Below are 144,179 nucleotides of genomic sequence, written 5' to 3' on the forward strand. Positions count from 1 at the left end.
GGGGTCACACGAAATCCTCCGTCACTGGTACCAAACCAAAACGCCTCAAGAATGACCCTCCGTCTCCAATTCGTTCTTCCTCGAACCCTGTGTTGGATTCCATCCTAGAAGAGGTTCGTGGTTTACAACCTTTTATGTCTGCAACTAACGAGAAGCTCAAGCAGATAGAAGATAGATGGGTTGTCATGGAGGGCAAGGTTTTGGACCTAGAGCAACGCATCAGTGACATCCAGGATGTGTCCACCAAAATTCCCATTCTTGAAAAGGAAATTCAGCAATTGAAATTACACACAGAGGACCTTGAAAATCGTAACAGGAGGAATAACCTACGTATTTATGGAGTTCCGGAGTCCCTTGAGGGGGCGGACATGGTGTCCTTCATCCGCAAATTCCTTTATGATCTTTTGGAACTCCGACCAGAATCCAATCCTCTAAACATCCAGCGTGCTCATCGTCTGGGCCTTCTCACATCCAACCCGACCAAACCCAGGGGCATTATCCTGCTATTTCTTGAATTCACTGAATTAATGACTGTTCTTAAAGCTGCAAGACTGAAACGTCGCCTCATTTGGTCAGGTCATACCATCTTTATTGCCCAAGACTTATCAAACGCTACGAATGCACGTCGCAAGGAGTTCCTGAATCTTCGCCCTCATATGAGGGACTTAAACATTCAATATGGAATTCTGCATCCATGCCTCTGCAAAATAACTCACAACGGTCGTTCCCGTACATTTGATGATCCTCTGAAGCTTCGAGCGTATCTTCAAAGTGTCTCTACTTCCACTATGGACACCAATGACTGAAATTGTTTCTGCTTTCTTCATTGCATTAATTAACTCATGTCTTGACGACTGTTGTGGCCTTGTCCTGGTCTCTCCTTCATAACTCTTTCCTATGACTTTTCTTTTATTCTTATCTCCTATTTCTGTTTTTCCCGCGTTTCCCTTGCTCTGTGGGGTTGGCGCCCTTGCCAGCGTTTCCATGCTCCTAATGTCTTGGTATTCTCTTTTCTCTCAGATCTGGCTTCTTTGCCATGATCTGTTTATTTCTTCTCTTCTTCTCTATCTTTCTTCTTTTGTCCTTCATTTCACAGGCCTTGCGTGTTCTCCTCCTATTCCTCTTTGTTTCCTTCTCTTTCTTGTTTACCCCTCCACCCTGCTTCTTGTTGCTCATCGTATTTTTCCTTGTTCCCCTTTTCTTCTCTTTATGCTCGATATGTTCACCCGTCCTTTGTATATTTCTGTTTACCTGACTTTCATTGCCTTCGTATGTATTTTATACTCGATTTTCATTTGTAATATATTTGTTTGCATTGTCTTGCCTTGTAGTTGTTTCCCTGAAGTGTACTGGATCCGGATGTCACCCCCTTCTCCTGCCTTCCGTCATGTGTAATTTTGTCACTTGGAATGTTCGTGGTCTCGGCAACCCTGTTAAACATCAAAAGGTACTATCTCATTTATCCAAGTTAGATTCTCAGATTGTTTTTCTCCAGGAGACTCATTGTACAGATGTTGAATCGTTAAAACTCAAGAGGGCCTGGGTGGGTCAAGTTGTATTTTCTCCTGCTGTTGATAAAAAGGTGGTGTTGCTATATTGTTTCGCAAAGGTTTGAATGTTCAAATTCTCTCTTCTCAAGCTGATGATGTGGGTCGCTGGGTTATGTCTAAAGTCATCATACAAAACAAAACTATGGTACTCCTGAATATATATGGCCCCGTCCGCCCTGACCCCAAATTTTGGTCTAACATCAAAATCCTCCTTTCCTCCATTGATTGCCCCGACATTGTCATAGCTGGTGACCTTAACCAATGGTTAGATCCCTTTTCAGACAGGCTATCTTCCAGCAAATTCCAGCCTGATAAGACGCACAAGTCCTTTCAGTCAGCCATTGCCTCCCGTCCCCTTTTTGATGTTTGGAAAACATGCAATCCGGACTCGCTGGAATATACCTTCTACTCGAATGTTCACCACACCCGATCCAGAATCGACTATATTCTAGTCAGCAAGTCCCTTCTCCCTGCGATCCAGCAGTCCCAAATTGGTTCTATTTTTCTTTCAGACCATGCCCCTGTTTCTGCCACTTTTGACCTCACCCAAACCTCCTCCTGTTTTAGCCGCTGGAAATTTAACACTTTCCTCCTGTCAGATTCAGTTTTTATGTCTGACGTTAAGGATTTCATTTCTGAATACTTTTCCCTCAACTTACCTCAGGACACATCGATTTCGAAGAATTGGGATGCCTTCAAAGCTGCCCTACGTGTCGTCACAATTTCCTATGTTTCTAAGAAAAAGAAACTCAATCGCTCTAAATACAATGCCCAACTCACCAATATCAAGACACTGGAACACTCTTACTTTTCTTCCACAAATCCTGACGCTCTCCTCCAACTTATCAAAGCCAAATCTGACCTCAATCAAATTGCCACAGTTGAAGCCTGTAACACCCTTTTGAAGATTAAATCTAAATTTCACGGGGGTCAGAATAAAGCTGGCAAAATGTTAGCGAATTACCTCAAAATTAAGTCTGAACGAAAATCAATTGGACCCATTCTCAATGATGCATCTAACTCACTAGTTACCTCGGACGAGGATATTGCAGACGTCTTTCATAACTACTATAAACTCCTCTATACTGATGACACTCATCCTACTGACGACGACCTCTCCCATTTTTTCGACGATCTCCCCCCGCCCCCATCTCTCCCTACTGAGTTCCAACAATTAGAAACTGACATTACACCTCAGGAAATCCTCAAGGCAATTACCTCTCTAAAAAAATCGAAAGCCCCTGGCCCAGATGGTCTTCCTATCGAATTTTACGCCGCCTTGCACTCTATTTTTATTCCCCACCTTTCACAACTTTTTAACTCCTTTATTACGAACGCTAAGGCTTCTGGCTCCTTTTTGGACGCCCTGATAGTCATAATCCCCATGCCTGACAAAGACCACTCTTTATGTAAAAACTTTCGCCCCATTTCCCTAATTAATTACGATTGCAAGATCTTTGCCAAAATTTTAGCTGCCCGTCTTGAATCCCTTATCCCACTTTTAATCTGCACAGATCAGGTCGGTTTTGTGAAAGGTAGACTTGCTGCAGACAAAGCCCGTGTTTTTGCCAATGTTATTTCACACAGTAAACATTTTAAGGCCCCCTTAGCCGCCCTCTCCCTGGATGCTGAGAAAGCTTTCGATCGCATTAATTGGAATTTTATGTTTAAATCATTACAATGGTTTGGTTTTGGCCCCTCTTTTATCTCTTTAGTTAAACTCCTGTACTCAGCTCCACGTGCCAGCGTCTTTGTCAATAATCAATTCTCGAAATGTTTCCCCTTATCAAGAGGAACGAGACAAGGTTGCCCTCTTTCCCCTTTATTGTTTATTCTCTGCCTTGAACCATTCCTGATTAGAATCCGCTCAAACCCCCTAATTAATGGGTTCCAATTGTCGTCGATTGAGATGAAAATTTCGGCCTACGCGGATGACATCCTGGTTTACATGGCCAATCCTGTCTCTTCCCTCCCTCCGTTTTTGGACGAGGTTCGCTTATACTCATCTGTCTCTGGCTATAGGCTTAATCTTTCCAAAACGGAGGTTTTACCCTTAAATTCAACTTGTTACCAATATATGTTTGCTTCCACTGATTTTGCCTGGTGCCCTTCCAAGATCAAATACTTGGGTATTTGGTTTTCCCCTTCGTTGGGTGAAACCCTTAAATTGACCTTTGCCTCCCTTACTCAAAAAATCCAATCCCTCCTTCAATCCTGGTCCCCACTTTTCCTCTCCTGGTGGGGTCGATTAGATACCATTAAAATGATGATTTGCCCGCATATTTTATACACTGTTTCCATGCTTCCTATGAAGATCCCTAATTTATATTTTAATCGGCTGAACTCTATCTGCTCCAAATTTTTTTGGAATAATAAAAGACCCCGTATTGCTTTACATAAGCTTATACGTCCCAAATCTGAAGGTGGAGTTCGCTTTCCTGATTTTAAATCATACCACCACGCCTTTCTGATAAAGCAAGCTTTCTCATTGGCCTTTAATTTCCTTGATACCCCTCTGCCCAAGTTGATTCACATTGAACGGTCCTTATTAAAGAATTTTACTTTCCAACAATCTCTTTTTATGTCAAATTGTTCATTTCTGACTAACCACCCTGTACTGAAATATTCACATACTCTGCTACACACTGTATTATCGAAAGGTTTATCTCCCTTGCAATGTTTTCTCTCATCAAGTGTGTGGTACAACAAATATCTTAAGTATAAGGGTAAATCTTTCTATTTCAAGTATTGGAAAGAAAAGGACATTGTATTTGTATATCAATTTTTCTCTGATTCATCCATTATTTCATTTCCTGTAATGCAAACCATGTTTGACCTACCTGTTCACTTTCGTAAAGAATATGACATTATCACTTCTGCCATTTTATCTCACTTATCTACCCTTCCTACTTTTGATTCCCTTCCTTCCCTTACTCCTTCCACTCCTCTATACCCTTTGTTTCCCCAACAAATCCCCAAAGCTGCTCTAATTTATAAACTTTTGTTAGATACTATTGTGCCTAGACCTAAAACTCTTACTGAAACTGCTTGGGAAACTGATCTTTCTATCTCATTTTCTGTTGATGTTTGGGATCACCTATGGTGCAAATTGTTTAAGACATCGCTTTCAGCTCGAATTACTCAGTCACTTTTTTTATCTATCATAGAGCTCTTATCACCCCTGTTAGCATTGCAAAATTCTCTCCCACGTCCTCCCCCCTCTGTTGGTCCTGCGCCTCTCTCCCAGGCACACTCAAGCATCTCCTGTTTGATTGCGCCTCTGTTCTTGCTTTTTGGAACTCAGTTTGGGATTTTTGCATGCGTATTTTTCATCTCCCTGTTCCCTTTTCACTGCTACATGTTTTTTTAGGTTCTCAATCTGATATTTTAGACTTACATTCATATAATGCTAAACTATTTGATCTTTTCATTGCACTTGCCTTTAAAGTCATTTTGTCCTGTTGGAAGGATAATACTAAACTGTCTGTTCATACATGGTGGAATTTCATATGTGATGAGCATAGAATTGCAATTGCTTCTTCTTCTTCTGTCACCTTAAAAATTAAATCTGATCTTACCTGGCTTCCTTTTTCTAACTACTTATCATCCCCCTCCTCTTCCTAACTTTTCCTTCTTTTCTCCCTCTCTCTTTCTTTTCCTTTTCCCCTCCTACTTCCTTCTGATCCTTTCTTCCCTTTCTCACATTATCTGAACCACTTCTCTTCTTCATCTCCCTCTCCTTGTCTTTTCATATTGGTTCTGATTTTTTGTATACTGTTGTATTATGCTGTACTCTTCTTAAACAAAATAAAACTTTATTAAACTGAAAAAAAAAGCTCTGACCTGATAGAAAAAGAAAGACCATCAGATGCTTCCCTCTCAATGACCTTCTGTGGTAAGATGTGCATAAACCGGAGAGCTGTCTCAAAAGAAATCGCACGTCCTTTGGCTTTCTCTGACTCTGCATTAGTCTCCCTGAAATCCTTCCATTGCCTGTGCACAGCAGAATCTGAAGGGGTCTAGGCAGGGTCTGAATGGATAGAGAGAAGTGCAGTTATCATCGGCCATAGGCAACCTGCTTCCTTGTGAGAAGTGCTGGCACTCCCCCCCAATTGATAACAATACATCCCTGCAAAGAAGCAATGACACTCGTCCTATCAAATACATGCAAGTAATTGGAGTTAGTCAGCACCTTCCCTTCGAGAGTTCTGTGTTGGGGGGCTCAGTGGACTGATGCATCCACTGTTACAGACCTGTTTTGGACCCATGGTCACAGTTTCAAATCCTGGCAGCTTCACTCAGTCTTCAGAGGTCAATAAAAGGAATACCAATCAGTTCCTAATAATAAACATCTGTTAACGATCAACGGTGACAAGAGAACCTTTTGGAGCGAAAGTGCTTTCTAAAAGTACACCAGAGGCTGCATTTAGATAGGGTACACTGCCCCACTCTGTTCCAAGGTGCATCTTTTAGTGTGTGAGCCGGGCACAGGCCAGGAAAGTGCGCCCTTTCAGATCAGGTAAACTGTTCAACTTCAAAAGCGGCTGCTACCGGACAGGGTGGTGAGGCAGGGGTTTAATTACCAAATAAAACCCACACACTTACCTTAGAATGGCCGTCCGGCCGCCACCTTCCCTGCGTCCTCTTCCTTCTTCCTTTCAGCAGTCCGATCGGCAGCAGGAAGCACCTGGGCAGACAGGCTCCCCTGAGACAATCACAATGCTGCAATGCAGAGTTGTGATTGGTCTGAGCGCTGTGGAGCGGCGCTCAGACTGGAACTGGGAGCCTGTGCATGATTCTCACCAAGCTGTGTAATGCAGCCTGGTGGGGGACATGCAAAGTGCGCATTAACTGTTTGGTCGGTCCAAGAGGGCTGGCCAAGTTGAACAGTGGCGGCTCCTCCGCTAAAGTGGAGGAGCGTTGCCCCACTGTGCAAAAATAAACAAGCATTGGAAATGCAATAGGTCTTGCAGCATTAGAGTTAGTGCTTTTAGAATTGTTTATGGGTTTTTTTGTAAATCTTTAGCATTTTTGTTTCCTGTAGCCAATGCTAAAGAATTAAAAAAAAAAAACCATAAACATTTCTAAAAGCTCTAACTCAAATGCTCCGAGACCTATTCCACTGTGTGAGGGTGAGGGGTTGAGGGTGAGTGAGGGTGAGTGAGGGTGAGTGAGGGTGGGTGAGGGTGGGTGAGGGTGAGGGGTTGAGGGTGAGTGAGAGTGAGGGTGAGGGTGAGTGAGGGTGAGTAAGGGTGAGGGTGAGGGTGAGTGAGGGTGAGTGTGAGTGAGGGTGAGTGAGGGTGAGTGAGGGTGAGGGTGAGTGAGGGTGAGGGGTTGATGTTGAGGGTGAGGGGTTGAGGGTGAGTGAGGGGTTGAGGGTGAGTGAGGGTGAGGGTGAGTGAGGGTGAGGGGTTGAGGGTGAGTGAGAGTGAGGGTGAGTGAGGGGTTGAGGGTGAGTGAGGGTGAGGGTGAGGGGTTGAGGGTGAGTGAGGGTGAGGGGTTGAGGGTGAGTGAGGGTGAGGGTGAGTGAGGGTGATGGGTTGAGGGTGAGTGAGGGTGAGGGTGAGTGAGGGTGAGGGTGAGTGAGGGTGAGTGAGGGTGAGGGGTTGAGGGTGAGTGAGGGTGAGGGTGAGTGAGGGTGAGGGTGAGTGAGGGGTTGAGGGTGAGTGAGGGGTTGAGGGTGAGTGAGGGGTTGAGGGTGAGTGAGGGGTTGAGGGTGAGTGAGGGTGAGGGTGAGTGAGGGTGAGGGGTTGAGGGTGAGTGAGGGACCGCAAAGCTATGGGGGGCAGAAATACCACAGGAGGGGGCTATAGCATAAATACCACTGGGAGTTGATAGAGCGGGAAAACGGCCAGAGATTTGCAGGGCAGAGAGAGCACCACAGCGAGACAGCAAGGTGCGAACTGTGTGAGATATTGTGACCGGCGCACGGTAGGGCATTCCCAGGGTAGAAACGCACTGGGACAGTGGCAGGACAGAGAACCCGCGCGAAGCTGGAATGGCAAGAAGATCTCTGGGGTTGGTATGGGTTGAGTACCACTAAGGCTGGTAGGAGGGGTGTACCACGTGAGACTGGGGAGTGTGAAATAGGAGCAGCTTTGTGAAAAACGCCGGAGGGTGGTCCGTGGAGAATTTGGAGATTATTGAAAGCATGGCGGCGCCCCCAGATGTTCTTGTTCTGCGTACAGTGTTGTGGACGCGCAAATAGCCGGAAATCCGTGAATTGCTCACGGCAGCAGCGGCGGTGTTGCAGGACTCCTGCATGGTGCTTGCCAGAACTTGGATAACTTCAGAGAATACGGATAAAGTACATTTCAATGCACGCAGGAGACTCCAGGAAAAGGTGCAAGGCGCACCGAAAATGGAACTGCCTGACAGGATGCAGATTTAGAAGGTCGCGTGCCAAATGCAAATAATTAAGACAGTGCTGCATTCCGTAATGTAGCCCGTGAAGCAGCATGCTGGAACAATGACAGAGGGATCTGCTTAGCAAAACAGTCATTCCAGGGAAAACAGCATGACCAGGCGAGAGCAGAATGCTGTGACGCACTTAAAGCAGGCATGGAAATTCTGCCAGGCTAACTCAATCTATCTTCGATGATTCAAGTCTCTTCTGCAGGTAAAGATTACGAAGCGGACGGCACATGAGCGTTTGTTATAATGCAAACCGCTCGAGCTAACTCGACAGACGTCTGAAGCAGGACCAGGGCGCCTAGAAGACCACCCGAGGTGATACACAGTGGTATGCAAGGGATGGCACCCACTCATTCGATCTCACGCAGGTTCACATAATAACAGCTCTCTAACACTCTAGGTCAAATTTTGAAGTGCATATTAGGGAGTCAGGGAGGAGATATGGTGGTGGTGGGGGGGAGGGGGGATAGTGTTGCTAAAGGAGATTTTGAAAATCGTCAGGTCATTTAAGATATAAATGCGCGAGCGATAAGGATTAACACAACCAAGAATGGGGAAATGAAGCAAAATACACGCAGAATGGGGCAAGTGGCAAGACAAACTTGAAGCAAAAGGGGGAGGGTAAGGGTTCGTAGGCATGCTATAGATGCCGATCCTGCCACGCCTCTGTAGCAAACTAGAAACTATATGGTAGGCAGGGACATTCGGAAAGATGTCAGCTACTTTAGGCAGTGTTCTATCTACCGTAACAGCATAAAAAATGTTTTTAAAAACGGTTCGACTTAATGGTTTGACGGTAAGAGCTGTAATTTTAAGTACTGAAAAATAGAGCTTGTGCAAAATTCCATGAAAAATAAACTGGAAATCTTTAGATTTATACAGCAGCTGAGGAAATTGCCCACTTATTTTCATTTTTTTCCATTTCAAAATACTTATTTTTTTTCACGCTGCATACAGACATGTAACATAATTTTGTTAAAGATTTGATCCAAACTTCAAGTTACCGGCAATATTTTCCATTATACAGAAAACCATGGCAGTTCACAGCAGCTGTGCTTTAATGTACAACAAATCGGGAATCTTTTTTTATTCCACTGATACATTTGCCTTTTAGCGGAATTGGAAGTAACATTTTCTTAACAGCTAAGGTGTGTTTAAATTGTGCCTGTGGTGGTGGGCCCGCACACTCGATGGTGACCCAGAGCTAAACAGAGAAAGACAGAAAACGAAGAAAGACCGAGGAAGATATAGATAGAAAAACAGTCACAAAGGAAGACAACAAAGATGAAAACAAGACGGAGGGAAGAGAGGGGAGGGGGGAGGAGAAATGCGACACGGCGGGAAGGGGAGGGGGCGGAGCGGGTACAATAAACAAGACGGAGGGAAGAGAGGGGAGGGGGGAGGAGAAGTGCGACAGGGGAAATGCGAGACGGCGGGAAGGGGAGGGGGTGGAGCGGGTAAACAAAGACGGACGTGCACGCGCTTTTAAGCTCAATGCGCATGCGCATTGAGCTTAAAAGTCACGGGCACTGCAAGGAATCGCCACGATTCCTTGCAGTGTGGATAAAGAGCGGATAAGTCCCAATACTCTCGCCTTGCTCGATGCGCATGCGCATCGACAGGCGAGACCTAAAAATAAATTGACAATATCATATCGTTATTGTCATTTTATTTTTCCAATTACATTCAGTCAGTGGCCTGTGTGGGGCGGGACTGGCCAGAGCAGGGGAGGAGTCGTCCTTGCAGGGGTTAAGGTGAGTGACTATACCAACATAAAAGGTAGTGCCTGGGAGGTCCCTGGAACCTCCATTCACCCCTTCTAATGGGTGCACTGACTGTGTGTCACCTCTATGTGGCGCACAGGCAGTGCAACTGCTTACAGACTCTTTGCCACTACTCTGGTGTCTGTAATGTGGCAGGTGTAAAGGCAAAGAAAACCCTTATTTGCATGTGCCCCACCCACAGTAAATGATGGGGATGGCCATTGAGATTGAGCAAATGCAATCCAAATTCTAGAAGAAGCCACACCAGTTTATGAGACCCCTTCTGTAATACCAAAGTGCCATAGGGGCAAACATGTGGGCTCACCTAGTCGTTGCACACTTTGGCATTTTGCATAATCCTTGGCATATTACACATAATTCAGCAGGATGAAGTAAAAGTGCCTTGTGCGGGACAGTAACACTAATGAATACACATCCAGCCCTATGAACCCCTTCGTAGGCACATATTTAATCACCAACTTTTCTGGCATGAAGGGAACCCTCTGGAAATACAGCCACAACGTAGGGGCACACTGTTGTTATTTGTCATTTAAGTATTGTGACTCTGCCAGGGGAATAACATAGGCCCACAGGGGGTTCCTGCTCAGCTCAAGGATTTGGCACTTCCGTGAGACGGCCAGCAAAAGTGAAATTTTAGGAAGTCATCCCCAAATGTAATAGGTGGGAAAATGTCACCTTACACTACTGAGCCCTGCTCCAATTACTCATGGCCAGTTTCAGGTACCTCCAGGACACCCGCTAGCATGAGAAGGAGGCAATCCCTGGGAAGAAAAGATGCCCAGTAGCAGACAGTATGCTCTGACAGCTTCATGGTCAGGGTGAAGGTGCTAGGACTGTGAGCCTCCAGAAATGAAAGAGAAGACTAAGGATGAACAGACACCACCCCTAAATATCAGCTTTCTTCCCCTTCCAATGAATGGCATGAGACTGGGGAGAGGTTGTGGCATTACGGCCAGAGCTGCCGACTTTGGAGCTGGGGATCTAAGTTTGAGCCTCAGGGTCGGCTCAGTTTCCTGTGATTCTGCGCAAATCACTTAATCTCCCTGTGCCTACCAAAAAATGAATGTGTCCTTGAGTAACGTAACTGGTGCTCAAATACCTTCGGGTCGAGTTCTTGCTATATAAATCTGCAAAAAAAAGAAGAAGAATTGGGCTCCAGAAAATTCTTGATTGCGTAATCTGATATACAATCTTTCTTTATGCACCCTTAATTTGTACCTTTACTAAATCTGTTAGAAATGGGATTTCTGGTTGGCTAAGGCTTGCGCCAAAGCCAGGCAGAAACCACCACTCTAGTCAGGGCAAGGGAGTTACACGCCGAATATAGCCACTGCTCACTCCCTTGGTAACTTGGCACGAGCAGTCATGCTTATCCCGTAAATGTAAAGAATTTGCACAACACACACACACACACAGCAGCAACACACTAGGCACACCACAAAAGGAACTTCACACAAGGTTATATAAAAAATAGCCTTTGTATTGTCATAAACACATTAGAAACATAATCACACATTTACACTGTGCCAACTGGCACGGGCAATATTCACAGAGGATTATATTCAGGACCAGGCCAATTGGGCCACGGTCAGAACCATCAGGATGCAAATATAAAACACAAGCATTAACTACTGGTACCATAATGACCTTAGCATTATCATATTAGCATAAATCCACATTAGGCCCAAACCTCATCAGCATAAACACATTACGCTCTAGGCCTTACTAGCATAGACACATAACGCCATAACCTCATGAGCCGAAACATCATTAGAGGCATAAAAACAGGCTGCATAAGACACATTTGGCACACAATACATATCAGGCAGGAATTTAGCAGTGTGCCGCAGTAACACTACTACCAGGTGCATACATCACCTTAGGGCCTTGCGCCCTCTCACCATTCTACCTATGACCCCAGGCCAGCTGGCCTTCTCGTAGGGCTCAAATGCCCTATGTCCAGCAAAGTTGGGGCGCTAAGCTGCCATTTGCAGCTAAAGCAAAAAGCGCGGAATGCGCTGGCACCATGGTGCCTCCTGGGACTCCCCACTACACCCTGGCCTAAAAGTAGCACCTGACGCTAATTGCCGTGCAGCTGTGAATGAAACGTGGGCACTGGCAACTCTGTGCCCTCGGGGTCCCCACTGGGACTCTCCAAAAGCAATGTGGCAAAATGTGGTCGCTGCCCACTGTCATGCAGGGCAGTTGGGGCAGGAGCACGAGCACCGACAATGTGCTCTGATCGGGAGCCCCCACTGGGCTCTGTGTAATTAGGGAAAAACTGCCCCCACGTTGCAACGGCCCGCAAATGTGGCGCCGCTGTAACAATCAGCAAACCCTGGCAAGTTGGAGCCCCCTCTGGGACTCTGAGGTCAAAAGTGCTTTAAAGGTGCCCCAAACAGAACCGGCTCCTCTGAGCAGGCCACACAACCCTCCCAACACGGTAACTCACCACGCACTGAGAGTTACCTGGGGAGATGGGGCTGGCAGCGTCACGAGGCTCCTCCGGTTCTTTCTCCACCACTGGTCTCGCTCCTCTCTGTTGTGTTGCGGCAGCCAGCGGGGCTCTGCTGAATTCACCCGGGCCCCCGGACTTCTATGTGAGGCTCACGAGGCAGGACCACAAAGACGGGGTGGACTCTCGTCTGACCCAAATTCTCCTGCGGCCGGCAATAGTCACCTGACTGCCTCGGGGCTCCCTCATCACCACGGGAGCCCCGCTGATGAACGGCAGCACCTCCACTTCCTTCCGGCTGGCTTCTGGGCCCTGCCCGGAGTCAGGCAGACTTTGCCTGGCTTCCGGGTTGGGCCGACGGCATTTCTCTTGGTGGTGGCAATACAGGGTAGGCTCCCGTCTCAAACGATGACAACTGCAGGGTGGGCCCTCGCTTTCCTGACTATAAAAAAGGCCGGGTGGGCACCCACCGAAAATCCTAAACGCGGGATGGGCACCCGCCTCTATTCCGTGCTGCAAAGCCCTGGCTCTTCTCCTTAGAGGAAAAGTAAAGTGCTCTCAAGGTGCCAGAGTCCCCAAAATCCAGGAGAAAGTTCTAGGGGCATGGCTGGGCCCAGAGAGGCCAGCACACAGGGCCCTACAGCAGGGAGGCAAGCCCTCATGGCGGTTCCTCCTGGGCCCCAGCAGCAGCAAGCCCCAGCAAGTCAGGAACAGCATAAGCAGGACAAGAACTGAACAACCTTATGGGGTCACAGCCCCTTCATTTATTCACCCTTTTCCTTTGTCTGTGCCTGCACAGGGCTTGGGGAACCAGCCGAAACTGGTTCAGGGGGAAATTGGAGCACTCTGTTGACAGGGCTCCTCTTCCCCATTGTTAGGTGGGGGCTCACCATCAGACACACCACAGGGGGGCGGACCTGGCATTCACTAGGGAAGCACCACCCTATTCAGAGTCAGGGGATTACCCCTCCCACCACTCTTACTCCAGGTGTCCCATTCAGCTCAGCGCTGACTCACCCTGCCCCACCTGGAGCCACCCACACCTCTCAGCCCCTGTCACTCACAAGCCGAACATGCAATTCACATCAGGCAGGCAGACACACAGCACACAGAAATGCCAACTTCTAAAAGGGGTATTTCCCCACTAAAAAAAAGAAAAACCAAAGGTGGTGATGGACGGAGCGTTGACAATACAATCACTCACCCCCAGTCAACTGATCTGGGTTTAATCCATCACCGTTCTTTAGCTCACTCCGCCACCCCAGTTCAGACATGGCCATATGCAAATCAGTCTGACCCTGTGCCTCATGGGAACAATCCAGCCCGAACTGCCAAGCCATGTCTTCCCTGGACCGGAATCAAGCTTCCCAGGACCGGTTTCTGGCATTACAGCCGTCTTCAGCCGGGCTTGCTTGACTCCAGTGGCAAAGTGAGCAAGGGACTCACGTCTGAGCATACCCTGCCAACTTATGGCGAACAAAGAAAAACCAAAGGTGGTGATGGACGGAGCGTTGACAACACAAACACTCACCCCCAGTCAACTGATCTGGGTTTAATCCATCACCGTTCTTTAGCTCACTCCGCCACCCCAGTTCAGACATGGCCATATGCTAATCTGTCTGACCCTGTGCCTCATGGGAACAGTCCACCCCGAACTGCCAAGCTATGTCTTCCCTGGACCGGAATCAAGCTTCCCAGGACCGGTTTCTGGCATTACAGCCGTCTTCAGCCGGGCTTGCTTGACTCCAGTGGCAAAGTGAGCAAGGGACTCACGTCTGAGCATACCCTACCAACTTATGGCGAACAAAGAAAAACCAAAGGTGGTGATGGACGGAGCGTTGACAATACAAACACTCACCCCCAGTCAACTGATCTGGGTTTAATCCATCACCGTTCTTTAGCTCACTCCGCCACCCAAGTTCAGACATGGCCATATGCAAATCAGTCTGACCCTGTGCCTCATGGGAACAGTCCAGCCCGAACTGCCAAGCCATGTCTTCCTGTGATGTATTCCTATAGGTTCTGAATCGATCCCCCTATTCCTGACCCTATTCTGGTTAAACAAACCAACAAGTTAACTAGCAGTCAGCCCATGAGGCAGAAAACCCCCATGATGCAGATACCGTTATCTGACGCAGTCACACTACGGCACAGGAACGTGTTATCTGATTAGGTCATAACGCTTGCGATCTAATTAGACAAGCGATATTCCTCCAGCCCCTGATAAGGCATACGGAGTTCTCATAACAAATCAAACCTATGACAACCTGGGCAAAACCCTGCGGCCATTGTTTTGATTTCACCGAGAACTTCAGTAAAAGAATGTGCTAACGAGCAAGTCGTATGACATCCTTATTGACGTATCTATGTCCATCCTTACGTCAATCTCGGCACCTTAAAGGTATAAATATTACCGATATTGCCCTATGCAAACACACGCGTGGTGACGAGACGGAGCAGCCATACTTGCCGAAGCGAAGAGCAGAGCAGACCCCGCTGGCGCAGCCCCGCCTTCCTGACGCGCTGAGAGAAGCTGCTTTCTCCTGCCGAGAAATCCAGCACCGGCGTTTCTGGGTAGCCCTCGCAGGCAGCCTGGAATATCGAGACCAGAGACGAGAGATACCATCCCTCATTCAACCTAGATTCCAGGTACAGAACTGAATAACCCCTCACAGAGAATTCTTTAGTTATTCACTTGGCAAAAACAAACTTAACTTAAACTGTAACTTTCTATTCCCGCCCACGTATTAGACTTAGGTCAGGTACACGGGGTAGGCGTATTTAGAAACACCAGTTGAGTACGTTTAGTCAAATGTATATGTGTATGTAATATATTTTATTCATTTTAAACATCTTATGGCTTAGAAACCATATCAATGTTTTTACAGTATTATTTTATACTATTGCTTTTAATGTATGCACTTTACTTAACTATAAGTATTGCAATAATATCGATCCATTTCTCTTGTATGAGAAAAGAGACTGATCAATAAATAACACCTTTTTATTGAACACGCCCGTCTCTTCCTTTTCTCTACAATCTGATGAGACTAAGAATGCACGTACTGACTGAGTAAAATAAATTGCCTTTTGTTCACACGACTCTCGAGATATACTCTTGATTAGGGGAGAGCAAAGTTGTCATGTTCTATGGTTGTCAGAAAGTAAATCCCTTCTTGTCTAATCAGGGAAGTTAAGTCCTCCTTGAACATTCGAGAAAGTTTCTAGTGAACTCTGAGCTAAGCTGGCAAACCCAAAACTTTAAGTCTAGTATCAACAGTAGTAGACCTAGTTAACGTCTGGTCTAGGCCTTTACTGCTGTAGGTATTATTCCAATGCGCAGAGCCTATTGGGATGATAGGAACTACACTACATGGCGCCCAACGCGTTTGGAAAGGGCGATAAAACTAACGTAAGACATTTAGAGTAACTCAGTCGTGCTTTCTCATTCAGACCCCTTTTCCCAAATACTCCAAAGACGTCTGGAGTGGGTGAAAGGTTATATCCGCCAGACCTCGCAGGAGGGAACTCCTATGTATGGTTCTTGGTACAAGTCAACGTTGAAGGATACACGGTTCCAAAATATTGTGCATCTAATCTTTGTTTCCATAAGAAACCTGATCTGCAAACAAAAGAAAAAACCTTTTGGACAGTAAAATGTCAGACAATGAGGATGAAAGAGAGGCAGTTAGATTAGCAACTGAACTCGCAGCAGCTGATGCTACCATGCAGGCAGCAGACGAGGATATAATACTCATCCCGGTCATTAAAAGGAAATCTATAACCATAAAACTTATAGAAAATGGACTGACACCTAGAGGTGGTACAGTCATATTTGTAATTGAGGCACACGAATATCGGCAGACAGAGGTATACTATTCATGGATACATTTTCCAGCAGCAAATCCTGTAACAAAGTACTTCCACTATTACAAAATAGAGGAACCTCCTGAAACGTACACTCCTTTCGAGGAGGTGGAAGTACCACTCAAATTTCAAGAGCATTTGCTCTTATTTGATGGCGCCCTAAAACACAATAATCACATCACCAGGCTCGGTCCTTTAGGTAGACCAGGAGCAACGTGGCCGGTCCTAGCCGGATACACACCACATCCAGACATCGATGGGATGTCTGCACCAAACCTTTTAACACAGCTAAAACAACTAATAAAAATACACAGACAATTAGTCCAATATGTGATGCGGACTTCAACAATTCAGCCAGCGATTAAACTCCCACAGCTGACCCCTCACCAGGGGAACACAAATAAAATTACACCACAGAACATCCAGTCCTGCCTAGGTAAAGTACCGGCTAAACGGGAACAAATACCATTCTGGCTAGTGCAGAAAATCACCCAAATAGAGGCGGTGTTTCCAGACACCACCCCGCTAGAAAAGCACAGGATTCTGACTATCTGTCTTCCAATGGGAATCGCACCACACATTGAGGACTGTGACACTTGGGGTACAGTCTTTGCTTCCATCTACACAAAAACGCACGGTGTTCCATCCATTTCGGTAATACCAGATGTGCTAAAACAAATTCAAGATGAATATGGTCCTGAACCCGCTTTAACTCTTGGTATGAAATTACTAAAAGACTTCAAGCAGGTCTCGGCTATACTATTAGCCAACATAAAAGGAGAAGCAGCAAACGTGGCGATCCGCCAGAGGTTAAAAGAGACAGATATAGCAGACCAACCAGCTGAAATTGCCAGAATCATAGAAAAATCCTATGAGGAACTAGGTAGAGATAGTTTAGGTGGAATACCAGTAAAACCGCAACTAATTGAAAGTCCTGAAAAAATATTTTTTAATAATAATTCTACATCACCAAAAAAGAACTGGGATGGAAACAAACAATCCAATCCTAAAGAAAAGAAATTCCAGTCCCGAGGAAGGTCTCCTAGGCGAAGAGAAAAATCTCCGAACCAAAGACACAGGTCACCTCAGAGTGACCCCTCTGGGAAAAGATATAACCTTAGAAATAGGGATAATATTAAAAAGCCTGATAGATATCAAGACATTGATACACGTCCCTCTCAATCTTTTCAGACTTCCTCGCAGAAATCGGAAAGAAGAGGACGATCAGAACAAAGAGAAGAGCACACCAAGTCCAAAGACAAGGAACCTGCTCAGCTAAAAAAGAAATTACAATTTCCAAAAAAGAAGGTAGCCAGTATCAAGGTAGTTAACAATGCCGAGAATACTGAGGACACAACTGAAAAACGGAGAATGGGCTCAGACAATGCTAGACAGCGCAGCAGAAGTGAGCATAGCTCGCAAAGTCCTTATGAATCATCTGGAGACAGTGGGCACGAATGAATATCTTCAAGTGGAAACTGCGGACACCAGAGTTAGCAAACCTCACAAAATATACGAAATAACATTGCGTATAGAGGGAGATAAGACTAGGAAAATAAGGGGACTATTTTGGGATAATCTCTCCAAGGGCTATGATATCCTTCTAGCTGAAAAAGACTGGCCACCAGAGTTTGTCAGGGAGTGCCCTCATGGCGAAGAAGTAATTATGCCTGCCTTCTCAAATCATATCCCAATTCATAAAAAATACACACTTGCCAGAAAGTGGGCAGTAGCTCTAGCTCCTGCTTTATATAAAAATCACGTGGGATGGGATGAGGACTCTCCTCCTCACAAAATCCAGTTAAAATCACAACCTACTGCACAAAGGCAGTACCCAATTAAGCAAGAAGCTAAAAAACAGGTAAATGAAATACTAGATCAGCTAGAATACCAGGGGGTGATTGAAACTTGCACCTCACAAATGAACAACCCTTTGTTTCCGGTCTCCAAACCAGACAATTCATATCGTCTAGTTTTGGATTACCGACACCTTAACACATGTTGCAAAACTTTTGCAGTGCAAAACTCACATAGTGCTGCACTAATGAATAACATAGTGCGCAAAAAATACAAAACAACATTAGACATCTCTAATGGATTCTTTTGTCAAAACATAGCACCAGAGAGCAGATATTTATCTGCATTCTCAATAAATGGCACTCAAAAACAATTCTGTCGGTTAGCCCAGGGGTACAAGAACAGCCCGGGAGTATTCTCAGCGAGAGTAACAGAATTACTACAAATATATGATGATGAAGCATTATCTTATGTCGATGACATTTACTTAACAGATGATGACTTGGAGACTCACTTGAAAAGAGTGAACACCATAATACTTGGGTTCGCTGCAGAGGGTTACAAATTCAACTTTTAAAAATCCAGAATTGCCCATCTGACAGTCCTGTTCTTAGGATATGAATTATCAAGTGAAGGCAAAAGCCTGGCTGACAATTTCCTAGAGAAATGTGCCGTAATCCAAGCACCTAGAACACTAAAAAACCTACAGTCGATTCTAGGCTTCCTAAATTTCGGAAGAACATACATTGCAAATTACGCAGAAAGGGTCAAACCCCTATATGATCTGATAAAACCAGATTTTAAAAGATCCAATTGGACTCAAATACACACAGAAATTTTGAGATCCCTACAAACAGACATGCTAATTAAAACAAAATTAGAAACACGTGATAACACACGCAATCTTGTGATTCGAGTCATCCCAGGGAGATGCGGATTCACATACCTGACCTCTAATGAGGGAGAAAAGGTACCAATTGCATTCAAATCACACTTGTACACAGAAGCTGAACAGAAATTCAGCAACAAAGAAAAAATTGTTCATGCAGTTCAAACCGCAATAGCTAGAGAAAAAGATCAAGCTGACGGTAGACATATCACAGTCAGAACAGCAGAATCAGCCTTTGAGGCACTAACAACACCGTGTAATTTACCAACAACAACATTGAATCCAGAATGGATACAATGGGTGAATTCAATCACAACGGACAAAGTATACTATTACTTTGATCCAGTACTAGAAGAATTAAAAAATCTAGAATATGAAAAAACATATCCTCTGCCAATCGATATTCTGCCTTTACGACATTACGCCTGTGTAATTTATACAGACGGACATGCTCAACCCCCCGTTTGGGGCGAACAGGCATACAACCCCACATGTGGGATTACAAAAGAAGTGTGGCGCGGAGGTAAACTAAAACCTCTATTAACAAAAACACACTCAGTAGAAACTAATTCAGAACAACAAACTGAAATATTAGCTTTGAAAATGGCGCTAGATAATGCGGATCGCGAATTCCCGACACTTATAGTGTCAGATTCATATTACTGCGTCAAATCATATAACAAGGATTTGCAGACATGGATTCGAAACGGTTACAAAGATGACACAGATGCACCAATAAAGCAGAAACTGCTCTGGGAACAAATAGCTCTTTTACAAAAAGAACTACCAAAGACTCACGTGACACACTCACTGAGTCATCAGCGTGATGGCGTTCACGTTGCAGGGAATTCATTGGCTGAAACAGCCACAGCGGCAGCCACTAAATCGGCTCCCGTAGATCGAAAAAAGCGTACATTAAAATACATTGACGGTGAAACAGTGCTGGCAGTGAAAACGTCATCAAAAGGCGACTGCTCAGCGTTACCGATCAACTATCCACTCAATTATACATACATAATCGATGCAAACTCCGTCCCTTTTGCTCGAATCCCTGGAGTGGGGGATAGGGTGATTCCAAACATGGACAGGAAAAACTTGTTAATCGCAGACACACATATGGGCGAGGGTCTCAGACACCTCAAACTAAAAGATTCTCTGGAAGAATTACAATCACGGTACTGGTGGCCAGGCATGAGCCTGCGTCACACCATGTTTCTAAAAAACTGCCCAAACTGCAACAGAGATCGCAGTGGGGAGAGAAACAGTTTAATACCTCGTCGGTTTACTCCAGGAAAAATCAGGAGTAAAAAGGAAGGGTTGCGATTAACATATACAGGCTAGTTCCACTTATAATGTAGATCACCAGCACTCGGCTGACGTCTGGACTGTTATACAAAGATTTGCGAGTCTAAATGGCATATACGCTAAGAGCATGCTACGTTTGACCATTGTCTTCACTCTAGCCCAACAGCCTGAGGGGAAACATGACCAAATGAGCATAGCCCAGCGGGAATCTTCTCACTTCCTTCCTGAGGGTACGGGATGGTGTAAAGAAAAAACCAAGGCATAAAGCAATCTATAGCGGAAAGGATATTAGGTTCGGGAGCTGGGTGGGTCAAACATCTAATAAGTGTCCAACGTAGTCTAAATAACTTGCCAAGAAATTCTCTGAAGGGATTCAGTGCGTACGAATTATTATTTGGAACTAGGATGTTGATCTCTGACATTGATAGTCAGACTTCAGTGGTAGAAGAAAAAAGCTTTGATATCAAAGACCGTTTGGCTATTTTGCAGGACTTAAACAAAACAAGAAAAGACCTGAGCAACATAAAGTTGAAACAACAGCCAACAACCACTGAAGAACCACCACCTGTCCCAGCAAGACCTGTCTGGATTCCAAAAGTCGGGGATCTAGTCAGGGAAAAGATCGCGGTAAAGAAGGAATTTGGGCCTTCTTATAGAAAAGCAGTTCCTGTCTTGTCTGTCAACGGGACAAGATCAGTTGTACTACCGCCACTTGCTGGAAAAAAGGAGAACCGAGTTGTATCCATCGACCTGGTAAAACCACAACATGTGGCCGATAACAAACAGTAGGCCAAGTGGACTCCCAATAAGTAGCAGAACACCAAGGTTTGCTACCAGTACAGAGGTCCTAACGAAGAGGCTCATCACATTCGAAACGCCTACAGAAGAACAACAAGGACTATGCAACAATGCAATAGAACTCAGACCTCTGAAAACCCAAATAAAAACATTTAGCAGAGACACACCAATCTATAATGAAGTACCAAGTGAAAATGCAAGAAACAGTAATCCTGAAGCAATTGGAACAATTGACAGAACAGCATCCGGCTACTTCATAAACTTCGATGATTCCTCTGAAGGCTTCAGTGAATCAAAGACACAGCCATCATCAAAAACCTTTAAAGATAAAGCTAAAGAACTTTTGAAACAACTGAAAGAAACATATCTGATTTCCCCATGGATTGAATTTTGGGTGGGTTTTGGTGCATTTATCCTCATACTTTGGCTCATCATGATACTAACTTTGGGACGCTTCATTGAGGGAAAATATGCAAAAATGGACACAGCAAGTCAGAAAATCAACTTGATCCTCAAACCACACACATCTTCACACATCGAGAAAAGAGAACTTTCTTCAGTCAACTTCACAGCCAATCCGATACCGGGTGGGGTAGCCTGGGACAACACTGACTATGAAATGTAATGGTCCGGTCGAAATCCTGAAATATCCACACCAAATTAAGATCTCCTTGAGTGACTTTGTAAAACCAAGCTCATTTGCTGATGATTGAGACTTCGAAAGCATTAATAATATGATGTCTGACTTAGTAATGTCTGCTAAATTTACCAAACATGATTATTTGCAGGGTTCTACAAATTATGATAGTATGTACTGTTATAACCACTATGGTAACCATTTTTTACATAGATCTGCACAACCTAGAAATGTTTTAAATTATAATCAATGGGAACATTGTGCAACCCCTCCAAAAGGAAGCTCAAGGACCTTCTATGACAAATATTCATACTTTTCAGGTTTTAACACAAGTAATGCTGAAGCATTCTATTTTAAATTGTCAAACAAGACAGGGACAAAGACCATGATAACCAACACAAAATTGATATATTCAGACTAATTTTTTGAACAAATGAATACTTTTGGTTTTGATTATTGGGACAAAAATGTTGAATTGAAAAGTGTTTGGGGTACAAAAGAATGGCAAGTGCAGGGTATAGAATCTTTGTTTAGAGCCTGCATGATCCCAGAACAAATGATATTTTTAAATGACACTGTTCAACAAACTACCTGTCTTGGCCTAGCCAAAATCAAAGACTTAAATACACCGTCTATTCCAAAGCCAACAATGCTCAGCAATAGCTCTACAGATGAAGAGATAGACGAATATTATGTATTAAACCAAAACAGAACACATCCTGATTGGAAACAGTGGTTGATCTGGCCCACAGATACTAATAACTGTCAAGACAGATTCCTGAATAAAACACAGGGGTTCAAAATGACCAGGCCAGACCCTAGATATCCTCAAAGACATCACCCAGGGATAATAACAACCTACAGTGTGGGCAAATTATGCCTTCAATGGCTACAAACTTCCACACTGGTAGAAATTAAACAACACCTAACTTTACTTACTGATGGTGCTGACTTGCGTGATTTCATAATGGGACCACGCAAACAGCGTCAAAAACGTTTCATAGCAGCCTCTGTATATGCAGCATACAATGAGGCCTGGAAGGTTACTCAAATTGAAACAGCAGAGAGAATACGGGAAATTGACCGTATTAATTTGGAAAAATCACTTTCTGTAGTGGACAATGGGTTAATGACTCTGTCCTCCAGAATTTTTTCTTTGGACAGCATTGTGTCTTCAGCAATCGACATATTATCGCAAGACTTACTGTTATTACAACACGGTCAGTCACAATTGCGCTCTATTGTACAGCTTGGCTGGACGTTACAAAATCTACGTTCAGGCTATGTGCCTTGGCGTTTAATCAACACAACGTCACTATTCCAAATCTTTAACCTTACTGATAGACAAATCAGTATGGCACAAAAGGGTGCTGATTATACAATCTTGAGCATTGAAAAACTCGAAAGATTACCAGTGACAATGTCAGAACGACCTGTCAGTGAATGGATAATACATGGGATAATAAATATTCCAATCTCAACCTTCAGGTTTCAATACTGCCAAAAATATATACAGGCTGGCATGTACGAGAAATTGGGAAAGGGGTACCTTAAAACAACATGGAACCTGCCCTATTCACATGCATGTGTCAGTAATAAAGGACAGAAAGTGTTTCTTAGTGGCAACAATTGTGCGATGTCACTAAGTGGCACACTTCTGTGTAACGGAATTAGTTTGCATGGAGCCTGTGAAGGGAATTCATACAACCTTTCATGTCACCAGCAAGGCGCACCTGCAACAGAAATAGAACCATTCTTTCAAAGACTCTATAATGGGAGTTACATTCTAATTGTAGACCGCAGATGTTGTAGTCTTATGCCTGGGACTCCTTATCTAGTAACTACGACTGCGAAGGTCAAGTGCTGTGGACGCTCTTTTTTCCCCAGATCCTTTCCAGACAGGGAGGCAAGGGCATGGCCCAATTTGAAAATTACTTCTATTCGAATAGATACTTTAAGCAGAATGAAAACAGTGCTTCTTCAGACGCCTACAAGGCTCACGTCATCAAAAGAAACGTATGATCTACAAGTCGCAAGGACGACTGCAGAGATACATTCATTGTTATCAACTAATTCCCCCATACATTTCGCGGAAATTCTAAACGAAATCTTAAATATTTCTGATACCAATGGGGTCTCAAAGGTATTTAAGACAGTATTTTCGATGGCATTAACACCATTCAAAGCCATACTGGGTATTTTTCCAGATTTCGTCCATTCGATTTTTGGCGGACTTCCCCTGATCTTGGGACTAATTGCAGGAATCCTATTCTTAGTCCTTATTTTTCGTTATGGCAACCCATGTCACAGACAAAACTCTTGCGACAAGGGAAGAAACAATCCTAGCCATTGGATACCGGGACCGGATATCAAAAATCCTGGGACTCTCCCGGCTTAGAGACCTGAACATGACTTGGTTTCTATCATTTCGACCAATGTGGCAAAGATGTGTTTTACCTGTATTAAGGTGTCTGCTATGCGGAGAAGAATGCGTGTTAGACACCTGTCTGACGCTACAATCGGATGCGCCAATGGATGCAGAAACATTGTTGAGCCCGATCAAGGTTCATGCTTTGTGCTGCCCTCAAAGGCTACCAATCCTGATGACGGCATTCGTGGAAGCTTCACCACTACGATTGATGGGTAGTGAAGTTCAAGATGAAAGCAGCATCGATCAGGTACGACCTTCTGTCAGCAATGCGAATCAGAATGTCAATGGAGACAATCATGCGCACGAATGCATGATTACACCTATATCCGAGTTAGTGGAACTTTCCCAGGAAGCTGTTGACAGTTTTTTCGAAAGCCTAAATGATATGATGTTCTCGCCAGAACAGAAATAGAGACTTTTGAACAAGCTCGCACACGGCGTTCCCTGATTTCGGCCTTCAACTTTAAAAATAAAGTCACATGAACAATTTTCCCTCCAGTTCACGGACAGCAATTTTTCAGCAGCCCCAGAATATTTTTGCATATTTTTCGGGACACTATCTTCTGCTTAAAGTAAGAACTATTCTTAGAGAACTAAGGTTTCTAAATTTTAGATAGCTTATAGACATTAGCTGCCCGCTGGTATGTTCATAAATATTTTATTCTGTGATGAAATGGTCTCGAACTTTTCTTCTGTATTAAGAGCCATTTCATGTGTAATTCTCATATACAAAATAGCAATAATGTATACAAATGCGATTACTTTGGCATTATTCTACAGCTTGAGTGCATACAATACATATGACTGCAATTTTTCCGTATATTTGAAAATTTCAAAATGCATTTATGTATTTTGGGGTGGTAAGGTATACACTATACTCTATAGTATGTTGTACTATGTTATACTATGCATAGATTAGTAAATATGACCATAGTTAGCGTGGAGTGGGTGTGATGTATTCCTATAGGTTCTGAATCGATCCCCCTATTCCTGACCCTATTCTGGTTAAACAAACCAACAAGTTAACTAGCAGTCAGCCCATGAGGCAGAAAACCCCCATGATGCAGATACCGTTATCTGACGCAGTCACACTACGGCACAGGAACGTGTTATCTGATTAGGTCATAACGCTTGCGATCTAATTAGACAAGCGATATTCCTCCAGCCCCTGATAAGGCATACGGAGTTCTCATAACAAATCAAACCTATGACAACCTGGGCAAAACCCTGCGGCCATTGTTTTGATTTCACCGAGAACTTCAGTAAAAGAATGTGCTAACGAGCAAGTCGTATGACATCCTTATTGACGTATCTATGTCCATCCTTACGTCAATCTCGGCACCTTAAAGGTATAAATATTATCGATATTGCCCTATGCAAACACACGCGTGGTGACGAGACGGAGCAGCCATACTTGCCGAAGCGAAGAGCAGAGCAGACCCCGCTGGCGCAGCCCCGCCTTCCTGACGCGCTGAGAGAAGCTGCTTTCTCCTGCCGAGAAATCCAGCACCGGCGTTTCTGGGTAGCCCTCGCAGGCAGCCTGGAATATCGAGACCAGAGACGAGAGATACCATCCCTCATTCAACCTAGATTCCAGGTACAGAACTGAATAACCCCTCACAGAGAATTCTTTAGTTATTCACTTGGCAAAAACAAACTTAACTTAAACTGTAACTTTCTATTCCCGCCCACGTATTAGACTTAGGTCAGGTACACGGGGTAGGCGTATTTAGAAACACCAGTTGAGTACGTTTAGTCAAATGTATATGTGTATGTAATATATTTTATTCATTTTAAACATCTTATGGCTTAGAAACCATATCAATGTTTTTACAGTATTATTTTATACTATTGCTTTTAATGTATGCACTTTACTTAACTATAAGTATTGCAATAATATCGATCCATTTCTCTTGTATGAGAAAAGAGACTGATCAATAAATAACACCTTTTTATTGAACACGCCCGTCTCTTCCTTTTCTCTACAATCTGATGAGACTAAGAATGCACGTACTGACTGAGTAAAATAAATTGCCTTTTGTTCACACGACTCTCGAGATATACTCTTGATTAGGGGAGAGCAAAGTTGTCATGTTCTATGGTTGTCAGAAACTAAATCCCTTCTTGTCTAATCAGGGAAGTTAAGTCCTCCTTGAACATTCGAGAAAGTTTCTAGTGAACTCTGAGCTAAGCTGGCAAACCCAAAACTTTAAGTCTAGTATCGACAGTAGTAGACCTAGTTAACTTCTGGTCTAGGCCTTTACTGCTGTAGGTATTATTCCAATGCGCAGAGCTTATTGGGATGATAGGAACTACACTGGACCGGAATCAAGCTTCCCAGGACCAGTTTCTGGCATTACAGCCGTCTTTAGCCGGGCTTGCTTGACTCCAGTGGCAGAGTGAGCAAGGGACTCACGTCTGAGCATACCCTGCCAACTAATGGCGAACAAAGAAATACCAAAGGTGGTGATGGACGGAGCCTTGACAATACAAACACTCACCCCCAGTCAACTGATCTGGGTTTAATCCATCACCGTTCTTTAGCTCACTCCGCCACCCCAGTTCAGACATGGCCATATGCAAATCAGTCTGACCCTGTGCCTCATGGGAACAGTCCAGCCCGAACTGCCAAGCCATGTCTTCCCTGGACCGGAATCAAGCTTCCCAGGACCGGTTTCTGGCATTACAGCCGTCTTCAGCCGGGCTTGCTTGACTCCAGTGGAAAAGTGAGCAAGGGACTCACGTTTGAGCATACCCTGCCAACTTATGGCGAACAAAGAAAAACCAAAGGTGGTGATGGACGGAGTGTTGACAATACAAACACTCACCCCCAGTCAACTGATCTGGGTTTAATCCATCACCGTTCTTTAGCTCACTCCGCCACCCCAGTTCAGACATGGCCATATGCAAATCAGTCTGACCCTGTGCCTCATGGGAACAGTCCACCCCGAACTGCCAAGCCATGTCTTCCCTGGACCGGAATCAAGCTTCCCAGGACCGGTTTCTGGCATTACAGCTGTCTTCAGCCGGGCTTGCTTGACTCCAGTGGCAAAGTGAGCAAGGGACTCACATGACGTCTGAGCATACCCTACCAACTTATGGCGAACAAAGAAAAACCAAAGGTGGTGATGGACGGAGCGTTGACAATACAAACACTCACCCCCAGTCAACTGATCTGGGTTTAATCCATCACCGTTCTTTAGCTCACTCCGCCACCCCAGTTCAGACATGGCCATATGCAAATCAGTCTGACCCTGTGTCTCATGGGAACAGTCCAGCCTGAACTGCCAAGCCATGTCTTCCCTGGACCGGAATCAAGCTTCCCAGGACCGGTTTCTGGCATTACAGCCGTCTTCAGCCGGGCTTGCTTGACTCCAGTGGCAAAGTGAGCAAGGGACTCATGTCTGAGCATACCCTGCCAACTTATGGCGAACAAAGAAAAACCAAAGGTGGTGATGGACGGAGCGTTGACAATACAAACACTCACCCCCAGTCAACTGATCTGGGTTTAATCCATCACCGTTCTTTAGCTCACTCCGCCACCCCAGTTCAGACATGGCCATATGCAAATCAGTCTGACCCAGTGCCTCCTGGGAACGGTCCAGCCCGTACTGCCAAGCCATGTCTTCCCTGGACCGGAATCAAGCTTCCCAGGACCGGTTTCTGGCATTACAGCCGTCTTCAGCCGGGCTTACTTGACTCCAGTGGCAAAGTGAGCAAGGGACTCACGTCTGAGCATACCCTGCCAACTTAGGGCAAACAAAGAAAAACCAAAGGTGGTGATGGACGGAGCGTTGACAATACAAACACTAACCCCCAGTCAACTGATCTGGGTTTAATCCATCACCGTTCTTTAGCTCACTCCGCCACCCCAGTTCAGACATGGCCATATGCAAATCAGTCTGACCCTGTGTCTCATGGGAACAGTCCAGCCTGAACTGCCAAGCCATGTCTTCCCTGGACCGGAATCAAGCTTCCCAGGACCGGTTTCTGGCATTACAGCCGTCTTCAGCCGGGCTTGCTTGACTCCAGTGGCAAAGTGAGCAAGGGACTCATGTCTGACCATACCCTGCCAACTTATGGCGAACAAAGAAAAACCAAAGGTGGTGATGGACGGAGCGTTGACAATACAAACACTCACCCCCAGTCAACTGATCTGGGTTTAATCCATCACCGTTCTTTAGCTCACTCCGCCACCCCAGTTCAGACATGGCCATATGCAAATCAGTCTGACCCAGTGCCTCCTGGGAACGGTCCAGCCCGTACTGCCAAGCCATGTCTTCCCTGGACCGGAATCAAGCTTCCCAGGACCGGTTTCTGGCATTACAGTCGTCTTCAGCCGGGCTTGCTTGACTCCAGTGGCAAAGTGAGCAAGGGACTCACGTCTGACCATACCCTGCCAACTTATGGCGAACAAAGAAAAACCAAAGGTGGTGATGGACGGAGCGTTGACAATACAAACACTCACCCCCTGTCAACTGATCTGGGTTTAATCCATCACCGTTCTTTAGCTCACTCCGCCACCCCAGTTCAGACATGGCCATATGCGAATCAGTCTGACCCTGTACCTCATGGGGGGGCCTCTGTTTGTTTTTGGGGGCACTTGCTCAAAGGATCACTCACCGCTGACCCAGGGACGCAGGGAGGCTCAAGCTTGCCAACAGTTTCCCCTGCCACCGAAGACCATTCCGGCCGCCGAGTGGGGACGAGCTGCGCCTTGCGGGACTACAATACCCAGCGTCCCCTGCCTGACCGGGACGCCGCCTCCTCACGCCTGCTGCTTCCGCCCGGAGGCACTTAAACACCAGCAGCACCTCCGGGGGAGCGGGGGCCTCTGTTTGTTTTTGGGGGCACTTGCTCAAAGGATCACTCACCGCTGACCCAGGGTTTTTCTTTGTTCGCCCTAAGTTGGCAGGGTATGCTCAGACGTGAGTCCCTTGCTCACTTTGCCTTTGGAGTCAAGCAAGCCCGGCTGAAGACGGCTGTAATGCCAGAAACCGGTCCTGGGAAGCTTGATTCCGGTCCAGGGAAGACATGGCTTGGCAGTTCGGGCTGGACTGTTCCCATGAGGTACAGGGTCAGACTGATTTGCATATGGCCATGTCTGAACTGGGGTGGCGGAGTGAGCTAAAGAACGGTGATGGATTAAACCCAGACCAGTTGACTGGGGGTTAGTGTTTGTATTGTCAACGCTCCGTCCATCATCACCTTTGGTTTTTCTTTGTTTGCCCTAAGTTGGCAGGGTATGCTCAGACGTGAGTCCCTTGCTCACTTTGCCACTGGAGTCAAGCAAGCCCGGCTGAAGACGGCTGTAATGCCAGAAACCGGTCCTGGGAAGCTTGATTCCGGTCCAGGGAAGACATGGCTTGGCAGTTCGGGCTGGACTGTTCCCATGAGGTACAGGGTCAGACTGATTTGCATATGGCCATGTCTGAACTGGGTGGCGGAGTGAGCTAAAGAATGGTGATGGATTAAACCCAGATCAGTTGACTGGGGGTGAGTGTTTGTATTGTCAACGCTCCGTCCATCATCACCTTTGTTTTTTTTTTTTCTTTCTGTATTTCCCCACTAGTCATCATAAATCTGCGCACACCATTGCACAGCATTTATTCTCACAAGTTCATAAATACTAAACTCGCCCCTGCCGCTCCTCTCATTCCAGGAATGAATACAGACACATTTATCCCCAATGCATTCCTATGGGAGAGCAGGCCAATCTCACCACACGCACACAGAGAGTGCATGAACTTTACACTGGACCACAGTGCTAAAGTGCTCAGAAGCCCCAAATCACCAACACCAGGTTACAGAAAAAGGCTAGGAGAATGCAAAAAGTTTCAGGGTGAACCTGCCAAAAGGGCCAAGTCCAACAATATCGATCACCCATTACTAGGACAGTCAAACCATGCAGCTCAGAGATTTCTTAGTTACCAGCAATTTATTTTAATTTTGTAAATTACCCACAGATTTTCTATCAGTACCTGCATTTGGAGATAGCAAAAATGTGTCTTGCAACAACAGGAAGAAATGGGGCATAACTGATGCCAGGGAGGAGTAGCCACAGTTGCATGTATTAACCTAGACTAGTAACTCTATAGGCACAACCTGAACTTCTCATTAATTTTAATAACCGCTCAGATGATTTGGATGCTGAGCTGAGCAGTGGGCACATGCATAATCGTTATTTTTAGAGAAGGTACAAGCTCTTCACTCAGTCTCCGAGTGACTCCTGTCTCCCGTAGCCAGGACCACTGGAATTAACCGATTTTATGCCTGGGACATTTTCCACATAATTATGGATTTGACGAATTTGTCACATATTCCTTCATCTGCAGATTTGAACAAAAAATAGTTTCTTCTTAAAACGGATCAAACGTATTGAAAACGTAGCAATGTGCTTCAGTGCAGTAGAAAGCCCATCGCAAACGTAGACTGGTCCTCTTTCAGTTGCTTGCTGCTGTATCTGCTTGTTAAACTGGTAATAATGAGGTGAAATCTTTGCCCAGTGTTACCATGTGTAAAAATTACAAAATAATGAAGTGATAACATCACAAAATGTGCACATTATTCTGCATAATTTGCCTCTTCTTGCAGCATAATTTAATCAGCCCTGTAACATAATTTTGTCCTCCCCTGATGCATAATGCCGCTGGAATTATGCTTCAGGGGAGTAGACATGTAGCAAGCACAAGTGAGCTCCTATTCAATGCTTTAAATTAGCCAGGTCCTCTGGGTCTTAGACCAAAGAGTAATTAAAAGCTCAAATTGCAATGGGTCATTTTCGGACCCTATACTCAGGTCCTTAACTTTACTGGTAAAAACACCGAACAATTAATGTAAAAACATGTAGGTAATCCATGTGAAAGATTTAGTTCCTGTTCATATTTCATGTTCTGCTTAATATAGCATTCCGTGTTGAACCCCCCCCCCCCCCGCCTGCTTTAGTAGCTACAGCGGGGGTTTCCTCTGTTAACGCTGGAATGCAATGTCAATAGAAGAGCAGCAGGAGCCAGGAAAAATACAGCTGGGTAAATAGAACAGGGAAAGAAAGAAGGAACATTTGGAAGAACGGATGAACAGAAGGAAGTATGGATGAATGAGTGGGTGGATGAATGAGTATGAGGATGAATGAGTTGGTGAAAGTGTAGGAGAGTAGGGTCTGCTATCCTATGGTCACCCCAATTTTTGCTTTTTGCTTCACTGGTTTTCGACTTAATGTGGCTGTGGGCCTGCTAATCAGACCCACAACCTGCTGTTCTCTCTCAAAATTCACAGACATGTACCAAAGGTACATAACCAATTTGGTACTGGACACCTTATCAGCCCCTGTACAGTGCACTATAGGTGCCCAGGGCATAGATGCATCCAAGGCCTACCAGGGGCTGAAGCATATTTTTTGCCACCCCTGGCTGGTACTTAAATCGACACAACTGGCTGATCCCTCAGCTGGGGCAAGGTGGTGTAATCACCCCTTGCTTAGATATAGTATACCTATGTCTAAACCTACATCTGGACACATATACACCTATAAGTCACTCCTATGGCAGGCCTTAACAATCCTGGAGGCAGAGTGCGTGGTTTTATGTGAGGTGGTGCTCTAGCATGAGCTGAGCCTGTCTGCAGCGTTCGGAGCCATTTCCTTACTGCTGTTCCAGTGATACTGCCATACCATATACTCTTAAGTGCATTATAATCCTCGCGGTTAATGCTAACTTTGGTTTGGCTTTATCAAAACATGTCGTGTTTGGTGTCATACACTTTGGAATACTACCCCCTTGCCAGTTCTGGCGACGGGGGTAGCATTCCACCCTTCTAGAGGGAAAATACATGTTACTTTGCTTAAAACGCGGTTAATCCTAACCAGAGCCTCAGCATCACAAAATGGATGCTGCTGCCCCGACACAAGTCTGACCTCCTGCTGCTGACCGAAACTTGGCAGGGGAGGCCTGGACAAAGGGTTTCCTGTCACAGGGAGGTGCTACACCACCCCAGACAGGAGATAGTGGATTGGAGCAGGGAGGGTTGAAAGAAACTAGACACTGCCTGGGGCGCACAAGGTGTCCCAGGCAAAATCCAGTCAAACCGGTTCTGGGGCACTCCAGCCCCAGTCCTGGCGCGAAGCTGGACAAAGGGAAAGGGGTGTAACCACCCCCTTCCTGGGTCCCACCCATAGCAGGGACCTAGCAGGTAATCCAGCCCCTTGATTTGGAATAAAGGTAGGAGCTGTGCAGATGGACATCAGATTATCCTGACTGAAACTTATGAAACAAAACTCTGGACCCTTCGACATCCCACTCGACGTGGAAGACTGAAGAATCTCCCTTGTGGTCAAGGAGAGACCACCCTGTGCAAACAGGCACCATCCAGCGCGTCACCATTTGCTTTGTTGCAGTTCCCACCAGAACTCGAGCAACAGAGATCAACAAGACCCAGTGTACCTGCCTTCCAACAGCCCGATCCACAGTCCCTGCAAAGTTGAGACCCGTGGAGGCAACCTGAAGCATGGGGCCGGCCATCTTGGAAAAACAACAAAGTGCTGACCGTGCAGCATCCGAGGCTCCCTTGAAGCTGTGCATTGGAGTTGGAGAAGCTCCAGCCCCGAGCAGCTTTTGCACTGAAGCTCACCCCTCCACACTCATCGAGTACTGCGTAGGGCCCTTTTGCATTTTCCTGCTTGATGCGTTGGTCCGGTCGATTGCCCATTGGCTAGTGGCCCCAGTACCAACGAACCTAGTCTGGTTGCTCCAGACTGGCCCTCACTCCCCTGAAAAGGAGCACCCGCTCTGACCTTGCTGGCCCGAGTAAAAAGCGATCTTCGAATCCTGCGTGGGTTGCATTTGCCAAGGCCTGTTAACTCCGATCCGGAAGCCGACACCGCCGACAGCGAGAGCCTTTATGGGACAGCTCGTGATCCACTCCTGGACATCCTCAGTGCCCCAGAGTCTACGTGGCAGCAGAGACAAACTTCACAACAACCACCTGATTGCGCCCGACATTGCCTGGTTCCTTCCTGGTTCCTTCCTGGTCACTGGCTAGTGACCCAGACTCTGTCTCCTCTGCTTTCAGGTACTCTACATCTTCAATCCACCCTTGGATCCAACCGGACTCTTCTCTGCTGGCCGCCTGCAGCATCTTCATCTCCAGGCACCCTAGATCTTCACTACGAGACCCGACACGCTTCTGCACCTGTGCACCCGCTTCCTGTGGGTGAGGTAACTCTTGAACGACGGTGCTCCTGTAGTGGTTTACACCTCTAGTGTCTAAGTCTAAAATTTTGTCCTTCTAGTCCAGTCGGAAGACTCTTAAAACTGTAACTCGATAACTGTTACGCACCATTGACTCTGCATTGGTGCATGCGTGTGCTTTTAGCACTGCACCCGAATCCCGCGGGCTACTCCCGTCCTAACTGCTGTTAGTCCAGTGGAGTCCCAGCGATTCCCAAGGCCCTAGGCCTTACCACTGATCGATTAGTGATACTTATACCACTTTTTTGATATATGGTTTGAGTGGCCACCGGCCTCATCCATAACTGTGCAACTTTCATATGTTATACTGTGCTTTTGTTTAAACGCTTGTGCCTCTATACTCATAAAGACTACAGGGGATTATTCTGAGAATAAATACATATATTTTTATAATATATAACTTGTGTGGTGTCCTTTCATTTGATATTACAGGATTGCATATGGTAAAACAGCTGGCTTCACATGTCCTCTTGAGTTAAGCCTTTAGGCTGCTTAGTCCATGCTACCTCTAGGATAGCTTGTCTTTAAGGTTGACTTACAACCATCACCATAAGGGATTGTTTGGACTGATATAAGGTGCCCCCAAAATTGGAGACATCATACATCAGGCCAACTTCTCACATTGGTGAGCAGCGGTGCGGATTTGAGCTTGCTGTTGTTTTACCATTGCAATCTTTTATCAAATTGAAAGATCACATTAAGTACCATAGGTACATATAAACAAAGCTTAGCATATTTAAGTTCTACTGAACTTTGTAATTGTAGGTAGAGGGGCTTAGCACACGCTGACTACAACTCACTAGCAAGGTACAGTAGGAAAACACTTAGTGTAGGTAAGTGCATCACTTACACCTCACTAGAGTCATGTCTGGCGCAGGTGAAGCTCATAGCTCTCTACCTGTGGTGGTTGACCCTCCACAGGCAACCCCCAGCTATGACAAATTCAGCCACAGAGACTTGAGTGCCTTGTGCACTGCAAGGAAGCTGAAAAAGTGTCACAACCCTACCATTCCCATCCTGAGAGGCATCCTGGAGAAGGATGATCTTGAGAAAGCTAGAATGGTTCCCTCAGGGTCAGGAGAAGGAGTGAATCCCCCAGATACTGAGACCACCACCCCAGAAGAGGAGGAGGAGGACACAGAGTCAGGTGATGATGTAGAAAATCATCAAGGGAATGACCAGGTACCAGTTGTAAGGCTTAGCCAAGCCAACTCTTGGTCCTACATGGGAATGGAGAAGGGAATCACTTCTCCAGACCCAACAGCAGAATTCTCCCAGGCAGTAGAAGGGAGAGAACTTCTTCCAGGGATTCTCACATTTCTAGTGCCTCAAGAGAATCTCAGAGAGGAATGACTTCCCCTCAGAGGAAAGAGCATAAGGCCAGGATGAGAGCTGTTAGACTCCAAATAGAGAGGGAGGAAGTAGCCCTGGCCCAAGCTAAGCTTGCCTTTGCAAGAGAACAAAGATTATGTGGGGAGACTCCCACTGGTGGCAGCATTATCCCTAAGGATAAAGACAGGTCCTATGAACATAGATACCTGAGTAAGATTGTTCCCCCCTACAGAGATGGGGATGATATCCACAAATGGATAACTGCTCTGGAGAGTGCCTGCATGGTACAGCAGGTCCCCCAAGATCAGTGGGCAGCAATCTTGTGGCTCTCCTTTTCTGAGAAAGGGAGAAATAAGCTCCTCACTGTTAGACCTGAGGATGCTAAAAACTACTCTGCCCTGAAGAGTGCTCTTATTGAAGGGTTTGGCCTAACCACTGAGCAATACAGGTTGTTGTTCAGAGACACCCAAAAAGCACAGACTCAGGACTGGACTGATTTTGTTGACTGTGCCACTAAGGCTCTGGAGGGTTGGTTGCAGGGAAGTAAAGTCTCAGATTATACAGGATTGTACAATCTTATAATGAGAGAACAGATCCTCAATAACTGTCCTAACCAGCAATTGCATCAATACCTTATTGACTCAGATCTGACCTCTCCCCAAGAATTGGGTAAGAAGGCAGACAAATGGTTCAGAACAAGGGTTAAGCAGAAACCCCAGAACCAAGGAGGTGATCAAAAGAAGGCAGACCAGAAGGGTGGAGATAAGAAAGAAAAAGACCAGAAGTCTTCTACAGGCCCCCAAAATAATTCTAATAAGGAGGGTGGTTCCCAAAATGGAAACAAGAAAAAGAAGAATGATGGCCCAAAGAAACCTTGGTGCAATACGTGTAAGTCCACTTCACATTGCGGAAGTGAATGCACTAAGAAAAATCCAGTACCTACCACTGTAGTCCCTAAGACACCTGCACCCCCTAGTACAGTTAACAGTGGTAGTGCACAACCCAAGGGGATAGTAGGGTTAACCCTGGGAACTGAGATGGTGTCTGGCCTAGTCAGAATCCCTACTCAGGCAGTTCTGATCTGTGATGGGGACATAACCGTGTCCACTTCTATAAGTCCTAATACTTTGGGCAAGTACAGGCAGACGCCTTTAATTAATGAGAAACTGGCTCAGGCCTACAGGGACACTTGTGCCAGTCTCACTATGGTGACACCTAACTTTGTGCACCCTGATCAGATGATACTAGGTGAGAAATACCTAGTGACCAATGCTAGCAATGCCACTACTACACATAGTGTGGCTGTTGTTAAATTCTCCTGGGGAGGGGTAACTGGCCTCAAGAAAGTTGTTGTTAGTGTAGACCTCCCAGTTGATTGTCTTTTGGGCAATGATGTTGAGGAATCCTTATGGTCAGAAGTGGAGTACAGGACTCATGCAGAAATGCTAGGGATTTCAGCACATGTCCTTGCTGTAACAAGGTCCCAGGCTAAGAAGAGCCTACCTGAACCTGTGGTGGATCTTGAAACAATAGACCAACCACAACCCAATAGAAAGAGCAAGAGGGTCAAGGCAGTGCCTTCCCACTTGTCCCAGGTTAAGGATCAGACCTCACAGGAGGGTGATTCTGAGATCCAAGAGGAGACTTTCCCAGAAGAGCTTGAACCTGATCAGGTTGAGTTTCTTGGGACAGGGGGACCCTCAAGGGCAGATCTGGCGCAGGCTCAATTAACTTGCCCTTCTCTTGAACCCCTCAGACAGCAAGCTGCTGCTGAGGCTGCTGGGAATGCTCAAGGTACCCATAGAGTGTATTGGGATGATGGGCTCCTTTATTCAGAGGCTAGAGACCCCAAGCCTGGTGCAACCAGGAGGTTGGTTATACCTCTGCAATTTAGGGGCTTCCTTCTAACCTTGGCCCATGATATTCCCGTTGCAGGACACTTAGGCCAGAACAAGACTTGGGACAGGCTTGTCCCTCACTTTCACTGGCCTCACATGTCAGAAGATACCAAGGAGTTTGTCGCTACTGTGACACCTGCCAAGCCAGTGGCAAATCAGGTGGCACCACAAAGGCCCCCCTTATACCTATACCTGTGGTGGGGGTGCCCTTTGAGAGAGTTGGGATTGACATTGTTGGACCAATGGATCCCCAAACAGCATCTGGGCACAGATGTATCCTGGTAGTAGAGGATCATACCACCAGGTACCCAGAGGCAATTCCCCTGAGGACCACAACAGCTCCTGTTGTGGCAAGGGCCTTACTTGGAGTTTTCTCCAGAGTGGGCTTTCCAAAGGAGGTACTTTCAGACAGAGGTTCCAACTTCATGTCTGGATACTTAAAGGCAATGTGGAAGGAGTGTGGAGTGAACTACAAGTTCACCACACCCTATCACCCACAGTGCAATGGGCTTGTGGAGAGATTCAACAAGACCCTAAAGGGAATGATAAAGGGATTACCTGAAAAGCTGAGGTGTAGATGGGATATCCTTTTACCCTGCTTACTCTTTGCTTACAGAGAGGTCCCACAGAAGGGGGTTGGCTACAGCCCTTTTGAACTTTTGTTTGCGAGGGCCTTTGTGGGACAGCTCGTGATCTACTCCTGGACATCCTCGGTGCCCCAGAGTCCACGTGGCAGCGGAGACAAACTTCACGACAACCACCTGATTGCGCCCGACATTGCCTGGTTCCTTCCTGGTTCCTTCCTGGTCACTGGCTAGTGACCCAGACTCTGTCCCCTCTGCTTTCAGGTACTCTATATCTTCGATCCAACCGGACTCTTCTCTACTGGCCGCCTGCAGCATCTTCATCTCCAGGCACCCTAGATCTTCACGACGAGACCCGACACGCTTTTGCACCTGTGCACCCGCTTCCTGTGGGTGAGGTAACTCTTGAACGCCGGTACTCCTGTAGTGGTTTACACCTCTAGTGTCTAAGTCTAAAGTTTTGTCCTTCTAGTCCAGTCGGAAGACTCTTAAAACTGTAACTCGATAACTTTTACGCACCATGCATTGCATTGGTGCATGCGTGTGCTTTTAGCACTGCACCCGAATCCCGCGGGCTACTCCCGTCCTAACTGCTGTTAGTCCAGTGTAGTCCCAGCGATTCCCAAGGCCCTGGGCCTTACCACTGATCGATTAGTGATACTTATACCACTTTTTTGATATATGGTTTGAGTGGCCACCGGCCTCATCCATAACTGTGCAACTTTCATATGTTATACTGTGCTTTTGTTTAAACGCTTGTGCCTCTATACTCATAAAGAGTACAGGGGATTATTCTGAGAATAAATACATATATTGTTATAGTATATAACTTGTGTGGTGTCCTTTCATTTGATATTACAGGATTGCATATGGTAAAACAGCTGGCTTCACATGTCCTCTTGAGTTAAGCCTTTAGGCTGCTTAGTCCATGCTACCTCTAGGATAGCTTGTCTTTAAGGTTGACTTACAACCATCACCATAAGGGATTGTTTGGACTGATATAAGGTGCCCCCAGAATTGGAGACATCATACATCAGGCCAACTTCTCACAGAAAGGATGAGTGAATGAACAGGTAAAAGGATGGCAAAGTAAATGGATGGATGAGTGAGTGAATGGATAGGTGAATACACAGGTGAAAGGATGGCAGAATAAATAGAGAGATAAGTGAATGGATAGGTGGATATACAGATGAAAGGATGGGAGAGTAAAACGATGGATGGATAGTGGATGGACAGGTGAAAGGATGGCAGAATGGATGGGTGGGAGCGAATGGATAGGTGGTTGGGCAGGCAAAAGAATGCCAGAATAAAGGGATGGATGGATAGGTGGATGAACAGGTAAAAGGATGACAGATTAAATGCATGGATGGATGAGTGGGTAAAAAGATGAGTAAATAGATGGCAGAGTTGATGACAGAAGGCAGAGTGGATGGGTGGATGATGGCTGGATGGATGGCATGATCGATGGAAGAGTGGTTAGATGGCAGAGTGGATGGATGGATTGATTGATGAATGAATGGCAAAATAATGGATGGATGGCAGAGTGAATGCATAAATGAGTCGATGAAAGGCAGAGTGGATCAGTGCATGGCAAGATTGGATGATTTGATGGATGGATGGATGGATGGCAGAGTAGAAGGATTGATCAGTGAATGGCAGAGTAGGTGGGTGGTAGAGTGGATGGATGGCAGAGTGGAAGATTGGATTCAATATTGGCAGATTAGATGGATATATAAGAGTGTGAACCGACAGATGGCAGAATAGATGGATAGATAGCAAAGTAATCGAGTGACTGGTTGGATCGATGAATGGATGGCAGAGTGGACGGGTGGAAGGATGGATGACTGAGTGGATTTATGGATGGCCCAGTGGATAAATGGATGAATCGCAGAGTTGATGGAGGGATGGTAGAGTTGATCGATGGATGGCAGAGTAGATGAATAGATAGATGGATGGCAGAATGGATGAAGGGATAACCGAGTATAGGGTTGGATGGATCGATAGATGGATAGATGGAGGGATGGCAGAGTGTCTAGATGGATGATTCGCAGAGTGGATGGGTGGGTGGGTAGCTGAGTTGATAGATGGATGGATGAATGGCGAATTTGATGGATGGCAGAGTGGATAGATCGATGGGTGGTAGAGTGGATAGATAGATGACAGAATGAGTGGATAGATGGCAGGGTGGATGGATGGATGGATGGATGGATGGATGGATGGATGGATGGGCAAATTGCAGGATGAGTGGAAGGAATGGGAAAGATTGATGTATGGATGGAAGGATGACAGAGCATAAAGGTGAAATAGTGGATATCAGCAGTTTGATGGAATGGTCAAAGAATGAATGGATAGATGCAGTGATTCGGCTCACATGCTTCTGTTAGTTGGTGGCATATGGCCAGGTACGGCCTTGACACCTTCTTCCTATGTACCCAATCCTTACCGAATGGCCCCTTTTACCGGTGCCAGGTTACCGCCTCCCATTCACCCCAAAGCGGCAAAACATTTGTCACAAGGAATTACAATTTTTGGGATAAGGGTTTTTTAAGTCCCCTGCCGTATTTATTAAAAATTAATAATAAAACAATTTTTAAATACATTATTTACACAATACGCAGAAAACCATGGCATTACATTGAATACATTGATAGGTACATATGTCATGTTTGCTAACCTTAACATATCTCTAATACAAAAACATTCCTATCCAAATCTAAACATTCCATAATCAAATAATGTTTAATTTTTCTGTGTATCCCTATTTGAGCCTACGGCAAGGTCAATGACTGGCGCCAGATCCTGATCAAACTATGCCCGCCCTCCAACCGGAGTGCGCATGTGCAGGAGGGGCCCGATCACCCCCTACGCTACGTAGATTATCTCCATAAGGGGCCCTTGCAGTTATGTGCTGTTTACTTGCGCCCTTGTGCCGGTACGGGATGGCCAATCAGCCTACTGGAAAGCGTAGCTCCCCTCCCCCCGCACCCATCCAGTCAACCGGCTGTAACTACCACTGGAGTTCCATGAGAGACCACTTGTTCCTCCCCCTTGGGTGAGCCCATTCAAGAATGGCGCTGCCCTCTAAGGGCATTAAATGTAATGCTCACCAATCATGACCTTACCACCACAGGCGTGCATAGTTGCCCGACTATCAGGCCCTCCCCCAATGCTCACTGAAAGGTCATGCCCTGTCTCTAAACCCAACTAACCAAGCCAGAAGATTTCATTACCCAATTTCGACAGATGGACGCCGTCTTTTAAGAAGCACGGCTCCCCCCTGATGCACCCATGGGCGATTGTCTATAAATTTGGAGCCCTAAATAACCTCTCCATTTTGTTATTAATTCTTCTTACAGAATGGTTCAATGCCCTCATAGACCGCCATTGGAATCTCTGCACCATCTGTGACCAAACCAGGATGGATCCTAGACATAACCGTGCTAACCAACCCACTTCAGTGATTAGGGTTTCCACCAGCCCCCTTCTACCCAGGTGTACTAAATCGTTCCCTCCCAGGTGCAGGATAATAATGCTGGGGTGAACCCTTTCCCTGTCTAGCAGATCTAACACCAAGCCCCTGCATTGACAAAAGCTCAGCTCCCCTGTTCATGAAATGATATCCTAAAACCAGCCTGTCTTGCCCTGGTCTCATAGTTGCCTGAAAGAAAAAAGTTACTTAAACGTCTCACATAAGAATGACCAATGACCCACACGACGTGAGTTCCCGGGTCCTGGACGTGCACCCATTCTTGTGCCGACCCATGTTGCTGTTGTGCTGTCACCAGTTTCCCCCCTGCGTGACAGGCTTGAGAAACTGTAAAATGAGCAGAAAGGAAAACCAAGCATCAGAAAAAATGACCTGTGTCTTTCTCATAACATATGCAGCCGCACATAGTGCTTATAGCAATTAGAGGAACACCTGCCAATCTTCTGCACCTCTCTCTTGGGGAAACCCCTTGCAGCCGCTTCGGTGGCATCCCCTATACTGAACTAATGTTTTCTGAAGCTGCTGGGATCTAAACCTGCCTTTTGTACTGCTGTGTCCATGACTCTTTTAAATTGAAACTTCGTGAGTGGGGTACCATCAGCATGAATTAACAATGCCCCCCTGTCCTTCTGGGCCTTTCCTTCAGAAAGGCCTCCAGGTTGGTGATAGGGCAGCAAAGGTTCCCCTGCGCCCAACGCAGCACCACCCCCTCCCCGCGGGCCTCCTGGTCAGTTTTGGATCTTTGAATAGAAAAAACAAAGAGTCACCTAGTATCCTAGCATGGCTAAACTGCAGACCACCCTGCTCGTCTTGCTTATTTTGGGACACCAGCTCTCCAATTCTAAATGCGCCATAAAATGCCAGTGAAAACGCAGCATGGAAAAGGCTTCTGCCTCAGTGTTGCAAATTTGGCTAAGTGTCCCCAGTATCGCTGCCAAGGTAACAACCCCAATAGGCCGGCTTGGGTCCGGTTGTGACCCCTGGAGGCACTGCCATCCCTTCAGAGCTTTCCTGACTGTGAAAATATTAGTGGGTTCCCCCCTACCCTTTGCTTGTGCAAAGAAAGAGATCGTTGGTACATGCCCCCTAGCTGCTGCCACTTAGCGCCCTTCATCCTTCAATGTCCCCAGGTAAGAAAGATCAGCCCCCGTGTCATGCCATCTCTCCCCCCACTCCTTCCCCAAAAAGGTACAGTATGCCCAAAACGCCCCTTCGTAAGCCCGCCTGGTCCTGGGTGGTAGGCTAGCTGCCACGAGGTCAGTAGTTGGGGGCACCATTCTGCCAAAGTTGTTCTGGGAAGGGTGTCAGGTTCTCTGCCGCAGGCGGGAGATGTGCCCTGAATACCTGCATCTTGAAACGAGATAGTGCATCAGCAACATGATTTAACACTCCTGGGACATGCTTAGCCCTAAATTGCATATTCAATTTCATGTATAATAAGGTTATCTCTTTCAACAGACGGAGGATAATTTTACACCTTGCTGCTTGTTGGTTGATGCATTCCACTACCGTCATGTTACCTGACCAGAAAATAACTGCCTGATTCCTTTATTGCTCTGGCCACACTGACAATGCCACAAAGATAGGGAACAGTTCTAAAAACCCAATGTTATCTGTCAAACCGCTGTCTCCGCACCATGTCGGCCACCGCTGTGCCACCCACTTGTTGTCCAGAATAGCGCCAAATCCCTCACTACCCGCAAAATCAGTCATTAAACCCAACTCTGCGGAAGAAGTGAGCAGACCAGGCCATATAACTGTACTGTTGAAGTCATGCAGAAATGCCATTTAAATCCGCATATCCTGCTTAACCTCCTCAGACAGCCTGGTGTGGTGCAGTTTCTCTTTGAGACCTGACATGGCTTGTGAGATGGATCGCAAAAATGGTCGTGGCATTGGGGTGATGCGTAATGCAAAATTCAACTGACCCACTGTCTGCTGCAGCTGATGCAGCGTAACCTTCTCTTTAGCCAAGCGCTGCTGCAAGGCTGACCTGAACTTAGTGACCTTTTCAGTGGGCAGCCAGAAATAACTCTGAGTGAAGTCTAACTCTATTCCCAAGAATTCAATTGTTGTAGATGACCCAACTGTCTTCCCTGTTGCTAGAGGGACCCCAAAACTCTTCAAGAGCGTGCAAAACTCCTGCAGTGCCCTCCCACACTCCTGGGAACCTGATGCCCCCAGGAAGAGGAAATCATTAAGGTAGTGCAAGACATACTGGTGTCCGGTCACCTGTCTAAAAACCCACTCCAAAAATGAACTAAACTTTTCAAAGTAGGCCCAGGAAACCGAGCTACCCATATGCATGCACATATCCATGCAGAAGTTCCTCTGGAATTGGAAGCCCAGGAGACAAAAATCTGAAGGGTGTACTGGTAACAGGCAGAAAGCTGACTCGATGTCTGACTTTGCCAGCAGCGCGCCAGGGCCCAAACACCTGATCATCTCAGCAGCTTGATCAAAGGATGAGTACCTGACTTTGCACAGCTCATCATCAATAGCATCATTCAATGACTTCTCCCTGGGTGCAGACACGTTATGAATCAACCTAAACTCCCCTGCTTCCTTCTTAGGGACCACCCCATGGGAGAACAGACAACATTCTTAACTGTGATGATGTCAAATGGGCCCTCTACCCTGCCCAGGTGCAGCTCTTTCTCTATCTTTGTTTCAACCACCCTTGGGTTGGCCCTTACTGAGAGCTGGTTCTTGCACTCTGGTGTCCCTACAGAATGTCTGACAAAATATAGAAAGACAAAATATCGACATACAAAAATATCGGAGCAAAAATATAGATGTCAACAATATCGACATCCTATTTACAACATGGTAAGTACAAAAATATCGAGAAAAAAATATCGGTCAAAAATATTGTTTTTAAAAAAACATCGTTTTTTTAAATTAAAAAAAATATGTAAAATAAATTTAATAATTCTTAAAAATATAATAAACATAGTTAAAATATTTTATAATAATTAGAATTAATAAATATACATAATTTAATAACAATTAATTAAACATACATATAATATGTAATATAGATACTTAATAATCCGTTTTAATAATTAATTTAATAACTTATAAACAATTAAAAATATTATTAATTACAAATTCATTTATACACATAACATAATAACAAAAATAAACATTAAATAATTATACAAAACAAATTAATAAAATTACATTTACTTTTAATATTTTAAAAATTAATTAAATACAACATTAACTAAAATAAAACAAAAAATATGAAGTAACAGAGGGAATAAAATACTATTCCAACTCCCAAAAAAAAACAGTAAGGAAAATGTTGGAAAGCGTAGGGGTAAAAATCTCTATTCAAACACCAGAGAGTGCAACAGTAGGGAAGTTTTGGATAGCGTAGGGGTAAAAATTACTATTCCAACTCCAGAGAGTGCAACAGTAGGGAAAGTGTTGGATAGCGTAGGGGTAAAAATTACTATTCCCACTCCAGAGAGTGCAACAGTAGGGAAAGTGTTGGATAGCGTAGGTGTAAAAATTACTATTCCCACTCCAGAGAGTGCAACAGTAGGGAAAGTGTTGGATAGCGTTGGGGTAAAAATTACAATTCCCACTCCAGAGAGTGCAACAGTAGGAAAAGTGTTGGATAGCCTAGGGGTAAAAATTGCTATTCCAACTCCAGAGAGTGCAACAGTAGGGAAAGTGTTGGATAGCGCATGGGTAAAAATTACTATTCCCACTCCAGAGAACATACTTATAAATAAATTAATATTTTAAAATATTAAAGAAATGAATTATTAAATAAATCTAAACTATTTACAAATACCAATAAATAGTTATTAAAAACATAATTACCAATGAATAATTAAGTACCAATGAATTAATAATAAATACCAATTAATAATAATTAATAAATATAAATACCAATTAATAAACATTGAACAATAACATATTTCTTATAACAAAAGCATATTCATTATTAAAAAGAAATGACAAATTAACTAATATTGAACTATTAAATAATTTGCAACACCAAAAATAATATTTATCAAACATTAATTACCAATTAATAATGACTTATTAATATATGAATTAAAAATATCAATCAATATTATTTAGTAATATTTAATTACCAATTAATGATTAAACAACAATAAATTAATTTTCATAACCAAAAAATTATACTTTTAAATAAGTACCTAATAATAACTAATATCCAATAAATTAATTATCAATATCCAACTATACATTTAATAATTACTTAATTACATATCAATTACTTTACACACTATTCCCCTATAAACACACAACAAACCCCATTATTAAAATAAGACACTTAACATAATTATCAATTAATCAATTAATTAAAATTTATTACCAATTAATAAAAATTAATTACCAATTAATAATTCATTAACAATAATGAATAAAATCTTTATTTGGATAAAAGAAAAATATCCTTAAAAGCTTTACAAATTGAATCCACAAATCGGTACATTGTAATTAAAAAAGTTTCAAAACATATTTTACCACAGTTGAGGGGAGCCCTTTTCTTAGTTGACAACCCTGAAGGAGTGAAACGCTGTTGGGAGCTAGGCGGAGAACGAGTCTGCCAGCAGGACGAACGAAGGAGCACCAGCAGTTGTAGAGCCCCCCCCCCGCCGTCACGTTCTACCATCGACGCGGCTGCAGAGCGGGGGGACTCCAACCCCCAGGAGCCTTTGCGGGGGCGCGCCGGTGTGACGCGCAAGCAGGCGCCCGGAGGCGATTAAAACAGTGGCGTTCCCGAAGCGCCTTGGGAGCCCTTTTCTTAGTTGACAAGCCTGAAGGAGTGAAACGCTGTTGGGAGCTAGGCGGAGAACGAGTCTGCCAGCAGGACGAACGAAGGAGCACCAGCAGGAGTAGAGCCCCCCCCCCCGCCGCCAGGTTCTACCATCGACGCGGCTGCAGAGCGGGGGGACTCCAACCCCCAGGAGCCTTTGCGGGGGCGCGCCGGTGTGACGCGCAAGCAGGCGCCCGGAGGCGATTAAAACAGTGGCGTTCCCGAAGCGCCTTGGGAGCCCTTTTCTTAGTTGACAAGCCTGAAGGAGTGAAACGCTGTTGGGAGCTAGGCGGAGAACGAGTCTGCCAGCAGGACGAACGAAGGAGCACCAGCAGGAGTAGAGCCCCCCCCCCGCCGCCACGTTCTACCATCGACGCGGCTGCAGAGCGGGGGGACTCCAACCCCCAGGAGCCTTTGCGGGGGCGCGCCGGTGTGACGCGCAAGCAGGCGCCCGGAGGCGATTAAAACAGTGGCGTTCCCGAAGCGCCTTGGGAGCCCTTTTCTTAGTTGACAAGCCTGAAGGAGTGAAACGCTGTTGGGAGCTAGGCGGAGAACGAGTCTGCCAGCAGGACGAACGAAGGAGCACCAGCAGGAGTAGAGCCCCCCCCCCGCCGCCACGTTCTACCATCGACGCGGCTGCAGAGCGGGGGGACTCCAACCCCCAGGAGCCTTTGCGGGGGGGCGCCGGTGTGACGCGCAAGCAGGCGCCCGGAGGCGATTAAAACAGTGGCGTTCCCGAAGCGCCTTGGGAGCCCTTTTCTTAGTTGACAAGCCTGAAGGAGTGAAACGCTGTTGGGAGCTAGGCGGAGAACGAGTCTGCCAGCAGGATGAACGAAGGAGCACCAGCAGGAGTAGAGCCCCCCCCCCCCGCCGCCACGTTCTACCATCGACGCGGCTGCAGAGCGGGGGGACTCCAACCCCCAGGAGCCTTTGCGGGGGCGCGCCGGTGTGACGCGCAAGCAGGCGCCCGGAGGCGATTAAAACAGTAACGCCCCCTCCGCGTAGCGGGACGCGTGCGGGACGCCCGGGGCTAAGCCCGGGCAAAGGGCGGGCCCTCTGAGGCCCTCAGAGGTCTAAGTGGTCGGGCGGGCTACCCCACTAACATTTCCCTCGTAAGGTCAGTTCCCTATCTGGTTAATATAATGTGTGACCACAATGTGATTAGTACAACTGCTGATGCAATCGCTCAGGACTTAGAGACCTCTGTATCATTGATATCATCCTTTGAGACATTGATAGATACCGCGTTTAATGAGATTGTCGAAACTGAAAGGAGGTTCTCTATGGGTCCAATGAATATTAACAAACAAAATGCCACGAGTTGTTTAAACGCCAACACTCATGTAATTCCGGAAGTTATTGTGGTTAAACCATCACATCCTGTTGTTACTGTGCCCATTGTTCTGGACGATGAAAATACTGTTACATACACAGCCTCAGATGTAGCTCCTGACCCTACCCCGTTATTAACATCTACAGAGGCTACTATTAAGGCGTCGGAGAACGTTGTAGCTAAGAGAAAGAGGGGCCCTGTAAAACTGTCACATAACAAAAGGAAGCAGCCATTAAGGAGCGTAAACCAACCAACACCACAAAGTATGTGGAATAGGGGGAAGAAACATAAGTTGATTCAACATAATGTATCTGTGCAGGAACAATCTCATCTGGGTGATGTCGTAGTCATAAATAACGAGGACTTAAATTCTATGTCAATTTCCACCCAGACTGAACTCCCCAATATCAACAGTTACCACTCCAAATCAGAGGGGAATCTCATTGAGACTATTGCAGATACTATTTTTAAACAGCTTGAAGGTCAAATGAACAAACAATTTAATAATATTTTTAGAAGACTTGACAGACTGGAAAACCTAATTAAAAATGATGATGCCAAGAGAAAAGGCATTGTGAGCTTGGACAAAATAAGAGTAGAACGTCTGCTAAAGGATTTGGAATCCACCACCCGTGTTCTTACTGGTGGAGATCATGGCAATAATATGGTTAAGGAACCACAGGCTGCTACTATTCTATCACCGTTTACTACATCTGCGGTCACTAAAAGCAAAAGCATAAGAGGTAGTAACCCGCCTGACTTGTCAACCAAACCCCTTTTGCCTCCAAGTAACGTTACCAGTGTTTCTGATTCCTCGACTAAATCTTCTGCTCCCTCTACCGCTGCAAATGGAACATTAATGAAAAACAATAAGAGTAATTTAGCGACATGCACTAATACAGTGCAGAAGGCCCCCTTGAATTCTAGCCAGCGCTATAATAAGATCTCACATGAAGACACTAGGCCTGTTAAACATCAAGGCCCTGCCTTACATCTTTTACCTGAGGCTTGTCCTTATGTTCTAGTTCTGGCCGGTATTCCACCCCTTAGGGAAGGACAAGGAGAATCGTGGGTTCAATTGCACAACAAGTGTATAGACTGGCTAACGAAGCATAAGGGGGTGGGTTATGACATATCTAAAGAGATCTTATCTACAAGGCGAGTAACCTGGGTTGGTCCTCTTTTCAAAAACATTAATGGGGACTGTATTGTAATTAACTTTAGAAACCCGGGCACTGCAAAATTCTTGCTGAATAAAAACTTTGCTCGACATGGTATATCCACAGTGGTGACCCCCTTACCGCTAAATTACTTCTACCGTCCCCCACACAAAATGATGCAGCCCCCACCAGTTTTTCCGTTACATAATAGATTTGCAATATTCCACGATCTGGAAACATTGGATTGACTGCCCTCCACTACCACTGAACCGGTTTCTGTGTGTTCTGCTATCGGCCAGTCAGTGGAAATACTTCCTGAGGCATTTCTGTTAACACCAAATACTTTTTTACTTAGTACACCATGTGAACAACAGGGGCATACTATAGTCAATCTTGTTTCAGGATCTGATCAGGGCCCTTGTTCGAGTCTAGATAATATTTTAAAAATTCTTAGCTGGAATATTGCCGGTCTGAAGGCCAAGATGGAAATCACTTCTTGGAAGGACTGGGTCAACTGTCATGATGTACTAATGTTCCAGGAAACCTGGTGTACCGATGACTTGTTATTTGAGGGGTACAGCTGCCATAATAGGACTGTCTTAGCCCCCCCGTTTGGTCGTCCAAGCGGTGGATTATCTATTTGGATAAAAATTACTGCGGAAGTTAAAGTTGATACACTACTAACCAATTGTCCCAGCTTCATGGCATTATCTTATACCCAGAGGACAAGGTTATGTCTGATCAATTTCTATAACAATGACTTTTTGTCCCAACCTAATCATAATTTTATTCTTTTATTTGATTTTATTGACGAAATTATGGATGGACAGAAATACGGGAAATTTGATGGCATCTGCCTAGGAGGGGACTTTAATGCTCATATACATCCAAGAAATCCCCCATGCAAAAGAGGTACAGAACTGTCAAATCTTCTCGCAACTAGAGACCTTGTAAATTGTATGGAATATGTAGGTATGGAAAACAGCGTCGCCCCATTTCCCACTTTCATTGGCCATGGGGGCGGCACTACAATTGATTATGTTTTCGTTTCACCTCCAGTCGCTAATGCTCTAATAAGGGCTGAAGTGGTATGTAAAATTTATAGCGACCATCACCCGATTGTCATTCACCTATCACTTGTGAGGGGCAAGTGTTTACGAAACGAAATAGGTGCTAAAAACTTGAAGGTCTCAACTGATAAATTGAGGGTAATCTGGAAGGGCGCAGACAATAGGGGAATCCTAGCTGAAACTATTAAAAAACATCCAGTTCTGATCGAAAACTGTCTGAGTTCTGATGACTATGGGGTTAAAATAATTACATCATTCTCAGAACTCTGCTCTGTAATAAAAGGCGAAATTTCCAGACCAGCTTCTAGTAAAGCTGAGGAAACACCTAGATGGTTGGATGCCCTTTGTTCAAAAGCAAACAGGAAGTTGAGAGCTGCCCTAAAAGCCGAACCTAGGGATATACCACAAATAAGGCTGCTCAGAGCAGAGTACAAATGTACCCTACGCACTAGATCAAATGAACTGCTTAAAACTCACTGGGGTTCCTTGGCACGCTCAGCCGAATTGAAAGATACTACTGGGTTTTGGAAGGAGGTAAAGGAGATAAGATCTATAGGCTCTAATTTAACGGAAATTAATTGTAATATCACCGGTCCTATCTGGGTTGAACATTTTGCTAAAATCTATGCAACACCAGACAACCCTCCTTTGACTCTACTCCCCCTAAACCCACTTAATATTTCTGTATCTGAGGTTGAGGATGCCATATCAGAAAGTGCTGGAAATAAAGCGCCCGGTCCTGATGGGCTCTCGATTGACCAGTTGAAGTGTGAGCCCGATTTTTGGGCGCCACTATTATGTAATGTTTTTAATAATTTAACAAACGGGCGAATTCCAGAAACATGGTCTTGCAGCATAATCGTTCCCATTTTTAAGAAGGGTGATAGGCTGGATCCGGGGTGTTACCGCCCCATTTCGTTAATTGATAACACTTTGAAAGTTTTGGGGCGGGTTATATTTAAAAGGATTAGAACTTGGGCAGATGAGAGTAAGATCCTACATCCCAGCCAGCTTGGTTTCCGCAGTAGCGTTGGAACGGTGGAACAATGCTTAAACCTGAGCCTGATTATGGCGAAATATAACACTGCTAAGAAATCCCTTTTATATTTTGGCTTTATGGATTTGAGTTCCGCTTTTGATTTTGTTAATCGTGCCCGCCTATGGTCCACCCTCCTTGAGTATGGTTTAGATGATTATTTGGTCCACTTTTTAGCTTTTTTACATCGTGATTTAAAAGCATGTGTGCGTATAAATCAATCTGGTGAAGTTTCTGACGATATCAGCATTGGTAGGGGGGTCAGACAAGGGTGTGTGCTGGCCCGCCTCCTGTTTATTTTGTATATTAATAATTTAAACGAATCTCTGGGTATTTTAACAAAAGATGTACCCCACTTAAATGGAGTCCCTATACCTACCCTTCTTTACGCTGATGATGCGGTCCTGATGGGCCGCACCCCCAAGGCACTCCGCACTCTAATTTCAGGATTTGTTCTTTTTATGGCCGATTTAGGCCTGACAACTAATTTTAAAAAATCCTTAATCATGAGTTGTGGCCCTAAAAATTATAAAATCGCCGAGATTAAATCAGGGTCAAATGTCTTGAAAAGTACCAGTACTTTCCCCTATTTGGGGTTGCTATTTTCAAACACTGGTTCGTGGCATGCACATGTATCTTATGCTAGGAATAAGTTGGGTAAAGCCATAAATTGTGTTATCTCTTTGAGACAACCCAACTACGCAGACGTAATTACACCACTAGTTAAGATCTATCAAACCCAATGCATGCCAACTGGCACTTATGGCGCGGAGGTCTGGGGTTACACAAACTGCTCCCATATCCAAATGGAAGAAAATAGGTTCTGCCGGAAGGTGCTGGGTGGGGTCATTTGTTCCCCTAACTATGTGTGCCATAACGAATTAAACATCTCATACATAGAGGACTTTGTAAGATCCAGACCAGCACTCTTCTGGCTAAGGATATGGAATAACCCGGCTGCCATCCTGACCCGTGAAATAATTTTAGATTGCTTAAAATGCGATAGGGCACTCTGTATACCATGGTTAAAAGCGGTAAAAGATTGCCTTGAAAGTGTAGGGCAGGGTTCTCTGTTTACTATACCAAGTTTAATAAATCGTTCCCATAAGACCATTATTCTTAGGGCACTATATGACTTGTATAGAGAGGAGCGGGAAAGGAAGAACTTGACTAAATGCACTGTTACAAAATATATGGGCTATTCTGAACCCCACATTAAACATCCTGGCCCACCATATAGGTACTTACGTCTGCACCTTGGCAGGTGGAATAGGGGTTTACTGTTTCGTTTCCGAGATGGGAGTATAGTAAATTTACTAAATTTCCCTTTGGGTTACAATAAACATCTAGAAACTCTAAATTGTCCATGTAACCCTAATATGAAACAGAGCCTTATGCATTTCTTGTTCTTTTGTGGTTTTTATAAAAAACTTTCCGTCCATTATTTAATGCCTTATTGTAGAAAACATGAATTGACTAATTTTAAATTAGCATTGAGGTCTTTTTTACTACTGGGATCAGATGAAGTTATATTCAGGGTGAGCTGCTTCCTTAAAGCTGCCGTCAGATCACGAGCCACTTTAAATATTGAGGTAGAATAATTGCACACTGCACTTCTTTTTATGCGCTTTAGAGAATCTCTTAGTTGCATATTTTTAAATTGTGTATAAAGCTGTTTTTATTATAATATGAAGGGACAAATTTGCGTGTAGATATGAAATTGAAATTTGATTATGCTTGACTGTTCTTAGACTTGTTTTCCAGATGTCATTATTGTATCATATTGTTTTTATTGTATTTTGTATGTACTTTTATGGATGTTTTTATTCCGAATAAAGATCATTTGACATTGACCACAGTTGAACAGTAAAAATCTATCGACACCTGTTACTCGATTTATATTGCACCTTAAAAATTAAAACAATTGTGTAATAGACAGGGATAACACTTAGCAAAAGAACAGGGGGAATTGATGTACTGACGTTTGACAACTAAAACTCATAATTTTATTAGATTCTTTTTTTTAACTTAAAACTAAGGGCTAAAATGCAGCTTGAGTTGGGCCACTGGACGGGACAGAGAAGGGGATTGCTGCTCCTTCCGCCTTTGCTGTAAAGATGCGATAAGCATCCCGAATATAGGTTGTAAAGGCGATATTCAGAGCTATGTTTTCTGGGCACAGAGAGGTGATAATTGCCTGTCTACAGGTCCGAACACCCAACCTGTTCCACTCTGCTCTGAGTTTACGTCTAAGTTGGAACGTAAGTGCGGGGCATAAGCAAACCACGTGCTCTAGCGTTTCAGTTGTCATGCCGCACCCTCTGCAAGTTAGATCTTCCGTGGTACGCTGCCATGTGGGCAGATCTTTTAAAAAACGCCAAACCCCCAATCTGATGGCCAAAAAACTCCGCTTTAAGTGCAGTGAATAAGTACAGGAGAGGTAAGTAGCCGGAGATATGCGCCCATAAGAGTTAATGACTGACCATGCATTGCTGCGTCTGCGGAGTAGCGCTTTGTCCATAATGAGTGAGCACATTCTGACGCTCTTTTTGATACATGTTTTAAATGCTGTCATGCTGGGATTGAGGGCCCATAGATCACCCGCCGCCATTTCGCCGATAGAGTCTGTAAAAAGGCGGCCATATGAGCCCCCAAGGTTCTTCTGACTGATCTCCAACCAAACTAGAGACTCTAAAGTACCTATAGCTGCTTTTCCTAGTTTGTGACAAAAGTTTAGATATGTGCCGGTTTTAAAAGCCTCATGATTTAATAAGCCCAGTTCTAGCCTGATCTGGGCAGCAGAGGCAGATTTGGGCAAATGTAGCACTTTTTTGTAAATCTTGGTCACAAGTTGGTTCAGAGTTGTGTTTAGCTTACCCCTAAATATTTCATTACCATATGTAAGGGTGGGTCCGATTTTTGCTCTCAAAATTTCCAGTAGGAATGAGAGGGTTGGACCGGACAGCTCTTTAGCAAGCTTAGATAAAGTAACCTGTAGGATCGTGGCTTTTACTGCAATTTCATCACGCTGTTTGGAGAAGTTACCCCTGGAATCAAAATGGACCCCTAAGTATTTATATGAGCGTCCTGTTGTTAGATTATTATTGTTATATGACCACACACCGCCGCCATTGCGTTTCCTTCCAAAGGAAACAACTTGGGTTTTCTTTAAGTTTACCTCACGTTGGTTCTTAATTGTGTAACTGTGTAGCCTGTCCAAAAGCCTTTGAAGCCCGACCCGAGTAAGGCTGAAAAGAACCAGATCGTCGGCGTAAAGAAGATTACTTATTGCTACGCCTCCAACCTTAGGGGGGTGACTGTTTATTTCATCAAGTGTGACCGGCAGGTCTGCAATGAACAGGTTAAAAAGGAGGGGGGCCAGCACGCACCCCTGTTTGACTCCTCTGTTTGTCATGATTTTCCGTGAGAGGTGCGTGCCGGACCCCAGCTTCACCTGAACCCAGGTGTGTGAGTGAAGTTGGATTATAGCATCCAGAAGTTTTTCAGGGATCCCCCATTTTTTCAGTTTACCCCATAGAGCTTCCCTTGGGACCAGATCAAACGCTGCTTTAAAATCAACAAAACAACAGTGCACAGATCTTGATAATAAAAGCGTTTTGTCGATGATTATAGACAATGTAAGCAAGTTAGTCTGGGTCCCTGAATTGGCAGTAAAGCCTGTTTGGTTCATTGGTAACAAATCACGCTGTTCTGCCCATGCCTTCAGCTCCTTCAGAAGAATGCCTGCATAATGCTTTGCCTCGATGTCAAGGAGGGCAATTAGTCTGTAGTTGCTTGGAGTGGCACGGGAGCCTGATTTATGGATTGGGTGGATTATAGCCCCACGCCAGGAATCTGGAACAGTTGAAGTCCTAAGCACAAAGTTAAACAAGGTGGTTAAGTGCCCCGACCAAAGAGCTTTGTTGGATTTGAACAGTCTCTGAGGCAAGCCGTTTGGGCCCGGGGCCCCGTCCGATCTTGCTTTTGACACAGCGTTGGCGACCATTTCTTCGTTGATCTTAATGTCATCTGTACAATAGCCTGCACAGTTTGTGTTCTTGCGCCTGCAGATGCTTTGGAGTGCTTCTACCGCTTTAGAGGAGCTGCTTCCTGTTCTCACTGTGCTTTCCGGGGACCTAAAGTGGTCAGTCAGGAAGGCGGCCCAGTCTGATTCCTGTATGTTTGCCGACCCAGCTTTTGATGACCCCGAGTTGGAGCAGTTGATCAAGGCCCAAAATTTTCTCGCATTGCGGTTTTTGCTTTCCCAAAGGAGCTTGGCCCATAGCTGGTTTTGATGTAGACGTTTGTCTTTTTGTGAGGCCATCCTGAATGATTTTTGCGCTAATTTGTACACATGACTGAGATAATTTTTTCCTGGGGATTTTGTAAGTGCCCACAAGGCGTTGTTCCTGGCTTTCTTCAGCGCCCTCGACTGGGTTGAGAGTGAGAACTGCCGGATAGTGCTGGCATTGTGTTGGTGCTGTTTAACAGGAAAAGCGTGACCAGTTGTAAGCAGATAGTCGTCCATACGGCAATTGGGGAAGCCGTCTGATTTGTGACCCCATTGATAAGAGCTAAACTTGTCTTCATGATGTTATGGCTTATATCATCGCTCCATTTTAAGCGCCTCAAATTCTCTGTGTAGATCCCAGTACAAGTACTTAAGGCAGACGTATGGTACTCCGGCTTTATGTTAAGAGTGATGACTTGTGTGAGGGAAATCAAAAATCCCATCTCAGGGGTTTGCACTAACACCTGATCCTTTAAAGCAGCATGAAAAAGTTGGCACAGAATCTGTAATCAAGAGAAACATATTTATTAAATTACAACAAGTGAGGCCATGTCACACAGAAGCCGCAGCACTCTGTATGAGGTGGTCTGAGGACTGAAGGCGACAGTATCTCTTATATACCCTCACAGGGGCTAAAAGGGGCAGTACAAGTACACATAAGAAGAGTTACACACATAGATACAGAAAATGCACAGTCGACAAGTAGGAGGATCTAACAGTTTTGCCAATGCTAGCAAGCACATCCTGACAGTTATAGAATATTAGCAGCTGCAAGCACAACTGAGCATGTGCAAAGTAGAAGGAAGAGGCTAAATATACCGAGCAGAGAACAGCAAGATAGGACTGAGTACATGGTGAGCACATGGCCATCTAAAATGGCTGCCAAATACAAAATGGATTCCATAAAAATACAAGATAGTCTCTAAATACAGGATGTCTTCTGCTAATGCTTAATCTAATCGCTGCTAAATTACGACAGACGACCCTTTCAGCATTAGCTGAAGACATTCCCATGATCCAGTAAGAACATAGAAAATATTTGTACATTAATTTTCACAATTTATCAATATCCTAATTCATTGCTAGGGGAGTATTTTCCAGTCTAAACATTTCACTAAGGGTATCAGCAGGAATCCAAGAAAAACGGGCATTGGATCATAATAAACATACAGACAGTAGGGGAAAGCAATGGCCACTATTATAAACAGAATTATCATTTTTCTTGGCCTGAGCTAAAGCAAATCCTAAAATTATCTAGTAGACATTTTCAGGGCTCCTATGCATTTCAGTGACTATTCATTTTAAATTTCAGAATAGCTAACAGCTCATATCTAATAAAAACATTTTCCAATTGACTGTTACATTTTCCTTTTATGATGGCTAGAACATCAAGCATATCTGGGACCAGGAGGACCACACAGGGCCATAGGAATTAGGACCAAGAGCTGTAAAGGGCTGCTCTTCAAAAATGGGACAACTAAAGGGATACATTATTGACAAAAAGAAGAAGTCCTTGGGGAAATTGAAGCCGCTGTACAACCAACCAGAGGGGGAGTCTTCTCCCTGTGTCCGTTTGAGCCTCACAGGCAGGCTCTTGTTGTTTCCACGGTGGAGCTGCACAACTCGCAACTCAAGAATCACAGTCCAGTTTCAAGGGAAAAAAGTCTCTTCTTTCAGGATAGGGCAGTCACCCAACAGGCAAATGCTCTTAGCGATCCTGTCCAGTGTCTCAAACAGTGCACCACTTTTCTTCACTTAAATCTAACAGGCACTAGTGACACAGAAATTGAACCCTAATATCAAGTCCTTCCCTATCTGCTGGTGCACTGCTCATTCGTTGGGGCTACACATTTGCCAGTGTACCCAGGTATCTCTTGACCAACAAACAAAGGTGCAAACTTGTATTCACTTTAGGACCAGAAATCAGAGGCCTTATTCTAGGATCTCTGAAGCAACCCTTGTTTCAGAAGGGGTCACCTCAAGCAAAGCCTCCTTGCCATTCTGGTCGGTCTGTGACTCTCAGCTGGGCATGATCCACGATTTCTCCTTTCTGATTTGTGACCCCGTTTTTCGCTTAAAACAGTGGCAGGGGTACACACTTAATCACAGGGTTTCCGCCTTCACTGAGGTCCTAGTTGCCAGCAATGCTTGTGCTGGTTACCTTCACTTTGGCTTCAAGCTGCACTGGTGCTGACGCTGACTCCCCAGGCTGAATCTGATGTCCGGGCCCCTCTGGTAGTGGTTTATACAGCAGCAAATATCTATTGGTGGACAGAACAAATTGTCTTTAGACAAGGCACAGAAACAGTCAACAGAGTGTTAGAAAATACTTCCTAGTCTTGGGATGCCCCATATATTAGCAAGGCACCCAAGAACCACTTCCATCTATCTATGTGAGAGTAAAGAAAAACACAGGCTGGACCTATTGGCAAGTATACAAAAAACAATTTATTGCAGGGGATTTGCAAGCAGGTGGCCTGCAATCTTCAAAGGAGTGGCCATACACCATGGGACTATAGTGATCTAAAACAAAATACTGTCATTGTCATAGAGTACAAAGACAAAAGGTAGTAGGTAAAACAGCACCTCTAGCCTCTTCAATTGGGTTTCCATGTGAGAGCATACCCTCTACCATCTAAAGGAAAACAGCTACATACAAATTCTGTTTGAGTGGATGTTTTCACACATAGTGACATTGTCTAAGGGGGTAAACAAACTTTCCTCAATTATTAAGTGCAGTTGTTCCTAAATTCCTTATCTAGAACACCTCAAAAAGAGAAATCACATAATACAGATTATCAGGGACATGTAGACTAATTGTGAGTCAGGTGGACTATACAATACAAAAGCTAATAGCAATGTAGAAACAATAGACAATAACTAGAGTCCTGGTATTTCTATGATTAGGACACATCTGATCCCACCAAAAATTAAGGCAGCAGGGAAAAAAGAACTGAAAACCAAATTTAGAATAGGCATTTGAATTTGTCATACTAAATACACGTGAAAGTATCTCCTATTGAGGTGGACAACTTATCTTACTATAATCTATCACTACCCTAACAGTCAGACTAGAAAACATCAGAGTAGGCCTAAAGAAAAATTTTGAAAACCAGTTTGGTCATACAAAAGGGAATTACACATATTATAGAGGAACCTGATACATCACTGTAGTCTGGAAATGTAAACCTCTAAATGGTGAAAGAAAAACGAAAAAGAAAATAGGACTAGAACACAGCTAAAATCCCCAAAAACTAGGCACAATGTGACATCAATCAGGGGAGAAGCAGCAAAAGAAAAATCTATAGGAAGGACAAAAAATGACTTGGGTGATAATCAAGTTTGTGACATAATACCAAAAGCATGGATACAAAAGTCACAATAGTGCAGAAATCTGGACTCTACCACTGGCCCCTACACCATATACGGTAATGTCAGCTAATGGTCCAGGTCCTTCTGCAGGGAAAAAATGAAAAGTTTAGGTCACCTTTAACAAGAGCCATAAATCTATAATTTCATCCTTAGGTTCAATCAAGGATACATAAATGTAGAACTACCTGGTCCATGAGGGAGAGGGCAGTATCATGGCTCCTGTATATCTCTTTTTATTTTACTTCAATACTATTATGGCCAAATTTTGACATACACTGGTGAGGTGTTGTCTATTCTTCTCCACAGCATGCAAACATCATGTCTGTGAAATTTAGTATCAACAAGTTTTACCACTTAACAAGTTTTAACCACTGTTGCTCAAAGGATATACATCGTCATGTCATCCCTTCACAACACAGAAAAACTTACAAAAGCACCAACATGGATCACAAACATACATAATATAGGACATTTCATGCCAAGCCATCAGATATACTTTGCTATATACCGAAGCACAGAAAAAACACAATAGCATGCAACACCATTTCATGCACTTTCTGCACAATAAACACTCCAATAACATTAAAAAAAAACATTCGGGCCCATTTTAATTTTGTCAGACTTATACCTAAATAACACCTTCTTTTAATCCATCCTCACCCTTTTGACAGCAGATCAAGCAGTCAGTGAAGATCAGCTGTCAAATATAACTTACTGTGTCGCGTCAGACACACAGGAAAAGCAGGGAAAATTCATAGAAGAAATGCAAAAAACATGAAAATGCACAGATAATTCATTTCAAAGAAGTCATGAAAACACATCTTTGTTTCATCATACAGCCAATACTTCACATAAGACGCAAAATCTCAAGTGGAACCACCCAGCTTTTGTAAATGTACAAAATATCTTAAGCAAAAGCTCTTTCACAGCCTCTGCGTGTCCCTTACACCAACCCCCCAGTTTAGGCCCTGCTGTTTATAAAAAGCTGTGTCAGGAATGCACTCTTCAAATGTCGACGTGAATGGCTCCTTTGCGTGACGCTTTTCCAAGCAATCATTTCACCATTTGTTGTCGCATACTCCTAAGCCCCCACCACACTGACTTAAAGGTAAAAATCTGGCTGGAACACCAAGCTTTCTTGTAACCCCCCTGGGACCCTCACTGTGAAACTGACAAAGACAATAAGTCTCTGCAAGTCTGTGCAATAATCAACCCTATTTAAAAAAGACATTTTAAATATATTACTTCTTGTAGAGAACTACAATTTATTTATTCTCAGAGCATTAACACATTTACTGTGAACAATTCATGGAACATAACAACACACCATACCAGCTTCAGAATAAATGTGTGTCACTGTGCCATGCAATGCTACACATTTTATCAACCTTAAATGAATGAATGGCTCAGTAGGCCCCGCTGAAGTCAGAACCTTCAATCCTGATATTAAACACAAGCCTCTGCGCTGGGCACATTGACTCACTAAGCTATGAAAAAGCAAACGAGCACATTTGTATTATACTTGAATGTATGCATTCACTGAAGCCTAAGGCACTATAAAACTAGTTTAAATGGCAAGAAAGCCTTTTAAAATGGTCTATTTAACTCAATATCGTTTTTGCAATTTGAGGTACTTAAAAACAAATAACCTATACTTGTGTTACATATTAATCATCCTCAGAATGTTCTTTAAAGATTGCAGAAATCAGACTTAGACATATCTCATATAGATCTTTAAAAAATGAGTTCTTACGCCTGCACCAAGTGACGGTCCCATACATAAATGTCCTCATTATGCAGTACTGCACAACTTAAATTAAATTATAATGCTAGGAGGTCACAGTATGAGTATTAAGCTTTATGAATATCAAAAAACGATTTTAAAAAGCACTTATTTATTTTTTTTCAAAATAATTTTTTATGTCATAATTCAAAATTACTCTCCATATTTCGTTTTTGTAATAATCCTATATTTAAAACCAAGCTGCATCCCTATTATAAATCTGCCCCTTGCTTATGTTTTTAGAGCAACTATTCACAAGCCTAAGTACATAAGCTCAATTTTAAATACACGTCAACTTCGTGCCACTTTTGTTTGAAAAGGACAATGATTTTAGCAACAGAGCCAGAAATGCTAAAAGAGAAGGGAAACCGCAATTAAAATGTCTGTCTGTGATACAAATAATTAACCTTATTTTTGTAAACCTTGTTTCCAAAATAACACTCTGAGATGCAAAGTTGCACGTTTAACTAAGGAAGAAGTCCTGGCTAAATAAACATGGCATGCGAAAATAACAGCTGTGTCCTTGACGGCAGGCCCTACCCAGTGTTGAATTTCCTGGAGGCAGCCTTACTAAAAACAGACATTCCAAGCTTTGAAATGCGTGTTTAAGAATACACATTTTAAGTTCAGAAAAACTCACTCCAGCTAAACTGTTTTGCCTGTAAGCATCTTAATGCAATGTATATTAAGTAAACACGCTATGAGTGTGTTGTCTACAAAAACACACCATTTCATTTTTCTGCTGTAGGCCTTTAATATTCCTAGTGAATAAGAATTTTAAGTTTATCCCTTAAACATTGAACAGTTGTACATGTGCGCTATTCCTTACCCTATAACTTTAAGGAGAAACATATAGTTATGTTTAGCACATCACATAGGTCATTCCTGAATTTCTATCGAATTTTTACCTAATATTAATTAATCTAACATTATGTTTAACAGACTGAAAACATCAAAAATACCCACAAAAATACATTTGAGCTCAGTACAGACATAAACAGAAAAGGGGTAAAACACAAAAGACACACAATACAGCGCGCTTTAGCCATGTTTCATAAATAGCGACAACGCAATGTACAAGCAAAAGTTACATGAATGGGAAAAAACCCACAAACCAGCTAGACAGTTAAACACACCTTTTAAACCATGGGTCAACACTAAAGCCAGAAACAAAACACAGCCCGCAGATTGCATCCAAACCACCTATGTAAATACCATTTGTAAGTCATATTTACAAGGAGAAACCCTATTCTCAACAGTATTCTAAAAACTGAAGTAGAAATACTTTCAATTCACTAATTCAGGCTGGCAGAACACCAAAAAACGCTCTGCATATCTTCATACATAAAATTGCACAGAACAAAGGATCCTCATGTGTATTATGGGCATATTTAAATTCCCTGGGGAAAAATTTCACCAAGGAAGAAATATGTTTTCATACTTAAAACCTATTTTAAGTTTTCCCTCTAGGGGAAGCCGGCTAATTCAATTCATATCTCACTATGGTACCTCTCATAAAACTACACATTTTACATGTGAGTTTGGAACAGGCATGCAAACATAATGCAAAATATGCATTATCATAATCTAAAATGGCACTTAATCATTGCGCCGCTCATAACCATAAATGGAGAAACATCTCCACATTACCTGCCTACATGTGTTGCAACGCATATATCACATAAACCATATCATAAATATGATCGATCATCCATACATATCCATATCCATATCCATATCCATAAGCCACAGCAAGCGTATCCTAAAACTGCCTTGCGAGTCACTGGCTACCATAAGCTCACAGTAATTACCATACAATGGTTCTTACCAAGCACGAGCGTCCAGGTTCTATCTGCCAAGTTTTGAATGACCTAACAGTCTTTTCCTTTGAAATACTCACGCCAAATATGTTCTCAGTCAGGGGTGCCATCATATGGAGGATCAAAAATCAGGAAGATCAGAAGTAGACTGGGCTACAGAGACTAAGAACCCCCAGAATTGGTACCTCCGTTAGTAGAATCCTGCCTTGTCTTCCTCAGTAAATTTCTGTCTCCTGACCGCTCCTTCAGATAGTCACCGCTCTGATGAGCCCCAAGTTGGCGCGCCAAATGAGGAAAATCAAAAATCCCATCTCAGGGGTTTGCACTAACACCTGATCCTTTAAAGCAGCATGAAAAAGTTGGCACAGAATCTGTAATCAAGAGAAACATATTATTAAATTACAACAAGTGAGGCCATGTCACACAGAAGCCGCAGCACTCTGTATGAGATGGTCTGAGGACTGAAGGCCACAGTATCTCTTATATACCCTCACAGGGGCTAAAAGGGGCAGTACAAGTACACATAAGAAGAGTTACACACATAGATGGTCATACAGAAAATGCACAGTCGACAAGTAGGAGGAGCTAACAGTTTTGCCAATGCTAGCAAGCACATCCTGACAGTTATAGAATATTAGCAGCTGCAAGCACAACTGAGCATGTGCAAAGTAGAAGGAAGAGGCTAAATATACCGAGCAGAGAACAGCAAGATAGGACTGAGTACATGGTGAGCACATGGCCATCTAAAATGGCTGCCAAATACAAAATGGATTCCATAAAAATACAAGATAGTCTCTAAATACAGGATGTCTTCTGCTAATGCTTAATCTAATCGCTGCTAAATTACGACATGTGGACGGTGATCACTTTCCCGTCGTGGTTGGATGCTAAAGCTGGCCAGATAATGGAACAGGTCTGAGTTGCAAATAGAGAAGTCCAGAAAAGTTTTCTTGTGCCCGTTTGTCCAGGTCCAATTTGGGGGGGTGTCGTCCGGTGTCCTTCCGTTCATTACCAGGTATCCAGCGCTATAGAATTGTAACACGAGGAGCTCACCCAGGGCACAGTGGGCTTGATTTGGAGGCTTAGATTGGTTTGGCACCTCCAGTAGAGTAAATGGAGAAAGTCTGTCATGGTCTGTAGGTTTGCCCTGGAAGAGATTTGTGTTGAAGTCCTCCGTCACTATGCAGTCCGAATCGGGGTGGTCAACGGCCAAATCGCTCATGATTGTGGATAAGGGTGCCAGATGTCCCTTTTTTGTCCGCGTGCTTGGGTTGATATACACATTGAGGAGAAGGAGTGAGCGTTGCTTGGACCATGATTTAATTTTAACCCCAAGTAGCCAGTCTTCCTCAAATTTTAGCGGAACAATCGGGCCTTTTAGGGTATTTGAAACATAGATTGACAGTCCCCCTTTTGGGTGGCCATAGCGGCAGACTCTGATTCCTGGCTTCCATAATTCAATAAACCCTGTGACTGGTGAGCTTTGGGTAGCCCATGTTTCTTGCAGGGCAATTAATGCATGCCTGTATATGAAGGAGTGTGTCTCTAGATTGGTTAATTTGTGCTGAAGGCCACTGATGTTCCATGAACACAATGTGAAAATGGAGTCTGTCTTTGTCTTTGTCACAGATTTTTGAAGGTATGGTTGTACCGGTGCTTTGTGGTTTTCATCCACTGAAGGCACATCCTGTGGTCAGACTGTTTTCCCGCATGACAGGACGGCCGGAATCCATTCCCATCCCTGGATATTGTCGGGGTCGTGTTCCCCAGTAGAGAGGGGTGTCTGTGTTTCTGTGATCCCCAGCGCGTTTTTTAGGATTGAGTAAGACTTAGTTTTATTTCCAGCTGGGAGACTTTCTGCTTTTGTTCCTACTCCTGGCCGATTTAAAAACACTGAGGGGTAGCCAGGGGTGGAGTAAGGGTAAATTCTGATGCCCCAATCCCGGAAGGTGGCTTTGTGGTCCATGAACACTCCTGCCCAGTAGGGTGATCTAAATGACACCAGGGTTGCCTCAGACGGTTGAGAGCCCCTTGGGGGCAGGAATTCAATTGAGTCTATATCGTCCAATAATAGTGCTTCAAACCCCGGGATGTCGTTTACTAGTTTTAATATATTTGACCTGTTAAGGGTATCATACCTCCCCCTTGATTTATATTCGGGGACTAATAGGATCGAAGTATGTTTTAGGTCACTTTTGATCCCTGTGAGGTCGTGGGTTTTGGGGACCCCTAAGTCTACTCTTTGATGGGGAAGAGGCTGATGTTGAGATCCTGGCCACGTTACCTGCCTGCTTTGCGGATTTGTTAGTTTGTGAATGAAGATTGTTTTTAAAGGAATGGTATCGGTATTGAGTTTTTCCTGCTCTGCCAGAGGAGATTGAAGGGCTGATTGGGGATGTAAATTGATGCCTATGTGCCTCGAGGTGGGAGGATCATTGAGTGGTGCCCTTGGTTTTTCTGTATCAAGCTGAGGATCGGGTCCCTCTGTTTGTGCAGGAGCCGCTGCGGGCCAGATGGGATACTTGGGGCACGACCGCATGAGAAGGGATTTTGACGGGGACTTAGGAATAAGCTCCCTAGTGGGTCATTGTGCGCTGCATTGATAAGGGTTGGAGGTGCTGATGAAATGCTTAAACCTGCCTTCTTAGAAGTCGTTGTGAAGACGGGAAATAATTTCTGGGGGGCAGATGTTTCTTTGACTTTAAGTTTATTTCTATGTTTGCGTTGGCATTTCCGCTCTCTCTTGGAAAGGGGAGGCAAAGGAGCGGACTGTATTTCTGAGTTGAGGGATTCAGAGGTCACCAGGCTACCTTGCTGCTCTCCCCCGTTAGGGCTGGTGTAGTTTACTAGCCCATTTGGGACCGGAGCTGGGGTCCTTAAGGGCATTCGGTGTAGAGGTGGTGTTGTTTGGTTATTGCTATCGCCTATTTGGGGATCTTGATCCCCACTTGTCTGGGGAGCAGATGCAAGGGATGACTGGATGTTATCAGCTTCTAAACACAGGTTTGTGGTGGTTTGCGATTTCTTGTGTGGGGTTTTTTGCGAGCCGCCTTCTTTCAGCTGCTTAACCTCGTCTATAACGATGGAGAGAACAGCTGGCAGAGAGGAGAGTGAGTCAATGATTGGTGAGCAGCAGCAAACCGACTGTACTAGTTTTGAGGATGATTGTGCGTTGATGATTAAATTATTCAGTTTGTCTAGTTTATTGTCGATCCCTGCTGTAAATACTGCTAGCGTGTTCAATAAGTCAACCTGCGTGTCCAGTTTATCTGAATGGTAGTTTAATGCAATAACTGTCGATTGGAATGTTTGAAGTAGTTGGGGCCAAAGACTCTGTGTAGTAAGTACTTCTTGCTGTTTGATTATTTTCGGGCTTGGAATAGGGGGGGGTTTGCGAATTTTTCAGAAAAAGGGACAAGTCCGCTAGGAAGTGATCATTTATATCAGATTTATGGGGTGATTTAGGTGTAGTTATTTTTGCGCTTAGTGGTGAGAGCAGGCATTGTTGTTGATTGGGCAGGACCGGACTTCCCTTTGGAGGACTATTGGTGTCCAGCTGGGGGGAGTTATCAATGGCATTGTTAGATGCCTGGTTGGAGAACTTGTGAATTTGTGGAAAAATTAATTGGAAATGAGAAGCTGAAATAACCTCCTTTGGGATGTTAAAATATTGAGATAACTGAGGTGGTGGGGTCACTAGCTCGCTTGCTTGGGGGAGTGCGTCAGTGGTTGGCGACCCAGAGGGAGGTGGGGTGCAACCTGCCTCTTGCTTGTTGGAGGCGAGTGGTCAATGGGGCTGTATCAATGGAGGCTGGTTGCCTGATGACAAGTCTTCCGCCGTCCTCCCGCCACCCTCTAGGGCTAGTCTCTGGTCGTTAAATACAGACCCAAAGATGAATACTTCTTGGTCGGGGGCCGACCTTTTAGTAGTTGTTGAAAACAGCATTTGCGGTGAGAGCGTGTTTAACTTTACCGGTTTTGCCAAATATCCTGTATGTCCTATGATGCCGGAGTTCGTAGCCTCCCCGAGTTGAGGGGGAGAAGTAGCCATTGGTGAAACCGGCGCTTTTTTAAAGTAGTCCAGTAGCGACCGGGGTTTTGGCCCACTCCAGGCTAGTGCCTGGTCAAGGATCTTGTTGTTCTGGCTAAGGTGTTGCTTCCCAGATGCGGGCAAATTTTGGAGCTTCGGTGAATTACGAGGGCTCATAAGAGTGGTCTGGAGAGGGGTTTCGAGGACAGCCTCCGGTTTAGCCTTCTTCCTTTTTGTTGCTGTGGTGGTAGTTTTTCTTACTCTCCCGATCTCATTGCTTCTGTTAGGTGGCCAGATCGCAAGGGACCGCTGGTGATGGGACCAATAAAATGGTGACTTCTTCCAGAGTTTCTGGTCTTCCCTTGGGAGGTTCTACTAGCTGCTGGCTCCTAAGTTAAACGTAAAGACATGGGGAGCAATGGGAGGCAGGATCCCCTTTTGTCTCTCAGGCAGGATTTCAAAATTTTGCTTGTCTATCTTGTGTCGGGGAGGTCAAACTGCCAAGGTGTCTGCTGTTACAGCTGTGGTTGCTGTTTGTTATAGGGGACACGCGTGAGGCTGACCCCAACTACCCCCTGCTCACACCTCACCCCCCCCCAGCCACCCACCCTGCAACCTGTAGCCACCCAGTAGCTGGACCAACCACTCCGGGGGCCGAGGAACTGTGCCTGGCACCGAGGCACACCCTCCCCTGGTGCAAAGCTACGGCCACGTAAGGGGAAGGGGTACGTGTGCCTTCACAGCCTGGTCACCGGAAGATGGAAGACGCCAGGCGAGTGACCACAGGGCGAGGGTGAGGCAGGGGAGGGGGTCAACGGGACAGGGGGCAAGGAGAGCGAGGGATAATGCCCAGAGTGGATGACCCAGCAGGGGGGGGCGGCACACCACAAGAGGAGCGAGCGCTGACGAGCAGAGCCGGGCGAGAGGAAGAACTACTATCTTTGAAACCACCGGGGGCTTGAAGACAGGTTGGGAGAGCCTCGGCGTCGGTGACCCTTTAGGGTGGAACTGGTCGTGTAGGCAGAGTTTTGGCAGTATTACGAGAGCTGAGCTGACCGACACACCGTACGGACCAGGGAGGAGCACGTTTGGTCAGGGCTCAGTCGGGGCTTGTGACTGCCTGCCCACGGCTGTATGGCACCCGCGCTGTAAGGCGCCACCACTCCCGCCGCTCCCCCCCTCAACTTACTCAAGCTCTGCTACTGCCGCCTCACTTGCCGTATTTACCCCGACCACGGTGCCCCGGTCACCTTGTCCACGCCGTCCCGTCCGAAGCTCGGAAGAGCCTCCGCGTCTCCCTCCTCCTCGCCTGCTCGCTCGCACAGCTCGCCCACCTGCAGCTAGCCACGCCTCCACCGCGTCGACACTCGCGTCGCGTCACGTCCAGCGGAATCAGAATTAATAATAATATAATTAACAATACCAATTAATAAAAATAAATTATTACTTAATTACATTTAAATTACTTCCCACCCTATTCCCTATTCCCCTATAAACCCAGAACCCGCTACGGAACATAATTATCAATAAATCAATTAATTAAAATTAATTAGCAATTAATAAAATTTAATTACCAATTAATAATTAGCAATAATATAATTAGCAATACCAATTAATAAAAATAAATTATTGGGGGGCGTGGCCGAGACAGCGATGTGAGAAGACGTGTCTCGAGCGAGCTCCGTCGCCCCGCTGCTTTCTCAAGCCTGTATTAGCGTAGTTTTCGGGGGGCACACACTCCTGGAGACCCTCTGTGTACCACTGAACCTGCTGAAGTTCCTCTCTGGTGGTGATCTGCGGCTGGAAGTCCACACGCGGCAGCGGCATCAAACTCCGGAGCTCCTGTGAACGGCCGTTGGCCGCCATCTTACAACGGGGCCTGCTGCCGGGCCGCTTGGACCGGCCCCCACGGCGACGACCAACACTGTGGTTTGGGTGAGGCACCGGTGCACCCCTGACCCCTCTTGTGGCTCCACTGCAGCGGAACCAGCCTGACGCCATAGGGGACGTGCCGGTGCTGCCTGCGGCCCGGGCGCCGAGACTACGCGAGCCCCCGGCTTGAGCCGGAGCACCAGGCCCGACCCAGAAGGATTGCCGGAGATCTCCCGCCTGCGGGCCCTGGCCGCGGCTCCCTCGCCCACCATCGGACTCCTCCGGTGAGCTGCAGCGCATCGCCCCCCCCCTCCCCGCCATCTCCCGGGGACCTGGGGACAGCGAGGCCCGGCCGCGGGCCTGCCCGCCATTTTGCCCTCTTGGTGGGGGACTGGCCCCAGCATATGGAAGATCCCTGCCGGGGTGGACGATCTGGAAAGGAATCCCACCGCTGCATACCGGTAAGGCCTGCGCCTTGGGGGCCCTCAGCATAGCCGCCCTCGCCCCCTGGCTCCCTCTTCGACGCGGCCCGCCCCTGCCGGGCCTTGTGAGCTGCTGACTTGGCGACCCTGCTGCGCACCTACGGGGACTCCGGGGCTTTCCACCGTCACTCTCCCCTGCTCCTGGGACTCTTGCAGCTGGGACGCTCCCGGGGGCCTTCTTTGACACGGCCAGCTGGGCACCGCGCTGGGGGTGGATTCTGGCCCAGGCGGGACCAGGAGGCGGCGCCACATCACGTCCTTTCGGAGATCCTCCGCCTGCAGGCCCCAAGCCCGACCCACCGTGGAACACCTGCCGCCATCGCCCCCCTGGCGCCTCTCCGGCCTACAAGCTACAACGCCCCCCTGGCTGCACTACCTGCCCCCGCTCACGCGCCTGGACTGGCTCCCGGGGGGAGGCCCGACCCTGCGTCCCGGGTGAGGCTCCGGAGCACCCCTGCTCCCACCCGTGGACTCCCTGCACCAGCGGAACCAGCCTGTCGCCGGCGGAGTCGCGCCGGAGCGGTTGGAGCCGGGCTGCCACGAGCGGAGCACACGGCGGCGGCCTGGACGCCGAGCCTACGCGAGCCCCCGGCTTCGGCGGGAAAAACAGGCCCAGACCCGAGGACTTGCCGGCGGCCCCTGCCCACGAGCCCTTGCTCCATCACCCGTCGCTGGACCCACCCGGTGAGCTGCAGCGCGCTGACCTCCTTCCCCCCCCCCCCCTGCTGCCTTCCCGGGGGGTCCGGCGGTTGCGGGGCTTGGCGGTTGGTCTACCCGCCATTTTCCCCCCTCGGCTGAGGGCTGATCCCGCTCACGGACGATCCTTGCCGGAGTGCCCCCGGCTGCCCTGGACTCACTGGCAGCGTGCAAGCGGACCCTGAGCCTTGGTGAGCCCCATATCCTCTGGACAAGTCTTCTGGCCGCCTCCCTGCTAAGGCCCGGCCCCGCCAAGCCTGGTGGGCCGCAGACCGGGCACACCTGCCGCGACCACACGGGGACCCCGGGAGCCTTTGCCTTCTGCTTTTCCCGGCGCTGGGCTTCCCGCAGCTAGGGAGCTGGGACGCCTGGGGGGCCCTCCTGGACACTCCTCGACTGCTGTAAAGGGGCTGGCTGGACGCTGCTCTGGGACCAGGCCCTGACCTTGGTGGGACGAGGGGACTGAGCCTGGTCGGGACTCTTCGGGGGCCCCCCGCCTGTGGGCCCCAGGCGCGATCTGCCGTGGGACACCTGTAGCCATCACGCACCTAACGTCTATCCTGCCTCATCGCTACCTTGCCTCCCCGGTCGCTGCTCCGGCGGCCCCACCACATTCTGGACTCCTTCAACTTGAGTGCGCCCCACGCCTTGTTAGAGGACGGACCTGGCTACAGACAGCGAGGGCAGCGGCACGCATCACCATCTCCTGCATCGTGACCTTGAGCCCTAGATCGTGGGACCCGGGCAGCTACACCGCAGGGCACCAGTGCGTCCTCCCTCGAAGCACCCCCCACCTCGACCCGGCGATTGTGCGTGGAAGCCGAACCTGTCCCCCGCTGCCCCGTGCCGCCTTGAGTGGATCATGACTCGCGGCAAGGGGACCAAGCTGGAACCCCCGCCCACGACGACCAGAGGGGCATCAGTAGCTTCTATGTGGGGCAAGGCGGGCTCCCCGCCATCTTCCGGAGGCCACTCATCGGCGTCAGGGGGGAAGCCCCCGCCGCCAGCCGACTCTCCACCGGTGACGCAGGCCTTCATGACCTCCTTCATGGCCGATCTGAAGACGGAGATTGGATCCCTCAGAACGGAGGTCCACACCTGCGTCAAAGAAATGCGCAGGGAAGTCACTGACCTTGGAGATCGAGTCGACGGCCTGGAGAAAACGGTCGACTCCCGCACCGAAGACCTGGAGCAGATCTGGCAGAGAGTGGCGACCCTTGAGGAACAACACATCCAGCTTCAAATCAAGCAGGAGGACCTGGAAAACAGGGGACGACGCAACAACCTCCGCATACGGGGCGTGCCACTTGGAGAAGAGGGGACTAATACCATGGCCTACGTGGCCCTGCTCTTGCAAGCGGTGTGGGGCGAGGAGGACGCCCCCCCGCCGCGCCTCGACCGTGCACACCGGGTCTTTGGAGCGGGAGGAAAAGCGGGCCTCTTGCCCGACATCGTCACGAGGCTCCACTACTTTACCGAGAAGGAGGCCATTTTGAAGGTAGCTAGGGACAATCCAGACCTGCGGTACGAAGGCCACAAGATCCAGATCTACCAAGACTTGGCCCCCACAACACTCCACAGGAGAAAGGTCTTTCGCCCGATCACCGAGAGGCTCCGGACCCTCAACGTCTCCTACCAGTGGGGCCACCCTTTTGCTCTCATCTTCAAGTGGGAGGGCAAGCGTAGGGCTCTCCGGTCCTACCGAGAAGCGGCACACCTGCTAAGCATACCGGAGTCCCCAGACCACAGCCCGACTCGCCCCCCCCGCTCGGAGAGGGGCCCCCCGCGCCCAGATTGGTCCACTGTGCGCCCCCGACGAAGGTCCCCTCCGGTGGACGCGCTCTCTGCTTCTCAGACCAAACAGGACATTATCGCACACATCCGCTCCCTTGAGGGCGACCGCGAGGGGCAGGCCTCCCAACTCCTCGCTTCTGGCTCGGAGGGTGGGGATCGCCCCTCAACGCCGGATGGCCGCTGATCGCTGCTGTTGTATCACATGCTACCCTGGGCGCGCGCTTGCCAGCTGGGCGCTTGGCCTTGCCCTCTTCAATCACGATGGCCTGATCCCACTGCTCTAGAAATGGACAACACTCTTCGCTTCTTCCAGGCCGAGCACCACATCGCCGAGCTCCAGCGCCCTGTGGGCGCCTGACCGGGCCGAATGGACCCCACGGCCCGGCACACCCCCCGAACTACCTCGAGGCAGCGGGGTAGACGGGCTCTGAGACGACTTGTTTGCACACTACTTTTCCAGATCTCCGCTCCCCCCCCTTTGTCCCGTAGGAAGTGACATTCCTGAGTTCGTCCAAACCCTCGGGTAGAGGATGTCCGGTACCTGGGACACTGTACACTGGGCCCGTTGGCCTGTTTTGGTTCTCTTCCCCCTCTGCGCCTTTTCTTCTTTCTTTCTCTCCTCTCTTCCTACTTCCCCCTTACACATCCCCCTCTTCCTGTTCCTTCCCCGCGCTTGCGGAGGGGTGGCATGGTGGGTCCTGCGGGGATTGCCGCGCTGGCGACGGGTTGACGCTTCTGCTGTCCCGCTTGCGGGAAGGTCTGCTAGGCCGGGTCCTGCGCGACTCCAAACCCCCTTAGAGCTATGACAGCAAACATCCCTACACCCTTGAAGGTCCTTTCCCTTAACGTCAAGGGGCTCAACTCTCCCAACAAGCGAAGGCAGATATGGCGCTACCTCCTGCACCACTCCCCCGACATTGTTCTCCTCCAGGAGACACACCTCCTCAGGGGGGACATCAAACGCATGGCGCACCCTAGATACCCCACACAGTTCTGGGCATCCTCTGACACCAAGACAGCGGGGGTGGCAATCCTCTGTAGGGCTGGCATTAGGCGGGGACCCATGAAACCCTTTAAAAGCACTGACGGGCGCTTCCTCCGAACCACGGTACAGATAGGCTGTGCACAGTTCACTCTAGGATGTGTGTATGCACCCAACCTGTCGCAGGACAAATACCTCCAGACACTATTGCGGGAACACTTCCCAACGGGTGACGCTAATACAATCCTGGGCGGTGACTTCAATCTTGTTTGGGACCCCGAGCTGGACCGCGCAGGCGCCCCCTTTAACGGCGCGGGAGCAATGTCTTCTACCCTCAAGACGCAGCTTACGGACCTGGGTCTCGTGGACGTGTGGCGCTACCGTAACCCGGGGTCCCGAGATTACTCCTTCTACTCGCATTCCCACCGGACGTACTCCCGTATCGACTATCTGTTTACCTCCCTTGAACTGGCCCGAGACTCCTTAGCTGCTGCTATATCCGACATCTCCCTGTCGGACCACGCCCACGTGGAGCTGTTACTGCAGGACCCCCAGGCTCGTGCCGCTCGCGAACGCAGGTGGGTGCTCCCGCCGAGAGTCCTTCGAGACCCGGATGACGTCGCCAGCATCCGTGACGCCATAGACTCGTATTTCACCGTTAATGACACCCCTGACCTGCCCTTTCACACGGTGTGGGACGCCTTCAAGGCCACCATTCGGGGCCACATCACCTCCTTGGCGGTGGCGCGGAGGAAGGAGGTGTTCAAGTTGGAAACTGACCTGGCCAGTGAGATCAAGCTGGCGGAGGCCCAAGATCGGGACGCCCCCACTCGGGCGACAAAGAGAGCCCTTGCCAATCTCAGGGGGCAACTCCGCGCCCTGCGCACTAACAAGGCGGAATTCTCCCTGCTGGCGCTCAAGCAACGGTATTATGAGGGAGGGGACAAAATAGGTCGCCTACTAGCAGGCAGACTGCGGGCGCGCGCCGCTAGGGCCCACATCGCTAATGTCAAGCGGCAGGATGGCACCCGTGCCACCTCTGAGAGGGCCAAACAGGCTGCATTCGTTGATTATTACTCCTCTCTATATGCCGAGGAGCCCACCTCTGCGGAGGCACGGGAGGCCGTGCTCGCGAACTTTGAGGGATCCCCGCTGTCTCCGGCGTGTGCAGCCACGTTGGAGGAACCCCTGCGGGAGGAGGAAGTGACAGAGGCTATAGGGGACCTCCCCGTGGGGAAAACCCCGGGGCCGGATGGCCTGCCGTTGGCCTTCTATCGCCTGTTCCTGACCCAGCTCCGCCCGCATCTGCTGCGCCTCTACGGCTCCTTTTCTGACGCCACCGGCCCGTCCCCCGATATGGGCATGGCGGAAATAGCCTTGATCCCCAAACCTGGGAAGGACCCCGACCTGTGTGCTTCCTACCGCCCCATCGCCCTCCTTAACACCGATCTTAAGATTTACACTAAGATCCTGGCCAAACGGCTGGATCCGCATATGCCGGGTCTGGTGAACCCGGACCAGGTGGGTTTTATACGGGACCGCCAGGGGGCCGATAATGTTCGCAGGTTGGCGCACTTGGTGGGAAAGGTACACCATTGGAAAATCCCGGCCTGCCTCCTCTCGCTAGACGCGGAAAAGGCCTTCGACCGGGTCGACTGGACCTTCCTGAGGGCGGTCCTTGAGAAACTGGGTCTTGGCCCTACCATGATCTCCAGGTGCATGGCCCCTTACATTGGACCACAGGCTAGAATCCGGGTCAACGGCCAACTGACACCGCCGCTCTCGATCCACAGGGGTACGAGGCAGGGATGCCCGCTCTCGCCGCTCCTGTTCGCCCTGGCGGTTGAACCGCTGGCGGAGTTGATTAGGCGTGCCCCTGACATCCATGGCATCCCCCATGGGGGGCGTGCTAACAAAGTAGCGCTGTTTGCGGACGACCTGATCCTTACCCTCACGAACCCTCGAGTCTCACTCCCAGCGGTACACGACGCCCTCACACTGTTCGAGCGGGCGTCCGGCCTTAAAATTAACCACACCAAATCTTGGGCGCTTAACCTCACCATCCCCGAGGAGGAGGTCTGCCTCCTGAGGGAGGTCACGCCCTACCGTTGGGCGGATGAACACATCAAATACCTGGGTCTGGACCTCACTCCCCGCCTCGACTCGTGGTCCTCGAGGAACTGGGCTGCTTGCCGAAAGGATGTCCTGGCGGACCTGCGGAAATGGAAACCCCTGATGATTTCCTGGTTGGGGCGGCTCAACGCGGTCAAGATGTCGATCCTCCCCCGCATTCTATATGTCTTCCAGTGCCTCCCCACCCCGATACCGATTCACTGCATCAAGACCCTCCAACGCGACCTCACGTCTTTCATATGGGGAGGCAAACGGCCCCGGTTCTCACAGAAAGTCCTCATGGAGCCGAGGGACAGGGGCGGCCTCGCCTGCCCGAATCTTCTCCACTACTATTGGGCGGCGCATCTCCGGTTCGTGATAGAATGGGGTGCACGCGAAAGCGACAAGCACTGGTTCCACATGGACCGAGCGGTTACGGGGCGCACCATATGGGACCTGCCTTGGTTACCGCGGGTGGCGCGCTCCAGAAGTGCATACATGGCGGTCCCCACGAGGACGGTTCTTGAAGTATGGGACAGAGTGGCAGTGTCCAAAGGTCTGACCACGTTCCCCTCTCCGCATACCCCCATTGCAGGCAACCCGCACTTTCCCCCTGCTGCTCAGACCCGGGCGTTCGAGAGCTGGACCCAAGGAGACTGCAGGGTTGCAGGAGATCTTTTTCTTAGTGGGTCGCCTAAATCGTGGCTGGACTGCAAAGAAGAGTTCAACCTCCCCTCGACTGCCAGCTTACAGTACGCGCAGCTGCGCCACTGGACCTCGGGAGACGACATGTATCAGGCTGCTTCCAGGGCGCACACTCCATTTGAGAAGTTGGCACGCTCCCTCGGGGGACTGAAACGACTCATCTCCCAAATTTACAACATCTTGCAGCACCCCTCCACTCCGCCTGCGCATCCCTACCAAAGGCAGTGGCAGACGGCAACTGGCACTGAAATCACGCCATCTCAGTGGTCTAGGCTCTGGAACGACATCCCCAAATCCTACCGCAGCATCCCGCAGAGGGAAAATGCGTACAAGATGTTAACACAATGGTACTACACCCCCCTGCGACTCAGCAAAATGTTCCCTGCCTCCTCACCGCTGTGCTGGAGATGTGGCACTGCGACTGGCGATTTCATACACATCTGGTGGTCGTGCCCTGCCCTGGCTGTCTTTTGGAAGGAGGTCCTCAGTCACATTAAGGAGGTGTTGGGTTTTCCCCTCCCTGAGGAGGTTTGCACACTACTGCTGGGTATACGACCCCCCACACTTAAAGCACTCACGCGCAGCGACTGGATCCTCACCCTTCACATGCTAGGCGCTGCCAAACAACTCATTGCACTATACTGGAAGCGGGCTGAGGCACCGCCGATAGCTTCCTGGTTCGTGCGCCTCTGGCAGGTCCTGACCATGGAGCTGCTCACGGCACGGATACAATCAAGGGGGGTGCGATTCAAGGCAGTGTGGGAACCCCTCGTGCGTCACCTGTGCTCCATCAGCTATGCCCGCCACATGCCTCCCAGGCTCCGCGCTTTGCAATTGTTTGAGGACGCCCTCATCCCTGCCGACCCAAGCAGACTAGGCTCATAGTCACTTCCCCCAGTGCTGGTTTGCGTCTTATGCCTCTTGTGGGCGACCGCAGGTACACCTCCCTGGCCCCTCTCCACCTCACCCCTGCCCTCCCTCTTCCGACTTTCTCTTTTTCCTTGCCTTGCCACTCTGGCTTCCGCCCCCCTTTGGGGCAGTTTGGTCCCTGTTGGGCCTTTGAAAATGTGACACCGCTGCTCTCCTTCTCATACGCGCCTCCCCCGTACTATGGCACATTGCCAGCACATGGCCACCTCTTGCTTTCTACTCCCTTAAGCCACGCGGCCGGCCCCCCGGGGGTTGTAGGCAGGGCGCTGTGTTAAGGATTCCACCTCACCTGGTTACCTACTCCTGTTACTGATTTTTCTCTGCGCGGCCGGCCCCGATGAGGGGTTGTAGGCTTATCGCTGTGTCCACAATAAAAACAGATTTGAACAAAAAAAAAAAAAAATTATTACTTAATTACATTTAAATTACTTCCCACCCTATTCCCCAAAATCCCACAACCCGCTACAGTACTAAAATACAAAATTAACTTAAAATAACATTAAAAAAATAACACATACATATACATAATAATATACATAAAAATCATATAAAAATCGATATTAGTAACATCGATATTACTAACATCAATATTAAAAAAAACATATTACTTACCTTCGAAATTCTGTCACTTCGATATTAAAAAAATTGATATTACTTACCTTCTGTATTCTGTCACTTCAATATTTTAACTTCGATATAATTGTAGGTCGATATTTAAATTTCAATATTTTGTCTGCCCATGGTCCCTACATAATCTGGGGCGGGAATCCTAAAGCCACACCTGAAACCATCTAGCAACCACCTGGCAGAAGAAGGACAAGGGTATCTGTTTAACCATTGGGCCAATGCAGTTATTCTAATAGGAGAACGTGTTTTATTCAGAGCAATATCAACAATCCTGCTTCTTTCTCCCTTTATCCTTTGTGTTTTTTAAAACACTTGGATTCAGGGTGTGATGTATTGGCGCAGAAAGAGCATGCGTACTTGAACTTACACATGCCTGGAGCCCTAGTGCATGTGCGCCTGTTGAAATCCCAACACGCCCCTTTTTTTACCTACTCCACTACTGGAGCTGGCGGGGGAAAATAACCGAAAGGGCTCAGAGGACTTGCCCTTGGCACTGTCTTCTGACACACAACCAAATTGGTCTAACCATGAAATCATATCAATTTGGTCCCACATGAGGGCAGGATCTGAAGCCTTAGCTCTTTTGAAGTTTTTATTGTATTCTTTCCATCCTATCCCACCATATTTGTCATGTGCCCCAGTGATCCTTCTCTGGTAGCATGCCTTTTCAGCCACCAAATTTGGGAAACGCTCTACCATTACAGCCATGTAAACTGAGAAGTCCCTCACACAATTAATCAAATTTTCCTCAATTCAATATTTTTGGAATTCACTTGCGCATTCCCTACGGAGCATCCAGTCCTTCTTTTTCTTGGCCATCTCCCTTTCAGTTTCAATAAAGCAGCAAAGAGAACATACTGATATAGCTCCCCTTCCAAATCTTCTCTTTCACTTGATCTGTGACATGTCTTGCCAGATGTTCCCTATAGGTGCACGCTTCCCCCACACCTAACACTGGCAAAGTCTGCCGCTTACCTACTGCCCCTGCTGGTTCTGCTGGCTTCTCCGTTGCAGAGTCTGCGCCTGTGCTGCTTTCTGGCAATTCTTTGCTGGCTCCACTAGGGGTTGCATCCCTCACTGGAGTGATGGGTTGGAGCACCCCACCCTTCCCTTGGTGTACCTCCCGCTGCCCCATCCAACTGAGCCACTAGTTGCCTAGCTTTATCCAGTAAGTCCTCCCCGCTGCCAGACATCCCAGCTGCTGGGGACAAGTTCCAACCTTACCCAACCATGGAAGAACGGCCGCTAAACTGGATACCAAATCCTGAGTAACTGGGGAAACCCCAGTGGGGTGCACCCCCATAAGGGCAACTAGAACCTGCGGGCAGCTGCCTGCTGCTCCCGGCTGCCCTCCTGTACCTTCTGGAGGGACACCCCCATCATTGCCCGGTGGATCACTAGCCCCTGATGGCCCTAGGTCCCCCCATCCCCGCTTGTCTGGGGAACTGGCAGAGGGGCCACTGTTTCAATGGGGCCATTTGCTCCCTCACCCCTCGGTGCCCCCCCCTTTCTTAGTTCTACTCTTTTTAGGAAGGGGAGGTAATGCTGCTTTGGGTGCCACAATGGACCGTCTAGGCCTATCCTCAACCTCTTTGTGCCCATATACCTTCTCTCTAAGGTCCGCAATGGCCTGTCCCATTTCATCCACCTTCTTCAATCTATCCTCCATATCAACCATTTTGCGCATCATGGCCTCCATCACATTCTCCATGCCAGAGCGCTGCTCGCCCCGTTTTGCCTTACTAGCCATAGTACTTTAAACAAACTGCACAGCTGCCTGAAAGGAACGCCTGTGCAGGAATGTGTGACCAACCACCACAAATCAACAGTGCCCCCCACAAGTTAGAAGGCACCCTTGGAGCAGCCTACACTAACACACCCTTACAGCACACCCTGGCCTGAGACACTGCCCAGACCCTTAACTTCCGAATCGTGGGAGGTACACAACTGGCCACAAGCACCCACGCAACCAGAGCCACGCCCATCAGCTAGTCAAGTGGGTCAGGTGAGTAATACTCAAACCTGCGTGGCTCCCAGAAGCGATGGAGTGCAGGCCTGTCCGTGTCCCCTTAAGTTCCCTCGTGTTGATGATCACGGAAGGAGCCGTCCAACGAACCACACTGTAGATCAGCTGTCGATCATCCCCAGACACAGTAAATGAGCTGCTCCTGTCTGTTGCCAGCACGTGCTCAGCGCCGTCCCACCTGGTGATCGTTCGCTTTAAAACACAAGCACAAACCAAGTGAAGCCTCCAAGTGAGGCTGAGGAGCTGCTGTGCTCACTGAATCCCAGGCAGCTGCCCTTAATTATTTAATATATCCCTTGCCCCGCCTAGGATTCCAAACTGCAAACAAAATGCAGACACAGGTGAAGCCTCTACCCGTGGCAGTGCTCCCGCAGAGGCTGAGGCGGTGTCCTTATTTGGCACTGCCAAAATATGCCCCCGATCCCTCTTCTAAAGTGCTACTCTCGACAACAATCCCGTTCTTAGAAACAAAGACAACTGGCCCAAATCGTGTTGCCAAACAAGCTATTGCCGCCAGTTATTGCTGCAATAGACCCTCGATTGCGCTTCTAAAGCACTTCTGTTTCCGAGAATCACGAAGAAAAATTGCCCAGTCGCGCTGCAAAATGTGCTATTGCCGCCTTGAAAATTCTTTATTTTGCTGGCAATCATTTACTATGCACTCGCACGCAGTTACCCTCAGCAGTATTGCCATGTGAAGGGGCCACGACCCCTACCTCGGCGAAGCCGCGCCTTCCCTCACGATCCCGGCGCCCGCCATCCGATCCTCGGGCATCCATAGCAACCTGGACTCCACCCCTCTCTCCTTCGTTACAGGAACCAATCACGACGAGCGGGATCCCGGAAGGACTCTCCCGTGACCCCGGAAGTCCCTCCCACAGACCCGAGGCGGAGCACAGAAAAGCCGGAACCGAAGACAACAGGGCGTTCAAGTAGGAAGACTCGTGGCAGGAGACAGCGTGCGGAGAACCCCGGGAGCCGAGCGGAGAAGCGGAAGAAGAAGACGAATCTGGACGGAGGACTGGTGGAGTCCGGTGGAGGAAGCTGGAGAGCGGCCGCAACTCGCGGGAGAGTTGCGGCGGGCCAAGTGAGTACCGACTCCCCTTGTATAGTGAGTGTAAATATCGTAGTGTACAGTAGGCCATCCCCCACCTTGCACCCAGCACTGTAGGATATTGTATATATATACCTCGTTTGTAGTCACTGGCACGATTGTATATACTATCCCCTCATTTGCCCGTCACTCAGTCACCCTTCTGCCCGCCCCTCCTTCCTCTTTCCCTCTCTTAATCCTCCCCTACCTACCTCACGTTCGCTTGAATTCAAACACAACCCCGGTGAAGGTAGACGGCATTACTTTGTTCTGAGTGGAAGAACTAACGGCCCTCTTTTCTCTCCTTCCCATACCTCCGAGGAGCCTCCGTCCCGCTGTTCAACTGACCATCCCCTCTGGAAATCCTCAACACGTCTTCCAGCCAAGTGCCTTCCCTCAGTGAAGAGCCTTCATCTCGACGCCGCGCCAAGCATCGCTTCAAGACTCTGTTCTCCCTTTCCCTCACCCTCGAACTGTGTATTGACAATAAAAATCGGCTAAGAGATAGCCCACTACATAAGGCCTCCACGCCTGTTTTTCCGGTCCGCCTACACCCCACGATCACATGCCAACAAATGGATCTTCTCCCTGTTCACCTCTCTGATGCCGCCTAAATTTGTCACACAGTCTGGCGCTTCGTAGGTGCCTGCAACTGATGGCCGCTCTCTCGGTCACCGCTCCAACGCCGTCCAAATTCTAGAGGTGCCTGCAACTGCCCCTGGCCGTAACAGATGTCCCGTCCTGAAAAAATAAAACACAATGCCGTAAGCCTCCCAGCGAGGCTGCAGATCTCCTGACTTGCAACTTCCAACTTCGAAGAACCGACAGGCCCAGACCTGAAAATACAAAAAATGACAATTAGATACAGCCTCCTAGCGAGGTTGGGTGGGCCCTGCTATGGGAGCGGCGAGCAAAGAGGCTGACTCTGCCGCTCCCCAGCCTTTTCTTAGCCCTCGAGAAACCCAGGCCATGCCGGTTCTAACCGGTACCTGGCGTTTTAGGCGATGCACGCTCCGGAAGTAATTACTATCACTTCGGGGGCGCAACCGGACCAACAAATCATTAGTGAGGCGTGCCCGTCGCGTCACTAATGCCTGCGACGGGCCCGCCTCCATATGGTCATCGGGCTGGCATGACCGCTATACATGTGGCATGTCCTATGCCGGCCCCACCTTTCTATCAGTGCTTTACTTCAAAGTAGGGGGGGGTAATTTTCTGGCTACTCCCTTGTTGCATTCTCTAAGTGTTAGCTATTTCCAGGATGTGGTGTTTCTGTAGTGTAGCATATTACTCTTGTATAGATGCATACTTTGAACTGAGTCACCTCCAGTTGTTTATAACAGGCCACGATTGAGAGCTCTGGAGTTGAGCCTGAAGGCAGTGCAAGTTTAGAACAGTCACTGTCAGTGGGTCAAAAAGATGCTCACACTAAATGGCCATTCAGCCCTTCGCCTCTCTGCAGAGTGCCTGTAGCAATGGTCACATATTCCAGTTGCAAATGTGATTCTGTGCATATATGTGTTGAGGAGGTATTGACAAGGTGTACGTAAAAGAAAATGCAGTGCTTACAGAGCAGCAAGTGCGTTTGGAGGGTGCTGACGTGAAGGAGATGCGGAAAAGTATACTCAGGAGAGTGTGAAAAAGGGTGCTAAAGATGAGAGATAAGGTGTCAGATAAGCCGCTGGACGAGACGTGGAAAGAAAAAGGGCGCACCTGTCTAACAGAGTGAACATAACGGGTGTGAGTGAGACACTCCGAAGCCACTACTCATTTCACAGGACTCGGTAATTTCTAATTCAGCTTCACAATTTCAGAGTTGAAACATTTTAATATTATTTACAACAAAATCATTCTTACTCATTTATCCTAAACAGCTAACAAACATTGACAAAGTCAATAATCCTGGCTGGTTGAAAGTGTGTGTCAGTTGCCGTGTTCTATATGTGAATGCAATAAATGAAATCCCAGAGAAACCAAGTTACTGGGCAGTGGGGTGACACACTATGAGAATCACAGAAATGCAGTTTATGGGCCCGATTCACAAAGGGCATCCGCACTCGTGGTGGAGGCCCAGCAGTTGTGGTGGGGCCCCACACTGGTGGCGGGAACTCCCCACTTTGTCATTGTGGAGGCCTTGCCACGAGTGCAGGCCCCCACCAATACTGCGAGCCCTTGCCAGGAGTGTGGACGCCTTTTTTAATCTGGCTCTATGTGTTTAGGACAAGACCTTAATGGCACAGGCCACTCCAGTTTGGAGATCCCCACACACACACATTTTTTTTGTTATCCCACTTAAAGCCAAAGAGGACCTGTGGAAAGGTGTGAAACGATGCAGATACCTGGATTCAGGACACAGGAAGTGTGAGGAAAAATGTGATTGTGGGGCAAGGGGAGATATCCGAGGGAAACAGAGAGCTTAACATAGTGAGTTGCTGATAGAAGCTTATGAAAGGCATGTTAGTTATTGAGTGCTTAGTTTTCTCTTTGACATTAGTCTAAGAAACATTATTGATTTTTCATAGTGTTTTTTTAAGATCTAACACCCATTTAGCCAGTGGCATAGGAAGGGGGATGCAGTAGGTGCTGGTCGCACACATATTTTTGCCATTTTGTCAAGCTGGGTGTGACAAGACATTTTCTGCACCGGGTACCACCTCACCTTGCTACGCCACTGCTTTTATTGGCAGATGTTTGACATTTTCGCAAACTTTCACATATTTTCTGGAGAAAATGCTCCCATAACCAGCACTTCCTCTCCCCAAATTCCACAATAAGCCTCACCTGTGCCACTTCCCGAACACACACTCTCTACCACACTCTCCCCACTCAGCCTCTTCACTCCCCAAACTACCTAGAATCCGCCGAGTCTACACCCCAAAGCCATTATATAGCACAGGCGCGCGACTCCTAGACAATCTCCATGCGCCAGTGGCATACTGTAAAATGATGCCCCCCCCCCCCCGCCCCATCCCCCCCCTGCAGAACGTGAAGAGGAGTCCCTGAGTCTCCCATATCTCACATATTGGTCTTGGGGTTGAACGGGGCCCTACTGGAGAGTTGGGAAGCCCCTGAAAGGTCTGGGCCCCACAGGCCCTTGTTTTACGCCCCTGCCAGGCCCTCCAGATGCACCTTCCGTGTCCCTCGCTTGAAGTCCTCAGTCGAAAGTGACGACGGCGCGAGGTTGATGCAGGTCACAAAGGAGCTACTCGCCTCGGTAATAGCATCGCTGGACCCAGGCCAGGGAGGAGGCGGCTGGCTGGCACCGTGGCACTGTGTTCATCCAGTCCTTCCCTGCCCCCCTCTGCGGATACAAACACCTGTCACAGAGGCAGGGCACGTGTAGAGGCCGCTATCACCCAGAGAGAGCCATCGCAGAGCGCAGCAGGCCCGCCCCAGCCACATAGGGTGTGGGAAACCGACATCTCTCCTTATCCAATCTATAGAGCAATCAGCACCCCGCTGTGAAGTGACACAGCTGGATGATCGAGCTGGAGCGCGCATTAATGAAAGATATACTGCATGCCGATGTGCAAGGCCCCTTAGCTGAAAGGCGGAGCTGGAATGGTTGGATGTGCAGATCTCTCAACTACAGTAAGGTGTAAATTATTGTGCGTAGGTCTTTCGTACACAGCACACAATTAATAGAGCAGTCGGTCTACCTGTGCTCTTGGTGCGCTGATGACATTCTACAAATAGTACGTTATGCAATGGATAATTTGCAAAAATGTACCATCTTCGATAGCACTTGCAGCATCTCAAATTTTAGACTCCTGATTGGAAAGTCTGTATTTCAGCACGAGTTCGCCTGTATTGCACCGCATTAGGTTTAGGTGTGGCCTTTTTCCTGTCTAAATGGTAAACAGAGATATAATTAATGATAACGGTAGCGTTAAAAAAAAAAATGAATTAAAAGAAGCAATCTACGTAGAATTTAAAAAAGCACTGAATATTCAAGGCCTTATTACGAGTACGGCTATCCATAGTCCCACTGTAATCATGGTGGCATTCCGACCACCTCTAAACTGTGGTCCCGCTCAAGTGGTTAATTTGTAAAATAAAAAGTGCCAGGGCTCTCCTCAGGAGGCAGCGCTAACAGGAGAAATGAGCTGGTGCAAACTGCCTCCTGGCTAGAGCCCTATTATTCAGGAAAGGACTTGGCCTAATGGCTAGAGCTGCCGATTTCAGAGCTGGGGATCAGGGTTCGAGTCTTGGCGTGGCTCAACGTCCTGTGATCATGTGGAAAATCACGTGCCTTCCAAATGCGGCCCCCGGGGAAAGCAGGTCGACAGACCAGTCTTTCCCGGGGTGTTGTTCGCGCGATAGGGCAGGCAGGAAGTTGGGGTGGGGGAGGTTATTTAAGGGGACAGGAGGGGAAGGACTTCCTCTTCCTGTCCCCAGTGCCTCAGGCCAGGGGCGGATGGGCATTCGGGAATCGGCCGAAGGGCCGCTGTTTCAGTGCCCTCTGTGGGCCGTTTTTTTCTCCCCTTTCCCAGTCCACAGAGAGTGCTCTCTGCTGTCTGCTCTCTGTCGACTGGGAAATGGGAGAAAAAAAACGGCCCACAGCACGGAGACAGAGACAGAAATGAAAGCGCTTCACTGTGCAGGCCATACAGCGATTATCAGCTGTGGCCTCTACTGCACCCCCTGCCCTGCAAAGCAATCACGCTGAGGGTGGCTGGGGAGGGGGTGATTGTTTACAAGAATCGGCCTCCCTGGGGGCCAGGTGTTTCTCAGGCCTTTTGAGCCATTTTCACCATGGCCCCCCCTGGGGCCCACGCCGCCTGGGAAACAGTGATTGTCTTAACACCTCGCCCACAGCCCCTCACATTCAGGGCACAGTGGGCGAGGAAGAATGGGTCTGGCTGCGGGGGCCAGGTGATGTTTTGAAAGTGCACAATCTTCACCTTAGCCCCCCCCCCCCGGTTCCCCCCCTGCAAGAAGTTTTTAAAAAAAAGGGTTATAGTTCTTTCTCGGTGTCATTTTAGAACTGATGCATTTTCAATATTACATTCAAGGAAGTCATGGTTGCAGCTTTTCTATTTTATGCAACTAACAACCATTGACAAAACCTATAGTTCTGGCTTGTTGTAGGTGTAACATTACTTGCTGTATTATATATCTGAACGCAATGACAGAAGCAGCAAAATACCAGTCGGGCGGCACACTATGCTAAGCACAGATTTGTAGCTTAGGTGTTTTAAGCTACGCCCATAATTACATTGAACACCCCCTTTGGAGAGACCCCTCAGTTTTGTCATCCCACTTAAAGCCCTGGAAACAACACCATGTCACAGACACCTCAGGGCCTGGCACTGTGCATCATGCATGACTCATGACTTCCAAGGTTTCAGATTGACTATGTGCAGGGGCATCTTGAACGCCTCCCTTTGCTTTAGGAACTACAGCGAGGGGTGAGTTCCTGATGAGTCTCTTCTGTCTGCAACGCTGCTTACAAAGGCTCAGCTCACAATTATTGTGAAAAGGTGGGTGAGAGAGTAAGTGAAGGGATGGCTGGATGGATCAGTGAAAGGGTGAATGGATGAATGAAAGGGTGAATGGATGGATGATGAGAGAGAATGGGTGGATGGATGAGTGAAATGATGGATGGATTGATTAATTGATAAGTGAAAGTGTGAATGGATGAACAGATGTGTGAAAGGGTGACCGTAAGGATGGATGAGTGAGTGAAAGGGAGGGTACATGGGCAAAAGATTGGATAGATGAGTGAAGGAGTGAAAGGATGGATGGATCGATGATTGAAAGGATGGATGAGTGATAGGGTCAATGGATGGATGCATGAGTGGATGAGTAGATGGATAGTTGGGTGGATGGAAGGAAGGATGGATGGCTAAGTGAAAGGGTCGATGGAGAGAGAAAGGGAGAATGGATGGCTGAAAGGGTGAATAGGTGGAAGGATGAGTGACTGGGTGGATGGATAAGAAAGTGAAAGGATGGCTGGATAGGTGAGAGGGCAAATGGCTAGATGGAAGAGTTAAGAGATGAATTGGGTGAAAGGGTGGATGGAGAGAAAAAGTGAGGATGGATGTGTGGATGACTGAAAGGGTGAATGTGTCTAAGGGTGAGTGACTGGGTGTATGGATGAGTAAGTGAAAGGGTGGCTGGATGGGTGAAAGGGTAAATGGATGGATGAGTGAATGGATGGATGGGTGGAAGAGTGGATGAATGGGTGGATAATGGGTGGATGAGTAAAAGGGTGGATGGAGGGATGGATGAGTGAAATGATGGATGGAAGAATACATGATGGATAGGTTTGCAAATGGTTGAATATGTTTGGATCTGGATTAGCGGCATCTTATGTTTGCCACTTTACATCTCACAATGACTATCCAAGCAGATCTTCCCGACCATTTCTCTCACCAAACATGCCTGCTCAGAACCATGAATTGTAAACAAAATATCAGACTGGACAACCCAGTGCTGTAACCATATATATAGATTATTATCATATGAAATATCACAAAAAGACCTGCACAGTTGATCAAAGCTGCGTGCATACCGAAAAACCGTGAAGTACACGATTGGTTCAACCTGATATAAACTTATTTTGACTAGTGCTTAAATGGTTGTCTATTTACTTACTTACATAATAATGCACAACCTCCTCTGATGGGTCTGTAAAACGTACCTTTTGTCCAGAAGGTTTGTTCTGAATTTTAACCCTTTGTCCTGAATTTTTACACTCCCCATCCTGAATTTGCACCCATGCCAGTTGGTCACCCTAGTCCTGACACTCCCATACAGAACTACAGAGTGTTCACCCTGCCTTTTCTATTTGGTTACTCTTGTAACCAGATGCACCACACTGCCAAGCTCTAACTCAAGAGGGGCCATCTAATCCCCTTGGCATCCCACTCTCCACAGGGCTGACCAAAGTAGGCTGAGTAAAGCTAGTAGCTAAGTACTCAAAGCTACATCGAGTGTGCCTCAATTGTCATCCCACCGAATCCAGAAAATACTGCACTAGACTCAGTTCAGTAGGTCTTCCTTAAAGGTTTACTTGACTTGCCACATCCAGCACCCAGAAATGCAATGTGTTGCTAGCCGATCCCTTCCTCTGAAGCAAGAAGGAACCGGTAGGAACCATTTTGTTTACCATTTCTTTGCACAATTTACTGATTGCCCCAGTATTGGAACTTTCATAGATTCCCATGCTTTGTATCATTCCCCGTCGTCGGAATGGGAGCCTCGGTAGTATAAAAACCATAGAAACAAAAGAGAAACCTAGGCCTAGGCCTCATCTCATTTTGTATTCTATCCACCTCCTTTTGTAAAAAGAGACCAAACTTTTGCCAGGACCAATCAGAGCAGCCTCACCCTCTAGAACCTTCCTGAGAGAGCTCAGAGCCTCAGATTTTTCTACCGCACGTTGTGCTAGGGAGTCTCCACTGAGCTCTGCTCAGTTTTCACTGTTTTTCTACTTATTTCTTCAAGTTTCTGCTTCAATTCGTCATGTCTGACAAGGAGAAGAAGGCCTTATTCAGGTCCTGTGCCTCTTGTGGCAAAAAACGTCTTTTTGTGGAGGATAAGCATGATAATTGCATTTATTGCTTATATCCTGACCACAAGGCCACAGACTGCAAGATCTGCAGGACTTTCTCGAACAAGACTCTTCGGGACAGAGAAGGCCGGCTACTTACCTGGCTTCAGAAGATGAAGACACGCAAGGAGGTGCTCTCTTCGGATGAGGAGGATTCCGTGTCTGCTGCTTCCTCGCAAAGATCAAAGAAGAGGGGTAGGTCTCCCCCTGGTTCTTCGACATCTGAGCCCCCTCTTAAAGCCCCTCACAAGATCTCTGACAGGTCTGAGAGGGCTGGTCCCCTTCAATCTCCTCACGAAAGTGTAAAGGAGAGGCAGGGACAGGCTACAGCAGTGGTGCCAGCCTTAAAGGACAAAAAGGAGGTGGTGATCCTTTCTCCTCCGTCCAAAAAGATCAAGCCCAGTGATAAACACTCTACTGGCACTTCAGGATCTGGGCCGGAGAAAAAACAGCGTCCGTCGACGACGAGAACACCAGGTATGTCGACGACTGTGACTTTGGCTAAAGTTCCCGCTGTTTCTGTGGCTCCGTCGACGGGCTCGTCGACGGTAGCGGTGTCCACGACGGCGACTTCGTCGACGTTCAAGGTTCCGAGCTCGTCGACGATGATGGCTTCCACGTCGACGACGACTAGCAGGCCGCTGTCGACGGCCGCAACGACGACGAAGACTACGTCGACGACGTCGACGGCTTCCACGTCGACGACGATGATAATGACGACGAGTTCGTCGACGAGACCGTCGACGGTGGTCCCATCGACGACGAAGATTGTGTCGACGAAGGCTGTGGAGCCGTCGACGGTTACATTAACTGATGCTCCGACGACGACGGCGTCGTCGACGAGACCGTCGACGGTCCAAAAAGTGCATTTTCCAGTTCGGAGAATGAAAATCACGCCGGAGATGACGTCTCCGCGATGAGTCTCTTCCCATCTACCGACAATGCTGTTAGATGATGAGTCTGACGAGGATGAGTTTCAGGACACTTATGGACCTGCCTATAGTCCCTCGGACTTGAACGTAAAGTTGCAGGAGACGGACACGGAGGAGTATTTCGACCAGGCAGGTGGCCAACAACTACATCCTTATGTTGTGGAAGACCGACATCCGCCGAGTTTGGGACAAGGCATGGTAGCCATGCCCTCCTCTCTCATTTCGGATCTTCAGGACATGCTTCAGGATTATCGTAAAAGATTTCCGTCAGACCTATCTGGACAGACTACGTTTTTTCCACTTCCACCACAGCCGCAAGTGCAGCCGGCTACTAGTGTTCCGGTGGTACCCTCCACACCACCGCCAGTGACACCTTTGGCCCGGGTTCCCACACCAGATCCCGTACCACTGCCCGATGCCCATCAGGATACCTCTTCGGATGAGGAGGTTGTTCCAGTGGATCCCTTGATGGATCCTTTACAGGACCCTGACCCGGATCAGGGGGACAATGACCCGCAAGACCCAAACGCTGCTGGTCGTGACACTTCCATCTCCCCTCCGGTGGATATAGGGGGTTTTCATCATCTGATGGAACGGGCTGCTAAGAGGTTTGGCCTACCTATTTCAAGAGAGGAATCTGAATGTTTCCTGTATGACTTTAAGGAACAACACCAACGCTCTGTCAAATCTATTCCCATTATAGAGCATGTATGGGAGGAGGGCATGAAGATCATGCAGAGTCCTGCCACGGTGATTCCAGTCCTCCCCAGGCTGGAGAAGAAATATAAAGCTCCTGAAGGCAGTCCAGCTTGCCTTATTGGTCAGCCAAAGCCTGACTCGGTGATTTCTCAGGCGGCACAAAGCAAGTCAAAGAATCCGTCCACACCGTTGACCACTCCTCCGGACAAAGACGGCAGACGTCTGGATAATGTTGGAAAACGGTTTTCCTCTATGGCCAGCTTACTGGTTCGAGCGGCGAATGCCCTTGCCATCTTAGGCCGTTACGACCGCCAGATGTGGTGCGACATGGAACCCTTCGTGGACCTATTACCTGAGCCCACTAAGGAGGACGCCAAGAAGGTGCTGGCGGAAGGAGAGAAATCGTCAGCAGAAGTGATTGACTGCGCAATGGACATTGCTTCCACGGCCTTCCGGGCCTTGGCCGGCTCCGCCGTCTTACGGCGTCAGGGTTGGCTGAAGGCCACCTGGTTTCGTCCTCGCAGTCTTCCCAGTCATATAAACCCCATTACTCGAATCAGCGACAAGGGCAATCAGCATCTTTCTCTCGCAACCCTCCGCGAGGCCGTCAACAGCGACAAGGCCGTGACAACACCAAACGACAATAGCGGCCTCCCGGCTCTACCTGCTGTTCCTCCCCTCCCGATCACATCAGTGGGGGGCAGGATATCCCTTTGTCTGGACAGTTGGATGTCAATAACATCGGACCAATGGGTCCTCAACATCGTGAAGAGTGGCCATACGTTGGAGTTTCACAACTTTCCTCCAACACGAGCTCCAGGCGCCATCTGCTCAGGACATCTAGGATTACTACATCTAGAAGCCCACCAGTTGTTCCTCAAAGGAGCAATAGAACCGGTCCCGCTCTCTCAGAGGGGCCGGGGGTTCTATTCAAGATTCTTCCTAGTGCGGAAGACGAAAGACACTTGGCGTCCCATCCTCGATCTTCGGGAGCTCAACACCTATCTCGTAAAGCTCTCCTTCAGGATGGTCACTCTCCAGGAAATTCTTCCTCTCTTAAATCCAGGCGACTACTTGGCGTCGCTGGATTTAGAAGACGCATATTTCCATATTCCAATACACCCAGCTCACAGACAATACCTTCGCTTTACAGTGGGAAAGAGCCATTTCCAGTTCAAAGTGCTTCCATTCGGCCTTCGATCGGCACCGAGAGTGTTCACCAAAGTATTGGCACCGGTGGCAGCTTTCCTTCGACGACAATCTCTCGAAGTTTTCCCTTACTTGGACGACTGGCTCGTCAAGGCACCATCTTTCCAGGACGCTTCGCAAGCCGTGTCTACTTGCCTCCATTTGTTCCGCTGCCTGGGCCTTCAGTTGAACGAACACAAGTCAGTCCTCCTGCCTTCCAAAACTGCCAGATTCCTGGGGTCCGTGCTGGACACCACGCATTGTACGGCTCGTCCCTCGGAAGAGCGACAACAAAAATTTATGGTTTCGGCTCAACTACTCTGCCGCAGCAAGGTCCTATCGGTCCGCCAATACAAATCCCTTCTCGGATCGATGTCCTCCTGCATACCATTAGTACCGCATTGCAGGCTAAGGATGCGTCCTCTACAGGAGGAGCTGGACAAGCAATGGCGCCAAGCAGAGGGGTCGTTCAACGACAGGGTTGTCGTAACATCAGCAATGAGAACAGCGAGCGAATGGTGGCTTCAGAAAAGCAATCTCGCCCAAGGCCTCACGTTCAGGATTTCTCCTTCACCCATGGTGATGACCACGGACGCCTCGTTGGAAGGCTGGGGTGCAGTGCTCCGAGAGCTTCAAGTCAGTGGCCATTGGAGTCCAGGACAGCGGCAGTGCCATATCAATTTCCTGGAGCTGACAGCCATTGGGTTGGCCTTGCAAGCTTTTCTGCCCAGAGTGGGCAATCGCTCAGTGCTGGTCCGGACGGACAATACGACGGCCATGCACTATGTAAACAAACAAGGAGGCACCAAATCGCAGACTCTGTCCGCAGAAGCTCAACGGATTTGGGATTTCGCGATTCACAACAACATCACTCTGAGAGCCGAGCACTTGGCGGGAACTCTCAATGTCAAGGCGGACGCCTTGAGTCGCCAGACGGAAGTGACTCACGAGTGGGAGTTGAATCAATCCATTCTCGACGGAGTGATCTCAGTTTGGGGGACGCCGACCATCGACCTCTTTGCTTCGCCGGAGAACGCCAAATGCCGGTTCTACGCAAGCAAGGTTCACCATCGGGGGTCCCTAGGGAACGCTCTTTCGATGGCCTGGTACAGCGCGTTCTTTTACGCTTTTCCTCCCATTCCCCTCATTCCTCGAGTTCTCAAGAAAATGAAGGCGGAACCCTGCAGGATGATTCTAATTGCTCCAGCGTGGCCCAGACAATTCTGGTACACAGAACTGCTGCGGCTCTCCCAAGCTCCTCCAATTCACTTGAGGCCCATTCCGTCCCTCTTGTCCAGGAGTCAGGGACAGGTTTTCCACCCGGATCCGAGATCCCTCCACTTGACGGCGTGGCTCCTGAACACAGAGAATTCAGTCATCTAGCTTTGTCTCAAGAATGCAGAGAGGTCTTGGCTCATGCCAGAGCACCAAGTACCAACAAGACGTACACGGCAAAATGGAAGAGATTCTGCTTGTGGTGTCAACGGGAAGGTCTCCATCCTTACACTTCCCAACCTCATCAGTTGCTGCCGTATTTGCTATCTCTGGCTAAGTCTGGTTTGGCACATTCATCAGTAAAGGTGCATCTAGCGGCCATATCAAGGTTTCGACGCAGTTCGGCAGGTCCTTCCTTATGGTCCTCTAGGGTGGTTAAACAATTCTTGAAGGGCCTATTCCGGATGTATCCGCCAGTTCGTCCTCCTCCACCAGTGTGGCAGCTCAACCTTGTCTTGGCTCAACTCATGAAAGCTCCGTTCGAGCCGGTTCACAAGGCAGACTTAAAGTTCCTCTCCTGGAAACTAGCCCTCCTCTTAGCTCTAACATCGGCTAGACGAGTGAGTGAGCTTCAGGCACTCTCCATAGTGCATCCATTCCTGCAATTTACAAAACAAGGTCTGGTTCTTCGGACTAATCCCAAATTCATCCCGAAAGTGCCATCTGAGTTCCACTTGAATGAACCGGTGATTCTGAAAACCTTCTTTCCACATCCTTCTACACCTGCGGAGCGTACGCTCCATTCTTTGGACATTCAACGGTGCTTAAAGTTTTACTTGGAGCGCACACGTCCCTTTCGGAAGTCTACTCAGTTGTTTGTGTCCTACAGTGCACCTCGTAAGGGGTTGCCTTTGGCAAAGACTGGCATTTCCCGCTGGATCTCCAGTGCGATTCAATTCTGTCATCAGGAAGCGGGCAAGCCGCTGGACGGCAGAGTCCGTGCACATTCCACGAGGTCGGTGGCTTCATCTGTGGCTCTCTTTTCGGGAGTTGCCATTAAGGACATCTGCAGGGCAGCAACGTGGAGCAGTACTCATACCTTCACGAAACACTACTGCCTGGAATCTGCAGGACGAGATGATGCGGCTGTTGGTCAGGCAGTCCTGCGTAATCTGTTTCATTGAGAGGTGAGCTTTCCCTACGATCCCTCCATCCTGGTGAGCACATTTTGTTTGTTTTTACTGTACTTTATGTATTTTTCTATGGTTATGTGATGCCATGTATTTACAAAATGTGTTCATGGTGCTGTACTGCTAGCTATTCTGATACAAAGCATGGGAATCTATGAAAGTTCCAATACTGGGGCAAGAAAACAAGTTACTTACCTGTAACTTTGGTTCCCCAGTATTGGTAACTTTCATAGATTCCCATGCGCCCGCCCGCCTCCCCTGGGAAAGCTCAGTCTTTTTACAGAGTTTGTGGCGGTTTGCACAACGGCTACGAAAATCTGAGGCTCTGAGCTCTCTCAGGAAGGTTCTAGAGGGTGAGGCTGCTCTGATTGGTCCTGGCAAAAGTTTGGTCTCTTTTTACAAAAGGAGGTGGATAGAATACAAAATGAGATGAGGCCTAGGCCTAGGTTTCTCTTTTGTTTCTATGGTTTTCATACTACCGAGGCTCCCATTCCGACGACGGGGAATGATACAAAGCATGGGAATCTATGAAAGTTACCAATACTGGGGAACCAAAGTTACAGGTAAGTAACTTGTTTTCTTCATTTGTGTGCCAGTTAATAATGTAACTTTATTTTAAAGGCCTCATCCAAAATGCAGACAAGGGGCATATTTCTCTATATGCGAAACATATTAATTAGTAAGTTTTGGTTCGTTTTTGTTTGTAGTGTGTAGGTCTGACTGCACTCTATTTTAGGTCCTAGGCCAGAATGTGGCAACATGTTTGTGTGTTGATTTCAGGACATGTCTAAGACTTTATGTAATGTGATTTCTCAAAAGAGAGCTGTTTAGCCTCATTCTATGCTAGGCCTTGTTCGAGGCCTAAGCAAAATTTGCAAACTTGGCACTTCTTTCTCTGTGCAGAAGAATTAACTTTTCTAGCATGTTCAGGTTAGAATTCCTTTTTGCAGATTTTATATCATTTTCATGGTTAATTGAGTAATCCTCAGTCTCCTCATGGCCCAGACTTGAAGGCAGCAACAGATGTGAATTAAACTGTGTTTTTTGTATATAGACATCACTTGCTGGCTGTGAAATAAATTTATGACTAGATTGTACAGATACATTTTTTCAGCATTCTTTACACCCCAGACTGCCTTTTCCTCATTTGTGAATTCTTACTTTTGTTATTACATGTTCTGTTCCCAGAGATTCCAGTCTTACCCTTTCTCCTTGACTTTGTACTAGATTTCTGATTTATGTGATGATTAGCTGGTTGGGAAAGAGTATCTAACGACCTTGTGCAGGGCGTTAAGACTGCATGTAAGTATTCAGTTATCAGACCTGCAGTGCTCCTAGTCTTTACCAATGTTACTTGCTCTGTAAGCTTTAAAAGGCTTAATTTACTAAATATTTCTCTACGAATTAGACCTCAAAGAGTAACCAAATAGTGTTTCATGAAAGGGCACGCCCCTTGAATGTGGGCCACGCCCCTTAACTGTAGGCCACGCCCCTTAAATGTATGCCACACCCCTTGAACGTGGCCCACTTTTTTCGTCAGTGTCCGGGCCAAATTGTGATCCCAATCCGACCCTGCCTCAGGGAATAGGTTTAGTTTGTTAGCGGTGTTTTGTAGTTAGAGAGGCGGGGTGTGAGTTATTGACGGAGCGTGTCGCTACTGGTGCCCCGGTGTGTGGCGCAGGCAGAAGGTCACAGTGTGGATTTTGTTGCACGGCGGTGAGAGGAGCGCTTCGGGAGTCGGCATGGAAACGCCCGATGCAGAGGTGGTGCGGGCGGCTTTGCAGGTGCACGGCCGGGCTGGGAGGGCTTTGGACCAGGCGTGGGTCGGAATGACCCGAACGCCTAGGTCCGCTTCTGTGGGGGGTGCCGCGGCCGTCGCCGCGTGCATGGACGAGCCCCTGGGGCCTCGAGGAGGTATGTCGGGGCGGGGGAGGGGAAAAAGGCAGCAGGATGCCCCCAAACGCGGAGGGAGACGGCTGAGCCTCCCTGCTCGTGCCGATGACGGGGGTGTGGTGCCTGGTGGGGTGGGCGGCCCCGGGGAGGGGCTCAGGGCCCATCAGCAGCCTGCAATGGATCCCCAGCTGGGTCTGGCTCACTCGGCCCCCCTGGTTGGGGGGTCAGGAAGGGGGGGTCAGTTGGTTAACTATGGGGAGAGTAGTGAAGGCAGTGGGGGGGGAGGACCTGGGTGATTGGGGGCGGCGGCTGGGGAGGATTTCGCCCTCATGCTGTCAGATGGTGAGTCTGGGGGGGGAGGAGGGGGTCCCCTCCAGTGGGCAGCCAGTGGATCTTTCGAAGGGCAGGAAGGGAGTGGTCAAGGCACAGGGATCTAAGGGCAAAGGCCCGCTGAAGGCTGCAGCAGCAGGGGGGGTGGGGCCTGGGAAGGGGGCCCTCTCGGTGCCCCCGCCTGGGAAGGGTCCCTTGGGGGACCTGGAGAGACAGGGCTCCTGGTATGCCAGGTGGGAGTTTATGTCTGAGGAGGAGAGGGTCCGCGACCAGCGTCGCATTATCGAGGAGGTTGAGGGCGAGTGGCAGCGGCTATGTGTGGCCAGGGAGGCGAAGGCGGGTGGGGTGCCCGGGGGCAAAGGGGCCCCGGCACCTGCGCGTGGGGGGAAGACTGATGTAGGCCAGGATGTAGGGGTTCCTGGGGCCCTCGGGGAGTGGATTTGGCTAGAGGGGGCAGGGACTGCCTTGGCGGCGCAGAGACCTGGTGGCACTGGGGCCTCCCCGGGCGCATACGGCTCGGGGGAGGGGTGCAGGCCGGCAGGGACAGCTGGCAGAGGCCGGGGTGGGCCGGCGGGGCGCAAAATGGTCTCCAAACGGCGGGACGAAGCAGCAGGGGGGTCCGCGGCGGCCTGCCCTCCACCGAGGGAGCGGGCACCGGCGATGTTGGAGTGTGAGTTTGTGCCTGGAGTGAAAGGGAAAAGTGCCAAGAGGGTGGTGACTGAGGTGCGTGAGTTGGTGGCGCCGGATGTGGAGGATGAGATGTTGGATTATGAGGATGAAGAGGATAAGTTGGAAGAGGGTGAGGTGCGTGAGGCTGCGAGTTGGGGAAAGGGAAGAGCAGCCACAAGCAAGCTTGGTGCTTTCCAGGAGGCACGGGAGGGTGCCGGTCGGGCCAACAGAGGGAGTGTGAAGCCGGCGGAGATGCTGCGGACAGAGCGGGACGTCCCTGCAACTTTATCAGGTGAGGGCGCCTGGTGGGACGCTTTGGGGGACGGGACTAAAGGAGGGAGAAAAAAGGCCTGCCGGTCGGTGGGTGTGGAGGACGGGTCTGTGAGGGAGACGGGGTCCTCAGGTGGGGTGGGGCCTGTTCTGCTGGATGGTAAGAAGCAGGTGGCGATGGTGAGAGCGCAGACTGACAAGGCTGAGAACCAAGGGGGTAAAGAGGATGGTGTGGAAAAACTGCGGAAGAAATTGCCATATATGAGTTTGGCAATGCCTCTCGGGTCGTATTTGTCTGAGAAGACCAGGGCAAGGATTTGGCGGCATGAGTACATGGATGTGTTGAAACTCCTGCACAGGGAGATTCAGGCGAAGGAGGGGTCGAAGGAGGAGGAGTGGGAGTTGACCAGGCGGCCGAGAGTCCCAGTGACGATGGAGAATTGGAAGTCGGCCTTTTTGATCTATGCGAGTATCTATTGCGAGAAGCACGCGGAGCGGGCGATTGCGCTTTTTAAGTATATGGATGTGATCAGGAAGGCCCAGTTGCATTTCGGCGGTTTTGCTTGGTTGAGCTATGACAAGGAGTTCAGGGCCAGGATTAGTGTTAACCCGGACAAGCCGCGGGGGGACGTTGACCAGGAACTCTGGGTTCAATGGATTTCATCGACGCAGGCGGCGGCTTCTACTCATACGACCAGTGGGCTTCCGGTCACCTATCGGTCTTTTCAGTCGCTCCCAGCCCAGTCTGGGGCGGGTAGTCAGGGTGCTTCCGGGGGGCCAGGAACTCAGGCGGTGTGGACAGGGGCAGCCGGACAGCAGTACAAGCCGGGATCCACTGGGGCCTGCTTGGGTTTCAATAAGGGTTTCTGCAATCGACCTTCCTGTAAGTGTGACATCAAGTCGGCCTTTCGCCTCCTCCCCATTCATCCGGCGGATTTTTTCTTGTTGGGCATGCAGTTTGATAGGGCCATTTTTGTCGACATGGTGTTGCTGATGGGTTGTGCGATTTCCTCTGCGCTCTTTGAGACTTTCAGTTCCTTTTTGCAGTGGGCCTTTGTGGACCGCAGTGGGCACCGGCTGATGTCTCACTATTTGGATGATTTTTTGTTTGTTGTTGTGGGTCGGACAGGAGAATGTGGTGCGGCCTTGGGCCAGTTTCAGCTGTTGGCGCAGAAGTTTGGGGTGCCGTTGGCGCCGGAGAAGACGTAAGGGCCTAGTTGCTGTCTGACCTTCTTGGGAATCGAATTGGATTTGGTGGCTTGGCAAGCGCGCTTGCCGACGCAGAAGGTGGCGGAGATGCAGGAGGTTTTGAGACAGGTGCTCGGTGGCCGCAAGATTGAGTTGAGGTCTGTGCAGCGCTTGCCGGGTTTGTTGAACTTTGCTTGCAGGGTGGTGAGGGCCGGGAGGACGTTTTGTAGGCGCCTCGGCATGGCCATGTCGGGGGCGGTGCTCCCTCATCACAGGGTCAGGGTCACGCTGGGAGTGCGGTCTGACTTGCGGGTCTGGCTGGTGTTTCTGGAAGAATTCAATGGTGTCTCCTTGGATTTCGCGCGGGACAGGATGGTGTTGCAGGTACAACTCTACTCTGATGCGGCGGGAGCGGCGGGTTTCGGGGTTTTCTGGGACGGCCGTTAGTGCGCGGAACAGTGGCCGGCCCATTGGCTGCGCCAGGGACGGAGCATTGCGTTTCTGGAATTCTTTCCTCTGTTGGTGGCACTGTTGGTGTGGGACCCGGAATTCCGGAACAGGTCGGTGTTGTTCCATGTTGACAACATGACAGTGGTGGACCTGGTGAACAATCAAAAAGCAAAGGATCTGCGAGTGCTGCGCTTTCTGCGAAGCTTCATGCTGCTGTGTTTGCGTTTTAATGTGCTGTTCCGCGCGCAACATGTGCCTGGCGCGAGTAATGAAATTGCGGATGCGTTATCTCGTTCGCAGTGGCAGTGCTTCAGGAAGCTGGCGCCGGGAGCGGAAGCTGGCAAGACCAAGGTGCCGGAGGGTATCTGGGCCTGGGGGGAGTGAGAGTGGTGGGTTTGGTGGAGAAGTCTATAGCTGAGTCCACTAGGCGGGCGTACAGGTTGGCGTGGTCTGAGTTTGGAGCTTTTTTGTTTAGGAAGAAGGGTGCTTGGCGGATGCCTAGGGACGCATGTGAGCAGGGGATGGTGTGATTTGTGCTGGACTGCATGGACAGAGGATTGTCTCAGACGACGATTGCTGGCAAGTTGGCAGGCGTTTCATTTTACAGCATGGTTTATTTGGGTTTTGATCCGGCTAGGACAGATCTGCTGAGTCGTATGATGAAAGGTTGGGGATGAGTGAGGGCAGAGGGGGGAGGGGGGGGAGTTGCCTCGTGAGGCGATTACTTTTGACTTGTTGGACAGGATCTTGGGGGAGTTACCTTTTTGCTGTCACGATGGGGATGAGGTGGCGTTGTTTCGTTTATGCATGGTATGGATGTTTTTTGGAGCGTTCACGTGTCGGAGTTGTTGGGGGCTCGTGGGGCGCCGGGGTGGATGTTTGCGGATGTGCAGTTGGATGGGGCCCGGCTGGGTATATGGTTGGGACGTTCCAAGACGGACCAGGTTGGTCGTGGCAAATGGGTGTGGCTGACAGAGAGTGGTTGTGCGGATGTGTGCCCAGTGTGTGAGTGGAAGGGTTTCTGTGGACGAGTGCGGAGGTCGGATGGTGAGATTTTTGTACACACTTCCGTGAGACGTTTGACGTCCTTTCAGTTGCTGGCGGTGTTACGTTTGGCCTTGCGGAGGCTTGGCAGGGATCCGGCGCGTTTTGGCACGCACTCGTTTTGGATTGGGGCAGCCATGGCAGCGGCGGGGTTAGGTTGGTCGTGGGAGGAGATTCGGCGGATTGGTCGTTGGCGGTCTCGATGCTGTGAACGCTATGTGCGCAAATAAGGGGGGGGCGCAGGCTTGCCATGGCGGCGGTGGTTGTGGTTGCACTCTTGAATTGCTGTGGCACTAATCTCTTTCTCTTCGTAGGTTGTGTTCGGGGGCCGGGGACGAAGACGTTCACCTGGATTGTGGGACACTCTTTTGTGCACTGGGCCTCAAAGTATGCTTACAGGCAGGTGTATGGTCGTAGCCTGGTCCTGAGGAGCAGTCATCATGAGGTCCAATGGTGGGGTAAGAGCGGAATGCGATGGGGCGAATTGTTGCCATGGCTCACAAAGAAGGTGTCACAGCTGGGCTGCCCGGACATGCTTGTTATCCACTTGGGGGAGAATGACTTGGTGAAACAGTCGGGGGTGTCCTTGTTACACCTGATGCAGCGGGACTTGGAGGCAATGAGGAGCATCTGGCTGGCGCCTGTATTGTTTGGACTGAGTTCATACCACGACGGATCTGGAGGGGTGCTCTTAAGCCTGCAGCCATTGAAAGGGCCCGCAGGAAGTTGAACAGGGCAATAAGACTTTTTTGTGCTGATCATGGAGTTAAAGTGCTGGCTCATGTCGGGCTCAGGCTGGTGGAGCCCCTTCTCTTTCGAGATGATGGCGTTCACCTTTCGCACATGGGGAATGCGTACTATCTTATGGAGCTGCAGGATCTGATCAGTTTTTTGTGGAATGAACAGATATGGTGTAGGCGTGACTGAGTGCGAAAGGTGCACGAGTGGTGGGGCAGGTAACCGCCCTCCGGGGGTTCCCTGGGTGGCGGGACGTGGGAGGGGTGGGGAGTCCATGATGGGCAAAATCACCCTTCCGGGGAGGGGGTTACAGGTGCAGGATGGGGGGTGTGGTAGACGGGAGTGCGAAGGATGGAGATGATGGAGGAGTTTGGAAGTGAAAGGGGGAAGTGAATGGTATACGTGAAGAGGTCGTGGTGTGAATTGGGAGTGGCTATTGGAGTACGTGAGTGGATGATGGTTGAAAGGCAGGATGTTTGGGGGGATTGTTAATTGTTAAAGATGTTATGTTGATTTTGGCTGTCATGCCTGTCCTAATAAATGGCCTTTTACGCTAACTGATGCGTGAAGTGGTTATTGCACGATGTGGCCCCCGGGGAAAGCAGGTCGACAGACCAGTCTTTCCCCGGGGTGTTCGCGCGACAGGACGGGCAGGCAGGAAGTTAGGTTAGGGGGTGGGATTAGGGGGTGGGGGTTAGGAGGTTATTTAGTGCCTCAGGGAATAGGTTTAGTTTGTCCGCCCACCCACCCTACAGGGTTCAGGAGTGGGGGTATTGGGCTTTTTGGTTTGACATGTTGTAAGGCATGCCAGTTTAGGACAGGATGGCACGGGGGGTGTTTGCGGGACCTGGGAGGGGTGGGGAGTCCATGACGGGCAGAATCACCCTTCCGGGGAGGGGGTTACAGGTGCAGGATGGGGGGTGTGGTAGACGGGAGTGCGATGGATGGAGATGATGGAGGAGTTTGGAAGTGAAAGGGAGAAGTGAATGGTATATGTGAAGAGGTCGTGGTGTGAATTAGGAGTGGCTATTGGAGTACGTGAGTGGATGATGGTTGAAAGGCAGGATGTTTGGGGGGATTGTTAATTGTTAATGATGTTATGTTGATTTTGGCTGTCAGGCCTGTTCTAATAAATGGCCTTTTACGCTAACTGATGCGTGGAGTGGTTATTGTGCGATGAGTGTGTCCTTAACTGGTGCTATAAGCACCGGTGCTGAGGATTACGTGCAGGTGCAGAAAGCACGTGCTCAATTTAAGCACAACCCGCTCACAGTATTAGGAGTTTGGCGGCCGGACCACTGCGTTCATCAGGGATCCATGTTCCCGTGGCGGTCATGCAGCCGGTGGTCAGCAATATGCGGGCGGTGACACTGAAGCACCGCTGTGCATATTATGAATTGCCTGTCTACCGCCCCGTTCATGACGGTAAGCCTACCATTAAAAGGGTGGCGGAGAGGCAACTACTTGCCACTCCTGGACCTGGAGGTGCATACGGGGGGGAAGCACATGTTGTGCTCACCTCAAAAAAGGAGCCCAGCTCATGCACGGTGTGGCACTAAGCCACCGTGCAGGAGCACACCGTGCAGGAACCAGGAACGTGCTGCTGTCACGGCAGAGCCTGCTGTTAAGGCTCACCTATGAGCCTTATACAGCCGCCGTTGAGACCGTCACAGCCCGCCCTCCCGTCATGTATTACAGTTGCAGCCCAGCTGGCGGGCGCATAACGAGGTTGGCGGTCCTCTTATCAGCGCTGTGGTGGCGGGTTAACAGGAGGACCGCTAAACCCATAATAAGGCCCTCAGTATACATGCCTGAACACATCTAAGGGATTCACGTCTCAATAGGACCCCATTCTGAGCCCAGAGGTCATTTAGTGTAATAATGTCACACCGAGAAAAAGAAATATCATCAGGTGGGGTATTTACTGTGTGTGGTATTTTTACATCACCCCCAGTTCTACCAAATAAAATGGAGGATAAGGGAGCAGTACATGTTTTCCCAATTCTTAAGTGCTAAAACATTAAATGGATTTTCCACAAACAAATTTTGCCACATTTTACCTGCAAAAATAGGTTGAGGCCAAACCTGGAGGTGCAGTTATAGTACAATATGGAATCCTGATTCAGGAGCAGTAAACCTCTGCTTTCACACATCAAAGTTTCTTTGAGAGGAGCACGACGCGAGCGCCAGGCAAGATGGCCACAGAGCTCTAATCCTCCTGAGCGGCTATGGAAAACCCCCATGAGCACAGCTTTTCATCACACTGACTGCTCCTCTCTTGCTTGGAATACATAATCGGAATGTGGGCACCACGCTTTCAGCCAATTTTCATGTCTTTCATGCGTTTGCATTTTATTCCTCATGCTACTCTGCACACGTCACAGGACGATGCCGCCTTATGCCTTCATGTTCTTCTGAGGGGAGTTTAATACTGTGACACGGTGGCTATGAGACATACTTATTCCAATTCTGGGTACTAATGCAACAGTAATTTAGATACAGCAATGGGCCTATTTTCTCTCCTCATGGCCAATTTGTTTTTTATTGGATATCTCCTGCAGCTGTTTAGTCCTTCACTGCGGTGGTTCTTTGCACTTTATTAACTCTACGTTCTGCCATGCTGATTGTTCTAAGCCTCCACATGGGCTACTGCTTTTAACCTTATAGTTATTGAATATCACTGCAGGTGAAGCATTTTCTGTTGGAAATATAGAGCTCCTAATTTTTGTATATGTTCTATCTGCTTCACTATTTTTTCAGGTTCTAATTATGCGTTTTAATCCTGCTGGTCACAAAGTACAATTGATTTTGGCTTCACACTTGGACTTTTCGATGTTTTTCTTTTTTTTAATGCTCTCAACGCATTAGGTGGCAGTCTCCTTGCTCTTTGTTCATCTTGTTCTCCTACTCGCATGGTTATTGAACAAGTTTGTCAACGTTATCTCCCTTTATGTCACAGTGGAAGGCTGATTACAGATTCATATACGTGGAACTAAATTCAAATACATAAAATAATTCAAAACGTCACTGCGCAAATGGATGATTTCTTGTGATTTAATTTGCATCACAGAAATATTTTATGTATTTGAATTTAGTTCCATGTACATGAATCTGTAATCAGCCTTCCACTGTGACCTTTTTTCTTGTACCATTGTTCACCCGGGTCCAGTGGTCCTACGGGTTACCCCATTTATAATACTATATCTTCCTTTATGGGCAGATCTCTGAAGCAGAAGGTAAAAGGCCACACCCCTCCCATCCTCCACCGTCATATGAAATAAAAGTCGCCAAAGGGACCTAGCCCCGGAGAACATCTCAGTCCTCATGGAGGGCACCTGTGTTTTTGGGATGGGAAGTACTACATCAGCTTCTGGATATATGGGAAAAACCTCTAGTTCTGTCAAAAAACCTAAGAAAGACTTGGACTCTTTCCAAATCACCCTCACTTCTCACCATACAGGATATCATGGAAGAAATAAGAGCTTTAAAACATTTTTTGTGGAAACCAATGAATCCCTTCAACGCATCGAGGAGACATGTTCAACTCATAACAAACATATCACAGCTATTGAACAGCAGAATAGTGATGTGGTGGACTAAATCCCAAGCGTAACTCAGCTGACAAAGGAAATCGAGCAACTCAAAAAGATTACTGAAGATTTGGAAAACAGGAACCAGTGAAATAATTTGTGGGTTCGCTGTATTTTGGAAAATTCAGGATGTCCCAAAATGATTTCCTATCTGCAAAAGGCCATCCTTCTAATGTCCATCTACAAGATCATAGCCCTATTAGCATCCAAGGAGCTCATCGCCTGGGCCCCCAACCATCTGAATAAGCTCCACTTACCCGACCAAGAGGAATAATTATTCTCTTTTTGCAGTTTACCAACTTAATGCATATTCTCTCTGCAGCCAAACAAGTGGGGTTCTTGGAATGGTCTGGACACATGATCCATTTCTTGCAGGATGTCTCCATTCCAACAGCTGATTGAAGGAAACGCTTTCTTGAATTTCATCCACAGCTAAAGGCCTTGAACATTCGATAGGGTTTAGTCCAACCATGCTTTCTCAAAATTACTTACAATGAGAACTCCTATACTTTTGAGGACCCAGCTCAACTGCAGGACTTCCTTCGTCAACATCGGCACAAAGACATAGAGACGTGCGCCACTGCTAAAACATTATTGTTATTTCTGCCAAGTCAAACCATCTGTTTTTCATTATTTATCATTGTTTTCCTCCGGGTCACTTCCCCATTTAACTTTCTTATTTCTTTCCCTTTGTATTTCAGCGGTTGTACGGCATTACAACGCAGGCTTTTACCCCGCATGCCATTACAACGCAGTTTTTACAATGCAAGTCGTTACAACGACTTGCGTTGGGGGGCGCTGGATAGTGGAATAGTTTAATTTTCTATTTCAACTCCAGCCCACGTTGACAGTAGGGAAGGTGTTGGATAGAAAATTAAACTATTCCCTATCCTACGGCGCTCTCCAGCACAAGTCGTTGTAACGACTTGCGTTGTAATAGTAGCGTTGCAATAGCAGTGCGGGGTAATGCCTGCGTTGTTATGTATGTTTCCCATTTCAGCACCAGTATGTTATATGGAGGTTTACATCTGTATTAGTCCTCTCTGCCTCATTGTTGTTGTTTTTTTTAAACACAAACTTTATTTGCAGTTTTTATATATACCATTCATATACATATGGGTAAAATAATAAATAAATTATCAGTTTGAGCACTACAGCACATGTAATACGAATTGAGCAATACATGTTTAAAACAATAATAAGTTGCATTGAACAATAAAATGAAATATCTTTTTCCAGACATATTAGTGTATATATATATATATATATATATTTGTATTAGTGGTTACTTGTTACAGAGAGACTTAGAATAGATTCTGTCAACTGTTTGATTTAAACTAGCTATCGACCTTTATTTAATGCATTTTCTTCCCTATGTATAGCTTGTTCATTAGAAATATAGGGGTCCCCTGTTTCCAAAACAATACCTGTTTCACCACAGAGCATACATGTCTTGCAATTGAAACCCCAATCCCACTACCATACACCCAACAACTGTCTGCCATCCGCCTAACATTGATGTGATAGTGTGGGGTCACCGTCATCTCAAGAACACTTAACGTGTATAAGACAAGTTGGACAGGTCTATTATTGCGTACAGCTGGAGGCTAAAGTAATTACACCCACCTGGAATGTGGGTAGAAACAAGTACGATGGACAATAAGGTAGGGTATATTAGAGTACACTGCAGGGAAGGGGCGGCCCAGCTAGCACAGACCCAACATGGATGTAGAATTACGTTATGTGGCTCTAGTGTACACTGTTCTCCTCACTATCTTGTACTTTAAATGCTTCTAGGAGGGTATCCCATTGCAAAGATATCGGCCTCTTATGTATTCTTCTATATTCCTCACAACAAATTGCAACACTTTCCGCCAGGCCCCATTGCGCACCCTTCTACCTCCATCGAGCAACCATGGCGACCAGCAGGGATTTTCAGCGTCTTGTCTGCAAACATTTTTCTATCAGCAAAGTCAAGTCTGCAAAACGAGAAGTCACCCCGGCACATTTAGGTCTGGGACGTACACCTCGGATATTTAGGTCTGGGACGTACACCTCGGATACACTGCTCTAGTGTGCTCCAATGGTAGTTCCCTGTCAGAGCTGACAGGGATGTCCCTACTTCTGAACAGTAAGCTGCCAGTAAAGGATACGCCCACAACATATGCGCCAGATCTACGTCCAGTGCATGGCACCTGGGGCAAGCTGCAGAGGCCGTGGGGAACATCATGTTTATTTTGTGGAGCATGAGGTAGGTCCTGTGGAATATAGAACATTTTATGGTGTTAAAACGTATTGCACGCGACCTTTTTATGGTACTGCAAAAGAAAGGCCCATCCTTTATCTGTGATCGCCCTGTTAGTGTCTACCTCTCAACTGCACCCGAGTAAATCCAGGGATAGCCCAAGAAGAGCTCGGAGTCCACGACACCGCCATCTGACCAGGTGTCTGCCATGTCCCATAGCGTGTAGTGCTTGCAACAACTCATGCATTACTGGATCAGTAGTGTCTGGAGACCAATACAGGCAGATATAGCTGCACTCGTATATAAAACATTGAAAAAACCTCAAACAGATAGACCTAAAGCCAAATTCAAACTATTGTGGGAATTCGACTTGCAAACTACCTGGCCTAAAACCTTATGCAATAAGATATGGGCGATATGCTACTGCTCGTCCAGCCAACCTTACCCAAACATTATAATATTTTTATAACAGACTTTTTTATACCCCAGCACACCTTTTCAAACTAAAACTTATCAAGCAAGATGGCTGTTGGCATTGTAACACCAATTTCAGTACCTACAGCTATATGTTTTTTTAAGCCCTAAGTTATCAAATTTTTAAGTCCATGAATTGCGGCTGTTACCAGCATTCACATAATATTCTGACTGACCACTGTACTTTTGAGTGGGTCAAATATTCTCTGGTCTCATAATAAAATGTTTGGAAAATTGGTGGCTCTTTTAATCGTGATTGGTTGGCAGGTGATTACCTCCAAATGGAAGTCTAAAGACACCAAGGGGCCCATTAGGATGTCGGGCAGATTGCCCCCACCAGGCAGGCGGTAGCGAGGTGAGGGGACCGCAGTGGCGAGGGGACCGCAGTGGAGAAAAACACCGCCCGCCACTTTTCCGCCCCGGTCGCCTTGCGGCCGGGGCGGAAAATGTTTAATATGGTGGCGGTGTCTATTAGACACCGCCAGCCATATTACAATGGGCTTTGGTGATGCCTTTGCGTGGCGGCGATGCCGCCACAGAAAGGCATGCGGTCTTCACTCTTGGGGCCCCCTGCGGGCCTCCGGAGTGAAGGAGGGGTGGGAATTGCACATGGGGGGTACCTGTGGTACCCCCTTCATTTGCATGAACAAAGCGGCAGGCACCGCGCGGTGCCCGCCACAATGCTAGAAATGCAAGATGTGCCCGTCATAGTGGCCCGTCATCCTAATGACCCCCTATGCCTCTTTAAGAGTGGTGGAACTTTGTCATAATCATCGACTGGATCGGTATAATTTACATTTTACCCTTTTATCTGTCAAGTGCAAAATATTATGGGCACCACTTATCAGATATATGTCTTCAATTGTAAGTGATACTTTTTGTTGATTTCCAAGGTAAAGCATACTGTTTCTCATTTATTTGTTTTTCATATTTATCTCTTGTTGTTTTCATGACTTCTTTATCATAGATATGTTTAATAAGGTTATTGTTGAATACTTCTCTCTCTCTCTTCCTTCTTCTTTTTCATTCTTTTTCCTTCTGCTTTCTCTTTTTTTCTTCCAACTTTCCTCAACACTTATTCATATGACTACCTTCCATTGAGATGCATTTAAAGATGCACATTATTATTTTTTCGTTTGCTAAGAACCATGTTTGATAGCGTATTCTCTTTGCTATAATATTGCGCTATTGGAGTGGTATGTTTGTTCTTATGTACACTATGCTCTTACTTTATTAAACTTAAAAAAACAGTGAAAATAATGATGTGGTAAACAAAGGCTATGATTAATGCAATGCCAAAATAATCAATTATTGAAGTTTACTTCAGTTGAATGGTGGAAAAATATTGCAACAACCCTTTAGGCAAGACTCATATAAATGAGTGATGTGAAGCAATCCTGCGTTACTCAGCCATAATCACCATAAGGAGTGAAAAACATACATACATATTTCAGTTCGAAAAACGTGGTTACAAATTATTCGTAGCAAAATTAGGTTAGAAACAACAGGTAAACAGCATGTGTTCCAAAAAATAATCAATATGTTAAGTAATACTATTCAGAAAAAAGCTCGAATTTCTGTGAAAATCTGAAATAATGTAAGGTAAAGAAGGTATGGCTGGATGACTGAGGGGAATCTTTGTGTTTGTGAAACACAGTGCATGGGCCTTATTTAGAGTTTGGCAAGCAGTATACTCCATCACAAACGTGACAAATGTCTCATTCTTCATATTAGAAGTGCCTTATACCCTGTTGCCATTGTAATACGGCAGGCGTGATACAAGTCACATTTTGGTTGAGTATCTTCACATCCATCAAACTCTAAATAAGGCCCATTGTCTTTTCTTCAGATAATGCCTCTAAAATCCTGTAATGACATTCGTTTTTTTCTTTACTACATATTTAGCCTCATTGGACGCAGCAGGTTTCAAAATCATATGAGCCAAAATAGACTGAAATTATTCTTATGCCAGCCATGGTGTGGTTGCCAAACTAGCGTAAATATGTGAAGGATTGCGAAAAATATATTTTACAGATCACATTATATACAGCAAAGCATCTTTAAATTAATTCCTGTGACAGCCAAACATACTTTTGGATAGTAAAATAGGTGAGGGATATGTTAGGGGCAAAGGCAGACGGTAAGCATTTGGAGGGTATAATGGTTAAACATGATTCAAACAAAATGCAATTTTGACAGATTTCATTAGAACAATTTGACTCAAGGATAATGTAATTTAAAAAACTTTGATCCACATTATTGGCCTAGAACCTATATTTGACGCCACCTTGGAAAAAAACGTATTCATGATTTAGAATTCTTTTGAGTACTGAAAATGGCTAACAAGTTATGTTCTAGAGACTTAATTGGAGGATAAATTGGAGCCTGAGGGGGATGGGCAAGAGCAGAGATGAGGCTCTAGCCCAGCCAAGACCCCTGTGTACTAATAGCCTCTACTGTGGCCATGTTGTCAGACCAAAAGATAACACTCTTATTACTGGAAGATTCTGATCAGATATTCACTGCAACAAAAGTGGGACAGAACAATAGGAATGCACTATTCTTGGTTATTCCAATGTCATGCCAAGATGGCAGCCAATCTCCCCAATGCCACTGATTACCCAGAATTGCTCCAAAATCCATACTGCTGGCTGAGTCTATAAACAGGCCCTGCATCTGATAGGTATGGGAGGCGGAAACCAGACTACTGAACCGTTGAACCGTTAGCTCCTCCTTGGGACCTCAGCAGGCAACCTGGTATGATGATGTTTCCGTGCAAGACCTGCTATGGACCTGTCAATAGATCTGGGATATGAATGGGTCATTGGGATAATTCTCGGGGGAAATGTAGTTGATCCACCAGAACCTGTAGCTGTTACAACGTTACCTTCTTATGGGATAACACCATATCAATTAACTGATTGAACGCAAGCACTTTCTCAGGGGCAAGGTGACATTCACCAGCCACTGAGTCAATCTCAATGCCCGAGAAGGTAATGCAAGTGGAAGACCCAACAGTTTTTCCCAGTGCAAGGAGCACCTCAAAACCGCATAGGATGGAGATGAAGGCCTCCAGTGCATGACTACCCTCATCGAACTCGGGTTGGCTCAAGCAAAGGGTCATTGAGGTAGTGGCTGACATCCTGGGTACCACTTTGCTTTACAGATATCCATTCCAATGCAGAACTGAACTGCTAAAAAATAGAGCAGGAGACCGAACAGCCCATGGACATGCACTTACCATAATAGTACATGCCCCTGATTTGGAAGTCCAACAAATGGTAATCATCAGGGTGAATAGGCACGAGCCAGGAAGCTAATTTTATGTCAGTTTTTGTGAAGATGGCCCCCGTCTCAGGTTCCTTAGAATGACACCGGAAAAGGTCTGCAATCCTGCTCAGAGACAATACTTTCTGAAGCTACTTGGTCACTACGCTAGGGTAAGTATGCACTGACATCTGGTTACTGCCATGTGAAATTGGTGCCACATCAGTGTCTGGGATCCTGAAACCAGAAGAGAAACCAAAATACAATGACTGTGCCGCGTGTTTGTTAGGATACATGTTGAGCTATGACAGTAACTTATCCACCTCTACTGGTGTGGGCAGGCTCAGATCAGTTGTTGGATTTGACAGATTCCCTTCGCTTCTCCTTGGACTCTTTTTTTTTTAAATTTTTTTTTTAAATAAAGACGTTTATTTACATCTGCTTCTTATACACAGCATTTGCCTACAACCCTGAGGCCGGCTGCCATATATTTCGACTTTGTGGTAAAGTAATCACATCATTTTTCATCCTGTATTCTTGGTCGGTAACATTTTAGTGACATTATAGCAGAAGGTCCAGTGCTTATTCCTGTAAGGATCAGTACACGTCTTTCTTTTATATTTTATAACCATAAAGAAACGTTTGACTCATTAGGCTCATCAGGCAACATTTTTCCAGCGATCATTTTTCCCTCATTATCCACATTGTCCATTTAACCTACGCACATAACCCAGTACTATTGATCCCAGGGTTTTTTTTTCTTTTCATGAGTCGGCCGATCTATCTACTAAAACCACCTTTCCAACATTTCTGCACGCCCAGACAATCAGAGATCTATTTATTCTATGTCTTCTTCATCCTCCGAACTAGCAATGTCTTCCTCCGGCAAAGGCTCACACATGTCCCCCCGATAGCTATTCCAAGGCATCCAGATCTTGTTCCATTTGCGGGGGTGGCTCTCATGTTATAAACTTCTCTTTCAATCACTAGAAGCATGTCCATGTTTCTGCACCATTGTGCCAAAGTCGGTGTTTCTGCCACTCCCCATTTCTGTGCTATATCCCGTTTGGCGACCATTATCCCCACAGTGGCCCATTGTTGCCCCTGGCGCGTCAAGTCATTTGGTCCCCATATGTTCAGCATGCACATTCGCGGGTCAGGTGTAAGGGATACCTCCAGGGTTTGGGAAATTGTACGTAGTACTTGTCGCCAGTAGTCAGCAATGTTCGGACATTCCCAAAGTGTGTGTAACAATGTGCCCTCTTCACCGCAACTTCTAAGACAATATGGGTGGTCAGCCCTACGTAATTTATGTAGTGTGGTCCTTGTAAAGTAAACCTGGTGCAGTATTTTAAACTGTACCAGTCGGAATCTCGTCGATATACCCGCTTCTTTTGGGGATGCCAGCGCTGCGTTCCAATCCGTCTCGTCCATTTCGCCCAGTTCACCCTCCCATTTTTCCCGCAGTTTAAGTAAGGGGTTTGGCATATTATTTATTAGTTTTCGGTAAGTTAGGGAAGTGGCTCTAATCTCCATATAGTCTGTTAGCAAGTGATCTTCCAGCGGGGAGGATTCCGGGACCTCAGCTCCTATCTCGATGGCCGTTATTAGTGCATGCCGTATTTGGATATAGCGGTATGTTTCGTTAGGACCCAGTTGGTATTGCTGTTGGAGGCGCTCAAACGGGATAACCCCATCCTTTGTCCACATATCGCCTACCGTGGAGATTCCTATGTTATCCCATTGGGTGAATCCCTTGCTATGTCTTAACTGTCCCAGGGCCTTGGTGTCCCACAGAGGTGTAAGCTTAGTTATAACACCCTCCCACTTAAGCCTCGTCTGTGCTCTATGCCACAGCGCCACCGTGTGCCTGGTTGGGCCTATCAGTTTAGCCGCTAGTCCTTTATGGTACAGCAGGGCCAATAAACTTTGCGTGCCCAGCTGTATTCTGTCTGCCAAGTAAGCCGGTTCGCTCTGTGGGGTATGGAGCCATTGGTTTATAACTTTAAGGTGTGCTGCCCAGTAGTACATTTGCATATCGGGTAGGGCTATCCCGCCGTCGTACCAGTCTCGGACCAGCTTCACGTGTGCTATACGAGCCGGGCGGTCCCCCCATAACAATCCAGTCACTTCAGCCGTCACTTTTCGGAAGTATGCGGGTGGCACCATGATTGGTGTATTTTCTAACACATAGAGGAAGCGTGGCAGCGCCATCATTTTAAACAGCGCTGCCCTCCCCAGCAGTGTCAGCGGGAGTGCCTTCCAGTGTCTCACGTCAGTTTTCAGTCGATCTATCGGTGGTAGTAAATTCAGCTCATAGAAGACCCGGTCATCACGAGTGACATGGATCCCCAGGTATCTAAAGGATGAGCCCGCCACCGTCAGTGGGCAGTCTGCGGGGAGATTCGGCAAGGGACCCCTTAGCTCATAGACGACAGACTTTGACCAGTTGATTGTGTACCCGGAAGTTCGTCCATGGGCATCACACAATCTCAGAAGCACCAGAATGCCCTTCTCTGGGGCTGATAAGTAAATTAGCATGTCGTCAGCGTAAAGGGAGAATCTGTCCTCCCAGTTGTCTCCCCAGTATATTCCCTTTAGTAGCGGGGAGGCTCTAATCGTATTGGCCAGCGGTTCCAGGACTAAGGCGAATAGCAAAGGTGAGAGCGGGCATCCCTGCCTCGTCCCTCTAGCTAGTGGTATCTTGCGGGAGATATGGCCGTTCGCTGTTACGTGTGCCACCGGGCTAGCGTACAAGAGTTTTATCCACGCGATAAATTTGGGCCCAAAGCCCATATGGGCCAGCACCGCAAATAGGTATTGCCATTCCACCATTTCAAACGCCATCCTGGCGTCTAGCGATAGGATGGCTGCTGGTTCACTCAACCGTGGGGCTCGCGCTAACTCTCCGTGTACCCTTCTGAGGTTGAAAGCCGTGCTCCTGTGCGGCATAAAACCAGATTGGTCCGGGTGGATTAGATGTGTGAGGTGGGGCATCAATCTGTTAGCCAACAGCTTCGCCAGAATCTTGGCTTCGGCGTTAATGAGCGATATCGGGCGATAAGATGTACATTCTGTGAGTGGTTTGCCCGGTTTCGGGATCGCCACAATGGTTGCCATCCGCTGATCGAGGGGCAGGATCCCCCGTCTGAGACTGTCGTTATACATCGCCAATAGAGGTTCACTCAGCTCCTCAGACATTGTCTTGTACCACTCAATGGGAATCCCATTAGGACCCAGAGCCTTACCGGAGTGGAGAGCAGTGATTGCTACCTGTATCTCCGCCGGTGACAAGGCAGCTTCTAACTCCTCTGCGGCTTCTTGTGATAGAGTCTGGGTGGGTACATTATGAAGCGCCGCCGCTGCCATCTCTGGTGTTACTTCGACATCCGGTGTGTATACCCTATGGTAGTGGTTGGCTAAGGCCTCAACTATCTTTGACGGGCGCGTATGCATTTCCCCAGTGGACCCCCGTAGTTGTAAAATGTGTCTACCCCCTCCTTTCTTCTTATCCAGCCATGCCAGTAGCTTATTCGCTTTGTCCCCTATGTCGTAGACTCTATGTGCTGTTTCCTCAATATTCCCGACCACCCTACGTCGTAGGTGGTCGTCGTGGAGTCGCTGACAGAGCTGTAGCGAGTGCAGTGTGTCTTCCGTTGGGTCAGTCATGTGGGCTATATTTGCCCTGTTAAGTTGTGCTTCTAGTTCTATTAAGTCTTTTTTCTGTTCTCGCTTATGTCCCATTATGGTCGCGATGGCCTGCCCTCTCAGTACCGTTGTGTAAGCCTCCCATAGGATCGTAGGCGATGTCACAGAGGTTGTATTTTCGGCAAAATAGTGTTGGGTCGCTGTTTGCAGGTCTTTACGTACGGGCGGAACCTGTAGATATCCCGGGAAAATTGGGTATAGTCTCCTACGAGTCCTCTCTGGACAGGACAGCGTCAGCGTGAGCGGGGAGTGGTCAGATATGCCTCTAGGTTGTATCTGGATGTCGTCTATGGTAAAGGCTCCCTCACCCAAGGTGAGGAAGTAGTCAATACGACACAGGCTATTATGAACAGTGGAGTAATATGTGTACTGCTGTTCGTCAGGGTTTAACCGTCGCCAGACGTCTGTCAGTCCTTGCGCCTCTAAAAACTCACTGAGTTTGGAGCTACCCGGGGTCTGCGTTCTGACCGGGAACCTATCCTGTGTGCTATGTGCCACCGCATTGAAATCTCCTCCTATAAGAAGGTCGCCGTCCGGTAACTCAAGTAGGAACTTCCCCAGGTCTGGAAAGGCAATTGTTTGGAGTGCTGGTGGAATGTACACAGATACGATGTTTATCGGTCTACCCTCCCATTGCCCATGCACTGCCGCGAATCGGCCCTGGTCGTCAGTTTTGGTGGCCTGAAGTATGAATGGGGATGATCTCCGCATCAGAATACCCGTTCCGCGTGATCCTGAGGTGAAGTCCGAATGTACTATCATATGATAACCCCGTCTGTCAAGTGCCCGACTAGCTTGGCCCACTAAGTGTGTTTCCTGTAGGAGAACTAAGGCAGGGCCTAACCTTCGAATGCCCTGTATAACTAGTCCTCGCTTGATCTTGTCCCCCAATCCCCTAACACTCCTTGGACTCTTTAATACATTTGAATTCGGGTGAGATGGGAGGCCACAAAAGGAACACACATGCTTAAGTTAGCAAGATCCAGATAGGTGAGTGCATGCCTTCCTGTTGAAAGCCCAACATGCTCCCTTGTTGTCACCAGTGGAATGTTGGTGGTGAAAAGCATGCTTAACTGTGGCTTTGGCACTAACCGTTTCCAACCAAATATTAACCTCAGTCTGATTCCTCTCAATATCAGGGACCTAAACCATGGCCCACGTTTAGTCCCGGTCATAATCAAGCCAAACGGTTCCTCCATAGACATGCTGCATGTTAAGGATTTTATTTGAATGAAATATCATTGAGGTGGCCAACATTAGTGTTGAACCTGGCTCTTTTTGCAGGGTTATCCCCAAACTTTGTGCATCCCTCCACCTATTTTTCTAACCGTTTTGTTGGCTTTAGGACTCTGGGCACTTTACCACTGCTATTCAGTGCTAAAGTGCATGTGCTGTCTCCTCTAAACATGGCATGATTGGTTTACACCTGTTTCGCAGGGGGAGCTCCTTTTACCTGTTTTTGAGTCCTACTGTTGTTGTCGCCACCGCTGCCGGAGTCACTTGCAGACATTACTGGTCCCACAAGGGTGGCCAGTAGAAGACCACAAGTCCCAGCAGCCCTAGCGGCACGCACACTGCCGACACCACAAGAAAGCGCCAGGAGGGGCTTAAAAAGACGACAGGGCTTCCGCAGCGTGGGACGCGCGCTGGTGTGCCCGGGCCATCTGCAGACCCATCTGCACTCGCCAGAGGTCGAAGGAGGCCGGACTGGGCTACATTATTGACACTTTCTGGTCAAGGGGACTTATTTGTGAAAATACTAACAAGGTACAAGGAGATAAGGCATCAGTTATATATTTTGGACTGTGTAGGGGGGGCTTAAACCATGAGCAAACACAAATTGTTAATTGGGCAGGGAGTGGGAGGAATATTAGATGCTTTCCTTATAAGGGCTGAGTCTGCTTTGATTCACGAAATCCAGCTTACTGAGCGCAGGCTAGCCCTGGAGCCCCAACTCCCTCATAGCCGCTTTGTAACAACTATCCCTGTAGTAAACAGCAATCAGGTTTCCAATTCATTTGCAACAGTCTCTCTGCAGCCCTCAGTAACCGACACGGAAATTAATGATGTCCCTGTGGTTACGGAGGATATTAATAAATTGACCGGGTCGACTGTAACCACTAGGGGCCAGAAAGCGAAATCTAACAAAGGCAGTAGTCTTGCTCCTCCACCTAAGAAGAGAAATGGGCAGGGTCTTAACAAACAAAGCCACACCTCAAAAGGCCTGGGACGTAAATCCAACATTGTGGAGAGAGAACCCACACAGGAGTATAATACAATCCCAAAGGATACTGGGCATATAAGTTCACTCCCAGCGCAAGAGCAAGAGGATTTTTGGAAAATTTAGAGTCTACTGTTTTAGCCCTCCTAAACCCATTAAGCATACACTCCCCCAAATAGAAGGGAGGTTATCCAACTTGGAATGATCTGTAAATACTGTGACTGTAAGCCCCCGATTCCTGTCAATGTAGATTGCAAGCCCTACTTTCAAGCACAAATAGGGTTCCATTACTTAATCAATCCAATGGCAATTGTGCAAGTGGGAATGTACCACTGCAACAAGCACATCCCACCCACCTCGGAAATATTAAACAACTCTGCAAGGTTCGGGTCGTTGAGAGGAAGCACACTTCAACCCTTCTTAAATCAAGCAGAGCCATTATACTCTAAACAGGGCACACTTGCAGGGAAAGATCAATTGACAAACAACCCAAAACGGGTCTCTCTAGATAGAGAAGCCCATACCCTGGGTAATGTGGGTCAGAGCTCAGGTAACCTAGGCCGTTCAAACATGACTCGGGGAAATTTGTCAGGCATGAGGAACTTGCATCTTCCCCCGGAAGCCACGTCATACACAGTTGTCTTGGCCATTGTTACTCCTTTGCCATTGGGTGAAGAAGAGCATTGGTCAACACTGAGGAACAATTCTTTCCATGTTTTAAGTGCAAAGACAGGTATAACTAATAAACTGTTCACAGAGTTTAAGATGTCTAGGCGAATCGGCTGGGTTGGGAGCTCTTATAAGTCATTGCAAGGAGATTGTATGGTGTTAACATTTAGGTCACCTGGCATGGTTCAAACCATATTAGACAGGTTTGGATTTTAGCCCGTCAGAACCAAGGGGATAAGCTTTCTACCTCTGGGTTTCGTTAATCAACCGCATAGGCTTACACAGTATCCCCCAGAGGGAGAGAACTTCTTTGGGTTAGGACAGCAAAGGTACGCAGTTCCGATCAGTAATCAATTTGATGTCTTCAATGTCTTAGAAGATATTGATTGACTGGTTCCCCCGTCCCAGTACTCAAACCGGGATGATGGGTCAGCTGGGAGTAGTGTAGTGGGAACTCTAATACAGGAGAGTAGTTCAGAACAAATGGACACGGAGACAAGATTAATCGTGCACTATTGTGAAGGGGAAGTACCGGCGAGGGGAGACACTACAGGGAGTGCAGCTCCTTTGCCTGCACCCTGTAATCATCTTGCACAACCATCAGTGTCAACCTGCATTGTTAACCAAAATAGCTCTAAGCTTGTTCCATCCTGCCCCCCTCCCAACTTTGACTGGCTCCCTGTAATGTCATTTCCTTGAATATTTCAGGACTACGTTCAAAGATAAACAATCCAGTCTGGTGTGATTATATTCTGAGTTTTGACATATTATGTTTGCAGGAAACCTGGTCTAGAGAACCAACTCACAGGCAGACCAAAGGGCGGTCTTTGCACGTATAGCTCTAATAAGTTGGCAATAAACAAAGTAGAGTCCTTTTTGGGGGATACATATTATCGGTATACACCCGTTACAACGGCTCTTTTACTCCGCAGACCCATTACAACGCGACCATTACTCCGCATACCATTACAACGCATTGCGCTGGGGGGCGCTCTAGGATAGGTAATAAGTATAATTTACTATCCAACACCTTCCCTAGGGTCCACGGGGACTGGAGTTAGAATAGTAAATTATACTTACCACTATCCAGCGCCCCAAGGCGCTATGCGTTGTAACGGTATGCGGTGTAAAAGTCGCGTTGTAATGGTCTGCGGAGTAAAAGTATGCGTTATAACGTCATACATCCCATATTATCAGATAGTCAAACAGTTTTTTTGTGCTAATTATTGTATGGTATTGGCTAACTTCTATAACAATATTGCACCAGGTGAACTATGCCAGGTGTTAAAAAACTTAATTGGTGATCTGAACTCCATTTGTAATGATAGCCTAAAAGATGTTATGAGAATCTTGGTTGGAGACTTTAACTGTGCAATGTGCCCTTTGGAGGATAGCAGAATTTACGGTCTTATGTATGAAGAAGGATTGTGCAATACCCATTTTTATCACTGAATGGCGGGGGAGTTGATTAATGAGCTGCTTGTTAGAACTGAATTGGGTTTTGTGAATGAATTATTATCAACACCTGTTCTGATGCCTCTCACTTTTAATGGAAGGGGTCTAGCCTCAACTGTAGATTACATTATAGCTTCATGCAGCCACGCATCTAGATTGCTTTCCTTTTAGGTTGGAGATAATTCCCTGAGTGACCATTTCCCTCTATGTCTAACGGTTAAAATGCCATTGTATAGGCCAAAAATGTCTAATAATGTTATGCAGGTTATAGGTGAGATGAAACTTGATAATAAAAATAATAGATATGCCCTAAAATGGTCAAAAGTGGATCCTGTGGCAGTGACAAAACGATTATTGACAAATTGTAAATCTGCCATTGATAGTTGCCTGTGTGAATTAGCCTCCCACGATAGTATTTTAGCGTCTTTTACTGAAATATCTAACGAATTCAGGGAATTTTTATCTGCCCAACAACGTAACAAAGCCAAAGATACAGGCTGGTTTAATACAAGGTGTACGCAAGCTTATTCTAACTTAAAGCTTGAGTTACATAGGCAAACCAGAATCCTGAACAATGTCAGGCTGGCGAGACCGGAGTACAGGCATGCTATTAAAGAAAGAAAGAGTGCCATGAGAGATGAAGCTTGGGAATCCCTTCACTCAGCAGCACAAAGGAAAGACAGTGCAACATTCTGGAGAGCAGTGAAGGTCCCTTTTTTAACTCCCGGAGATGGTCCCTCGATAAAAATTGCTATCTCCGAAGAGGTTTGGAGCAAGCATTTCTCGAAGGTATACAACGGCCCAGGTAACTCTACCCTGTCAGGTAGCAATAGAGTAGTGAGAATTTATGATAATGTAGATTTGAAGTTCACCTTAGAGGAAGCAAACAGAGCCCTTGCATTAAGTGTCCCAGTGGACCTGTTTAAGTCCAACATCACTCTTTGGGGGCCCATCATAACCCAGGTTATTAATACTAGTTGCCAAGCCCGAATACCTAAGACGTGGGCGGAATTTATTATCGTCCCAATTTTAAAACAAGGGGACCGCTAAGACCCCGGTTGTTGTAGATCAATTTTATTACTTGATTCCATGGTAAAAGTGGCTGGGCATGTGATCTTGGAGTGTCTGCAAGATTGGGCAGAAGATACTCAGGTCCTATCAGACCTGCAGCATGGTTTCCGTGAGGGGCTGGGTAGAACGGAGCAATGTTTAAATTTGGGTATTCTTGTAGGGAAATATACAAGGGCGAAAAAGGGCAGATTGTACCTGGTATTCGTGGACACTGCAGCTTTCGATTCCGTTAGGCATGATAGATTATGAGAGGTCCTCGAGGCTTTGAGGGTTGACCCACATATTGCTTTTCTTAGGCGCCTTTAAGCATTTCTCTTCTAATTAATACATCCCCCTCCTTGACTTCCGCTACCTCTTCAACACTAAGTAAGCGCCGAGATGCCTCCGGGTGAGTCGAGCGCTATATAAGTGTCATTAACATAACATAACAGAACATAACAGAGTGCCGCTCCAGCTAGTGTGCGTTTTGGCATAGGTGGGGAGCGTACAGCTGCATTTCTCAATAGGAGGGGGGTTAGGCAAGGTTGCGTGCTGGGTCCCTTTTTTGTAACCTTTATATTAATGGATTGGGTGAAGTATTACTTAGGAGTGGACAAGATTTTCCTCAAGTTGGTGGCCGATTCATACCTGCTCTCCTTTATGCAAATGACACAGTTTTAATGGCATGAACGCAAATTGGTCTCCAGAGGGTCCTTGGCAGTTTTTTTGTCTTTATGAAGGACCTTGGTCTTAGTATTAACATATCAAAGACTTATGTAATGAGATGTGGCCACGGGAGTCTGAGGTCAAAAGACATGTTTGTGGATGGTCAGAAACTAGCCTCGACTAAGAGCTTCTCATACCTTGGTGTATTATTTAACCACAAAGATTCATGGGCCCAAACAATATCCACTAAATAACTGGTGTTCGTTAGGTCAACCACTGCCCTTGCAACTGTTTCAAAGAAATTAGGCAGCAAACCCCCAGGGGAGCTCCTACAAATCTATAAAGCCAATTGCATTACCTCTGCTATGTATGGAGCTGGGGCGGTGGGGTTTTGTTAACACTCTCTCGCTTCAACTTGTTGAAAACTCCTTTTTAAGATATATTTTATCCGTCCCACTGAGCACATCTTCCTATGGTTGTCATGAGGAGTTGGGTCTCCCTTTTATTTCTGATCTTATTAAAATGGAACCAATACTATTGTGTCATAGTATCTGGTTAAAGGAGCAGACCCCGCTAAACAGGGTGATTTTGCAGAATAGTCTTAAATTGGATGGGGCTTTAAAGATTCCTTGGGTTGGTGTGACGAGGGGAGCCAAACCAGAACCGATACAGGCATGAGCATTGCACTGGAGAGTATGAACGAGCCCCTCTACCCTCTCTTCCTGCAGCAGTCGGAAACCTGGAGCAAGGCGGAGACTCCACTGTATTTGCCTGAAGATGAAACAGGTCCCTGTTTCTTTAACTGGGCTGACTTTACATCAAGCCCCGCCCCCTTGGATGATGCAGAGGACGCTAAACGCATAAAATCAGGAAGTGAACAGACTACGGTGTGTTCTACACCCGAAGGAGAAGAGAGCGAGTGCGGAGAGAGTGCCAAGACTTATGAGAAAGGAAGAACTGACGGAGCTGCGAGCCACGAACCAACCCGACGTCTACCGGAACCAGGAGGCCAACAACACCGCAAATCACCTAGCCACGCTTCGGAGGAAGCGTGGCTCACACAGGTATGTTCGCATATCTCAGATTGGGAGGGAAAGAAGGGTTTTAAACCACCTTTGATAGAGTGATTCGAAAACCCGACACTCCCTTTCCTAAGCACAGCCGTCACCTAGTTCCAGCATTTGTTTTGCACCGAGTGACTCCTCACTATCCTTCCCCTGACACCTTGTATATATTGGGCACCCGACTGAGTCCAGTCTTTCTTTATTTTTGTTCCCTCATTCTCCGGACACCAGTGAGAGACCACTCAATCATCCTGGAGTGGAGAAAACGAGGAAAAGGCTTCCCGAGAGGGCGTGTATCCCCGGAGAAGGAATCTGAAGCACCCCTTTCCTACTACAGACTTACTGTCTGCAGAAAACGCATATTGAAACCAATAAACCCTAGTTTAACTCCCTACAGTGTCGTACCGATTTCCTCTAGCACACCACAGTTGGGTTTGTTTGTGATTTTATGAACGACTTAGGTCATTTAGATTATTTCACCGACCCAAGGTCCCTGCAAGTGATCCCTAGAAAGGTCCTAAAAAAGGAGGATCTTCGGTTGCTGGACACAGTAAGATTGGCAGGGGAACTTTTAAAGCCCACCTGTAAGTGCATCCCACCCAGGGGCAACTCTTTCTTTCATTTGTTAGCGGCCGGCTCGGTCGCGGGTTTGCACTACCGCGGAAAAACTGCGGGTCCACAGCTACCTCATTTGGGCAGCTTACTGTGGTACGGGAGGTGCCTTTTACTTGCGGGGTGCTTGCGGGGACATTGGCAATCCTTTTAATACTTTTTTGCATGTGAATGGCGGCGGCGACCCACTTGGGTTCTACTAAACCACCAGTCTCAGAAAGCATTGCTTCAGGTGTTACACCTGTGTATAATTACTGTGGGTATCTACTAGTGCTTGCAGCTTGCCGTCATGTCACATGGTCTGCCACTGAAGAGGGCGTTGGCCTGAAACGCGTCTGGCAGGAAAAGGACTTTGTTCGCGGCTCGCACCCTTGCTTTGGCATTAATTCCTACCTGTAAGTGTATCCCACCCAGGGGCAACTCTTTCTTCTCTCTCTCTCTCTATATATATATATAAGACGCATTTGCAGTAATCCAGTTGATTTAAAGAGAGCACAGGACCAGAGTACCACTCGCTTTTTGGAGCGAGGTTACTCGAACCATTTGATTCAAAGGGCCAAGGATAAATCCATAGCTGTATCTCGAGAGGCATTACTCACCAGAAATAGCAGCAGGCATGAGGGGAAATCAGACAATACAGCAGCTGAGGCTCCTGGTGACAAAAATTGCTTTCGGGTGATCACTGGATTTAACAGACAACATCAACAGATTCGGAAAATACTCAATAAACACTGGCCTTTGGTTACCCACGACTCTGTCATAGGCAACAGTCTCCCTAAGCAAGTCTCCCTCACATTCAGCTGGGCACCGTCACTGCGAGATCATGTGGTGGTTACCAATCCAGAACCCTATATTAAATGTTCCTGGTGGCAAGACAATAAAGGTTTTTATAGATGCAAAACCTGTAAAGCTTGCATCCATGGACAAAACACGAAAACCTACAGGGACGGGTTCACCAATATTCAACATTCTATCTCCCAGGTTTTAACATGTAAAACCGAATATGCGGTGTATATATTGGAATGCCCCAGCCTACTTAAATATGTGGGCAGCACGAAAAATGCTGTCCACATACGTATTCTCCAACATCTGCTTGCCATTAACAACAGCGATAACACCTATCCAGTGGCCCGTCATTTTAGAGAGTACCACCGCAGTGATAGCACTCAGCTCAGATACTGGGTGATTGATTCAATCATGAGCAGCAAGAGAGGGGGAGACAGGGATGCTAAATTGAGGAAACTGGAAACTAAATACATCCTACTCCTCAATACCAAGTCACCTATGGGCCTGAACATCACAGAGGACTTATATACATGTTTGCCTTGATGAAATATAAAATAATTATTGCAATTGTCTTTAGAACCAGCAGGGACTCTTCATATTGGTTTTCCTTTAAAGGAGTCACCCGGCTGGGTGATTCTGTGGGAAAACCATGTGGAGGGGAGATGAAATTTTAATAATGTATAGCAGCTGTTAACCAGGTGAAATTATTTGATTCGGTGGTGGCATATATATATATCTAATATTTAGACTGTGGTGGGTCTTTATTCCCAGTCAGTTTGTTAATATTAGTCACAGTATTTATGCACTTATGATTATTGAGCAGGACTATGGTAAATAACATGTCTCTTTATTGGAGGTTGGGGATATAAATTAATGGGTACAGGGTGGCAGGCTGTACTCTAATATTACCCCCGTATTATCCACTGAACTAAGGTAACATGAGTACTATAGGTATTCAATTATGTATTTCAGGATTTTGATGCAATAGACATGGATTTCCCTTGTAAATAATATTGTTGATGATACTTGGTCAATACAACTGGATGTTAGTTGGATTTGCATAGTTTGCACACATTGCGGATTTTGCACATTTATTTGCCATTTTGCACTTGTCTGAAATTTGCACATTTGATGAGCATATTTGCATAAATTGGTATTATACCATAAGTAGCACTTGCACTTTATTTTTAACAGCATCATTGATATTGTGTATTCAACTTGACCATAGCTATCTAACATAGTACATTGGAAATTGGGGGACACTAGTGATGTTATTTTAAATTGACATAAGATTTATCTCTGCAACCTTGAGCAATACTTGCATTTTACCAAGAAATTAAGGCCAAAATAGTGCAGGATGAATCAATCTGTATATTTGTACAGTTACGCATATTTATATACGAATGTCAAATGTTATGGATTGAACCTCTTATCCATTCAGTCATTTATTATTTATTCACTTATTTTCCCTCGTTCTTTGTACTATTTGCATCATTGGTATTTAACTAATATTTATGATTAACATGAATTTTGTTACCCGGTTGGAAAGTCGATGAATAACCCCAACAGAGTATGTTTTCTATGTCCATGCTCCAAACACCCACACGTGAATTCAATGTAATTATCACTGGCACTTTAAAAGGTGGACACCGACAAACAAACATTGTCATGTGAACAAGGCTCGTGGAGCCGAAACGTCATGGACATTTTCTGCACTAAATAAACTATAGAAAAGAAACTTTACTGGTCCGTGTCCGAGTGGTACTTACCTTGGCTGGTTGCTACTCCAGAGCTAGGTGAGACGGCGGTGTGCACGATATATATATATATATATATATATATATGTATATATATAGGATTAGTATAGTGAAATATGAGTGGACATGTGGACATGTTAGTCTGTTATTTAGATTGAAAAGGATAGCAAAGGGAAGGATTTAGACTTTTTGGGGGAGATCATAGCAGTAGGAGGAGGCTTGGGATGAGTAAAAGGGATGTGGAGGGGAAGAGTCAGAGGAAAGGGTTTAGAAAGGCGTGTTTTAGGGGATCGATATAGTAAAAGAAGTATGAGATGTTGCAAGGAGGGGTGGAGTAGTGAAGAGTCTACAAAGGGTTATTTTGGGGGTCATAGTAGTGGTAATGGGTTTGGCGTGAATGAGAGAGATATATCGATAGAGGTATAGGGTGAGAAATAGGGTAGTGCTTTGGAAAGAGTAGGAGAAAGAGGTTTGAGATGAGTCAGAGTTGAGGAAGAAGATATATTGATAGAGTTATAGGGTGAGAAATAGGGAAGTGCATTGGATATGCTGAATTAGCAGAAAAGTAATAAATATATAGATCCAAGTACATGGAAGGTTTATATGGCATGTCCTGGTAGTGACGAACAATCTGTTTTGTTTCTCACTGCTGTGAGGCCTGCTCCTCTCACAGCCTAGCATTGGGAATTCCCTTACATATCCTTATGTGGTAATTCCTGACCTGAAAGGAGTGGCGTTTCCATGTTTGGTGTGTTTAAAATGGTAGTGATAAATCCTGCTTACTGTGCAGTTGGATTTTTGCATTGCTATTTTAAAAATGATACTTTCAGAAAGTGGGGATTTGTCTGTGCTTATGACTTTGTGGGCATTGCAGCCTGACTCCAATCCACATCTGGGTGACTGCTACACTTGATGCATGCTTTCCAGACATCCACAACAGAGGAAGGGCTTGGTGTGACAGGGATCTCATCTGCATTCATCTGCATACTGATGGTCTTCCTGGGCTGGGAGAGGGCATTCACACTTTGCATTTGTATAGGCTGCTTACTGCGCTTACGCAAAGGGCTGATTTACCCCCTACTGATGTCTGGAGCCAGGGCTGGGTTGAAAGAGATTGTTGTGCAGTTCTATGGTTCCTTGTGAAGTCGCCCCCTACATCAAAGACATTTATGAGTATAAGTACTGGGGCTCTGACGCCATGTTTTCTGAAGCACTTTTGGATCTGGAACCCAACCTCTATCAGAGGACTGCTGCGTCACTTAAAGGACTCATATGGACTGCTTCTGTTTGTTGCCCTGCTGCCCGCTAACTGATGTGCTGGTCAAACAACTCAACTGGACCTCTTTTCTGTTTGTTGCCCTGTTGCTCCCCGAGTCTGGCCTAACCATACTTTGTAGGGGACATTGGCAGGAGAGTTATTGTGCTGCCAGGAGAAACTGCCATCCTACTTTACATCTTTGCTGATTGCTGTGCAGAAGAGAGAAGCTGCCACTTTGTGGCTACTTTGGATGTGCTGGCCTGCTGCCTACTATCTACTTCAATGCCCTCATCACTCAGTGTTCTCCCAGGGCTTATTAACGTGCCCCTGTGTCATACAACTCCGTGCATGGTGAGCACAGTTATTTTTCCCTCACTGTTACAGCTCAGTGCATGGTGAGCGCTTTGTTGTCGCCAAGTGCCTGGGTGGAGAGCTTCACCCAGACCCCAGAAACACACTTTGGTGTTGTGTGGTTTGTGAGTATTTCCTGCAGTGTGGAGTCAGGGCATGAGGGCTGTGTTGAGGCATCTGCTCTTCACAGATGTAGAGACAAATTACCCAGTGGGTGCGGCATAGAGAAAGATGGGGACAGACACACCAGCATTCGGGCAACATCATCTGTGCTGTCTGCATCCCCACGTTTGCCGGTATCTGTCTTCTTGCAAATGTGCATGCAGAGGGACCCAGTGAGGTCTCCCCACCATCATCCACAGTGTGGGGGCCCTTTTCCCCACCTTAGGACTCATGTGTGATTCATGTACTTATGGTAACATATGGTGATTCATGTACTTTTCCTCTAGCCAAACGGCTGCATTACATGCCCTGATGTTATGATATATATCTGTTTGATTCTTGCATTGTCAGGATAACAAGTACTATCTCAGGATTTGCATTGTATGCACAGTATTTATGAATCATGTTGGTTTGGTCTATGTTTTCACTTTAATATATTACATATATTTTTATATGATCCTTTATGGAGTCTCTTTTGTGGTGTATTCATTGTTTTGCTGTGTGAATGTGTTGCGCAAACACTTTACACATTGCCTCTGTTGATAGGCCTGACTGCTTTGGCCAAGTTACCAGAGGGTGAGCAGAGGTTATCTTTGTATGTAACTTACTTGCCCTGCCTGGAAGAGTTCTGCCTGGCTCAGGTGCATACCCTAGCCAACCAGAAACCCCATTTCTAACAATTACCAGCACATAAACATTGAAACCAAAAAGCTAGCTAGGGATATTCTCTCAAACTTTTTGCTTTTTCTCCCTTGTAACCTCAGGTAATTGCTGGCAGTCCATGGGTGTCGCCCAACTGTATTACAGAATTGTGTAGCTCCGAAGCCCTGGCATGGCTGCAGACGAGGCTTCCAGCCGCGGGCTGTGACCAATGTGTGACTGTGTGCCACGTTAATCATGGCTAGTTATCATGTTAATATGTGCTGTCTTTTTTGATGCTCAGCTGGTGTTGCTGTTAGATTTCTAGTATTTTGACAGACTGACATGAATTGCGTGCCAAAAACAAAAAATAATTACACAGTTGACAAATCGTTGTCAGCTTTTAAACAGCGGGGTCACCTCAGACTTCTAGAGGCTTCATCTGGAGGGCCTAGACTGAGTGGTAGCGACATAATCGATTTATTAGCATACACATTAGTACGAGGTCGATAGGAGCTCAATTTCTAGCAAGTCAGCATTTGAGCAAGGTACCGTTTAACATCTCAAGAGTGGGCACCAGAGGTCGCTTAATTTAGCATTCTGAATGTGTACTTCTCAAATAAAGTAGTAAGCATGTGTTTAATGTGCCAGATTATTCGGTGCATGCCATGAAAAAAGCAGGAATTAATTGCGAATAATACTATTTTACCAACTCAAAGGGATATTTAAGCCTCCAAGCCTTTCGCTTAGAAGTCATATTTTCTGACTACACCAGCTAAGCCTATCTTTCAAACGCCAACAATTCCTTTCTTTTTTATTCGAAAATGTATTTGAAAAGTTTTATATAGCGCTGGCTAGAACCGGAGGAATCAGAGCGCTTTACATGAGATAGGACATTGTTTCAGAACATTGTTACATAGTTACATCAGTTACATTTACAGTTGCAGTTACCAGTATATGCTTAGGGGAAGAAAAAAAAACGTGAGCTAATATAAGATAATTAGCGCGTAGCATATCCAAGACACACGTCATATGGGGAATGGAAGGTAGTGGGGGAAAGGTAAACAGGGGAGAGGAAAGCAATCAGAGTTAGGTAGATCTGAAGGGGGAAAGTACTCCAGGGGGAACAAAGCAGTCAAAGCAGTTGAGGAGAGAGACAGATAAAACTGTGAAGAACCGTGACAAACAATGTCCAATGTCCGGCTGGGTAGGTGACGGCCGAGGGGACGACCCAGAGCCAGACTCCGCTATAGTTGCATAGGACAGCTCCACCGGCAGCCTCAAGGGTACTCGGGCTCCACAGTAAGTACAAACAGTTAAAGTTTCAGCCCGTGGGGCTTCGTCATAGTTCCATAGTAGGCATCAGTCCCGGTGTTACTGGGAGGCGCCGTCCGCCTCGTCCTCCATCTTGGGGTGAGAGCAGGTGAGGTACGGATGGGGAAATTGCTGCATGCCATGGTGCAAACAAATTTGCATGGTTTCAGTTGTTTTATTTCCTTGGAGTTACTAAGGTCGTTAGACCTCATTGCCCTGGTACGTGTGCTCACAATTTCAAGTTCTTATAATAGTCCACATTTGTAAAGCGCGAACAATCACCTGTAAGGGTCTCCAGGTGCTGGAGGCCGTCCGGAAGATTAAGCAAGCTATTGCCCAGAGTCACATGGTGCTGGGCTAATCTGCCGCCGGCGCCAGGGATCGAACAGCCGTGGGCCGTGGAGGGAGTTACGGTGGGGCAGGGAGCCAGGGAGGGGGAGGGGCAGGGTGGAGAGGGCACCGGCATATGGATAATTACAGGTAAGTAAACAATTTAATTAAAAAAACGAATTTTGTAGCGCGCACTGCATCGCATTTTGCAATGCAGTGCGCGCTACGAAATTCGTTTTAGTATTTAAATTGTTTACTTACCTGTAATTATCCATATGCCGGTTTTTAGCCCTCTCCACCCTGCCCCTCCCCCCCCCGCCTCCCTGCCCCACCGTAACTCCCTCCACGGCCCGCGGCTGAGATCGAACCATGATCCCCAGATTCCAGCGTTAGTCGCCCTGGCCGCGGCGCCACACCTCTTCCTCAGTGCTTGGTGAGTGCAACCAGCTTTCTGGCCTCCGGCTTACATTTGCAGTTTATTTCTCAAAACTGGCTGCCGGCACTGACAGCAACACCTGCTGCACAGCACCAGCCGGGCTGGGTTTGAGGCTGACAGAAGCAGTCTTGCATTGCCTGGGGTACTTAAAACAACTTGGAGGTGTTTTATGCACTCTGATAAATCTGATTTTTATTAGGGTTGATATTTATATGTTTCCCTCATCTTCATTGCTTGGTTTTGCTCGTGAGAAAGTGTCACTCACTCATAATTACATTGAAATTATGAAAATGTCACACAAAAAGCAATCTGATATCTTGCTAGCTATGTGAATGTGGCACCAGAGTCAGGCGCTCCAGGTGGCTTCTGGGGTTAGGGGGCAAGAAAAGCAGCAGTGAGGCCCGCTGATGTGGTGCTGTAAAAAACAAGAATTACTCCATCACAGGCCGGCAGGGGAAGTGGAGGCCATGCTGATGCAGCTCTGAAGAGGCTACTCCATTGGAGAAGGCAAGCAGAGGCTGCGTTGATGCAGTGCCCCCCAGCAGGAGTAGCAGAACGTCAACAAAGCGTCCAAGGCAGTCCCCATATCAATGCAGGCTCCTCGGTACAACATCGGGCGCCACTGCAACCTTGGTCCTGATGTCGCAAAGGCCAGTTAAAAAGGAAAGGCAAAGCTGGCGCGGGCATAAATATCCCCCTGCCATTGCGACACAGGGATGAACTGACACCTTGCCTGCACCAACCCTTCCTGTTTCCCATGTCCGCCCTTGCAAGACCGGGGTCAGGAAATGCAACCTGTGACCCATGGCCTCCTCTGCATCGAAGAATCGCAAGAGCAAGGAAGGATGCTGGTCTACTGGGGTCCCGGGTCCTAGCGCCATACCGGAGATCAAAGTGCAAAACTCAACATATCAGTTTTGCTCTTTGATCTCAGGTATTCCTAAAAACCACACGTTTGATCTCCTCATGCTATTACCTTATTCTTCTATCTGCAGTTCATTTATTTGAAAGGTTTTCTATAGCGCTGGCTACACCCAAGGGTATCAGAGTGCTTCACATAAGCATTGAATATAGGGAGACGAAAATAACAATAAACAGTAGATGAAGAAAATTACATCAGACATCATATGAAAATAAAGGCATACGTAAAGTAACAATAAGCAGAGTATGGAGCAAAATACCACAGATATCATACGAAATAGAGGGCATAAATAGAATACCAAACTGAGTGTCATGCATACATCATAATAGGTAGTAGCTTATTATGAACAGTGTGTCAATGGGGAAGGTAAGCTATACAATGTAGAAGGGAGGACGTGGTATACAGGTTTCTGGGGGGGCGACGGTATGCAGCGGGGGGATCTAGGATCAAATTAACCCAAGAATTAAGTGAGGAGGTGGATTTTGAGGACTTTTTTGAAGCTGTCAAAGGAGGGGTTGCATCGGAGGGCTTTGGGGAGGGTGTTCCAAATGGTATGGGCCTTGCCTGAGAAGGATCGGGATTTCGATGCGCTTTTTTTTAGAAGAGGTGGAATGAGCAGAAGAGTGTCAGTGCTTCTCAGCGACCTAGTGCTGACAGCTTTTTTGAGTTTCGATGAGAGATATATTGGAGAGTTCCGATAGAGGGCTTTGTGTGTGATACACGCAATTTTGTAGGAAGGTCTGCCTTCGATGGGGAGCCATTTGAGGGTAGGGGATCTGTGGTCAAAACGTTTACTGTTGGTTGTTAATCTAGCTGCGAGGCTGAGGACGGATTTGATGGGGTGATGTGGATTTTGGGAGAAAATATCTTTGGCTAATGCTGGTGATTGTTTTTGTATGAAGACTTGCAAATCCTCAGTCGGCGCCCCTCTGTTTAATCAGAGAAGCATCCAGCTATTTATCTACTACTATCTGAGCATGAAGAGAAGATGCAATTGCATCTTCCATTGTTTTAAAAGATTTTACTTCTACGAAAATGGATTGTAGCAAATGTTCAGTGGTATGGTTATGCTTAACAGCTTCGTTTGAGGATACCTCTGCCTGCTGCTGCAATAAGAGTTTTCTAGTTTTCTGGCATCTGCAAGGGATTCTCCTTTGATATCTTCTGTGATCACATTTCAGAACAAGCTCCAGTGATACTAACTTGTACAAACGTGTTCTAACCCTTTGAGAGGAACTACTATTGCAGAACGGAGGCGGTCTTTCATGCTGGATGAGTCACCTATTTCTGTGATGCTGAAATGACAGGTGAGGGACCAGTCATCTGGGAACAAAGACAAAGATTGTACTCCATGAAACAAAAGCAAGGTGATATCCCACTGAATGATGCAATAACAGGCACCGTTATTGGGTTAGAGAATGTTCAAATTCTCCAGCCGTATTTATTACATGTGATCAAAGAGGAGGGAGCAGGAAGGAGCTCTGATCCATTCAGCTTCCTTAAACCATGTCAAAGAAATCAAGAGGGGAATGAATCACTTGTCCTGCATACCCTGGGTTAGCAATTCATTGTGTTCTGTGTCCCAATAAAAAACCCTCATTCACGTGTAACAGATGGAATGTGGCGGTATATCTTGGTTCTCCGCCTCTTAATCACGCAACAGCATCATCATGGGGTTAGTGCAGAGTTCTTCAATCTTTGGGGTGCGCCCCCCTGGGGTGGCACGACACCGTCTCAGGGGGGGCGCGCACACCTCCCTAAAATCTCACCTTTGTCCTCTGATTCTTCAAACGAACGGCCGAGTGGAGCAGCAGGGGCCCTAAGAAGGGGTGAAAACCATTAAAGCCTCATTAAAAAGAAAAATGTCTTTTAAAGACCTGTGAAGTACTCACGTGCGGCTCTGTGCACCGGGGAGCTGTCTCAGCCAGGCTGCCACACACGGGGTGGGGTGGGGGGGTGCTATCCTGGTTAATTCTTACAGCTGAAATGCTTCAGCTGCAGTGGGAGGCAAGGAGCCCCCTTTGCTAAAACTGAAAACACGATTTCAGAGCAGAGGAGACTCCTTGCCTCACACTGCAGATGAAATGAATGTCTGTTACTTGCTTTCAGTTTTAGCAGAGAAGGCTTCCTGCCTCCCACTGCAGCTGAAGCATTTCAGCTCTCGGAATTTAACCCCGTCCAGGGAGGGACAGCTCTTCCCAGAAAGGCGACAATGTTGCTTTTTCAATTACACTGGCAGGAGTGCATTGATCACAGGGCTAAAAGGGTTTTAAGTTGCCAAAAGACAAATCCCAGTCAGGTGTTTAAACAGCCTGCAAATTGCTTCTCTTAACACTAAATATGAGTTATAAAGAAGTATGTATACATTCATGATGTGACTTTTCTGTCTTTAGTCCCTTTTATTATCAGTCATATCATTCAGGCAGCCCTAAAACACAATTGAAAGTGCTTTCTATTTATATTTGCTGTTCAGAGTATTCACAAATAAGTGCTGAAAATAGAGCTTTAGGTGACTACTTATTTTTTGTACCACCTGGGACATCAAAATAATTAGCTGGCAACCCTAAACATAAAACTGGAAGTTTGTTGCAAGATCAGCCCAGTATTTATTTCCTCCACCCTCAATCCCTGGTTAATGCCATAATTGCAATAGCAATAGTTTAACATATCTGAAACCCTGCGCTGCCGTCAATAGCATGCTGAGTTACTGCAAGTGTCTGGGAATGCACCCTGCATTCAGACAACTTGCTCTAAATTCTCGCCCTTCACATTCATGCTCACCCTGCACTCACAGCGATCACAATTCCCTCATACTGACCCCCATGCACTCACACCCTGCACTCAGTTATCCCTCTGCTCTCACTATGCACTTGCGTGGTTTTCCCTGTACCTCAACCTGCACACAAGCACACTATCCACCCTGCACTCATGTGACACTTCACACACCTGTCCCCCTCACTGCTCAATCTGCAATCTCACTTAAACAAGCCCATCACTAACCATGCATTCATTATTCCCACTCTGCACTAACATGCACACCCAAATTCATATGGTCACCTCACTCACCCTGTATTCACTCCACTTACCCATCTCTCACACTATTGCATACCTCACTGTGCACTCACATGAGCACTCCTGCCACCCTCACAGTACAGAGGGTTAATGTGCCTGCTACAAAGAAGGTGTACCATGCAAATCAAAGAACTGAGGGGCATATGTTCAAGGAAGTTACGGATTGAGGCGTTAGCAGTCATGGGTTAAGGCCTCTCTCCGCCACTTCAGAAACGGAAGGCTGCACCATATTTACAACAATATGGTGCAGCCTTGCGTTTCCCGTTTGCTGGCGCTACACTTAGCAGTGTAGCGCCAACGCAGACACCATTGCACCATAGTGCAAGGGTGTCTGGGTGCAGGGAAAAGATTGTTTATGTACAGGAGGGGGACCTTCCTGTACATAAGGAGGGGGACCTTCCTGTACATAAACAATCTTTAAATGCCATTTGTCTCACTTACATGTGTGCTGCTTAATGCAGCACACACAGAAATCACAAAATTGTTTTTAAAGACATTTTGCTTTTTCCATGTGTGCTGCACAAGGCAGCACACATGGATGAAGCAAAAATGAGAAGAAATAATGCATTTCTCCTAGTTTTACCGGCTTAAGACCAGGTTTTCCCTGTTCTTAATTTTAACGCTGCCTCACTTTTACACTGCCCTTGTAAATAGGGCACAACATCAAAATCAGTGCCTGTTGCACTGGAACGCCCACCGCAACACCCACTGCCCACCCTTTCACACTAAGCATAGCATGAAAGGGGGCCTTATTTACAAGGCAGCGTTAAGCCAAGTTAAGTGGCTTAACTCTGCCTTGTAACTACGCCAATGCCCCTATCGCCACCACAATGTCGTAAAAAGTGATGCTGTGGTGTCTATAGGGGCTTGTACATATGCCCCTGAGTATGATGAAACTATGAGTAGCACAATTAAATTATATGTTTGCCAGAAAGGTGCTATAGAGAGTTGAGGTGCATTGTTGGTGAGTGGTAGTGAGGGAAGTCATGGAGAAGGAGGAAACACTCATTGTTTTGAACATTATTTGCCGGATATGGCCCGGGATATGCGGGTGGCAGTCGATTATGTTGTGTACCAGATTCCAGAAATTTCTGTCAGGTGGTGGGTGGGGCCCGACATTTAAAAAAAAATCAGCTGGGGGGGCTCAACCTACAAAAGTTTGAAGACCTCTGGGTTAGTGGTTGTGGGGACACAGAACACAGAACACGATGAATTGCTAACCCAGGTTATGCAGGACAAGTGATCCATTCCCCTCTTGATTTTTTCGTATTTATTACACTTCATGAACAAGACATCAAAATTCCATTGTTTTGTTCATTGAGAGTCAATTTTACAGTATATACAAAATTCATGTGGAATTAATTTCTGACTAATACAAAACCTCGCCTACCATATTCTTACATTCCACTAAGAGTCATGGTAGGCCACCCCTCAGATCCTTGTGGCATCGGGTAATTGTTTGCAGGTCCCTCAACAAATTGTAGTTTACATGGCAAGCTCTCTGCTCACTCAGGATAGAAGGAGCTAGGGCCAGCATAGCAGCTAGCCCCCAAGCGAACCATGCTGGAGCAACCCAATAAAGGGATACCCCATGGCACCCACCCACGGCCCCACGTTAATCAAAAAAATGTAAAGAACCAATTCCATTTTGAATTCACCACTTGGATCTGTGAGCCCCAATGTTGTCAAATGTTTTGTGGCCATTACTTTCCCAGGCGCTGTCCCCTAAGGATGTGAGAAATGCTACATAGCAAATGCCACTAAGTTCTCCATGAACAACTTGTTGCCCTGAGTGGACAAAGGGACCCCATCCTTGTGAAATAGTTCCTGCGCCCGAAGGCATCCATGGGAAATTGTCTTTAGCCATGCTGTGGCGAGCAATTGTTTTAACTTGAGGTTCAAATGCCTGACTGATTGGTTGAGACCCTTCGAAGGCCGCCCAAGCTCCCAGACTTTCCTCTGGATGATATGGAACCAAGCTATGACTGCGCCCAAACATCTCTTAGCCAACCATGTGATTTCAGCCAGCAAGGTCTCTAATACAGACCTTCTGCCCACTGCAGCCAAATCATTGCCACCGATATGAAGAATGATGAGTGCCGGCGGATGGAGCCCCTCGGTTGCAACCTCCTCGACGAGCTGATGTAGGCCATCCAAACAAAGACCGCTCTTACCAGCCCACTGAAACTGAAGACCCACCTCTTCTGAATGTCTGCATAAACGACTCCGGTGAAAGCTGACTTTGCGTGATGCCAAAAGCATGACCAAGGACCCACACACTGGCAGTAGCCATGTGCCCTAATGCAAAGATACAGAGGATAAAAGCATTGTTATTACTTAACCAGTCTTGTGAAAGCCAAAGTGCCTAGATCATAATGAGACATACATAGTGTTTATAGCAGTACGACTTCCACCTGCCAATCCTCTTGACCATGTCTCTGTTAATCCCTGCTCCTATCATGCATGTAGATGCACCTATCCTAAAGAAAAGCGCACTAAAAGTAACCTGGATGCCAGAAGCCAGAAGAGTTTTGCACAGAACCTGAGTGAACTGGTACTTTGTAAATAGGACCCCAGTATCATGGATCAATAATGGGGCAAATGCCGCCCTATGATGTACCTATGAGAATGCATATACTGTCACAACTGGACACCCCAGAAGACCACCATCTCTCCTCAAGATCACTTGGTTCCCTCTTCCGAGCTGGTGTTTCTTGGAGCATAGCATGGTATTAACTAAACTGTCCCCCAACCAGGAAATATGGATGAGTAAATTTCACTGTGGATGTCTTGCTTAGATCTTGCCACCATTTCAGAGACCATAATAGCCCATGGAATGCAAGAGAAAAGTCTGGTGTAAACAAAGTTACCTCATTGCCAGACCTGCATTCTCTGCCTAAGACCCTTATGATCCTTTCCAGTTTATCAACGTCTATGTGGCACCTTTGCTCTGGGGTGGACCTTTCCAACCTTGCCTATCCTTTCACGACCTGCTTAATCAAAAGGAATGTGAATGGTTCAAGTCTCCAAAGTTTTCCAAAGAAATTAATTGCTGTCAAATACCATCAAGCAGAAGCTGTACAACTACCCTGTACCTGCATGTGCTCCAAGAAACCCAGCCAGCTATCTAAAACAAAAGAGCTGCCCTTGAGGATTGCACATGCTGTATGCAATGTAGCACTGAATAACCCTTTTGTAGGCTCTCGTGGTCTTAGGTGCAAGGCAGGCTACCCACAGACCATGGATAGTTGGGTTACAGGGATAAAAAGATGTGCTGGGAAGTGTGTGGGTTCCGCCACGGCCTGTGGATGTAAGTGCCAAAAAACCTGCAACCTTGTAGTGTAGTTCCTATATTCCCAATAGGCTCTGGGCATTGGAATAATATAAACAGCAGTGTAGACGTAGGACTGAGGTCGACTAGGTCTCTACTGACTATATTAGACTTAATTCGTTTTGCCAGCTAGCTCAGAGGTCACTAGAAACTTTCTCAAATAAACAAGGAGGAGTTTAACTTCCCTGGATAGACAAGAAGGGATTAGCTTCTGACAACCATAAAACATGACAAGTTTGCTCCCTCAGAATAAGAGTGTATCTCTAGAGTCGTGTGAAAACAATCGACAGCTATTTCGCCCAGTCAATCGTGCGTACTTAGTTTCACCAGAGTGCAGAGAAATAGAGAGACGGGCGTTTTCAATAAAAGGTGTTATTTATTGAGCAGTCTTCTTTCTCATGCAAGAGAAATGAATTGCCACAATTGCAATACTTAGTATAAAGTAAAGTGCGTACTGTAAAAGGAGTATTATAAAATAATACTGTAAAAGCATTGATATGGTTTCTTAGCCATATGATACTTTAAAATGGATAAAATATATCTACATAAAAACATTGACTAACGTACTCAACTGGTGCTTCTAATCTACGCCTACCCCGGTGTACCTGACCTAAGCCTAATACATGGGAAGGAGTAAGTAAGTAGCCGTTTAAGTTGAATTGGTTTTGCCAAGGAATCTGAATCAAGAATTCTCTCAAGGGTTTAGTCAGCTCCGTACCTGGATAATAGACAGCAGGAGGTCTGGTATCTCTCTCTCAGGACTCGATATCCCAGCAACCCGCAAGGGCGGCTGGAAACACCGGAGCTGGATTTTCTCGGCTGGAGAAAAAGACAGCGTCTTTCTCAGTGCGTCAAAAGGGAGGGGCGGCGTCCGTGGGCTCTCGCATCAGCTGGGCTCTCGGGCAAGTAGATAGCCGCTCTGCTCCAAACCACCGTGTGTTTGCTTAAGGCAACTGTTGGTATATTTATACCTGAAAGGTGCCGGGTTTGACGTAAGGTTGGACATAAGACGCCAATAAAAGATGTCACTAAGAACTGGCCGTTCTTTCAGTGCTCGCAGGAGTTCTAGGACAAATCAAAACAAAAGCATGGGGAATTCCCAGGTTGCTGGAGGTTTGGTTTGTTTAAAGAACGCGTTGTACTTTCTAGGAGTCTAGGGGAGTAGCCTTGCCGTATTTGGACTGCATGGGCTATTACTAAATATGGATATGATTCTTATGCCTTTATAAGGGTATTATTTATTATAGCCATATAAGGGCATAAATCGGGAATATCGAATTAGTGTCCTAGATAGAAACACAACACCCACTCCACGATCTAATGTCCATCATTACTAAAACTAAGCAATAGTAAACATATAATGATGCATGTGTGTTTTCCAACCCACCCCAAAATACATAAATCGCATTTGAAATGGTATATGGTAAATATACGAAAATGAGTATTGGTACTGTACGCTTATTAAGCAGTGTCATCATTCAGTTAAATGCATATATATATCAGCTGAATGAATTGCGAAATTTACACATGAAATGGCTCTGAATACAGAAAAGAAGGTCGAGACCATTCCATCACATATTTATACAAATTCTGTACATGTGCTAGAGGCTGAGGTAAAATATTGTCTCTAGAGTTCCTAAAATAGAAGCTCTGTTCTCTAAGAATAGTTCTACTTTAAGCAGAGTACTTTGTGCCAAAGAAAGGGTAAATATTTGGAAATGAAAAAAAAATAATTTCGTTTTCAGGGGAAAAATAGTTCCAATTGTTTTCAGTAGCTTTTGTTTTTCAAAGCTGAAGGCCAAATTCAGAGTTCAGGGAACGCTGTGTGCTCGTTATTTTAAAAAGTTATTCTTTTTGTTCCGGGGAAAACATAATTTCAGACAGACTCACAAAAAATTGGTCTACGACATCAGGTGAAAGTTCGACCAAGTTTGAAAATGCTGTAACAGTGCATGAGTGAGAATGAGTGCTATCATCGATGTCAGGATCAGCAATGCTCACAGAAGGTTGTACCTGTGTGGTGTTGCTTTCATCTCGTACCCCACCACCACATACTCGTAGTGGTGAAGTCTCCACGAATGCCGTCATCAGAATAGGTAGCCGCTGGGGACAACACGATGCATGAGTCGTTACCGGACCTAGCAAGGTATCTGTATCCATTGGTACTGCTGATGGTAGTGTAAGACAGACGTCCAACACGCATTCTTCTCCGCATAGCATACATCGAAGCACAGGTAAGATGCAATCTTGCCAGATTGGTCTGAATGAAAGAAACCAGGTCATATTCAGATCTCTTAGCCGGGTTAATCCAAGGACTTTAGTTATGCGGTCCCGGTAGCGCATTGCTAGGATCGTTTCTTCCATCGTTGCTGGAATCTTGTCTGTGGCTTGGCTTGCCATATCGGAGCAGAAGAATAAAAAATTAAATTCCTGCTACGAGTCCCAAAAGTAGAGGCAGACCGCTGAAGACAGAATGGACAAAATTCGGAAAGATGCTCAGAACTGTTTCAAAGGGTGTTAACAGTCCCGAAAAAATTGTCTTAAATACATGTGCGATGCCACTGGTATCAGACATGTTTAAAATTTGGCTTAACATTTCTATGAAATGTACAGGGCAATTTGTTGATAATAGGGAATGTATCTCTGCTGCTGTCCTTGCAACTTGCAGATCATACGTCTCTTTGGACGAAGTTAAAGGCACAGTTGTCTGTAAAAGAATAGACTTCATTCTGCTTAAAGTATCAATTCGAATAGAAGAGATATTCAAACGAGGCCATATTGCCGCCTCCCTCCATGTCTGGATTGCTGTTTGGATACAATACTTGCATACAGCAAGTGACCATGGAACTAACGCTCACGAGATAGGCTTTTCCTGGCACCATTCCACAACAGCTGTGGTCACTTATTAGAACGTAACTGCCGTTGGAAAGCTGTCTGGAAAAATGGCTCTATCTGTTTTGCAGGATTGCCGTGCAGGTGACATGAAAGGTTATTTGAAGACCCTTCGCAGGCTCCATGCAAGTTAATACCTTGACACAGGAGTGTACCACTTAGTGAGTTTTTACAATTGTTACCCCTAAGGAATACCTCTTTTTTCTTTTCACTATAACATTTTGTGTATAAGGTAGTTTCCATGTTGACTTGATGTAGCCTTTACCCAACCTTTCATACTGGCCCGCTGGTATATACTCTTGGCAATATTTAAACTGGAAAGTTGTTATCGGAATTGTAATAATTCTGTGTATTATCCATTCAATGACAGGTCTTTCTGACATTGTCAATGGTAATCTCTCAAGTTTTTCAATGCTCAGAATCGTATAGTCTGCTCCTTTTTGTGCCAAACTGATTTGTTCATCAGTAAGGTTAAAGATAGAGAATAATGACGTTACGTTGATTAAACGCCATGGCACGTTGCCTGAACGCAGATTTTGCAACATCCAGCCAAGCTGTACAATAGATCGTGATTGGGACTGATCATGTTGTAACATTAGTTAGTCCTGCTCTATTATATCAATAGCAGATGATACGATACTGTCCAGTGAATATATTCTGGAGGACAGAGTCGTTAACCCATTGTCCATAACAGAAAGTAATTTTTCCAAATTAATACGTTCAATTTGTCGTATTTTTTCTGCTGTTTCAATGTGTGTTTCTTTCCAAGCATCGTTGTAAGCAGCGTATATACCGACCGCTATGAAACGGTTTTGACGCTGTTTGCGTGGTCCCAGTATGAAATCACGCAAGTCAGAACCGTCTTTAAGTAAAGTCAAGTGTTGCTTAATTTCAGCCAGTGTGGATTTCTGTAGCCATTCAAGGCAGAGTTTCCCTACACTGTATGTTGTAACTATCCCTGGATGTTGTCTCTGGGAGTATATAGGGTCTAGCCTGGTCTGTTTAAACCCCTGTGTTTTGTTCAGGAATCTATCTTGACAGTTATTTGTGTCTGTGGGCCAGATCAACCATTTTTTCCAATCAGGATTTGTTCTGTTTTGGTGTAAAATATGGGATACGTCTATCTCCACATCTGTAGTGCTATTACTATCAGGTATGGGCTTCGGAATAGATGGTTTGTTTAAGTCTTTAATTTTGGCTAGGCCAAGACAGGTTGTCTGTTGAATGGTGTCATTCAAGAATATTATTTGTTCTGGGATCATGCAGGCTCTAAATAATGCTTCTAGGCCTTGGACCTGCCAGTCTTTTGTACCCCAGATGGTTTTCGTTACAATGTTGTTATTCCAAAATTCAAAACCAAATGTAGTCATTTTTTCATAAAATGCTTCCGAATAAATCAATTTAGTATTTGTCAACATTGTTTTCATTCCTATCTTATTTAACATTTTAAAATAAAACGTTTCTGCATCACTTGTGTTAAAACCTGAGAAGTATGGGAATTTCTCATAAAATGTTTTCGAGCTGCCTTTAGGCGGTGTTGCACTATGCTCCCATTGATTATAATTTAAAACATTTCTAGGCTGTGCAGATTTATGCAAATAGTGATGACCAAAGTGATTATAGCAGTACATTTCTTCATAATTTGATGAACCCTGTAAATAATCATGTTCTGTAAATTTTGCTGACATTACTAAATCTGACATCATATTATTAATATTTTCAAAGTCCCAATCATCAGAGAAAGTAGTTGGTTTTACAAAGTCAATTAATGAAACCTTGAACTGGTGTGGATATTTCAAGAGCTCAATCGGGTCATAAATTTCATAGTCAGTTTTGTCCCATGCTACCCCACCGGGTATTGGATTGGCTGTGATGTTCACTGATGACAGTTCTCTTTTTGTGATGTGAGAGGACCAAGTTGATGTTCTGACTTGCTGTGTCCATTGTACTATATGTTCCATCAATGAATTTTCCCAAACATAGAACCATGATGAGCCAAAGCAGGAGGAAAAGTACACCTAACACAATCCAAAATTCAATCCATGGAGAAATCAGATAGGTTTCTTTGAGTTGATGAAAGAGTTCAGTTACTTTGTCTTTGAAAGTTTTTGTTGCTGGCGTTTCTTCATGTTCACTTGGATCATCAGAAAGGTCATCGAAATTGATGAAGTAGCCAGATGCAGTTCTGTCAATTGTTGGAATTGCTTCCGGATTTTCATTTGCTTTTGGATTTTTCTTTGTTTCACTAGCATAGTCTGAGGCTACATCGTTGTAGACTGGTGTTTCTGTTGCAATTTGGGTTTCAAGAGGCACAAGTTCCATGGCTTTGTTGCATAGTCCTTTTTTATTCACTGCAGGTTTATCAAATGTGATTAGTCTCTCAGTTTGAACCTCTTCGATTGTAGCAAATGTTGGTATTCTGCTATTTCTTGGGAGTCCACTGGGCCTACTACTTATTATTGGCCACATGATTGTGGTTTTACCAGGTCGATGGATACAACTCGGTTCTCTATTTTACCAGCAAGGGGCGGTAGTACAACTGATCTTGTTCCGCTGACAGCTAAGACAGGTACTGCTTTTCTGTAAGAAGGCCCAAATTCCTTCATAACCGCGATCTTCTCTCTGACCAGATCCCCAATCTTTGGAATCCAGACAGGTCTTGCTGGGACAGGTGGTTTTTCTTCAGTGGCTGTTGGCTGTTGTTTTAACTTTATGTTACTCAGGTTTCTTCTTGTTTCATTTAAGTCCTGTAAAACAGCCAACCGGTCTTTGATATCAAAGCATTTTTCTACTACCACTGAAGTGTGACTATCAAGATCCTGAAGATGCATTCTAGTACCGAACAATAGTTCGTACGGAGTGAGACCTTTTAGAGAATTTCTTGGCAGATTATTAAGACTACGTTGGACACTTGTAAAATGTTTGACCCACCCATCACCCGAACCTAATACCCTCGCCGTTATAGATTGCTTTATGTCACGGTTTTTTCTTTCCACTACCGCATTTCCCTCAGGATGGAATGGAGAAGAGTACCGCAATGCAATGCCCATGCTGGTCATGGCCTCTTTGTAAGCTCGAGAACTAAACGCAGGACCCTGGTCAGAATGTAGCATGCCAATTGCGTATATGCCGATAAAGACTCGCAAATCTTTTATAACAGTTCTGGCGTCAGCCGAGTGCTGGGGCCACATCCAAATGAATCTCGTGCAGGAATCCACTGCGACCATGATATATTTATAGTTGCCATCCCTTTGTAAGGGACCACAGTGGTCTAGGTAAACACATGCTAATGGTTTATCTGAGATTAGAAGGGGCATCTGTGCTGGTCGTTTCACTGTTTGATACTTTCATTCTTTGGCATATTTCACATTCTAGAACATAGTTCCTAGTTTGTTTTCTCATGCGCGGCCACCAATATCTCTGTTTTAATAACGATATTGTGGCATAAACACCAGCGTGTGCAGAAGCCAGCCCTTCGTGTGCCGCTGTAATTAGTCCTAACCTGTGTTCCATGTTTGGAATTGCCCTATCCCCCACTCCAGGGATTCGAGCAAAAGGAACATTATTCGCATCAGTTATGTATGAGTACTTTACTGGAAAGCCTTTCGGGAGTGATTTTCTATCATCTTTTACTGAAGCACTGACAGCTTGCATTACATCGCTGTCTATTTTTGTTTTTGACCGGGTGACGGCAGCTACGGAAGCCGTTTGCACAGCAGGCTTCGCGGCCTCATCAGCCAATGAATTCCTTGCAACGTGAACGCCATCACGTTGATGAATCAGTGTATGGATCACATGAGTCTTTTGTAGTTCTTTCTGTAAAAGAACTACTTGTTCCCAAAGCGTTTTATGCTTGATTGTGCCACCTTTTACATCTTTGAAGCCGTTTTGAACCCAGTTCTGCAAGTATTCATTGTAAGACTGAACGCAGTAAAATGAATCGCACACTATTAGTGTGGGGAATTCGCGATCGGTATTTTCAAGCGCCATCTTAAATGCTAGTAGTTCAGCTGGCTGAGCTGTGCAATCTCCTAGAGATTGGGTTTTAGTGACCAGTGGTCTAAATTTTCCTTCGTGCCAACGACCTTTAACAATTGCGCACGCAGCACTGTAAGCTTGTTTACCCCCAACTGCGGGTTGTGCTGATCCGTCTGTATATATTATACAGCCGTAATGTTCTAGAGGCAGGATTTCGGTCGGCAGAGGACATTCATATTCATATTGGAGAAACTCTTGTGTTTTTAAATTAGGATCAAATTTGTATATTACGTCTGTTGCAGCAAGAGAATTAACCCATTGTATCCATCGCGGATGTAGTGCTTTAGCATTTGGAATGCTTGCTTTTGTTACTGCTTGTAGGGCAGGTACTGGGGTAACGATTATTATTCGTTTATCTTGTGCTAGGGCTCTTTCATTTGCTACAGCAGTTTGAACCGCAGTTAGAATTTATTCAGTAGAACTGAATTTCATTTCAGCTTGTGTGTACAAATGTGATTTGTAAGCTATTGGTACCGTTTCTCCCTCATTAGAGGTTAGGTACGTGAATCCGCATCTTCCTGGGATGACTCGGATTACAAGGTTGCGTATGTTTTCGCAAGTTTGCAATTTTGTTTTAGCTAACATGTCTGTTTGTAATGATCTTAAAATTTCTGTGGGTTTCTGAGTCCAATTTATTGGTTTGAAATCAGGTTTTATTAATTCATATAGAGGTTTAAACCCTCTCTGCATAATTTAGAATGTATGTTCTTCCGAAATTCAGGAAACCTAGTATTGATTGTACGTTCTTCAGCGTTTTAGGTGCTTGGAGTACAGCACACTTCTCTAAGTTGTCTGCTAGGCTTTTGCCTTCACTTGATAATTCATATCCTAAAAATAAGACAGTTAGATTGGCAATTCGTGACTTTTTAAAGTTGAATTTGTAACCCTCAGCCGCAAACCCAAGTATTATGGTGTTCACTCTTTTCAAGTGAGTCTCCAGGTCATCATCTGTGAGATAGATGTCATCGACATACGATAATGCCTCATCATCATATATTTGTAGTAACTCTGTTACTCTTGCTGAGAATAATCCTGGGCTATTCTTGAATCCCTGTGGGAGTCAACAGAAGAGTTTTTGCGACCCCATTATTGAGAAAGCGGTCAAATACCTGCTTTCAGGTGCAATGTTTTGACAAAAGAATCCATTAGAGATGTCTAATGTCTTATTATATTTTTTGCGCATGATGTTATTCATTAGTGCTGCACTGTGTGAGTTTTGTACTGCAAATGTTTTGCAATATGAGTTACGGTGTCTGTAGTCCAAAACTAGACGATATGAATCATCTGGCTTGGAGACAGGAAACAAAGCATTGTTCATTTGTGAGGTGCATGTTTCAATCACCCCCTGGTATTCAAGTTGATCTAAGATCTCCTTAACTTGCTTTTTAGCTTCTTGTTTAACTGGGTACTGCCTTTGTGCAGTGGGTTGACTTTTTAACTGGATTTTATGGTGAGGAGGTCCTCATCCCATCCTACATGATTGTTACATAATGCAGGAGCTTGAGCCACTGCCCATTTTCTTGCATATATGGATTTTTTATGAGTTGAAACATGATTTGAGAAGGCAGGCATTCTCATTTCCTCGCCATGAGGGCACTCCCTGACAAACTCTGGTGGACAGTCTTTCTCAGCTAACAGGATGTCATAGCCTTTCGAAAGGTTATCCCAAAAGAGACCCCTTACTTTCCTAGTCTTGTCCCCCTCTATACGTAATGGTATTTCGTATATTTTATGAGGTTTGCTAACTCTGGTATCTGCAGTTTCCACCTGAATGTATTCATTTGTGTCCACTGTCTCCAGAAGATTCATCAAGATCTTGCGAGCTATTGTCACTTCTGCTGCGCTGTCTAGCATTGTCTGGGCCCACTCTCCGTTTTTCAGTTGTGTCCTCAGTATCCTAGGCATGTTTAATTATTTTAATACTAGCTACCTTCTTCTTTGGAAATTGTAATTTTTTACTTTAATGAGCAGGTTCCTTGTCTTTGGACTTGACGTGCTCTTCTTTGTGTTCTGACCGTCCTCTTCTTTCCGATTTCTGCGAGGAAGTCTGAAAAGATCGAGAGGGACGTGTATCAATATCTTGATATCTATCAGGTTTTCTCAATTTATCCCTATCTCTAAGGTTGTATCTTTTCTCAGAGGGCTCCCTCTGGGGAGACTTGTCACCTCGTTCAGGAGATCTATCTCTCCGTTGAGGAGACCTTCCTCTGGACTGGAATCGTTTTTCTTTGGCAGTGGATTGTTTATTTCCATCCCAACTCTTATTTGGAGTATTTAGATTATTTTTAATAAATGTTTTTTCAGGATTTTCAGTTAGTTGGGGTTTTACTGGTTTCCCACCCAAACTATCTCTTCCTAGTTCTTCATAGGATTTTTCTATGATTCTGGCAAGTTCAAATGGTTGGTCTGCTATATCTGTTTCTTTCAATTTCTGGAGGTATGTTATGTCCTCCATTGCCAATTGAACTAATTCTCTATATGCCTTTGTTAATTCTTTTATTTTAACTAAAAGTTCTTCACTTGACATTTTTTCATTGTCGGGATGTGGTGTGTAGCTGGCTAGAACCGGCCATGTAGCTCCTGGTCTACCTAGTGGACCGAGCCTGGTGATGTGATTTTTATGTTTTAGGGCGCCATTAAACCAGAACAGGTGCTCTTGGTAATTTAGTGGGATTTCAACCTCCTCGAAAGGAGTGTATTCATCCGGAGGTTCCTCTATTTTGTAATAGTGGAATTCGTGTGTTACAGCGTTTGCTGCTGGAAAGTTTATCCATGAATAGAATACCTCTGTCTGCCGATATTCATGGGCCTCTACCACGAATATGACTGTGCCACCTCGTGATGTCAGTCCGTTTTCTATAAGTTTAATAGTTATAGTTTTCCTTACATTTACCGGAATGATTATAGCATTCGGGTCATTTTCTTGGAGACTTGTGTCATCCGCTAGGAGTTGAGCTGCTATTGTAGCTGCCCCCCTTTCATTGTCACTTTCCGTCATTTTACTGACAGAAAGTTTCTTTTTGCAGATCAAGTTTTAAGGGAAACAAAGATTAGGTGCACAAAAGTTTGGAACACTGTATCCTTCAACGTTGAATAAACCAAAAACTATACATAGGAATCTCTTCCTACTAAGTTCCGGCGGATTTTAACCTTTTACCCACTCCAGACGTCTTTTGGAGTATTTACAGGAAAAAAGGGTCTGTTTGAAAAAGCACAACTGAGTTACTCTAATGTCTTGCGTTAGATTATCGCCTTACCAAACGTTGGGTGCCATGTAGTGTAGTTCCTATATTCCCAATAGGCTCTGCGCATTGGAATAATATAAACAGCAGTGTAGACGTAGGACTGAGGTTGACTAGGTCTCTACTGACTATATTAGACTTAATTAGTTTTGCCAGCTAGCTCAGAGGTCACTAGAAACTTTCTCGAATAAACAAGGAGGAGTTTAACTTCCCTGGATAGACAAGAAGGGATGAGCTTCTGACAACCATAAAACATGAAGACTTTGCTCTCTCAGAATAAGAGTGTATCTCTAGAGTCGTGTGAAAACAATAAACAGCTATTTCGCTCAGTCAATCGTGCGTACTTAGTATCACCAGAGTGCAGAGAAATAGAGAGACGGGCGTTTTCAATAGAAGGTGTTATTTATTGAGCAGTCTTCTTTCTCATGCAAGAGAAATGAATTGCCACAATTGCAATACTTAGTATAAAGTAAAGTGCGTACTGTAAAAGTAGTATTACAAAATAATACTGTAAAAGCATTCATATGGTTTCTTAGCCATATGATACTTTAAAATGGATAAAATATATACATACATAAAAACATTGACTAACGTACTCAACTGGTGCTTCTAATCTACGCCTACCCCAGTGTACCTGACCTAAGCCTAATACGTGGGAAGGAGTAAGTAAGTAGCAGTTTAAGTTGAGTTGGTTTTGCCAAGGTATCTGAATCAAGAATTCTCTCAAGGGTTTAGTCAGCTCCGTACCTGGGTAATAGACAGCAGGAGGTCTGGTA

This window comes from Lissotriton helveticus, chromosome 11 (assembly GCF_964261635.1).
Source record: "Lissotriton helveticus chromosome 11, aLisHel1.1, whole genome shotgun sequence".
In the NCBI taxonomy this organism is placed as follows: Eukaryota; Metazoa; Chordata; class Amphibia; order Caudata; family Salamandridae; genus Lissotriton; species Lissotriton helveticus.